Source organism: Mesoplodon mirus (genome assembly GCF_964341445.2).
Source record: "Mesoplodon mirus genome assembly, chromosome: 7".
NCBI classification, from domain to species: Eukaryota; Metazoa; Chordata; class Mammalia; order Artiodactyla; family Ziphiidae; genus Mesoplodon; species Mesoplodon mirus.
Window position 1 is genome coordinate 15650579 of NC_138983.1, and position 143469 is coordinate 15794047.

Sequence of the window (143469 nt, forward strand, 5' to 3'; positions counted from 1 at the left end):
TCTTCAATAGCGACCAAAAAACATGTCTCCAGACATAGACAAATGTGCCCTGGAAGGCAAAATTGCCCCCAACTGGGAACCACTGAATTGGAGAGACACACATACACACACACACCCCTGACAATACATCTAACACAAGGCTCACCACAGAGAGGGTCTTAGACAAATGCTGGGTCCCAGGATTTGCCATCATGACCGTTACTAATCAGAGCTAACCCTATTTTGTTGCCAGGCACTGTGCATAGATTACCTGATTTTTTCCTTACAACGTGACAACCTCAGTATTAACCATCCTCACCCCATATGGCAGATGAGGAGACTGAGGCTTAAAAGAAGTTAAGCAACTCACCACAGCTAGTAAGTAGAGTAGCTGAGATTTGAAACGAGGCAGTCTGACTCCGGACCTGGCCCTGTTAATCATGAACACTCTGTAAACAGCAGTGTGTTTGCCTAAACTGCACCCTCAGGATGTCCAGAAGTTGTGACGAGATTGTGACAGGAAAGCACAGGGCAAACTAGTGAGAGAGACGTGAGCAATTTAAAGGTGAGCATTTCCACTTCCGGTGCTGGGCTGGCAATGACAGAAGCCATAGAAGAAACCTGGGGCCAATTTTTGTTTCTCCTCCTGGTCTAATTTAAAACACGTTACTTCAGGGCCAGTAAAAATCTATGGTGGATGAAAGTGCAAAATCACATTACTTCTTTAGGATAAAACTATAGAGACTTCCAAGAAAGTGTGCGTTTACTGCAGTCCTTAGAGAAACTCTGATTAATAATAACGACAACAATAATAGTAACAACTAGCATGCGTGAGCCCCTTCACATGCAACGATTGCTGTTCCAAGCCCTTTGCTTGTGTTAACTCGTTTAATCCTTACAAAAGCCCATTAAATATGTGCAGTTTTAAAATATCAGTTATACCCTAAAATCTATTTTGAAAAAAAGAAATAAAATGAGGATTAAGAAATTGGGCAGTGTGCACAGATGCACATTTGTCATTACTGAGTAATCCTAGTTATTTAACTATAAAATAAATATTATTTTTCTTTTTTAAAAAGCCCTATGAGGGGCTTCCCTGGTGGCACAGTGGTTGAGAGTCTGCCTGCCGATGCAGGGGACGTGGGTTCGTGCCCCGGTCCGGGAAGATCCCACATGCCGTGGAGCGGCTGGGCCCGTGAGCCATGGCCGCTGAGCCTGCGTGTCCGGAGCCTGTGCTCCGCAACGCGAGAGGCCACAGCAGTGAGAGGCCCGCGTACCGCAAAAAAAAAAAAAAAAAAAAAAAAAAAAAGCCCTATGAGGTTAATTAAGGCAATCAGGGGCTGGGAGAGGGAAATGACTTTGCTATCATTTCCTGCAGTGAGACCCACAGAGAGGGTGCAAGCTCAGGTCCATGGTGGGTATCTCTTAGACTCTGAGGTCAGCGGATGGAGCTCCCAAGGAGCAGGTGGCTGTGGATGGAGGGCACAGTGAGATGCCCAGAGCTGAGGCAAGGGCAATAGCAGCAGCAGGCAGTGGAGGGAGGGTGAAGCTTTCTGGACGGAGTGTGAGGTGGGGGCCCCAGGAGAGCAGAGAGGATCTGGTCCTTGATTCTATCCTGAATCCAGATGACTTTCCTTCGGGGCAGCTAGAAAAAGCCTGGAGACAGACACAGGCAGGGATACGGGTAGTGTGCAAAGGTGGAGCTAGAAAGTTGGTGGAGTGGAGGGAGACAATGACAAGAAAGAACCCAGGGCTCTGCTCTACCCCCTTCCCCAGGCACAGACAACGTACTGATGTTTCTCCAATTATGGTCCATGGACCACCCACACCAGCACCACCTGAGCAGTTCGCTGGAAAACATATATTTCCCATGTGCATTTAAATGACAAAAGACTTATTTATTAAAATAAGAAATCTTACAGAGTCATGGGCTTGTATATTTGTCCCATTATATAAGTGGGAGAAGAAAGTCCAGCAGTCCTGTCTTGATCTGACAGAGCATCTTACAAGCATTTATGCTCTTTACGAATACAGAGATGTCCATTACAGCATTATCATCAGGGAAATGGTTGGTCCAAATGGCAGGTTTCTCTTTGAAGATTATTTTCACAGGACATGGCAAAAAAATCTCCGAAGTCTCAGGAGTTTTACAAAATCCTTTTGTTCAAGTTATATTTCTGCTCAAATTATATTTCTGCAGAAAGATTTATATCAACAGGAAACAGAATACATGGGCAATAGGTTCACAAATATTGACATGCTCTGGTTATCTCTTGTGATGTAACAAACAGCCCCAGATCTCAGTGGCTTAAAACAATACTTTGCAATTATCTCTCATGCCTCTATGTTGATTGGACTCAGGTCTCCCTTGGACTCTCTCAGACAGTTGCACTCAGATAGCGGCTGGGGCTGCTGTCATCTGAAGGCTCGACTGAGCTGGACATCCCACGTGGCTCACTCACAAAGCAGCCTATATGGGCTGTCGGCTGGGAGCTCGGCTGGGCTGTTGACTGGAGCTTCTATACAAGGCTTCTCCATGTACGTGGCTTTCCCAGAATTTGGAAGCTGGGCTCCTAGAGGGAGTATCCCCAGTGAGCATTCCAAGAGGCCCAGGCAGAAGCTGGGAGGTTTCCTATGATTTAGTCTTGGAAGTCTCAAAACATCACTACCAGGCATTCTGTTGTCCAGCAAATCACCAGGGCCAGCCCGCATCAAAGGTGAGGGAAATAGACTCCACCTCTCGATGTGGGGCAGCTAGCAATGGTGGGGAGGGAAGGAATTGATGGTCATCTTTGGAGATTAACAGGCACATCCACCAGTCTCCACAATGCATGGAACCAAGATTGGTATCTTCATAAATGATCTCAGTTTTACATCGTATCAAATGAGATTATTTGCAGAAGAAAGACCTCACTCTTGCTATAATTATAGAAAAGAGGGGACGTCACCTTCATTCCCTTCTGAGATACTTTTGTTAATTATGAACACTTCAAATTTTGAAGGTAACACCTAGAATGTAATTAGTGTGACAACCAATCAATAAATAACTCTCAATTCTCTGACAGAACCAGAGCAAAAGATGGTAAGGAATTTTCCTTATGAGCAGCAAAGTAAGGGAGAGATCTCATTCATCTTTAACACTGGTGCACCAGTGACCCCAAAGCAGCCTCCTTAGTAGAGATGGGGCCCAGAAATTGGCATTTTGTCATTTTTATTCATGGTTTTTATTCATAGCATTAATTCTCCTAATTAGAATCCCTTCCAGGCCTGTTGATTAATATAAAGTGTCAAGATGATATTGATGACAATAAACGTTTTGTTATTTATTTATCACTTAGCTACCTTCAAAGTACTTTTCACTGATTATTCAATTTTGTTTCACAATAATTCCCCAAACCTCCTTCGGTGTCTTTGCTCTGTGACATCAGATTGACTCTGGCTTTGTCTAAAGAGGTCCTCAAATTCACCAACTTGACTTTGCCTCTGAGATTTCTTCTCCAACATGGCATTAAGTCTCCTCCAAAACACCTCCTCACTTCCTCCTGCTCTACCTCCACCTGGAAGCTCAAGGTGATTTGAATGAGGGGAAAGGATATTCTTCTTCATGAGGACCCCTTAGGCCCTTCACTAAACAGCCAAAAAATAAATTTGTGAAAGGTCTGGGGGGCAGCAGAGAGCCTGGGGGGAACCCTGGATGTGAAGTCACAAGGTCTGGAAGCTCGGCCCAGCTCAGCTACCATGTCCTGTGACCCAGACAAGGCCCTTCTCCTCTCTGGACTTTGGTGTCCCCAACTGTGAAATGAGGGTATCAACCACCATCAGTGGCTTCATGGGTGCTTAGGAGCAGCTTTGAAGCTCCTCGGAGGTGCTGCTGTGTAATGTAGGCCCCGCCGTGATTCTTCTCCCCGCTCCTCCTTCTACCAGAGCAGCTTGGCTTTGGTTCACAAGTTGAATTTCCACATAAAACTGTGTGTGGGGAAATGTTTTTCAATAACAACAAAAAACAATGCTTCTCCTGGACCATATGACCTCTAGTTTTCCTTTCAGCCCTAGCATTTCAATAGAAAGGTAATACTTTCTAACAGTCCAGTGCTAACCATGGGGCCAAGCACTTCCCATCCGTTATATTACTTAATTCTCTCCATTTACAGATGTCAAAAACTGAGCCTCATTAAGATAAAGTGCTTTGCCAGGGGCCACCCAGCTGGTTCTCTAATGGGACCTGGATTCCCTCTGAGGTAGCTGGTGCCACCCTCTGGCTTGACCACTCATGGTACTACTTACCAGCCTGACCACTGGCCCAGACTGCTGCAGACCAGGTATCCAGGGGTTCCAGGCCCTCCCAAGGGTGGGAATAGGGCCGGGGGTGGAGGGAGTGGAGTGGTGAAGGGAATTTGCATAGGGCTGTGCATGAAGGCACAGCAAAGCCTCAGGGCTTGGGTCAAGGCCCACAGGCAGGGCTGTGGGGCAGATCAGGGTCCTCTTTGCCCACTCGCCATATTTACTGAGGTGCTATTATGTGCCAAGTACTGTTACAGGGCTGGGATACATCAGCGGATAACACAGACCCATATCCCTACCTTCCTAAGGCCTATATTCCAAAGTGGAGACTCAGACCATCAAGACAGATAAGAAAGGTAAGGAAAATTATGTGGACTATTAAATAATGTTAAAAGTAAGGCAGGAAAGGGGAGTAGGGTGTGATGGGGCAAAGGGCAGAGGGCTGGTCATTTTAGAACTGAGAGGCCTCAGGGAGAAAGAGGGTGATGCAGGGAGTGAAGCCCTGGAAGGGAGAGTCCATTCCCCCTGTGTCCTCCAGGTGGCAGCATGCTCCCATCCGTGGACAGCACTGGCGGGTCCTCTTCACAGCCCCCCTTACTATCCCGGGGAAGCTTGTTTAAGTCTGACACTTTGGGAACCAGGGCTGCTGGGCCCATCTAAAAACGCTGGTTAAAATGGGGAATCCTAGAAAACAATGCACAAAGAACTCCTGGGGTGTGAGTTTTCTTCTGTGTTTTGATCTGGGTGCTGGATAGAACGGGTGTGTTCATTTTGTAAAATGAACTAAGTTATACTTATGATCCGTGCTCTTATTGCCCATGGGTCATACTTCAATAAAAAGTTAAAAATGGCACACACAACTTAAGGATTCTATTTTAATGTAAATCATAGTTTTTATTATTTATCCCATCTCTTGTTAATTAGAGTTCCGTGCCATCTTTCTTAAAGTTTCTGAAACGTATTAGTACAGATAAAATGCTCAGAGCCCTGCATGACATGTAGGAAGCACTTCATAAACGTTAACACCGTTTCCTTTTTTTTTTTTTTTTTTTTTTTTGCGGTACGCGGGCCTCTCACTGTGGTGGCCTCTCCCGCCGCGGAGCACAGGCTCCGGATGCGCAGGCTCAGCGGCCATGGCTCACGGGCCCAGCCGCTCCGCGGCATGTGGGATCCTCCCAGACCCGGGCACGAACCCGCATCCCCTGCATCGGCAGGTAGACTCCCAACCACCGCGCCACCAGGGAAGCCCAACACAGTTTCCTTTTGTACACACCATGATGGGTCACCTGTGATGGCCAGTCTCACTTTCTTTACAGTGGAGGAAGAGTTTAGATACACTTGCCTAACAGTTTGACGGCAGAATCCTAGAATTTTACAATTCCCCCCAACCCTTTGCTGATAACTTGCTGATACTTATCATAATAGAAGTTCTGAAGGCAACTTACCTTTATAGGTCTTTCCAAAGTATTTCTCTTCACGCTTCTATCTCATTAGTTGACATATAAAGTAATTAAAGTATATAATTCAATAATGAGATCAACTGGCATAAAAAGATTTGGAGATGAACACAACGGGACTGGAGGGCTTGAACTAATCTGGAAAGTTGGTTCCGTGGAGGTTGCATTAGAGAGCTATTACTTACCATTTTAAGTATTTGGGTCCCCAGGATTGATTCTTACACGATTATTAATGGGCTAGTGCACCCATCAGGCATTGCTGAAAGTGCTTGGCAAGGTTGCCTTTGGGAGCCAGGAATAATGATCAAAGTCATTCATCACACCACTTCTGTGCACCAGGCCCTGTGCTAGGTGTCTTCCACATCTTCCCATTAATTCTGTGAGTGCTAAAATATCATCTACCACTTGAAGTTCTTGATGTGGAACAAACACTCCAAAAGTCAGTGGCTTAAAATGACTCATAATCTTCATTTAGCTCCTAATTCTGTGGATTGGCACGTTGGCTGGGCTCAGCTGAGTGGTTCTTCTAGTGTTGGCTGGGCTCAGTCCTGTGTCTGTGGCAAGTTGCCAGGCAGCTGCACAGCTCTGCTTCTGTGTGGGCTGGGGTCATGCAGACAACTGGGCCACTTGATCGCTCATCCTCCAAAAGGCCAGCCTGGGCTTCTTCACATGCTGGCTGGACAGGATTCCATGACAGAGAGTGGAAGCATCCAAGGTCTCCTTAGGCCTAGGCTTAGAATTGGCACAATGTCATTTCCACCAGTCTATCAGCCAAATTAAGTCACAAGGCCAGCCCAGATGAAGGTGTGAAGCAAGAGACCCTCACTTTTTTGGAAAGTCATACTATTGCAAAGAACTATGGGCATAAGAAGGGGAATAATTGCAGCCACCTCTGCAAATATACCACATTAATTTTATAAACGAAAAAACTAAAGCTCAAGCAGGTTAAGCTGACTAATCTATCCAGGGTCTCTCAGTTCATAAGCAACCAAGATAGAATAAAACTTACCTGTGGGACTTCAATAACTACTCTTTCCACTAAGCTAAGCTGTTTTATTGAGAAATTAAAGGGTCTGGAGAAAATGGAATCATTTTAATACTCATTGAGTATCCTCTATTATTTACACAGGTTTAGATTATCCTCACAACGTCTTCATGAAGGGAAGATGATTGTCCCCATTTTACAGATAAGGAAATCAAGGCTCAGAAAACTTAAGCTTATCTGCCAGTGTATCATATAGTCTAGTGAACACAAAGACAAGGGAATTGAATCTATTTCTTCTGATTTCAAGTCCACTATTCTTTCAGTCATGCCAAAGATTTCTCTGGGGTTCTGGGGTCCGTGAACTTCTAGAAGGTGTCACATGGTCCTTGAACAGTTTAGAGTGACATACAAAATTTCATATATATTGCTTTTCTGAAGAAGGAAATAGCTTTTGTTCAATTCTTCCTCCCAGCCAGGCAGGAAAAACCCTCCAGACAAAGCCCTGTCATCTTCATATATTCCAGAAATCTAGAGAGAAAGGGAGCCATTAGGTCAGCTCCATGAGATATTGGATGTAGTTGAGGAACTCTACCCCGAGAATAGGAATATGTTGCTTCATCGTGTGCTGATATGGAATCGGGGTCTTGAAAGAACACTGGGTTGTTAAAGGTGACCTGCCAGGGCATGTGGCATCAGCAGTGGTCAATAAGCGAGGCTGTGATTTGCTCAACTCCAGAATATTTTTCTACCTTTCGCCGACTTGGATTTCTGTATCAGGGGCCCACAGATCCAACCCTTTCCTCCTTTCTGCCTTATGATGTGGCCCCAGAATTGCTCGAAGCTGGTGGCAGTTGTCCTGGGAGTGGGCCTCACTCCTGGACCTCGATGGAGCCCCTCACCTCCTTGCCCCTCTGCCAGTGTCTAGCCCTCCGGGGGCTGCATCACTCAGCTGGGGGCCAGGATACCCACCCCCTTATCCCAGGCAGCTTCCTACTGCACATCTTGCCTTTAGCGGGGCCCAGGGCTTGGGGAACATCCAGTTAGCAGTGGTCCAGCTTGGAGAACCACAAGGTCACCAAATGAGCAAGCTAACAATGCAGAGCTGAAAAGTGGGCTCCGGCAGAGAGGGAAAGTGACTGGCCCCCCATACCTCCCTCTGCTCATGCCACAGACTGCCGGCCCATCATACGGCTCTACGTGTCATGGAGGAAGCTTGGCAGCCCTCTCCTGGATGCCCTCTGTGGCATCCTCTCCAGTGCACCAGCATCCACATGGTCCCTCTTCCATCTGTGCTCAATACTGCAGCCAGAAGAGTCTTTTCAAAACACGAATCTGGGGCTTCTCAGGTGGCACAGTAGTTGAGAGTCCGCCTGTCGTTGCAGGGGACACGGGTTCGTGCCCCGGTCTGGGAAGATCCCATGTGCCGCGGAGTGGCTGGGCCCGTGAGCCATGGCCGCTGAGCCTGCGCGTCCGGAGCCTGTGCTCCACAACGGGAGAGGCCATAACGGTGAGAGGCCCGCTAAACCCCCAAAAGCCAAAAAAAACCCACGAATCTGATCGCATCATGCTCCCCTGCCTGAAAACACTGAGTGCCCCTCCCTCATGGCCCACAGGCCCTGTAGCCCGGCCCACACCTCTCCCTCCAGGCTCATCTCACGCGGAGCTTCTGCCAGTTGTGTGCCGCTCCTATTGGTGAATACTCAGGAATCTTTTGACAGCTGGAAATTGACCATGGTGGAAGTATTTACACCAGAGAAATCAACAAATGCTAAAAATCAATCCCTGCCCCTCAGCTGGTTGGCCAGCACACTGCTGCCCCCTGCCCGCTGTGCAGTTCCATCACAGGGTCCCTGCATGTACTGTTTCTCTGCCTAGAACACTCCTCCTTCTTAGCTGCATTAACTTAACTCTTTTAGACTGAAATCCAAGTGCTACTCCCTCTGGGAAGCCTTCTTTGGTGTCTCAAAGTCAAATCTCAACCTTGAAACTCTCCTTCTTAGCTTGTATCACAGTTGTCATTTCACATGTATTTGTGTGATGAATGATTATTGTCTGTCTTTCCCGTGGGAATGTAAACTCCATGGCAAGAGAGACCATGCTTGGTTTTGTCCCCTAGCTTTGTTCTATCACTGAGCACGGTGCCTGGTACATGGTAGAAACTCAAAAATGTTGTTGAGTGAGTGAATGAAGTTAGAGAAATATGCACTGGACAGGAAGTCCTAAGCTCTGGCTTCTGTGGCAAAGACAACTTTTGCTTGTTTCTCCTCTGTATTTCCCAGTCTCCTCTGTCATGTTATGGGATGTCATGTTATCAAATTCTGACTGATCAATGGGGAGAAAGCCATGTACTGTTTCCAGCCATGGCCTCTGAAATGTCACGAGTGGTCTTCAATTCCCTCTATTTTCTCTGTCTGCATGGCTGGAAGCAAAGGAGTCACAAGACAGAAAAAGCCCAAATTCCCGAGTCACTGATTAGAGAAGAACTGCTCACACAGGTCCCCTGACCCTCCTTAAACTGTGATAGGAGCAAGATATACTTTTATTGAATTAATCCCTGAGGTTTGAAGTTATTTTTTATTGTGGCACAACCTAATCTACCCTAACGTAAAACACCTTCCCAGCTCTGCCATTAACTCCTTCTACCCTGCGGCCAGCCACAATCTCTCTGGGCCCCAGGTTTCCTCTTGGTAAAATGAAAGGATTCCACACAGTGATCTCTGAAATCCTTCTGATGTTAAAATTCAGTTGTTCTGTTTGTATATTTCCTCCCTCCTGCCTAACGCTATAGGCAGACACCATAAATGTTTGCTAAATAAGAGTACCTCTTATATTTGAAATCCTTCCCCACAGATAAAAGCATTTTAATATCTTAGAAATTCAAAGCAGTTGCTCAGAATATTTAAACAACAACATCCAGCAAGTAAAATATCCATCAAAATCACAACGGTGGTATCCTAATCAAGAGGCTGGGGAACTGTCAGAGATCTACTCCTCAGCCTTCCAGAAGCCCCCACAAGCATCCTGCTCTGTCTTCCCTTGGCAGTCTGGTGGCCCCAGCATTCCAATTATTTGCAAGCCTCATCCTCAGACTCTGTGTTTAGCCAACTCTCTCAACGGCCTTTCTCAATAGAGGCGATCTCATTTTTCAAAGGATCCCACTAATGCATTTTCTTAGAGAGTTGTCATTAAGGACTGCTGCCTGGATATCAGTAACCAAGAAGCAAAAGTCACATCTTTGATGAGATGTAGCCAGGGTGACCCAGAGTCCTAATGACTTAACTGTGTTTCAAATCTCCTGAGGTCTAGCCTAGCTTTGCCATGGGTTCACTGTGTGTGAAAGAGGCGAAAGCCCAGCTGCTCTACTTGGGCTGGGGTCCCTCTTCCTGTTAAAAATGAAGGTCATTGCAGCTGCTAACATCTCAGTAACCATAGTAACAGAGGACCACATGACAGATGTCTGATCTCCATCAGAAAATGTCTGGTATTAAGTGTTCTTCATCCTTGCCCTCACCCCCACCCCAGATCTTGTTAGGTGGCATTGAAGTTCTCCCAGGGGACCAGCTCAGGCATGGGAAATCCGGACTGAGAGCATTAATTAAACATCTTATTTCCCCAGAACATTTTGCATTGCCAGGCCCGGGAGCCAAGAAAACCTCCCAGGGAAGCTCTTATGAGAGAGAATGCTAACTCTACCACCAGGGAAAGAGGCACTTCAGCTCCACAGCTGGCAGCAAATGAAGCTCAGTAGGAAAATATGCCTGGCATACAGCAGGCACAAAATGAATACTTGCAAAAGAGTCCGTTTAATCAAATGAAGTTCATTTAGCAAATGGGATTTCTGTTGAGCCACTGGAAGTCCTGCATGAGATCATGTGAACCATTCACCCTTTTCAACAGTTCCTGAGCGCCTGCTGCATGCACCCATGGGTGATAGTATGGAGGCTCTAACGGTATTCATTTGCTGAATGAATCCCATGTCCCTGGGACTGTCTTGGGCTCGAGGGCAGGTTGGGAAGTATGTAGAGGGCAGGTATCACATCACAAAGGGCTCTGGATTCAACTGGAGTCTCTCGGGTTTATTGCTGCAGAAACTTTGAAAACTTTTATGCATGTGAGTGACAGGATCTGCTCTGCATTTCAGAATCCTTTTTGATGCCCTGTAGGGAAAGGATTAGAGGGAGACTGTTGTTTTGACCAAAGAAACAATGTTCTAGGACTGCTGAACCCAGACCTTAAGAGAACTGGCAGCTTCTGCTTCCTTCTTCTTAGAACCTGGCTGCCATGTTGTGAGAAGCTCCAGCCACGTGGAGGAGAACCCAAGTGCTCAATACACAGCCCAGTTGTGCTCTGGGCAGCAGCCAGCACCTACTGCTTGCCATGAGGTATGCCATCTTGGATGCCCCAGAAGATATCAAGTTGAGTAGGAAAACCGCCCAGCTGAGCCCAGTCAACATGAGAAGTCACAAAAGAATCGTTCTTGGGTTTATTTACCACGTCATGGGTTTATTCTGCAGAAGTAGATGACAAACACTGGGAGGTACCAGATGGTGGTCATGTCTTGGGCTCAGCAGAAAAGGTTTGGTTGGAATGATCATAGATTTGGGAGTCATCAGCTTCACGGGAAGTTGAGAACGCTGTTTCAAATGAAATCACCTCTACTTCTTCTCACACATGTCCAGCATGCTTAGAGCACAGCCGACTCACAGCAAATGCTTGCTGAATTAAATGAAACCCTGCATAATGAAAAACACTGGAAATCCCTGTTTTGTGATTTAAGACAGTCCTCCTCATGCCTGGAATTCTAATTTCCCCTCACTCTAAGCACACTTATTTTCCCCCTCTCTGAATCAAAGTGTGTACTCCTAGCTGCTGCATGTGATACTCTTTTATCATTCTAAGAGAAGTCCTTTCCTTGAGGGTGGCATGTGGACTTGGAATCTGCATACCTGAGTTTGGGTTCAGGATGACTGGATTTTTCTAGCTGCCCCACATCCCCTCTGAGCCTCCGGCTTCCTCATCTGTAAATGGAGATGAGAATACCTGCAAATCTGATTAGGTAATAATGGTAGATTGGGCTTCCCTGGTGGCTCAGTGGTTGAGAGTCCGCCTGCCGATGCAGGGGACACGGGTTCGTGCCCCCGTCCAGGAAGATCCCACATGCCGTGGAGCGGCTGCGCCCGTGAGCCATGGCCGCTGAGCCTGTACGTCCGGAGCCTGTGCTCCGCAACAGTGAGAGGCCCTCGTACCGCAAAAAAAAAAAAAAAAAAAAAAAAAAAAAAAAAAAAAAAAAGGTAGATTACCGGGTCACGGCTAAAGGAAGTGCAGATGTGAAAAGAATCATTGCAATCATCTCCACCAGGACGCGGTACAGCCCCTCTCCCTGGTGGTAAACACACAGCAAGTTTGGGAGATAGGAAATCTCCAGCTTTGTGTGTTAGAAAAAGCTCCTGTTGATTTTCCAGCCTCCTCGGCCAGAGAGGTTGAACAAAGGGTTAGCAGTCTGGTAAAATGACCCCCTACCCCGACGGAGTCTCTGGCCTGGGCTTGAGCCCCGGTTTCCCTGCTAACCTAACGCACAGTGTGACCTTGGCCAGCTCCTGCCCTTCTGGGACCCAAGTGTCCTTCTACGTAAAGCGTGAAGGATGGCCCGAGACGACCCTCACGTTCCTTCCACCAGAACGGCTCCGGCTCCGGTTAGGGTCGGGGGGTCCGGTCACATGCTGGAGGGGAGGGACGCTGGTTGACGCGGAGCTGAGTGCGGGCGCACCAGCTCGCTCCGGGTGCAGCCTCCTGCTCTGACGTCCTCGAGCCGCCCTCCCTCCCCGCCCCTCCAGCGGCTGGAGAGCGGCTGGCGCGCCCGGATCCCAGGCCCGGGAGGTGCGCGGCGGCGGGACAGAGCCCCGCGCGGGGAGCGGGCACCATGGTGCTGTCGGTGCCCGTGATCGCGCTGGGCGCCACGCTGGGCACGGCCACCAGCATCCTCGCGCTGTGCGGGGTCACCTGCCTGTGCCGGCACATGCATCCCAAGAAGGGGGTGCTGCAGCGGGACCTGGACCCCGATCCGGAGAAGGCGAAGCCCGGCGTGCTCCGGTCCCAGCAGGTGAGCGGGGGCGGCGCCTTGGTCTCCCCGGGCCGGGTGGGGTCTCCCGGGCAGCGGCGCGGGAGTGGGTGGCAGGGAATGGTCGGCGTTCTTCTTTGCGCGATAGAGCATGGCGGGGTGTGGGGACGGCGGACGTGCTCGGGGACCCTGGTGGGGGGGATGCTGAAGGCCTGGGGGTGGAGGAGGGGTCGGGGAGGATAATGAAGGGTATGGGGGGGGACAGGAGAGGAACCGGGACAGCGAACGCTAAAGGGGCGGGCATGGGAGGGAATGGGAAAGCGGGCTTGGATGGGAATGGGGCTGGGAGGGGAGCTGGGGGCTGGGAGGCGAGCGTGGGGATCTGGGAGGAGTGATAAGACCAGGACGCTGTGAGGGGGCCGGGGGAGCGGGCTGTGAGGGTTAGGGGAGACTGAGAAGGGAATGTGCAGAATGAGAAGCTCGAATTGGGGGGAAGAAGAAGGGGGTCTTGTGAGAGGGAGGACAGGGGGGCAGGTGCGGGCTGGCACAGGGAGAGCATTGACAGAGTCGAGAAGGGGGAAATCCACCACAATCCAGAGAGGAGGTGGCCGCTGTCGCTGCAGTGGGAGCTGGGGAGGGGCAGTTGGGTTGGGTGTGCCTGGGGTCTGGAGAGGCAGATGAATATGGAGGGGCCTGGAGGACCCTCACCCTGTCCTAGCAGCTCTCAGCTCCAGCCAGACTGAGCGAGTAGCTGAGACCTCCCCGAAGGTGTGTCTGGAGATGCCCCTGGAGACAGGAGAGCTTTTGTCCCATGCCTCAGCTTGTCCCCAGAGACTCTCTGGGCAGGAAATGGGTGGTGTCCCCATTGTACAGAGCAGCAGAAGGGGTCTGGGAAAGGTTTGGAAGGACTGCGCTACATGGGCTGTGATCTCCAGGACACATTCCCAAGGGGGCGAGTGCAAAATGTCCTCTGGAGACCCGGGAGGAAGTCTGGCTGAAAAGACTGGAGGAAGGCAGGCCCTGGGGCACGGGGTGACTTAATGACTTCCCAAGGCCCTCTAGATTCCTTCCAGAGCTTAGAGTTCCAGGGGAGGCACTATAAAGCTGTGATTCCACCTTCCTTTTGCCAATTAATTATTCAAAAGCTCAGACCCAGTGGCTCGGGGCCTGTGTCAGTCACTGAGAATGGAAGGAAATGGCTGCTGTCCTTGACCCACTTACAATCCGAGAAAAGTGACATTGACACCGGCAAGAACAGGAGCCAACTGGGCAGTGGGATGTGGGACCCAGAACCATCTGAAATGGGAGTAGTGGGCTACCCACTCCAGGCGGGCACAGGGCGGAGGAGGGGGTGTTGGATGAGCTCTTCTCTAGACGTTGGGTCCTCAACCTCCTTCCCATCCGGCACGCTTCAGGGACAGCCATTCGTCTGCCTTTCACAGTGGTGGCTCTTCAGGCACCGTCTCCTCCCCTTCCCAGAGAGAACCGCTGGGGACAGTGTTGGTGTAAGTGACCTCCAGGGCCCCTTCCAACTCTTTGTCTTACTGAGGACCAGTAGTCCACGCAATGGCGCAATGGCCAATGATCTGTTAAAGACAAACAAGATCATGTGTCTCCCTGGCTTAAAATCCTCCACAACTTCTCACTGAGCTTGGAACGAACACAGCAAACTGGAGCCTGGCACGTACTCTGTGCCAGGCTCCATTCTAAGTGCTTTACACTTAATGCATTTAGCAACTCAATGAAGGACATATACGATGAGCCCAACTTAAAGCTGAAAAAGCTAAGGAGAGGGTGAGTGACTTGCCCAAGGCCACACAGCTCGAGAAGTTTTAGAGCCGGATTCTAGCCAAGTTGGTCTGGCTCTGGAGTCCGTGCTGTTAGCCACTCCACTCTACTTCCTCACCTGCTTGATGTGGCAGTTGTTTACCTCTCCAGCCAAGCTCATGCCAGTTGCCCGCATCATGGGCCGCCTCAGCTTCCCTGGATTTTTTGATCCTTCTTGAAGACATCAACCCTTCCCATTTTCCTCTGGCTTTTCACACAGATGGCTCCTTCTCATCCTTTAGGTCTCTTTCTGTTAGAATTTTACCTCCTCAGGGAGGATTTTGTCTACGGCCCCATGTAACAAAGCCCTCCCGCCCATATGTTCTCCATACCTTCCCAATTCTTTTGTAGCACTTGGGACAGTTGGATGTGATTTTTCGTATCTGTTCACTTGTACAATATTTATTCCCAGCACCTACTCAGTGTCTGGAACCTAGTAGGTGCCCAATAAGCAATTGTTGACAAATAAAGGCATCCCAGTGCCCAGCCGTTGAGTTATTTCTTAAAATGTGGATGCATTTTGCAACCACTGTGCAACCCAGGGCTAGCTCGTAGGGACACAATAAACATTTGTTGATATGTGAGACCCATCCATTCACATCCCTCACTTGGTTCCCTCAGTGACAAGGATTTGGGCCCCTGGGGCTGAATCTGTAGGTGTGAATGTGATGAAACTGAGATCTCACAATGCCGTTTTGGCTCCCATTGTTCTCAGACTGATTCAGCTGCTGACCCAGATAGAGTACACAGAGAAAAGACACTATGTTGACATTTCAAAAAAAGTAAAGGAGGTGGGTATTAGGGGTGGCAGATGGCAGCAGGGTGATGGGCGTGGCACATGTTGACAAAGAGAAGGAGAGTCAGGTAAGGAAGGCTCTCTGAAGATGTTCCTTAAACAGAGAGGGCATGGGGGCTGGGGAAGAGGGTTCTAGATTCCTGTAGCCACTGAGAACTGGGATTTCTCTGGGATATAGAGTGACCGCCCATGTCTCTATAAGTCGCTGATTGTGGTTGCTGGAAAAATTCCTTGGATTTGTTGGCCATGCCTGGGAATCCAGTTTCTGGTCATGAATTGTAGCGATTTTGAAAAGAACTTTGAAGCTTTCCCTGAGGGTTCTTAACCTGAGGTTCACAGACCCCAACAAGGAGTCTGTAGCTAAACTGTAAGGGGTTCTTGGTCTTGGAGAGAAAAAAATTGTATCTTTCTTTTCATTAACTTCTACATGAAACTTAGCATTTTCTGTAAGTAGGAGTATAAACAACACACCACAGGAGCATTAGCAATATCTGTGACTTGGTCCTCAAGGGAAATCACAGATAGTTTCAGAGCACATCACAGCTGTTGCAGATGCTTTACCATAACATTTATGCTCCTCTCTAATTCTAAATTATGTACTTATTAAATCCCCTGCTAGATCCTATTATTTAATGAAAGAATAAGAGGCACACATACAACCATTTCCTCGATTGATTTTATTAGATGTACTGTTGTAGTCCTATGTCTTTTATTTGCTGCTTTTCAGACATTCTTCTCCAGACAGCTGAAGGAATCCATCCAGCAGCTCCACCATGTGGGAGGGGCAGAGGGTGCTAACCCTCAGTCACCGCCGTTCGTGCCTCCAGCTAGCTTCAATTCATAATTTTTCTTGACTTTTCTGAAACATACACTGTGAACCCTTTATCCTGCCTTCTTACACAATCCCTCACCCTCACCTGCGTGCAGCCTTTCCAGGGAGGAGGGGGATTCAGTTTCACTACACTGTCCTTGTGATTTGGCAGCATCACCTGGGACCTCCCTCCCTGCGGTCAGCCCAGCTTTCAAAGCTCAGTTATTATGCAGTGGTTACTGGATGCTTGAGCCAGGAGACAGAGCAGAGAGACAGACACGGGTTGTGTGTGTGTGTGTGTGTGTGTGTGTGTGTCTGTAATCATCGTCACTTCACCGCTGCTGCCGCATCTCTTAGCAAGAGGCAGCCAGACCCACTGGTTCCTTCCCCCAGAATTTCCTTTTCATGCTTGTCTGCACAGGCTGTCACTCACAGCATTTCTGGGTCCTTGCAGAGGAAGGCCTCCTTTTGGCAAACCTAAATAACTACAGGGCAAGTAAGGGGAACTGCCCTTTCCCACGGCTCAGTGCCCTGACACTTTAGCACGAGTTTCAGTCCTGTTTTCAGAAAGCTTTCGTTTCAGGTCTGATCTTTCTTCCCCTCTGGTGCTTACCTTGCTTACATGAATCTTCTCAAATGAGTCTCTGAGTTCCCAGAGTAACCCTGCTGCTGTCCCCTTGAAGTTATGTGGTCAAAAGCTCCTAGCTCCCAATGCTACTTACTACCAAACTATAAAATCCTACCCTCCTTCCAGCAGAGTTGAGAAGGGAAGTGGCTTTTTTTTTTTTGTGGTACGCGGGCCCCCCACTGTTGTGGCCTCTCCCATTGCGGAGCACAGGCTCCGGACACACAGGCCCAGCGGCCATGGCTCACGGGCCCAGCCGCTCCACGGCATGTGGGATCCTCCCGGACCGGGGCACGAACCCATGTCCCCTGCATCGGCAGGCGGACTCTCAACCACTGCGCCGCCAGGGAAGCCCTACTTATGTTTTACACATGGGAAAAGTAAAACACAGAGTACCTGAGTAACTTAGTGGCAGAGCTGGGAATCAAATTTAGGAATTCTGGTTCCAGAGCCCACACGTCTGACCACTAGGCTGAAGATTAGCAGAAAAAACTAGTCAAAATTTTACTTGAGCCACTGAGTTTCCCCAGATATGGCGTAAAAGTGTCTACAATATATGAATCTTTGCAGGTCAAAGATTTGCAGAAACCTTTCCCAAAGTTTTGGATGTCTTTGCTCCCTCTTGCTTCTACCATGCTTCAATCACTGGGTGCAGCCCTGGGCCCTCCAGAGAAATTTACACAGTAAACATGTTTGGGCTGGTCACTTAGCAACAGGGAAGACAGTATGAATTTTGCATCAAGAAATTAGCATAGATTATTTCAAGGAGATGAGCGCACACCCATTGGAAACGCTTGGCCCTTTGAAACATACATAATGTGGACTTTTGGTCTGTGTCCATCAATCCCTTCCTGGTGGCAGGTCCCAGACCCGTCACATCTTTTTCCCTCTCTAGTTTCTCCTCTGGTTCAGCATGTAGATAATTCATGTTCATGGCTCTTCTCTTCATGTGATTGACAGTTCACCAGCACCTTTTGTTAATTCCAGCGGAAAGTACTGCTGCATCTTTTGACATTTTTAGATTTTCAGATACTAGCCCGGATTATCTGGGGTACAAGAAGAGGAATAGAGAGCCCATCAGAGCACAATGGAAGAAACACCTGGACGAGAAATCAGAGGGACTTAAGTTGAAGGCAGAAGGAAGGGGAGAGACTGGCAGGTTGGGGAAGCAGCAGACCCAGAAGACAAAGAAAAGGAGACAAGTTAAAGAGTGACTGACCGTCCCAGAGTCAGAGACCAGAGAGAGAAATCAGAATATGTGTGGATGATCCCTGCACTGTCCATGCTATTGATCTACAATTTCCCCAAAACCAGTAACAGCTCATCTCTGACTTGTTCCTTGATGTTACTGCCTTCACTACATCCGGAGCTTATTTCTGCTAACATTGGGAAACCCTGCTTTGAGGATGGAGGAGAAGAACTTCACAGAAACAGGTTTTAAGAACTAAGGGATTCTTGGACTTCCCTGGTGGCACAGTAGTTAAGAATCCACCTGCCAATGCAGGGGACATGGGTTCAAGCCCTGGTCTGGGAAGATCCCATATGCCGCGGAGCAACTAAGTCCGTGCGCCACAACTACAGAGGCTGCTCTCTAGAGGCCGCGAGCCACAACTACTGAGCCAGCAAACCACAACTACTAAGGCCTGCGTGCCTAGAGCCCGTGCTCCGCAACAAGAGAAGCCACAGCTACGAGAAGTCTGAGCACCGCAACGAAGAGTAGCCCCCTCTCGCTGCAACTAGAGAAAGGCCGTGCACAGCAATGAAGACCCAACACAGCCAAAAATAAATAAAATAAAATAAATTAATTTTTTTAAAAAAGCTTTAATAAAAAAAGAGAACTAGGGATTCTGAATGTACGTGTCTGAATCAACACACATGTGCATACAAAGGGCCCCCTATAGCCAATTTGTTAAGAAATCATGAGTTAGTTAGGAGATTTCTAAAGGAAAACAGATGAAAAAGCTATATCTATTCCTTCCTCCTATCTCTCTCAATTATGTTTATTGAGTGCAGACCTGTGCCAGGTACTGTGCTGGGGCTGGGGATACAGGAACCGCCCCCTCCTCAATGACACAGTGACCTTTCTCAGCCTTTATGAAACTTACATTGTAATGGGGGAAACCAGAGTTAGCAGAAGAAGAGCACAGATCAATGAAAATGTGTGATGGTGGCAAGTGACCTAAAGAGAAAGTTCTGGTGCTATGAGAGGGTAAGGTGGAACTGATCCAGGTGAACAGGTCAGGGAAGGCTTTCCTGGAGGGAGTGATGGCCAAGCTGAGAGCTGGCATAGGAGGGGAAGTTAACCAGGGCAATGGGGAGGGGTGTGAGGGGTTTCAGATAGGAATGAGGCCGTGCAAAGGTCCTGGGACAGGAGACAGCCTAGCACTTAGGAGGGCCCAGGGAAAAGTCAGTGTGCCTGGAGAGCAGAGAGAAAGGATGCTCAGTGTATGATGAGGCTGGGAGGTGGACAGGAGCCTGGGCAAGCAGGGTATTGCAGACCATGGGCAGGTTCCTCCATTCCTTTATTCATTTATGTATCAAACATTTATTAAGGCCTACGTGAGGGACACTGACCTATGTACTGACAGTGTGAAGGCTACAGTTATTTTCAAAGCTTTTTAAAGTTAAGGTGAAATTCACATAAAGTTAACCATTTTTAAGTATCTGAATCAGTAGCATCTAGTACATTCACAATGTTGGACACTCACTACCTCCATCTAGTTCTAAGACATTTTTACTCCCCCTGAAGAAAACTCCATCCCCATTAAGCAGACACTATTCCTCTCTCTCTCTCTGCCTTCAGCCTCTGGAAACCACCAATCTGTTTTCTGTCTTTATGGATTTGCCTCTTCTGGACGTTTCATATATTTGGAATTTTAAAATCGGTGACATTTTGTGCCTGGCTTCTTTCACTTAGCATAGTGTTTTCAAGATTCACTCATGTTGTAACGTGTATGAGGAGTTTATTTCTCTTTATGGCTGAATAATAACCCATTATATGTACATGCCTCACTTTGTTTATCCGTTCATTTGTTGATGAACATTTGGGTTGACTCTACCTTTTTGGTTATTGGAATAGGGCTGCTATGTACATTCCTGTACAAGTATTTGTTTGCGTACCTGTTTTCAGTGCTTTCAAGTATATACTTAGGAGTGGAATTGCTGGGTCCTATGATAATTCTATGTTTAACTTTTTGAGGAACCTCCAATTGCTTTCCGCAGCAACTGCACCTTTTACATTCCCACCAGCAAGGCATGAGAGTTCCAGTTTCTTCACATCTTTGCCAACACTTATTATTTTCCCATTTTTTGTTGTTATTTTTTGTTCTTTATTATAGTCATCCTAGTGGGTGTGAAGTACTTTCTAGGCTTTTAATTTTTTTAAAAAATCCAAACTCTTATTTTTAAAATCTTCATCAGTATCTTGCACGTTTTCGATGAGCATTTCTACTCTGTATTGAATGCCAATTACAGCGAATCCACATGGGCACACCCGTAAAATCATGTCATGGTTCCTGAGTCTCACAAGAGGAGTGGAGTGTGCAGCGGTGCTGGCTCCCCTGCTCTCCCAGCAAATTTGCACCTGCTACTCCATCCTTTAAATATGATGCATGTTATCACTGTCACCTTCCTCATTCTTTGCCCCAAGCTTTAGTCCCTCATGGGTCCCAATCTGCTTCACCTAGTTTCCTGGGGGCCCTACAAACCCAGGTCCAATTGAGGTGCTATTTACTACTTTTCAACATTATTTCCTCACGTTGGCATCATCAGGGCAGTGTGATGCCAGGAGGAGGAGCCTTGATCCCCTACCGTATCCATTCACTGCACACACACAAACTTTCCCACCAAGGAGTTCCCTAAGTGCTAATTAAACAAAGGGTGTTTTAATTGATTCATATTATAGCACATTCCTGGGAGAGTTTTACATGGTGTTTAAGAGCATTACAGCAATACACAGTGATATTTTGGGAAGCTGATTGAGGTTTTTGGGTGGACTTGGAATGCATTATAATTTTCCCCATTTAAAATAGTGGAATACAAGTTACTGCTCTCTGAAATTCACTAGCCAGCACGTTTCCATGAGCAGATTAGAGTCAAATAATGAGGGGTGGTTGCATGTATTAATATGTGCATATGCATGTGTAAATGTGAATATGCACATATGCATATATGAATGAGAGAAAGGGGAGGAACAGCCAATGGAAAATCTGTGAAACTGAGTCTTAGTCCATCTGGCAGAGACCCTAGGGTACCTTGACATATTTCATTGACTCCCTCCACCCTCCACTCATTAAATCCAAGACATACTTTTCCTTCGTAGAAAAACTGAGCAGGCTTTGCAGAGAGCAAGAGAGGTGAGGAGAAATGTTGAATGACTGCATGAGTCATTGGACGGATGGATAGATGAATGGGGAGGAGATTCATGGGGCCACCGCCTCTGCTTGCAGCCAGAATAAAAATCACAAGCACAGAAATGCCGGGGAAGGTGCTGAGCTTGTGGAAGAATCTCTGTGCTCAGCTTCAGTGACACCTTATGGGATCAAGACAAGCCTGGAGGGCGTGGTGGCTTCACTTTGTATTGGTTTCCCTCCCTTCTAGCCTCTGTTCACGCAGCTGACATTGGAGACAGTTTAAAAAATCTCCCGTTGCAAAGATGAATGAGATAATGCCCTGGGGGGACCACGTTTTACTTGGAAAATCATTATAAACCACGTAGTTTGGGATTTGCTGTTAAGAGTGGCCTGATGAGAGGGATGTAAGTTACTGAGGCCGGAGAGTGAAGACTTTGCTTTTCAAACAGAATTAAGAATGATGTTTTGGTGAGTTCCCTGGTGGTCTAGTGGTTAGGATTCAGCAATTTCACCGCCATGCGCGGGTTCAATCCCTGGTCGGGGAACTGAGATCCCATGCAGTGCGGCCAAAAAAAGAAAAAAGAATGATGTTTTGGAGAGGAGTGCATTTGAAGATGAAGAGAAAGTTGGGGAAGAGCAGTTTGGTTGGGCAACTAGAAGACTTGCTGGAAACAGCTGCAGAATGAAGCTTAGAATAATTTCGGAGAGCTCTAAGCTCATTCCGTGTTTCACATCCCGCCTCCCCTCCACCCTTTCTCACAGTGCACTCCCCAAGCATCTTAGAATGCGTTTTTATTTCCAGCACAGTCTGTTCACAAAGAAAGGGCAAGAATACCAGAGAGATGTACATACGGTGAAGGCAGTGATGGTACCTCAAGAGACGAAACTCCATAGGAAAATGTCAACGTGGTCTCAGGGCATTTTGGCACATTCCCTGCAAATGCATCATCTAATAAGCCCATCTCTTACTTTGCAATGGATCCTTTAAGTAGCAACAGGACTGTCGCCCTTTGTGTGACAGCCTCATTACAAAACTTGCAGAGACAAAGGACCAAAGGACGGAAAGGAATGAACGGGAGCAAGGAATGAACAGGAGCATAGGTATCCCGTTGGTAACCACTACATGGTAGACCTGGGCTTGTTTTTGGATACCCACCAGTATTAGTTTTAGGTAAGAACAATATAGTTTTTTGAGACGACTCAAAAGAGGAAATTACCTCTTAGAATGAAAATGTTCATTTCAGGATCAAGCCACTGAGATATAACAGGAAGCAAATTAGACTTAGACCCCAAACCTGAATGTGAATTCAACCTCCAGCATTCTCCAGCTAAATGACCTTGGCCATTCAAATCTCACTTTCCTCATCGACAAAACAGAGGTGACAACAATAAGGTTCTAAAGACTAATTGAGATAACGCTTTTGAAAGCACCCAACACTGTCAGCACCAGTCACTACTCAGAGTATATTTTAAGTATCTCTGAATCCTTTTCTTATTTATCCTTTACCAAGGCAATGACTTGTCTGTGTGTTCATTACATAGGAAAGAGAGATTTCATAAAAAGTATTCCAGATGTGAAAAATGAAAGCCCTCTGTTGGGATGGGAAGGGTGGGCATGAACATTACACTTCTAGGATATTCATTCATTCAAAAAATATTTCTTGATGCCCTATCATGTGCAAGACACTGAGTTAGCAATAGAGACACCGCAGTGACTGGCCAGACAACATCCCTGACCTCCTGCAGCTCATGTTCTACAGGTAGAGATCTTCATTACACCATCGTACAAATGAATATAAATCTAACTGTATTAGGTGTGGTAAGGAAAGCAAGAGTTCTCTCAAGAAGTGATAACTCACTAGTGCTCCAATCTTAGCATATTTGGAGACTCCCTTCAGTAAAAACATTTTGAGCTTGTACCCCTTATACATGTATATTTAATTCTTTGTGAAGCATATGTAGGCTTCATATTATGTATACATATTGCTCTACTAATATACTGTGTCCATAATAAAACATGCACAAACATAGACCTTTTAAAACAATAATGCAAAAATAAATTATAAAATGAGATTCTGTAATTTTCTTCCATACACCAGATGGACTGTCTTACACACCCCTGTAACATTTAGTTAGTGCCATTTACTAGGTAAAGGTATTGGGGATGAGCGTTTGAAGTCTTCTAGGCATAGGGCATGTGCAAAGGCCCCGTGGAAAGAAGAAATATCACTTAGGAGGGACTGAAAGAAGGCCAAAGTGGGTAGAGCACAGAGGGCACAGGAGGGAGTGACTGCAAGCAAGCGAGGTGGGTCAGGCCAGAGAGCACCACACCGGGCCTTCTGGGCCACCATTAGTATTTGGCTCTTTATCCCAAGAGCAAATGAAGCTACTGAAAGGTCTTAAGCAAGATGTGACGTGGTCAGATTTAGGCCGTGAAAACATCCTTTTGGGTGGGGAAAGCGTAGAACTGGGGATACCAAGGAAACCCTGAAAAGAGACCATGATGGCTTGAGCCACTATGATGGCGGCAGTAGTTTGGAGAGGTGTTTAGAAAATAAATTGACTGGCTTTGCCTGTGGGTTGGGTGTGGGCTTCAGGAAGAGAGAGGAGTTAGGGACGATGCTAAGTGTTTCACTTAGGATGGTGGTTGCAATCAATGAAACAAGGATGAGGCCATGGATTTCAAGTCATGAGTTCACCTTTGTGCAGGACAAGTGTGAGGAGCCTTTGACCTTATCTCCATGAAGATGTCAATTGTGCTGGTGGTTCCACAGGTCTGGAGCTCACGGTCTGGCTGTGATATATATTGGGGAATAGCAACCACAGCCATGAGCATGGCTGAGACCACCTGGGAAGAGCGCAGAATGAGAGGGAAGAGGGCCTAAGAACAAGTACCGAGGACGCCAACATTTCATGAGACAAGGAGGGGTGGCCAGAGAGGAAGGAGAAAAACTGGAGAATGTGATATCAAAATAATAACAATAACAAGAGAAAAACTTTTGAAGAAGAAGGGAGTCACTGAGAAGTCAAGTAAGGTAAGACTGAAAAAACCCATAGGAATGAGACAGTGAAGGTTACCAGTGACCTTGGAGACCAACAGTGACCTTCAGTGGGCTGACGGGGCCTCTGGGAAAGTGTTGTAGAGTGGCTGGAAAGTGAGGAATGAGAACAGCATTGAGTATAGGCAGTTCTTTTGAGATGCATGACTGCAAAGGGGTGGAGAGGGCTAGGGCTGGGGCTGAGCAGGGGATAAGATGTCAAAGGAATATTGAGCACAGTTGAAAGCTGAATGGGAAGGAGCCAGCTGAAAGAGAAGGATGAAAGTTCAAGAGAGAGGGAGAGAGAGATTAAAAAAAAAAAAACAGTGTAAGGCTCCCACACGGGCAGATGGGGCACAAGGCTCGGATGGAAGGACTGGTCCTGGAGGGAGGGAGAGTGGGAGACACCTCCTGCAGCATCACAGAACAGGGACAAGCACAGCACCTGTCTGGAGAAGAAGGGCAGCTCGCTGTGTCTGTTAACAGGACACTAAGGGGCTTCTGTTCTCTTGGTTTCCTTTTTCTCTATGAAGGAAGTCAGAGGAGAGAGAGAAATTCTAAAATGTGGGCTTGAGGGAGGAGTTAGGGAAACAGTAGGATTTCTGGAGAGGACTGAGTTTAAGGTTGGAGATCCTGAATTTATCATGGAACCATCCACCCTGTCTAGGTGACTCTCTTGCGGCACAGGGTTATTTGATGCAGCATCATGGTTTAGCGGGGCTCATCCACCACTGGAGTTTCACCACGTGGCATCAGGGAAAGGATGGGGAGGCAAGGGAGGGTATTGTTGACATCATGGCCCATTTTCTCATTTGATCCAGCATCTAGTATGGTGCTTTGCACCTCTCGAAGTTTTTAATACGTGCTTGCCAAACAGACACACCTGTGGGTTGGAAGCTTCAGGGCTTGAAGCTTGAAATGAGCTGAGGAAAAATATTTGATCTTTATAGTAAATTGGACCTTTATCAAATATTCTGATATTATTGACCTTCCATGATCTAATCATATTTTGTGACAACATTGTGTAGACTTCTCAAATGTTGGCCCTTGTCATGCAGAAGGGAAATCCAATAGATTTGGATCCCATTTAAGAGAAGGAACAGCTACATCTAGGGATGATACTCACCAGCTTTGAGTCAGCCAAAGTGACAGCTGGGAAGAGAATATTAGAAAGAGCCCCCTAGTGGCTGTCCCTTCCTTGAAATCTCCTTGCTGCCGTCCCTTGAAATCTCCATGGAAGTCCCATGGTAAAGAATTAAAAAAAAAAAAAAGTATATATATAACTGAATCATGTTGCTTTACAGCAGAAATTAACACAACTTTGTAAATCAACTCTATTTCAATTAAAAAAAAAAAGAAAGTCACATGGAAGAACCAATCTTGTTTCCCAAACATTGCTGTGACTGTAGACATCCAATGACACTCCGGGATTGTTTTTTTGGAAAAAGAAAGAGACCCGAGAGGTAATAATGGAGGTACTTCTCCTTGATGTAGCTCTCTTGGATTCTTCCTTCTCCCTACACATCGCTCCACCCCTAAGCATTGTCAACTCTACTACCTGGGAGAAGTCTTCAGCATTGGAGGCCCTTCACAGCCTGGCCTCACCATTCCTTTGCAAATCCATCCCTCAGCCCCAACCTTTCTCTTCAGCTGGTTTGCCAGACTCACCACACCCTGAGCATGCTCCCCTTTGTACTCAGGCTGCTGCCTTTCTCTCCATTTGAGATACCTCTGCCTCTCCTCTCCATAGTTATCCTTGAATGTTGGGCTGAAGCTGCTTCTCCAGGAAGCCTTCTCTGATCTCACTGACTTTGAGGAACTCCTCTTTTGGTCTTCCGTAGCACAGAGTCCAGACCTTTGGCCTTTTAATTCTACCTTCTTTACTTATTTCCCTTTTGTAAAGTATGCGTCAGGAGGAGCAAATAGCTTTCATCTTGCATATCAATTCTTATTAATTGGTAGTGGCTTCCTGGATCCCTGAGCTGAACAGGCTGTGTCTGATCACAGCAGGAAAGAACACTTTGATCGATTTGTCATGTCTGCCATGGACAGAGGGTAGAAGAGTTGTAGCATCAGAGCCTCATATTTCCATTTATGGAATATCTCACCTCCACCATTGGATGGTAAACTTCCCAAGGGCAGAGAATTATTCCGTGGTACGTAGGGTAGTTGACTACATAGTTAGCAGGCAACAAGTGTGTGCTGATTTCTATTTAGGCAGAAATCTGAAGGTTGGTTAATTGGAGGGTTTTGGCTTAAAACCAAAATATAAGGAGAATCTAGTTAAACAATCACTGTCCTGTTTTGAAGCCTCGTTTTACAACTTGGCAGTTTTTTATACCACTGGGTTAGAAATTGATGTGCTTTCCAAATGTCTACACATGAGTGGAAGGAAGTCTTCAATTAGTGGTTTTCTGCACGTTTTTTTCTGAGCTGCATCACCTTTGATGGGTGCTATTCACATACTTGACGGGTTCTGCAGAATTCATCTCCTTTCTCTCCCACTCAGAAAAGCATATTAGGGGCTTCTCTGGTGGCGCAGTGGTTGAGAGTCCGCCTGCTGATGCAGGGGACACGGGTTCGTGCCTCGGTCCAGGAAGATCCCACATGCTGCGGAGCAGCTGGGCCGGTGAGCCATGGCCGCTGAGCCTGCGCTTCCGGAGCCTGTGCTCTGCAGCAGAAGAGGCCACAACAGTGAGAGGCCCGTGTACCACCAAAAAAAAAAAAAAAAAAAAGAAAGGAAAGTATATTAGAACACAAATGTGTGAAAGAGGTATTGTTATAAGAAAAACCCTGAATGTGCTCTAATCAATTTTTTAAATGAGTCAAAAACTATCAAATTTCAGTACTTCAGCCATCATATGTAGTATAGTGGCATAATAACAAGGTTGGAAATTGTTGCTTTTGTCAATGGTTTCATCAATTATCCAAGCATCATAGAATCAAGAAATCCTGTAACTATTCTGAAACAAGATCCTGAATTCAATGTCAAGAGGGTATATAACCATATTTTCCAACCTTTAATACCAAACTGCCTGTCTTACATTAAAAACATGGCTCCCATAAATCAGAAACTGAGAAAAAAAAATCTAAAGTATCCAAATGGACACTGTTGCTTAAGACCACGAGACCAATACCAAGTAAGCATGTGTGTTCCCATCTTATCCAAATTGATGATGATACAGGGCTGAGATCCCCCTCCTACACATGGACTCAGTTTAAAGAAAGACTTTTAAGTCTCTAGTGAACCAATACAGTGGAGGGGGCAGTGGAATTTTAAAAGTTAAAGGCTGGTTGAGGGACTTGGCTCGGAGATGAAACCCATTGTCAACAGCCGTGCTATGATAGCTGGAGATGGGAGGATAAGGATGGATAGATGGGGAGGGAAGGCTGGGTTTGTGCCCCAGTTTACTGACCAGGGGAGTTTTCTATGTCCCTTTAAAATAACCTAGTTTTGAAACAACGCTTCTGATGAGTGTTGATTAGGTTATAACATAGTTTTGACCTTGTTGTAGCTCAGGTCACAAGTGAAACACATTTTCTGCAAAAGGAATGTCAAACCCAGATTCAGAACTGAAAGCAGGAACAAAGCTGTTGCCCAAACACCCAGGCAGGTCATTACACAACAACCAGGTGGGGAGGGGCATGGGGTCATCAATCTAATGATGTGAGATGTGACAGTACATTAAATGCAATGATCTGGACGTTTCCATTTTTACCAGTTTATGGTTGGTATCCAGAGACATAGTCCACAGGGCACCCTGCTGCGAAATGTCATTTAGCAGCACTGGCTTCATGGTGGACTCGTGATCCAAGTCTAGAGCTCTCATACATTAGCTGTGGGATACTGGACAAGTTTCAATGTCTCTGAGTCTCAACTTCCTCCTCTGTAGAGAAAGGAATTAAGTTATTTTTATTTATTAACACTGGGGTATAGAAAAGAGAAAACAGTAGGCACTTATCTCTAGGGTTGTGTGAGGGTCAAATGCAGTAAAGTCTGTTGCTCTTTGCAGAGCCTCTGCTGCAGAGGAAGTGGTAGAGAGATGGTGGCCATATTGTCCTTTCAGGCTTTGTGATATAACTGATGGAGTCAATGCAGCACCACCTACAAGATCCTCTGGGTGGGACTTGCCATTGTGTGGTTTCCAGCCCTGTGGAATTCTTGTTTTTAAAATCTGCATTTGAATTCTGTGTCTTCCAGAAGAATGGGGATAATGGCAACACTCATTGCCCCTCCTTTTCTTGTAGAGCTTTAAGCTTTGGTGGTACCCGCTGTTCTCTGAACACACAGCAGACTTTCACGTGGCTGCCTTGACCCAGAAAGCCCTTCCCCCACTTCTGCACCTGTCAAACTGCTGCTCGGGCTTTGGGGCGAGGCTGGGGGGGGGGCAGCAACCAAAAGTCAGAGTCTCTGAATCGTTATGAAGTTCTCCTCCCATTATACACCCCACCCCACCCTGTCCTTTCCCTGGGCAAAGTTTGATGTGCTTCTACGCACTCTGTCTCGTGTTTCCACTGCTCTCTGTCATAGTGATTATTATTATACTAATCCCCCCACCGCCCACCCTCCTTCACCAGCCATCCACGTATTGATTCTATCAGTCATCATTGAGCTGTTTGTGGGGAGCTGAGAGGACGTGACAGAAGGAGGTCGTGCCTGTGAGCAGCTCACCACACAAGAGGACGTTTCTCCATCTACCCTGCCTGGCGTTCTAGGACCTCCCCCAAACCAGGGCGTTCCCACGTGAGCCTCAGGGACCACCTGTGTCACAGTCACCCCGGGGAGCTTCTTAGACACACAGATTCTTTAGGATCCACCTAAGACCTCTGAGTCAAGGCAGGGGAGGCACTTGGGAATCTGATTTTTACATTCTCCCAGGTGAAATTTCTACACATCAAAGTGTGGAACCAGCGCTTCAACTCTGTTCCTCTGACTAAAGGGCATGCAGGGGCAGAGTAAGGGGTAGTGGGGCCAGGCAGTGGCCCAAGAAACAGTTTAAGGGGCACAGAGCATGGGTGAACAGTGAAGGATGACTACAGATATGAGGAGGTGGGAAAGGGCTGGAAGCACCACAGAGCAGGTAAACAGAGGACTCTGGAGAGAGCCAGCCTGGGTTTGAACCTTGCCTCTACTACTCACTAGCTTGCTGTGCATCCTGACCTGTAAAATGGGATTGATCATAGCAGCACTTCCTGATAGGGTTATTATGAGGATTCAGGGAGCTCATATTGGAACAGTACAGGGCACAGGTGGGCAGAACCACAAGATGGAAGAGGCTGGGAGGACTCTGAGTTTGGAGAACAGCCAGCAGACCCTTTAAGACTGAGAGAAATCAGCTTTTATTGTGTTCAGCCACTGAGGTTGGGGGTTGTTTGTTACATAGCAGGTGGTCTTCCCTGACTAATACAAGGTCATGAACAAGTGTCCTGCTAGCCAAGAAGGTTCAATCAGTTGTAGGTGCCTGCAAGGATGCTCCACAGAGGGAATGGGCAGAGAGGATCAAGGCTTTGGGTTGTTAAGAGCTTCTATAGCCGCACCTCAAATTCTCTTTAGAGGAGTTATCTATACAGTTGGAATGAAAATTTGGACAGATGGTTGTTCACACAGACTCTAGAAGTTCATCCTTCCCTGGAAGCAAAATGACTGTTTTTCTCAGTTAACTTCTAGCTTGATTTATTGCATGTTGTCCAACATAGGAAGAAAGAGCCCTGCTTCTCCACTAGGGCACGCATGTGTGTGTGTGTGTGTATGTATGTGTGTGTGTGTGTGTGTGTGTGTGTGTGTTGGGGAGCAGAGGGAATGTGGTACTAGCCAGTGTCCTGCGAAATAGCCCAAGTCACAAAATAAATAAGCGAAACTTTTCTGTCCTGATGGTAATTTAAAACATTTTAATACTAAAACAATCATATGGAGTCAAATACAAAAAGTCACATGAACTTTAAGATAGAACTGGAGATTTCATGAAAGAATCCCAACTACTCCAGAAGACTTCCCATTCTCTGGAGTACGTGTTACCTTCGTCTCCCTCTGGTGCTGCTTTGGAAGGAAAGTTTGAGAAACACTGACCCAGAGACCAGTGGATCCTAACTACAGGTCCACAGACAGGTTCTGGGCTGGCCATGTGTAGGAATCACTTGGGACACTCACTCAACATTCAGATTCTTATGCCCACCCCAGAAAACCTAATTCAGCAGGTGGGCAAGAGGCATGTGTTTGTGTGTGTGTGTGTATGTATCTCTATCTAAATTTTATTGAGGTACTGTTGTCATGTAGTGAAATGCACACATCCCAAGTCACTAGTTTGATCAATTTTGACAAAGCTATCCTCTAGGATCTAACCCACACTTCTACCATGCCTCTTACCACTCAGTTCTCCCCAGTAGCAATCAGAACCACTGTTCTGATTTCTATCATCATTCATTAGTTTCCCCTGTCCTAAAACTTCATCTACATCAGTGTTTCTCAATCATGGCACTATTTACGTTGGGGTGAGATAATTCTTTGTTGTGGGGAGCGGTCCTGTGCATTGTAGGATGATGGCTAGCAGCATTCTGGCCTCTACCCGATAGCAGCCTCCACCTCCAGCTGTGACAACCAAGAATGTCTCCAGACATTGCAAATGTCCCCTGAGTTGAGAACCACTGATATAAATGGAATCACACAGTATAGATGCTTATGTATTATGCCTTCTTTTGTTTACCATGTTTTTGCAATTTTTCCCTGTTGTTGAGTATATTCACAATTCCTTTCTTTACTGTTAAGGAGTTTACCATTGTAAGAATATGCCACAATGTACCTACCCATTCTCCTGTTGATGGACACTTGGGCTGCTTTCTGTTTTTGGCTAGTATGACTGAAGTTACTAACAGTATTCATGTATAAGTCTTTTTGTCAACATGTATTTTAATCTTCTTTGGAAAAGTACCTAGTAGTGGAATTGTTGGGTCATAGGGTAGATATATGTTTAACATTTAAGAAACTACCGGTTGTTATTTACAGTGGCTAAGACATGGAAGCAACCTAAATGTCCCTCAACAGATGAATGGATAAAGAAGGTGTGGTGCATATATACAATGGAATACTACTCAGCCATAAAAAAGAATGAAATCATGCCATTTGCAGCAACATGGATGGACCTAGAGATTATCATACTAAGTGAAGTCAGAAAGAGAAAGACAAATACCATATGATATCACTTATATGTGGAATCTAAAATATGATACAAATGAACTTTTTTACAAAACAGAAACAGACTCACAGACATTGAAAACAAATTTATGGTTACCAAAGGGGAAAGGGGGTTGGGGGAGAGATAAATTAGGAGTTGGGAATTAGCAGATACAAACTACTATATATAAAATAGATAAACAACACGGTTCTACTGTATAGCAGAGGGAACTATATTCAATATCCTATAATAAATCATAATGGTAAAAATATGAAAAAGAATATATATATTCTTTTGTGCTAAAAAATATGAAAAAGAATATAGATACTGGCCCCAATGCATAAATCAAAAACTTTACATAGACTCCAGGGTCAAATAAATATTTCCAACATTCGCCAAGGGCTTGCCATGCCAGCCTGTGTGCTAAGAGCTTACACCCAGTTGTCTTTTCTACTCCTCAATCCAACCTCAGGAGATAGGTACTATTATTAACACTCCCTTTTATAGATGAAGAAACCAGGGGCACAGAGAGGTTAATTAATCAGACCCAAGATCACACAGCAAGTAGCTGGCAGAGCCTGGACTCCAACCAAGCTGTCTTGTTTTAGAGCATGAACTCTGACCACAAGGCTGTATTTCAAACTCTTGTACGCATGTTAGTATGCATAATTACCAGTATCAGAGCCCAGAGTGACAGAGGCTGTCCTCTGTCACTGGCTGACAGGTCCCTGTCCTCTGACCCAGCTCCCCTCTGAGGGAGACTTTGCTGTGTTGAGCCTCAGACCTCAGCCACAATGGCCTGTGTTTGGCCTCATCTGAAAGCTCTATGTTCAACTCTCTCTTACTCTGCCATCTCTTTTTTTAAAGTTCAAGTATAAAGGGCAAAGCCATCCGTTTCCATTTCCAGTTGGGACTGTTTCCCCCACCCGTAACTTCTGGATGCTGTGATGCTTTAATATGGATGCCCCAGAGTGAAAACCCGAATTAATAAACAGTCTTTAGGTGAAAAAATTAATCATGTCACAAAAGGGGTCACCTAACATCTCTAGTAAGGTTAAACATTTGTTTACAGATCATTAACTACATAATTAATTTCCTTTTTATCAACATAAGCCCCATAAAAAAGGACAGCATCTGTTACATTCACTTCGGTGTTCCTAACACTTAGCGTAGGACCTGGCCTGTCGTAGGGCATCAATAAATACTTGTTTATTAAATGAAGGTTTGTCCATCCCCACCCATACCATCTGTCTTAGCCTGGATGACAGGAAAGCTGAGCCTGCCAGAGGCCTCCGGGCTTTTCTTCATCAGCAAGTGCCATCCAGGGATGCAGGAGGGAGGAGAGGAGGGAGGGGGCACGCACAGGGAGCGTTACTGAGCCGGCCACCAGCTGGTGTCAAGGGCGACTGCTGGATCTCGAGGTGTCATCTTCTGAAATGTCACTGAACTGTTTGGGAGGATTAGCGAGGAAGAAGGGAGGAGCCCACAGTGGTCGAATTCCCCCCACGGAGTTTTAACTCTTGATATATCCGGGTTGCCCTTGGGTGGACCCAGAGTGTCCCTAGGTGTCTCACACCTCAGCAGCCACAGAGAAGCCCAGGGCAGGTGCAAGAGGAGTGTGGCACGGGTGTAACATAAGACACTTTGGGGCTGTGCCTATGTGAAGGTGGTCGGTGTCCACACAGAGCTGGCCACGTGGGGAGAAGCAAGTGGCTCATGGCCCCGGAGACAGGTGAGGAGGGAGAAACCAAGGATGCAAATCAGAAGGGGCTGATGCTCCAATGAGGGTGTCTCTCCCATCTCTGTACCTGCAATGCCAAGCACAGCTGGGCATTCCCTAATCGTTGAACACTTGCTTCCACTGGAAACCTTCCCTGATTCATCCTGCACCTCTATTTCCAGACCTTCTTTTCTGGGTTCAAGGGGCATTTAGAAAGAGAATCCCACTTTGAAATCTTACCCCTCCTACATTGGCGGTGTAAGGCTTGAACTCAGGTCCTCCCACGGGCTTTGCCCTGCTGAGCACCTCCTTCCTCCCAGGCATTCATCCGCTCCACCCATAATCCCTTCCCAGGCTCCCTCCCTCAAGTCCCAAACTTCTTTTCTGCTTCTTGGGCATTGAAGTTTAAGCTATTTAAGTGGAAACATAGATGCATTTGAAAGATGTGGTGGAACCAGGGTTTTGAAACTCAACAAATAAGATTGTACAAGGGAACGAGATAGGTAATCAGCGGCTGCTTTCACTACTTGGAGAGGCTCATGTAGTGGTCAGCAGACTCTGCTTCTCACCTGGTCAAGGGCTACAAATCATTCTCCACTAAAGGCAGCCATTGCCGTACAGGATCTTACCAAGGCAGGACAAGGATGAACAGTAAAAGAGGATGCCTTTGGCTGGATGCAGAGGGGCTCAGGGAGATGTTTGAGCCTAGGTAGAGTCTCTCTACACCAAGGTCATGATCTCCTGTGATGCTCGATAAAAAATGCATTGCATCAGTTCAGGATGCTTTTGGCTGCAACTCACAAAGACCCCAATCCAAACGGGCTTCAACAATAAGAACAACATTATTCATGTAACCAGAAGTACAAAGGTAGGACAGCTTTCAGGCTCAGTTGAGTCGGTGGTTTAATGACACTGTCATCAAAGACATAGCTTCCTTCTGCCTCTCTACTCTGTGGTCCACCTTGTTGGTTCTGTTCTAAGACTGGCTCACCTTGCTGTCGCGAGGCAGGGCCACATACCTCCTATTCAGCAGGGGAGAGAATCTCTTCTGGTGCCGTGCAAAGCAAGTCCTTTCATTCTGTCTGGGGTGGCTTCCCCAGGGCAGAAACAGTTCCCAAGATGATGCCAAGAACGAATAGAATCAGACCAAAGAGAATCCCCCTCCCCACCCTTGCCCCGGAGCTGGGGTGGGACCCAGAAAGCCCGGTGACCTGGAGGAAAGGTAGAGGGAGCAGGGAATGGATATTGACGGACACCCGAGAAAAGCCTAGCCCGTTGCAGGCTCCTGAGGTTCTCAGGGGGCACACAAAGTGAGACCCATTGTGTAGGGAGGAATTCGAACTCAGGCTCTGCAGAGGCTTGAGGTGACACAGACTGGACCTCACTCAAAACTGAGCCCAGTGATTATTTCCCTATTAAAAATGCAAAGTCAGGGGCTTCCCTGGTGGCGCAGTGGTTGAGAGTCCGCCTGCCGATGCAGGGGACACGGGTTCGTGCCCCGGTCCGGGAAGATCCCACATGCCGCGGAGCAGCTGGGCCCGTGAGCCATGGCCGCTGAGCCTGCGCGTCCGGAGCCTGTGCTCCGCAACGGGAGAGGCCGCAGCAGTGAGAGGCCCGCGTACCGCAAAAAAAAAAAAAAAAAAAAAAAGCAAAGTCAGCCAAATTTGATCTAACTGGGAATTAATCAACATAGCCCTTTTCTAAAATGATTGAACTGAGATGAAACCAAGTGTAAATGTAAAAGTGTTCCCTAGACCAGCCCAAGAGCCTCAGTTCTGGCCGCACCAAGTGACGGAACAGGGTGACTCTGAGAAGAGGATGTGGTCCAGTGGCCTGCGGGAAGCTGCGGGAAGCTGCCGCGCGGGAGGGAGTCTTAGCAGCCCGAAGCCTGTGATGCCGCAGTTGCCACTTAGAATCCAGCATCCAAAACAAACAAGGACTTGTTTTTTTGAAAAACAGCTGCAAGGCAGTGGAAATGACACAAATTGGAAGTGAAAAATATCTGGAGGCTTGATGATATGCTGCTCATCCACTGTATGACCTTGAACTTCCTCCATTCTCCGTTTCTTTATTGTGAAATAGTATAATTAGCATAACTCAGACGAAATATTAGAGGCAGGCACCAGTTTGTGGAGGACAAAAGGACATGGGGACATCGGCCACTGCTCTGCGTGTCTCCTCCCGGGGTCCAGCCTTCCTCCCCAGCCCTCCCTCCGCCTTCCAGACCCCCTCTCCTTCAAGGTCTAGCTCATGCCCTGGCTCCTCCCTGACCTCCAGGACTCCTCTGCCTGCCCCCTGCAGGTGTCCTCTGCTCTCTCCCACCTGTTATTTACACAGGCTGTCTGCCGCCTGCTTCTGTACGGCAGTTCCAAACTGTCAAATATACTCTTTTTTTTTGTTTTTTTGCGGTACGCGGGCCTCTCACTGCTGTGGCCTCTCCCATTGCGGAGCACAGGCTCCGGATGCACAGGCTCAGCGGCCATGGCTCACGGGCCCAGCCGCTCCGCGGCATATGGGATCCTCCTGGACCGGGGCACGAACCCGCATCCCCTGCATCGGCAGGCGGACTCTCAACCGCTGCGCCACCAGGGAAGCCCCAAATATACTCTTATTTACTCTCCTGTTTGTGATTGTCTCCCCAACTCACCTGTACCGGCAAATAAAGAGCAGCGTCTCCCACCTCTTTGTAGCTCGGCTTGTGGGAGTGAAGCAAGCCTTGAAATCACGTTGTCTCTTGAGTGATAACTCAGAGGTGAAATGACCTGCCAAAAGTTACTCAAGCTCAGACGGTTGGGTCAGTACTAGAAGCCAGGCCCCTGGTTGCCCAGTGACACCCTCAATGTGGTGGAGGTGCAAAGGGGGCCTGACTTTACAAATCATACAGCACCTCCCAGAGTGCCTAGTCGAAATGTGTAATAATGACAAGCATCTCTGAAGGGTGGGTGCTGCCTGGCAAAGGCTTGAAGGCAGAAGAAAGGTTGGGGGCCACTGGGGCAGTGGGCTTTGGGGCCAGGCTGGTCTAGGCTTGATCTTGTCACTGCCTGCACTGTCTGGTCCAGGGCAACCTTGGTCCATTGAAGTTGGAAGTGCTTTTTGAGCTCATGCGTGCCAGAGGCACTCAGCAGAGATCAAGATAGAGGTGTCCTAGCTTGGGCTGCATTATAGCCTACTGGGCAGTGTTTCCAAGCGGAGAATGAAAGGTTTTATCCTCTCTAAGCCCCTTAGGGAGTTCTGAAGGATACGTGAGGCAATGCAGGGGCTGCAGCTCTCAGGGTGCCCGCAGGAAGTGGGTGTTCAGGAGAGGCTGGCTCGTGCTTCTCACCCCTTTCGCACCTTCTCATGGACTCTCCGTCCATTGTCCAGTCAATGAGGATAGTTAGGAATGCTCCCGTCATCAAGTTCCAGCCTCCTTCAGGAACGGTTGGGGACAGAGTCTCAACCAGGGAAGCATGTCCAGGAGTTGTCCTGGGGCAGTGAAATGTACAGAGTGCAAACACACTAAACCTGAACTTTGAAACAGTGTAACCACCGCGCCCCTCCAGGACTGCACACTCTTCCCAGCCTCTCAGTCACTCCTGCCACTGGGTAGAGCAGCCTTGACGCCTGGCCAGCCCCTCCAACGGCCGCAGAGCGGGGAGGGGCAGGAGGACAGCATGGAGGGCAGGCAGCTCCTTGGGGGCTCTGCTGTGGGTTGTTACCTGCCTCAAACTGAGGGACGTTTTGTGGGCTGCCCACCCAGTGTGCCAGCAACTCAAGCTCTAGATCTGGTCGTCCACCCTCAATTTCCTGGGGGCAGGGCCGGTCCTCAGTATTGCTGCCTGTTAAATAACTTTGAATCCCTCAAGTAGGAGAAATCTCAGTCCCCAGTGGAGGCAAAGATAGGAGATTCCACTCCTGTATGAGGCAGCCTTGCTCACTTAAGACTTGACAAGCAGGGGGGTCTTTGTGTAAAGAAAAGGTGCGCTTTCCTCCAGGTGGACTCAGCCCTACCCCAGGGCACATAGCTGGGCAAGGGGTGCACAAATTGCATTTCAGCCCCCACTTGCTCCTCATCCAGACATCTTTGTGCAGTGTACAGAACACACAACTGAACATGGCAGCCCTAGGCACAAGTATGTATTGTGTGCTCCCTGTGAGCAGACACTGCAGGAGCAAGGCAAGACATAATCCCTGTGCTTATGGACCTCACATACTAGTGGGAGAGACTGACCACAAACAGGTCAGGCTATGGTGAAAACAATACAGGGGGAGAGAGATGCTGTAAAGCAAAGCGCTAGATGTGGTGATAAGGAGGGACAGGCTTGGAGGAGGGACTTAGTTTAGAGCTGGTGGAGGTAGGGGTGAGTGGTTTGCGGGGAGGAGTTGGGGGCCAGAAGCCAGACCCAGAAAGAGTTCTGCCTGTTTGAGAAGCAGGTTGCTCAGTGGCTGGAAAGGGGTTTGGGGGCAATGTCAGAAAGATGAGCAGGGCCAGGCTGGGCAAGCACTTATAGGTCGCTGCAAGGAGTTTGGATGTCTTGTAAATGTCTGTGGGACCACAGACATTTCTGAGCCATGGGGTGGAGAAGGGGAGGGGGAGGAGGAATAAGAGAGAAAGACTAGGAGGAGAGAAAACAAAGAGGCAGGTGGCACAGATGAGAGCAGTGGAGAGAAGGCCACCGTGACAGGCCTGGGGCACAGCTGTAGGCTGCACAGGGGATGGATGCATGGGGGATGGACGAACAGTGTTGACATCTCAGCAGGCCCTGGCATGATTCATGATGCTGGGGGTTCTGCTGCGCTTGGAGATGACATTTTGCCTTCCCAAGTCATGGTCCTCAGAGCGGAAAGGAACCACAGCCCTCCCCCTGCCTCCCCTGAAAGCTCAGGTCATCTACTGTCATTTCTGGGGGTGGGAACAGGCAAGAGATCCTCTCGTGGACTAATCAGAGTGATTTGTGTGTGCAGTTCAACGTCAAAAAGTCCATCGAGCCCGTTCAACCCCGAGCCCTCCTCAAGTTCCCAGATATCTACGGCCCCAGGCCGGCTGTGACGGCCCCCGAGGTCATCAACTACGCTGACTACACGCTGAGGACCACAGCGGAGCCCGCCGCACCTGCCAGCCCCCAGGCCCCGAATGACAGCCGCCTCAAGAGGCAGGTCACAGAGGAGCTGTTCGTCCTTCCTCAGAATGGTAGGGCTCTTGGCCCCTCACTCTTCCGTGGGCAGTACTCAGCGAGGGGTGAAAACATCTCTGTAGATGGCGGGCATGGCCAGCCCCAGTGTCCGCGGCATTGGACGCTGGGCAAGCAGTGGGCACAGCACCTTGGAATTACAGCCCTTTAGCCCTTTATTCCCTGCATGTTCCCACATTGCGTCTCCCCAAGGCCTCCAACTTTCCACTGGGAAATAGAGAGTCCCTTTCAAGACGTGGGCACCACTATAGAGAGGGGATAAAGAGCTGTGGTCAAACGACGGGCTTCAGAGTCATGGGTTTAATCTCTCCCCTTTTATATACCCATTGTGGGACCCTGGTCACGTTGCTAATCTTTTGGGGGCCTCAATTTCCTCGTATATAAAATGGGATCATACTATCACCTGCCCAGTAGGGTTGTTGTAAAGTGTAAAGATAATAATGCATAGAAAGTGTTTAACTCAGAGCCTGGCCCAAGGATGTAATCAAAACATCATCATTATTATTGTTTCTATTCTCCTCCTCATCAGCATCAACATCAAGAATATAACACCTTTCTGTGTACAGTGCTAGGCTGGACGCTGGGGCAGATATGGAGGCAGAGACAGTGCCTACACCAAGGGAGCATGCAGACTTTTATAAGGAGACAATAAATCCAGCCAGGAGAATGGATTGTTACATGGTTTGGGGTTTTGTTTTGTGTGGTTGGAGAGGGAGATGGTGCAAACAGAAGCAGCGTAACTGGCTCCTAAGGCATCTTCCAGCCTGGGTCCAGCACCACGCTGGCCAGTGAACAGGTGCCCCCCACCAACCCAGCCCAGAACCACAGTGATTATGCTGGCATTTCGTCAAGAACAAATACAGGTAGTGCTGGTGGGAGGAACGAATCCTGGTTGGCTTTTAGCCTTCAGGTTTGTCAGCTCACATTTTAAATTACAATAAACCCATTGAGGCCTTGGGAGCTTAAGCTTGGAGGGTGGGGAACAATTTGCATGAGGCCCCTTGGGAGTGGTAATCAGAATCAGAAGCAGAATCACAGGAGGGCTCCTCTTTCTTGGGAGCCCCAGACTTCTCAAGGCTGGGATGAAGCCAGGCTTGGACACTCTCCACCAAGGACAGCATCAGAGTACTTCAGAGTCTGAAACTTTGAAGAATTCAGAACACATCCATTTGTTTTCTCTTTCTGGTTCCTCATTCCTTTCCCCACCACAGAAGGCAACAACCAAGTTCTGATTCCGCTGAAATCTAAGAGCTGATTGGTTCAGCAAATACTGACCAGAGGCCAGGGTGTGCAGAGGGAGAGGATGCCAGATTAGACACTGTCCCCATGATGTGCTCAGCTCAGTCTACTCCCATCATCAATGATCCTCATCAGCCCCTTTTAGAGCTCAGGGTCCCGATTCTTTTTTTTTTTTTTTTTTTTAATTTTTATGGAAGTATAGTTGATTTACAATGTTGTGTTACTTCCTGCTGTACAGCACAGTAAATCAGTTATACATATACGGGGTCCTGATTTTTGAAGCTGAATCTGCTTCTGCATTTCCCAGGGGTGCTGGGTTTGGTTTGGTCTCGGTTTGGTTTTGATTTTGAAGGCTGAAGCAGTCTGAGACCCGAGAGCTCTGGGTGCCAGGCAAGCCCGCTCTGACACTGTCCATGTGCTGCCCTTGCAAGCCACCCGGGTCCTGGGTGGGTGTTTGTTTGGGTTTACACATTGCTGCTCACATCCTGGTCAACCCATTCCTTGCTTAGACGCACCAGGGAGATTCTTCACTACTTGCAGGAACCCAATAATGAACCATTTTGGAAATTAAATACTCCTTTATATTTCTGCCCTTTGGATTAGTCCTGAAAATCAAAAAAAAATTTAAATTCCAATTTGCTACAAGTGGAGTCTCCTCAGCTGCTAGATCCTTTCATTCTCATTATGCTTGACTAATGAGAATCTTCCAGATGTTTGGCTCCTGTCCAAGCGAGGGGCAGAGTGAGCAATATTTGTAGTTTTCAGAACTTCTGAATTAAATTCATTCATTCAGCAAGTATTTACTGAACATGCTCTAAAGTCAAATCCACTATCTCCAAGCTTGCCCTCCAGTATCTACTCCCGCCTGACTAATTCTCTGACATTTATTTCCAGCCAGGAACTCCTGGGGAGCAGGGATTGGACTCTGTGAGAGAGATGGAGCTGGAGATGGGCTGGGGAATGATTTGCTTAAAACAGGATGATCAGGACCACACAGTCTGTGACAGTTTCCTACTGAAAGCTCACCAGGGGCCAGGCCCTGGGTTAAATACTTTTCTCACGTTATTTCATTTAATGCTCACAGGAACTCCAGGAAGAAGGAACTGCTATCATTCCCATTGTAAAGATGAGGAAACTGAGGTTCAAAGAAGTCAAGTAACTTGTCCAGGGTCACATAACTATTATGTAACAGCTCATGTCTGACGCCAAAGCCCATGTCTTGCCCACTGGGCTGTGATGGTCCCTTGAAAGGTAATGCCCGGGACCACAGGTGGTTCCCTGGCGCAGCCACCATGATTTTGCACCTGGTTAGGCAGCTTTGGGTTTGGATTTGTGGCAGAGGTGGAAAAGGCATGATCTGGAAAACAGGACCCCAGCGTGGGTGGGAGTAATGGCTTTACCTTCTTAACAGGTGTGGTGGAGGATGTCTGTGTCATGGAGACTTGGAACCCAGAGAAGGCTGCCAGATGGAACCAAGCTCCCAAACTTCACTACTGTCTGGACTACGACAAGCAAAAGGCTGAACTATTTGTGACTCACCTGGAAGGTATGTTCTTAGCTGACTTTCACGGCCTTCTGTGTGCTTGTCTCCCCAGAGCATCTGTGGCTGGAGGTAGCACTGGGTACTAGATTAGCACTCTGTAACAAACAAGACCCTGACGTGTGTGATGCTCAGACACACAGGGGTTTTTCCTCTCTCTCATATACCAGTCCAAAGTGGAGATGCCTGGTTGGTGGACATCTTTCCTCCAAATAGTGATTCAGGGACCAGGCTTCTTCCACTGAGGCCTCCTTGTCATGTGTATCTAGCAGGTGGAAGGATGGGGAGAACAGGGAGAGGGCACAACTGTTCCTTAAAAGCTGTATCCTACGTAAGGGATGCATCACGCCTGCTCACTTCCCATTGGCTGGAACTTGGTCACATGACCACTGACTGCAAAGGACGCTGGGAAATGTGGCTTAGCAGGTGCCCAGTTAAAAGAAGGAATGGGTTTTGGTGAACAGCTAGTCGTCTCTGCCATAGATGCCTTTGACATTGGACAGGGCCTGTGCTAGACACACAGGATATTCTGAATGGTCAGCAAAGATTTTGTAGTCCTAGAACCAGGTAGTCTTTCCTACAGGGTCAGGATGTCCCTGGTCTCCCTACCCTGACAATCCACTTTACCATCAGCAAACAAAGCTAAGACTTTGCAAAGGAATTGGGGCTAAAAATGCACTACTCTGTGGTTCCTGGAAACTAGAAGCTGGGGACAGGATAAATTGGACTTTTGTACTTAATTTTATTTTTTTGAGGGAGTGTTTTTCATCTTTACTTCTTTTAAGATTTTTTTTAGTGTTTCATACACTTTCTTATATTTGGGCTTCACAGTAGTCCCATTTTACAGTTCAGAAACTGAAGTCTAGGAACATCAGGTGACTTGTCTAAGATCACTCCAACTAACTGGTGCCAGAGCCGGGACGAAGCCCAGTTCCCTTGAAGCTCAGTGCAGGGCTCTTTCTATTAGGACACATGGCCTCAGTTCTTCATCTTCTCTGCCTGGGTAACGCCAGCTACCACTTCTCAAATTATCATTGAGGAACCAGTCATAAAAGCTCCACAGGTGCAAATTTCCACACGGGGAAGCCTTAAAAACACCAAAGTTCAGAATGCAAAACAGCAGTCATGAGGTAGCGGCCAAGCGATTTATATCACAGGTAGTTGTGTGGTAAACATTTAATGTAGAGAGCAAACGAATTATGGAATCAGCAGCAAGACTAATGAAAATCCCTGGCGCCTTGGGGAAATCTCAGAGTCATGAGGAGGATCTCCGATTTCTAAATGTCTTACTGAAAGGCGATTCCAGGAAGCCAGTGTCGTCAGCCCTGGGGGGGGTCTTTCAGACACCCAAGGTCATGACGACTAAGCCGGATTCTGCAGCTCACAGCAGGGCCCTACTTCTCCCTTCCCCTGGTCCTCAACAAGCCCTACATCTGGCTGCTTTCTCCCCGGCTACAGCTGTGACCAGTGACCATGATGGAGGCTGTGACTGCTATATCCAGGGCAGCGTGGCCAACACGATGGGCTCCGTGGAGGCCCAGACGGCCCTGAAGAAGCGGCAGCTGCACACCACGTGGGAGGAAGGCCTTGTGCTCCCCCTGGCGGAGGGGGAGCTCCCCACGGCGACCCTGACACTGACCCTGAGGACCTGCGACCGCTTCTCTCGCCACAGTGTGGCTGGGGAGCTGCGCCTGGGCCTGGACGGGGTGTCGGTGCCTCTAGGGGCCGCCCAGTGGGGCGAGCTGAAGACTTCAGTTAAGGTAGGGTTGCCTCTCCCCGGGAAAGGTAAAACCTGTTAGTGGCGCATGGGATGCAGGACTGGGCCAGTGCTCATGGAACAAACTTCGGAGAACTTCCCAGGCTAGGGGAGGGGGTCTGGAGAGGGAGGTGGGATATCAAAGTAAGGTGGAGTCTTGAATAGGGTGGAGGGCTGGAGCAGACTGATAGCTCAGGACTGGGGATTCCTGGTGTCTAGTTTTGCTTCTAGCTTGCCATGCACACACCCACCCCTGGCCTCGCCATCATGGAAAACATAGCATTGTGAGTGAATTGGCTCTGGTGCTAGCAATATTATCCCCATTTAAAACCATTCATACTCCCCATGCACCTAGTGTGGGCCAGGCAGTGCAGGGGAGAGGAGCGCCGGGCAGAGCCCCTCTACTCGTAGAAAGTACAGGCCAGAGGGAGAAGTTGGAACAGATGATGACGACAGTGATGATGGCTATGATGATGATGATATCTGACATAAGACATCTAAGAGGGGCCTAACTGAAGCGCTCTGATGGGGAGTTCTAGAAGGCCTGGTGTGCGGTGGTGCTTGTGCTGGGCTTTGAAGGAGTGACCAGGGCTAGGGGGTGTTGGTTATAGCCTGGGATGGTTCTCCCCACCCCTCTGCTGCTGCAGAAGCCATGAGTGGGAAACAAGAGTCTGCTGAGATGCCTCGCTGTTCAGAGAGAGGCTCCTTGGAGGGCAAACCATCATTCCCCACAGGCCAGGACAGTGAGGGGGGTCAGGGAAGGTCAGGGCTGCAGGACAGTGTGTGGCTATTTAGGCCCCCACGTCCAGGCCTCATCCAAGGGTCTGCCATGATGGTGCCTAGAGGGAGACTTCTGGATGACCAGTCTCTCAACCAGCTGGTCAGTGCCTTATCTGGAGACTGTATAGCCTACAAAGCCTAAAAGAGTTACTATCTAGTCAGAAAAAGTTTGCTGACTCCCATGCTGGAGTAATAAAAATACTAACAAAGACACTAATTTTTGAGCTTTTACTTTACCATCTATCAGTTGCTATGCTTCGAACTTCACCAAAATTCTGTCCCTAATCAACCAGGTGGAAGTGACACCAGGACTATGGCGTTTACAGGCAAGAGAACTGAGGCTTAAAGTAGCTCAGTGACCCGCGTGGGGTCGCCCACCTGGGACCTGGCAAGCTCGGCCTTGAGGCCAGGTCAGTCTCTGGTTGTAAATCCTGGGTCGTCCCCCTGCCGCTGTGGGATGTAAGCGCCCGACAATGCACGAGACGCAGTCAGCAGGTGCCTTTCCTGATGAACTCTGAGGGAGGGGGGAGTACACTTTCACTCCCCACCTGCTCCACTTTTTGCTATGATATCTTCTTCGCCTTATCTTCCTCTCTTTCCCAGCCTCAGAAAATTGATAAACACTGACAGCCACTCTCAGCTGGACCCAGGCTGTTCCCAAGCACACTCTCTAATTAGTGTGTGATTTGGAACTTGTGTGGAATCACAGCCTGGGCCCCCCCAGGGAAGAGGAACCCGACACTTTGGTTTATTCAGCTGGTAAACCAGCTTCCTCAGGAGATGGAGGGGCTCCACCCCAGGGCTTTGGAGAGTTTCGTGCTGCTCCAAAATGGTAGAAATGCAGCCTATCTGGGCAGAAACCCCAGGCACCTAACCTGTTTCCAACCTTTCCCCTAGAAGAACAAAAGTTATTCATTCATTCCACAAATACCTTGCCCGGTTCCCACCATGCGCCAGGCGCAGTGCCAGGAGCTGGGGACACAGCAGTGATGATGACAAAAGACCTGCCCTCACGGGTCATCCATCTTAATAATCGTCACACTCATTGTAGCTGTCACTGTTCCGCAAATATACTCGCACATCCACTTGGACCGCTGGCCGGCTTGCCACGAATGTGGACAATCTCAGAGGGCAGCGTGGAGTCAGAAGTCTGAGATGGGGCTCCCAGTGTATGAGAGAGCCCCGAAGGCCAGGCTAGGGAGCCCCTTGCCCCCACTAGCTGGAGGGTGCGAGCTGATGTGAACAAAGTGGGTGGAGCCATCAGTTGCTGTAGCCCACATGTTTTTCTTCTCTTGGTCAGAATGGGTTAAGGGAGGTGCCAGCAGTGCCCCAGTTCTCACCGGAAGACACTCAGCCAACAGTGTCATGTGCATCGCCAGGGACCACAGAGTGACCCACTCCAAGGGCAGCTGGAATGATTCATTGAGAGCCCAAGAGAAAGATGCAGGGGTGGTGGGTGCGGGAAAAAACAGAGAAAAGATGGAGAAGGAAAGAGGGTTATTTTTGTCAGCAGGACTTTTGTCAGCACAGCCGAGGGGGCAGAGGCTGTTAAAATTCTCCAGCTGTGGCACAGCCAGCTGGGCTCATCTGGGGCTCTTGGCTCCCTAGGCAGAGGTGATGAGCCCTTCACGGGCTGATGGGTCCAGGCTTCTCTCACTTGGTCACCCTGTGGCCACAGCCCAGGCCAACAACTGTGGACCTCCAATGAGTGATCTTGAATCAGGAGGCTGGTGCCCATCCCAGCTCAGCTGCCACTCCTCAGTACACATGCCTGAACTCAGTTCCTTTCACGTGAAATGAGAGGTCTGTCCACCGAGGATGCTGGAGGACCACGGGTTTAGGACTGGGGCTTTGCGATCAGACCAGACCCCCATTCAAGGCTCAGTTTGGCTACTTACTGGCTACGTGACCTCAGGTGGTGAAGTGCCCTCTCTGAGCATCAGGGTCTTATGCTTAAAATGGGAACCAGGTCAGCATCCCGCTTACCCTTGTTGTCAAGATTAAACGGGATGTCTCACCCTTCCTTCTCACAAATATGTATTGTGTGTCAGCTGTGTGCTAGGTTCTGGGGATGGCTTTGTGGAGATGAAGGCTCGGGGGATAGATACTGTAATTGCACCCAGCATAGAGTGTGTAATGTTAGCTGCTACCCTTAATGCCACTTCCAAATTCCTGGCTTCTCCCAGAATCATTCCATCACATGACTAGCCACTTAGGGCTAGTTGAATTGTTCCGGTCCTATTGAAGACATGTCTCCTGGATGAAAGGTGTGACCCTGCCAGAGGGCTGGCCAGCTACTCCATCCAGCTTCACTCCCTAAACACAGACTGGCTCCCATTCACCCAGAAACAATGTTCCCACTTAATCATCTTAAGAAGTAGTAACTGTCCTTCCTTGGTAACTAATGCTAATCATCAAAGCAAGGGGACAGATGCTGTCGTGTGTGCCAGGCACTGTTCTAAGCCGTTAAATAGTTACTCATTTAATTTTCACAACCCCATTGGGTGGAGATATTATTGTTCCCATTCTACAGATGAGGAAATGGAGGTTTTGGAAAGAGAAATAACTTGCCTAAGGTCACACAGCTAGTAAATGGTAGGATTGGAACTGAAACCAGACAATCACTTCTAGAGTCTATACTCTTAGCACTACCCTTGGGCTGTGACCTGCCTCCTGTGGTGTCTCTTTCACTCGTTTTGTCCCTCAGTGGATTTGTTGAAATTCCAAGCAAACTCTTGTAGGAATTTCAGTGGAGACACTCTGTAAAGCTGCAGATGGGGGATGGACATGCTGGATGCTTCCCGGAGGCATCAGTACCTCCTGCAAATCACCGTTACTGCCAGAGTCTCTGGTGTGGTACCTCCCCTCCTATGCCCGGTCTCTTGTTGACATGGTTGGCCATTCTGTTGACCAAGCCAGGCCCTGCTCAGCATTTGTACATCGCATTATTGACTCTCTCAGCCCTGCAGGGCCTGGAAAGGATTATTTTTTTCAAGCAGAGTAATGTCTTACAGCAGCCCGCTGCCCCAGGGACCTGATCAGTCAATGCAGTAGTTCTCAAACTCTGTTCCCTAGAACCCTAGGGCTCTATACAGACGCCCCAGGAGCCGGGGGCGGGGGTGATGGAGGTGAGAGGGCATCCAGGCCCTCTGGCCCTGCCACATCCTGAATGGCATCTCTTTGATCTGTTTTATATGTTGGATTTGAATATAAACTATTTGGAAAATCACGTTTTGTGGCAAATGAAAAAAACTTGTATTGAAACACATGCTACACAGAATTCCTCTGTGCCTTCCTCCCTTCTGCAAGGGTGGAGAAAGCAGTACTGATGGGTAAATGGTTTCTAGGATGCCCGTTGGATACAAGGCTAGTGTGATCCCAGCCTCAGCGATGGTGAGGGGGTCGGAAGGCATCCCTAAATGAGACTCACCTCCTGCATCCCCTCTTCTGTTTCAGGCGCCGTCTGCAGGAACGGGAGAGGTCCTTCTCTCCATCAGCTACCTCCCGGCTGCCAACCGCCTCCTACTGGTGCTGATTAAGGCCAAGAACCTCCACGCTAATCAGTCCAAGGAGCTCCTGGGGAAGGGTGAGTGAGGTGTGAGAGGGGAGCTAGGGCCCCTCCCACTGGGAGGAATATGTGCAGAGGTGGGTGGCACCTGGGAGGCAGTGGGCACAGGTGAGCAGGGATGTGGAACGTGAGTACGTTTGTGGAGTCAGCCTCAGCTGTGTCCTCCACCCCAAACATACAAACCAGTTTGGAAGGACGCACTCACTTCTCTAAATCCACATGCATTCACTCCTGGGCCAATCCCACCCACTGGGGCCCAGGAATGAGCTACCTGGGGCTCCCTACATTGTAGATCCATCACGAGAAGAATCAGCCTTACCCATGGGTCATAGGAAGCCAGGGATCAGACTGTAGCCAGGGAGTGGAGTGTCTGGGCTGTAGGGAAAACTTAGCCCAGCCCTCGTCAACCAGACCTGGCTGGCAGGCAGGTGTCAGGAAGCCAGGGTGCTCCTTCCCCAGTTTCAGCTAGCCATCACTCTACTCCCCACACCCACCCTAGGCTCCCCTCTCTTCCCAGCCTTTGCCAGCCTGCCATCCCCACACCAGCTGAGCGTGGGTGAGAGCAGACGACGGCGTGTGGGTGCACAGGCTAAGGAGGCGTCTGTGCATATACCCAAATAAACATCTCCTCAGTACTCTGGAAGCCTTGGCTTTTCCTTCTGGATACCCCAGCACAGGCCCCAAGTCTTAAGGACCAAACAGCCTCTCTTGTCAGAGCAGAAAAGCAACATTGGTCAGCCCTATGATACCTGGACCCGGAGCCAAGTGCTCAGAGCAGGATATAAAGAAATAGATATTTATAGCAGCAAACACATACAGAATTGCCTCTGCATTCAGAACCTTTGAGCAAGAGATTTTTGGCGAATGAAATCAGAAGAGTTGGTCTGGCTGACAGATTCCTGAGCCAAAGGTCAGAATTCATTGCAATTTCCTCATCCCCTCCAGACAATACTTTGTCTCCTACTCCTTTTTTTTTTTTTTTTTAATTTTTATAGCTCCTGTCAGGACAATTACAGCTCAACACTTTATCTCTCAAATATCTCTGCTGAAATAACAAACTAACCACCTGGGAGTGATAATTATAGCAATAAATACAGAGTAACAATGATTCTCACATTTGCTTCGGAAACCCTGACTAATGAAAACACAGTCTGAGTCCTGAGCCTCATGATGTTAGGAGAAAGCTTGTCTAGTGACCTGTTGGCCAGTCTCCTGGGGTGAAGAGCTCTACTGGGGGTCAAGGCAGGCTGCCCTCACCCTCCCCATGAGGTTGGGACCCTCAAGTAAAACCTGCAAAAGAACTGATGAGAAGAACTCAACCAACCAGCAGGAGACCTACTATCTTAGGAATAGACAAAAACGCTTGGACGGAGAACCAAGGGGATGAAGACATAGGGATGGCTTAGTGTTTCTGGTCTGGGTTTAAAATCAAGCTGCAGGACGTCTGAGCCATCATCCTGGGCTTGGTTTGATGTGGGACATGAAGGCACTCGGAAGAGTTCATGACAAACCTTCCTGGCTGTACCTTAGCGTGACCCAGTCATAGGCCACCTGATGACCAGCCATATATATCGTGCTATGGTCTGTTCTCCACACTTGAGCCAGGAGCTTTTGCCGTATCCCCATGTCTAGATCAGTGTCTGCCGTACGGTGGGCATTTAATAGCTGTTGAATGAATACATGGCCCATGAAGTGGGGGAGAGGTGGTAGAGAGGGTGCCTCAGTGCAGATCTTGAGCCAGAGACCCTGTCTCTCCATCCCCAAGAGGGAATATCGTCCCAGGCCCCACCACACCCCAGAAGCTCACTCTCGGCCCTTCTCTCTGTCTCTGTCCCCCTGTTTCTCCCCAGATGTCTCTGTCAAGGTGACCTTGAAGCACCAGGCTCGGAAGCTGAAGAAGAAGCAGACGAAACGCGCCAAGCACAAGATCAACCCCGTGTGGAACGAGATGATCATGTTTGAGCTGCCGGATGACCTGCTGCGGGCCTCCAGTGTGGAGCTGGACGTGCTGGGCCAGGGCGCCGAGGGGCAGAGCTGCCCGCTCGGGCGCTGCAGCCTGGGCCTGCACGCCTCGGGCTCCGAGCGCAGCCACTGGGAAGAGATGTTGAAGAACCCGCGCCGGCAGATTGCCATGTGGCACCGGCTGCACCCGTAGCCAGCCGCCCAGGCCGCCACCCTCCTCGGGCACAGCCCGCTCCCAGCCCCACTGTCCTCTACGACCTCCTCTTGTGCCCCATTCGCATTCTGACTCCAGAAGACAGATGTGTGTGTGAAGACCAGGACCCTCTTCCTCTCCCATCACACTCCTGTTTCTCTTAAAAACAAGCAAGGCAGGGCAGGGCGGAGACGGGACATTTGGGTCAGGAGGAATGCGTTTTGCTTACCTGTGTTATGGAAGAGATGTTTATCGTATACGGTCTGTGTGCAGCTTTTGCAGGGGGGGTCAGGCCAGATGCAGAGAAAGCTTCATCTGGGGAACAATGGATGCAAGGAATGTGGCTTTTTAAAAAAAAGTGTGTCAAAAAGGATGACAGAAATGATGTATCCTGGATCATCTCATAAGCGTTAGAGATTGTCAGGGCGGATGGAATCTTAGCCAGCATGAAATCGTGCTACTGACCCAAGGCACTAACTAACCCAGCAGTTCTCAAACCTTAGTGTGTGAAGAATCACCAGCAGATTCCCAGGCCCTCTTTTAGACATTCCGAATCCTTAATCCTGGCTGAACCCCAGGAGGCTGCCTTTTGAACAAACACAGAGTAGTTTGCATGCGAAGGTTGGAGCACCGCACTTGGAGAGATTCCTTTTACAACATCCCAGACAGGGTTTCACAGTCCTCGTCAGGCCCCCAACACCCTGGGGCTGACAGTGCCAAGGTTGGACATCTCAGCTGTTGGTGTAAAACTTAGGAGCCTCCGTTTTTAATGTCATCCTTTGAATTCTTAATGTTTTCACCTGTGCTTTTCAGATCCTGCTCTTGGACTGAATTTTGTGCTTTCTATTGAATAATTGTATGGTTTCATCTCAAAATCAGTTTATATTATATTTGGGGAGATCTTCCCTGACCAGGAATAGGTGGGATCTCCCGTGAGTTATTGGATGCTGGTTGTCATGTCCACCAGCATCACCAAAGTGACCCTCTGAGTCAAACGCATCCCTTCTCAGTATACCAGCCACTTGAGGAGGAATTCAGTTTGGGGCACATATTAGTTTCGTCTGGCTCTGTGGAGGTAGAGAAGGGAAAGAGGTCTTTTGCAAATGTGCCCCCATCCCTCTGTTTTTAGGACCTATCACTTTCATTAGTAAATTATGAGCAGCTAGCTTTCAAATCACTACCTGATTATTCCAAATAGCTGTTCACATCATTAATAATATTATGAGACTCGCTGGGTGGTTATAATCTTTGCCTGGGAACCAGGATTCCTGGGTTCTGTTGCTGACCATCCATAAAATAGGACTAGTGACGTGGCAGCTCTGTCTCTGTGAATGACGTGATAGATGAAATTGTGCTTGAGAGCTATAGGCATCCCTGGCTAGAGACAAACTCCGAGGCCACCAGCAGATCATCTTTAAGCTTCATGCTGGCAACTGACCATGCCTGGAAAGTGCCAGAATCATCCCAGGCATTTCCAGAACCATGGATTCTACATTTGGACTCTTTAATACTGACATCTAAACTCTGGTCCTTCAGATGTCACCCAGGCCCCTGACCTAAAAATGAATTCCTTTCCTTCAGTCCTTTTAACAAGTCAAATCATTCTCGGTCTCTCCCTGAGAACCTGAGTAGAGACATATCACCTTTTGGTCGTTATTTTCCCTTTCTGGACAGAAGTGGAAAAGCATTTAGAAATAATTTCCACCTAGCCCCTGAAGAAACAGAAAAATATCTAATCCCTCTCAAATGGGAGATTCTTTCACGTAACTGGAAATCTCTCCCATTAAGGCTTGCCACCGTCTGCCAAGTTTTTTTAGGCAAGACATTTGTTCGTGGTTTCCTACGCCGTGTTTTGGAGATCCCCCTCACCGTTCTGGTCTCCCTTTTTTGGTTGGCGTGCTGAAACAGAACAAAACATTCCCTATGTAAGCTGACCAGTACTCTCTTCTTGGTAACATCTTCTACTGCAATCTAAAAAAGTCTGGATTCTAGACTTAAAATCAGGAGACATGGGTTCTACTTCCTTATAAGTCCATTCGCCTGCCTTACAGTCACACCAAAGGATGTTTGAGGTGAGTTAATGGGGCCCCTAATCCAAGAATATCAACTCCACCCACAGTCATTCTATCATGAGGCATTCATTTCTTTGGATCTCAAAGGTTTAGTTTTCCAGAATCCAAACTGAAAGTTGCCTCTGACGGGAGTCAGATGTCACTGCTTAACATGTTAGATGTCAGCTGTCACCTCACTTAACAAGGTTGTATAGAAATGAGACAGATTTTGCAGGGGATTTTGCCTGTTGTGTTCACTGGTATATTCCAAATGCCTAGAATAGAACTGGCTCATGCACCCTCAATAAATATTTGTTGAATGAATTAATGAATGAAGACTGGATAGGGGAGTAGGCAGGAAAAGACACATTTTTATGTAAATTACATAAAAATTAGAGTCCTAGCTGAGTTCTCAACGGTAAAGTCATCAGACACCTCAGCAGCTGGCCTAGAAATTCATGACATTGAGTATTACCGTTCACCCAATGACAATTTATAGCTCACCATGTAAATGTAATTAACGATAGACAAGATTTAAAAGCTGTGCTTTTCCACCAAAACTCCATCTCAGTGAATTTTAAATTATCCAGAGATATCAGATTGCCAGATGAAAAAACTTCACTAATCTTTGCATCAGCTTACCTTGTACCAGATACACTTGCAATTTACTACCAAATTAGAGTAATGGAGTCTGTGTGAACGCATCTGATGTTTTTTTTTTTTTTTTGAAAGAACACCTTGTCCTTTGCCAGGAAGCGTTTTCTAAGAAGTGCATGAATCAGAGGTGAAAATAAAGTGAGAAACCATCTCCGACTGGGCTGTCGCCCACAAGGTGATCTGGCTGTGTCATAGATACGCGGCGATGGGGTAGAGAATTGGGAGTCTAATCTCATTAATCTGCAACTCACTCCTTGCCTCAAATCAGTATATATTTGTTGAAGGCCTATTGATCAAGGCTTTGCACGCACCTGTCCATTTCGATCTAAGATGTGACTCTTGGTGTGGATTCAGTGGCAAATCACCCCAAACAAAGCTATATAGAGAGAACAATTTGGGAGAGCAGTTCTTCAGGGGCAATTCCTTTAGGATGTAAAGGAGTCCTGGGCAGCTTAAGCCAAAGGGAGGTGAGGACCACCAAAAGAGAGACCTAGTCCTTGTGATTTGTTTTTGCTGCCTGTGTTCCTGTTGTCAATTCTAAGTGTGTGTCTGTTTTGCAATCATGAACTGAAGCACAAAAAGACGCATGAGCTATTGTAGTCACATGTCTGGTGTCACACTTTGGAGCAAAAATCTTGCAGTGGTAAATAAATAATTTCCAACAGGGTCAGCTGCCTTGTGTCTTTTATTCCCTTTTACTTAATATTTTAGACATATAAAGTGTAGAAAAAATAATTTTATAAACACTCATGAATCCCTGCCAAGTTTTATAAAACTTGACAAAGACAGTTGAAATCCCCTCAGCCTTTCACTCAGGAGACCACCATCCTGAATTTAGGGTTTCTCACCTCAAGCCTTTCTTTATCTTTTTACTACCTGTACATGTAAACCCTGAGCACTACAGAATATTTCGTGTTTTTAATTTTAACTTGCATCACATTATTTTTGCTCTACATTAAAAATTTGAGCTTTATCCATGCAGATTTATTTAGCTCTAGTTCCTTTATTTTTTTTGCTGCTGTATTATTTTCCATTGCATGAATATACCACAGTCCCATTCTCCTGTTGACGTATGTTTAGATATTTCTTTTTTTTTTTTTTTTTTTCCATTAGAGGAAATGCTGCTGTGAACATTCTTGGGCGAGGCCTCTTGGGGATTTTAACTTTATTCCTGAGAAGAAAAATCAGGTGGAAACTAGAGACCTTCTCTAACATCCCCCAAAGTAGTACTCCCATCACTGGAAGAGTCAAGGGCAGTGGCGTGGGGTTCACCTGTGCTCCAGGTGGTGGGCAGGGACAAGGGAACTTCCAGAATTCTGTCATCTTAGGCCCTCCTGGTGGCTGCTGCAGTCCTGGCTTCCGGAAGGGGCTCAGGCATTAAGCCAGGGAAAGGGCCTGAATTTTCAAGTCAGTAGGCAATCAGCCAAGTCACATGGAATTAAAACCAAAGGCTCTTAAAAAGGATAAATGAGCCATAAAGAAAGGCTTTGCTTTTCAAGTCTGTGCAAGTAATTCCTTATTTTATATCGTATACATATTTGTTATCTTTTAATTACAGCCAGGATTTAAATTTCCATAATTAAATAGAAGTGGGTTTTATCCCACGTAGCCGAATACTGTGTGGACTATGTTTCACAGGGAACTATGACTATGGCTCCTGGAGCCCAAACCTAATATTTGAGAGTCTGGATTTATATAAAAGAGAAATGGAAGGGGCAAGAAGAGTTCAGGAATCGTTTTATATGGGGCTTTCCCCTGAACCGCCTTAAATAACAAACTCTGCTCCTGCCTATGCAATAACTCAAATCTAGAGCACTGCTTTTAGGAGCTGAGAACCTGCAACCCAGCTGGGCTTTGTCACTGCCACCTTCATGGCCCTGGGCACGTCACTTGCCTCTGGGCTTGTGCCCGCATCTGTAAAATAAATTTGGACCAAATGATCACTCTTCAAGTTTGAACATTTTGTGATTTGGTAATTGAGACTTTTCACATGTATCTCTGGCCTCCAATCTCATGCATAAAATGGACTAAACCCACGTACACGTGTACCTGCCTTCCCTGCCCCCGGCCTGGTGTCCTGACAGCCACCTGCTCCTCCAGACAGTTTGCGATGTTACCTGAGGCTCTGAGTCAGCCTCTTCTCATTTGCTTAATTGCTAATGGAGCCAGTGGTAATTTCCCACCCAAGAGTTTCTATTTTTTCAGAGCCAGTTAGAAGCCCAACATTTCAAGAGCCTGGAACCCTGGCATCTGTTCTGTCTCCCTCCCTGGGCAGATGCCTGGCAAGGATAGAGCCATGGGATGTGGCTGTGGATGGATTTAGGGGGTTGGGTGTTTTCTTGGTACCAGCCTTGGAGAAGGCCCCCTGTGCCCCTCCCTCATCTCCTGCAGGTGAGCCAGCACAGATGGTCCCTGGCGGGGACCTTGGCAGCTTCCCGAAGCCAGAGATGGGGGCAGGTGCCTACCTGGGAGGAGGTGGGAGGAAGCCTGTCTTAAGACTGGAAGCCAGATGTTACCACAGAAACCAGTCTACTGGTGGCTTGTCCTCAGCCAGGTGAGGTCTCTTCTCAAGGCAGACTCTGCTGGAGCCTGGTTTCCCATCCCAATTTCCCAGCACTCATTCTTGGTGGCTCAGGGCAAGTGGGTGATGGTAGAAATCCTGTTTCAGAAACTCAGGATTCAAACCAGGGACAGACGAAGAGAAATCTGTTCTTCCAGCCCAAAACAAACCAACCAACCGTCTTTGCAGTCCCTTTTCCCTCGAGGGCCAGGTGAGTTGAGCTGTTGACCAGAAGAAAGTGCCCTGAGGCTCTCTCTCCAGGCTGAGAAGGAAAAGGTGAGTCAGGCAGAGGTCTCCAAGCCAGCTGTGGCATAGGTATTGGTAGCTCTGTATTAAAAGTCACAGGCGGGCTTCCCTGGTGGCGCAGTGGTTGAGAGTCCGCCTGCCGATGCAGGGGACACGAGTTTGTGCCCCGGTCTGGGAAGATCCCACATGCCGCGGAGCGGCTGGGCCCGTGAGCCATGGCCGCTGAGCCTGCGCGTCCGGAGCCTGTGCTCCGCAACGGGAGAGGCCACAAAAGTGAGAGGCCTGCATACCGCAAAAAAAAAAAAAAAAAAAAAAAAAAAAAATCAGTCACAGGCAACCCCTCATCCAGGGTAGACCCTGGGATTCAGGGTGAAAGAAGGGAACCCTAAACTTCCTAGCATCTACTTCAACCTGATGTTAGAGGTAACAGTAACGATGATAATGACCCTGGTCACCATGTTGTTAAGGCTCTGCTCTGTACTGAGCCCTGAAGACGCAGACTCAGATAAATGACTTGTCCAAGGTCTCACAGCTTGTAAGAGGCAGAGGGGCGACTTGAATCTGGTACCACTCTAACCCTAAAGTTCAGGCTCTGACTTAGAGCCAGTGGCCAAGGGTTTTTATTGGAAATGTAACAGGTGCGTAGGCAGTAGTTTCACAATGCTACCTGGAACCATGGACTCAGAATTGCCACTCTGGAAGGAGCTGGAAAAGTTCTCTTCCCTGGGGGAACTTGGAATACCTGCCTGGGTGGGGTGGAACATTATCCAAAGGACAAGAGCAGGTTGGAGTGGAGAAGAACTCAAGTAAGCAGCTGAGGGGCCGCCTCCACTTTGTAGAGAAGGGGCTGGGTCAAGGCCAGGTGTAGCCGGGTGTCAAGTGCTGGGGCATCCTAGTCAAATGAGGAAACTGAGACAGAGACAGGCAAAGTGGAAGAATCTGGGATTTCTACTGTGACCAATACAGCATTGCTGGGATTGCACTTTTATCAGGCAAATAAAATTTACATTCATTCATTCATCCCTTCGATAAACACTGATTAGGTGCCTACTATGTGACAGGAACTGCACACAGTGGTATTAAAAAGTCTCTACTGGGCTTCCCTGGTGGCGCAGTGGTTGAGAGTCCGCCTGCCAATGCAGGGGACACGGGTTTGTGCCCCGGTCCGGGAGGATCCCACATGCCGCTGAGCAGCTGGGCCCGTGAGCCATTGCCGCTGGGCCTGCGCGTCCGGAGCCTGTGCTCCGCAACGGGAGAGGCCACAGCAGTGAGAGGCCCGCGTACTGCAAAAAAAAAAAAAAAATAAGAAGAAGAAAAAAAAAAAGTCTCTACTTTTCCCTTATGGGCATTACAATACAGAGGAGGAAGACCAGACATAGAACACACACACACACACACACACACACACACACACACACGATAATTACACAGTTCCAAAGTGAGGTAAGGGTTATGAATGAAAATCCCAGGAGAAACAATGAATAGTGCCTTGAGGGTGGCTATTTAGAGGGCGTGGTCAGGAAAGACCCCCTCAGAAGGAAGTGTTTTAGCTGACACTTAAAAGAGGAGAAGAGCTACCATCCTGGGGAAAACCATTCCAGGCAGGGGGCACAGGGTACTGGGAGGTCCTGTGGTGGGAAAGAGCCCAGTGAGCTTGAGGAACAGAGAGGAGGCCAGGGAGCACGGGCAGAGGAGGGCACAGGAGCCCAGGAGGTAGGCAGGGGCTGGACAATGCAGGGTTGATGGGTCACAATCAGGACTTTGGATTGAACTCTAAGAGCAATGGGAAACCCTTAGAGCTTTCTAAGCAGAGAGGATACCACGACTAGATCTGTGTTCTCAAAAGATCACTGTAGAAATGGTCACACAGCAGACGTTTGGGTCTTCAGGCCAGTCTCCTGAGTCTTCTCTCTGGGGTGAACTTGTCTTTTGAGGCTTGGAGAGGGAAGCTGGGGCAGCTGGGGAGAAGAGGGAGGGGAGGGAGTGGACTAGACCTCCCCACTTGCCACATCCTCCAAGCCCCACTTTGGGAAGACCCAGCTAACAGCCAAGTGCAGATGGAATATCTTTCTTTTCCTTGCTTCCCAGCTGCAAATGTGGGTCAAATCCGATGGCCAGCAGTGGGGCGGGGCTGACCCTGCTTCACCGGAGCTGGTTAGACATGGACAGCCGTGCCCCTTTGCTCCTTCCTTCCCACTCCCCCTCCCCTGGGAAAAGAAGAGAACCCCAACATTCTATGGAGACTGTGGAAAGGCTTTCAAAACAGGAAGCCTCTGGGTGACCTAGGGGCTGGAAGGGACACAGGCTGGGAGGAAGATGGTGGGAACTGAGAAGGCGGAGGTTCAGAAAAAGGGAGAGGGAAGGCCCATGACAGGAAGCTGGGCTGGGGTGAGAAGGAGCTGAGAGGAGGAGGGTTCAGCATCCGGGAGGAAACAATACAACCACTTTTCCATATTTTTCTTGAATGTATGCCCATCTTCTTTCTAAAACAATTTGGGGAAAACATCACTTATCAGGACTTCCCTGGTGGCACAGCGGTTAAAAATCCGCCTGCCAATGCAGGGGACACGGGTTCGAGCCCTGGTCCGGGAAGATCCCACATGCCGCGGAGCAACCAAGCCCGTGCGCCACAACTACTGAGCCTGCGCTCTAGAGCCCGCGAGGCACAACTACTGAAACCTGCGCGCCTAGAGCCCGTGCTCCGCAACAAGAGAAGCCACTGCAATGAGAAGCCCGCGCGCACCAACAAAGACCCAGTGCCGCCAAAAATAAATAAATAAAATTTAAAAATTTTTTAAATTAAAACAAAACAAAACAAAACAAAAAAACCCCACCACTTATCACCCACCCCCAGACCACTGCCATTAGCAAACTACTGGGGAAGGACCCCTCCTTGGGGATTGAGTCTGCCCAGTGGAGAATCATGCGAGGTAGTTGGAGGGAGAATTAGAACACTGTTTACCTGCAATAAAATCTGAGCTTTTTGTGGGCTAAATGTGTGTGAGGGCAGAGAGATTTATTTTAAATGGTTTTGGTGACACCTCTTTTTGGCCTGACTGGTGGGTGAGGCATGTAAGTTACCTGGTGGAAGTGGACTCGAATGGGGGAAAAGTGAGAACAGCAGGAAGGCACTTGAAAGGCCTCTTCCAGTTCCTTCCGACGTGGCAGGCAGTAGGCATCTCACCTGACACCCAAGCATGGGACTCATTCTGAATTGCCCTGAGCACAGGCTGGGAGAGAGGCAAGAAGGCAGAGATTCGACCTCCGTGGGTAAATTTAAATGCTTTTATTAACAATCTCCTTACATTACAAGGATAATATGACAAAAGGAAAGTTTCTGCGTACATATTATGATAAACCAACATAGCTCTATTTGTATCCAGTGTTCTAGGTCCCGTCACACAGGTACTATAAAGCGTAGTCTGCAAAATAATAACATCAAGAGTTTTTTTTTAAGAAAGAAAGTATTAACATATTAATATGTATGTGATAATAGACTCCTAGGTATTCCCCCCACCCCCACTGTGTTTTTCCTTTGTGATTGAAATGAAACGGTTCAGCAGCGTGGGGGGTGGAGACAAGGAGAGAGACGGGGCTGAAAAAGACGGAATCAGACTGCTGGCTCTTCCAGAGAGACAAAAGTGAAGACTGAGGGTGCCCCGAGGGCAGCCTGGCCCTTGTCTTTTTGTGAGCAGTATTGTAACCGGCTGTCCTCCTCTGGAGGGAGGGCCCGGCGCCCTTGATGCCCCATGGTATGCTCTCTCTCTGAGGTACAGTGCATTGTGGGATTGCTACCCGGGGATGCCCATCCCCTGGCCACGGGTCTGGTCCACCGCAGAGGGAGGAAGGCTCGGGCCGGGCCTGGTCTCTCTTGAGCCAGGCACTGGAGGGTGTTTGGAGGCCCGGTTGGCAGCTAGCTGTGGCTCAAGGAGACCCAGGTGGACGTGGAGGGGAGAAGAGGTGGGCACTGTCAGAACAGACCCGCCCCGGACCGTAGGTATGGGGATGTCTGCTGGGGACTGAGGTACGTTGGTAAGATGGTAGGGAAGAGTAGGACAGAGGTCAGGGGAGGCTCGGAGATGGGAGATAAGCGCCTTTGAAAGCCAAAAGGCAGGGGCCGGTCTAGCGAGCAGAGGATGCCATTGCCCTCCGTCTCCCATCATCTGTAGCCCCATCAGCCCCTCCTCCCCTACCTCCCAGGGAAAGAAACGATCGAGAGAAACCTGGAAGTGAAACGGGTTTCTGATTCTGTCAGGGCTGCACAAGCCCTTCGTCATGCTGCCAGTGGCACCCACCAGTGCCCCCTCAGGCCCCCAGACATCCCTGCCATCTAGGGGTGGGAGCAGGGACAAACTGAGGAAGGCGCCCTCCCCAGAGGAAGTGAACGAGCTTGGGGCATCCGGCTTAGCCTCTGCCTCGAGTCACAGAATCAGAACAGTGTATGTGAACTAAACCTGCCTGTTACGGTGCCGGTGGGGTGAGGGGTCGCTGGGCCTCCGTGCCAGAGAGGGAAGAGCGTTGTCCTGAGTACAGCCAGCAGCAGCTGTGCAAAGTGGGCTGGGCCAAAGCCCTGCTTCTGAACTTGAGTTGCTACTGAATTTATGAGTGTGCGGATATGTCTCTCTCACCCTTCCCCGTTAGCTGATGCCCCCTGCCCTGGCCAGAAAGCCTCTGGATGGTGGGCAGCGCTGGCTGGCCATGCTGCCCTGGCAGACAGCGATGGAGTGGGTGAGGGAGGCCAGGACGGCTGTAGTTCAGAGGTTTGGCCTCTAGGGGGCAGCAAAAAGCATCTAAAGGGGGAGCGGGTGGCATCTTTCCTGGACCTCTCTTGGTCCAATGTGCACCTTTCCTATGGCCACAAATTCTGCTCATTCCTGTGAGGGGGAGGGTATTTGGGGAAACTGTGCAGTGGTCCCTCCACCAGGGGTCAGAGACCACATCCTACTGCCAAGCAGCAGTGACCACCCAAGCGTGGGCTTGTGGGGGGTGGGGACTAAAGGGGCACTTCACGGGGGAGCTCAGGGGCTGAGTATCTCCTTCCAACCTCAGACCAAGCCTGTGGGAAAGAAGAGAAAGTGCACGGAGAGGGCCAGGGCCCGGCTCCCCTCCTCTCCAACACTGCGGGTCGGGTCTCGGAGGCCCGTTCCCAGCAAACCCTGCCTGCTCGGCTTCCCCGGCCCCCCTGCAAAGGCTCTGCCTCCTCCCTCTTCTCAAGCGACAGGCTTTCCCGCTGCTCTCCCAGCTCTCTATAGACTCTATTTTTATATCTATTTAAACATAGAAATGTATAAATATATAGGATATTATTCATAGATATATAGACGGGATTTAATCTCTTACTCTGTGTGTATACGTACTGCATATGTCCATATATACAATATATATGCTGTAGCATTTGTATCATACACTGCACATACCCCTGCTTCCATGCACTCTCCTAGGGAGACTGGATTGCATAGGTATTTCCAGGGCGATACCACTTGAAGGGATGGGGGGATGGGGAGAGCCAGACGGAAGAGGAGGGCCGTACCATTTTCCTCCCAAAAGGGCACTTTTCCTCCCTCTGGCTAACACACAAAGATCACCTCAAAGTCTTCTTAAAATATCACAGCTCCATCCACTCAACTAAAGCACCATGTCCACAGATAGCAGAGAGAGGCCTTCCTCCAAGCAGGAGAAGGGCCCTGTGTATCTCTGGACATAATCTTCCCTCCTCGAGGTTGGAGGAGGGAGCCAGCCTAGAACCCATGACCCAGCACCACGTCCCCCAGAGGCCGGCATCTGCAATGGGACTGTCCCAAGCTCACCTCCCCTCTGAACATGCCTTTCTTGTCTAAGGAAAAGGCACTCCCCACTTTGGCTGTCCCAGGCTGGCCTGGCTGGGCCTGCTGCTTGAAGGGGCAAGGGGATCCAGAGCCTTCTACCCAAACTGGGTGTAGGGACCAAGAAAGAACACGAATTCTACTTGGAAATCCACCCAGACCGGAAACCACAACCAGCTCTAGATACAGAATTCCTGTTCCTACGGGGGCGTGGGAGAAAAAAACAAGGCGGGGAGGAATCTAGAAGTTCTCTTTCAACCCCCAAGCCACTTCCTGGACCCCATGAGGCTCCATGTGGACAGCTAAAATGATGCCCGCCCCACAGCCCAAGCTGGGCCACGTCTGGTCCATTTCAGTCTCTCCACGATCATTTTCAGCACTCTACATGCTTTTGCCTGGCATGATAACACTTCTCCTTCTTGATAACACTTCTAAACAATTGGAAAATATTTAAACATCATCTTAAATAATTACAAGGTCCTTTCTCCAAATCAAAGCGTCAACATAAGCAAGTCAAGGAGAGGGGCCTCAGCAAGACAACTCAGCATGGAAACAGACAGCAGGGGCAGGGTGGAGACCTCCAGTTGCCCTAGATTCAGGGCCCAGCACCGAACGCGACCATCCAGGGATCCAGGACGTCGAGCCTGGTCTCATCCTCCAGTGAGGATGAGGAAATGAGGGTCTGCTCAGCACCATAGGATGTTGCCCGCAGCCATCGAAGAAAGAAAAAAAAAAAAAGAAGCTGGTGTTGTGGATGCCTGGATTCTCACATTCAACCAGGCAGGCAAAACGTGGAAATTGGGACATGGCAGGAGTTACAGACAGGGCTGGGCTGCCCTTGGGTCTCACAGATAGGTACAAAATGGCAATGGGTCTTTTTTTTCTTCCATTGAGGAAAAGCAGACCATTTTAATCACAAGGGCTTCTGGCTCCCGAGCTTTGCGATGTCTCTACTTGGCACAATTGGCCACGAACCTGATCTCACTTCCCGCCCCCTCCATGAACCAAAGGAAGTCACTAATCAGCCAACCCAATGAGGACAAGTTTCAGTTCTAGAGACACAGACCTTTCATTCTAAGCCAATGGTTGTCACTCCTAAGCCAGGGGCTGAGTTTAAGGGCTCTGTCTCGTCCGAAGGGAAGAGGATGCAAGGACCGCCTGGCCACAGCTTTTTGTACGTATCAAAGGGAGGTTAGACTGCCCAAGCATGCGGTTCCCTGGGCCAAACCCTGAGGGTCCCCACAGCCCAAGAGTCCTTCTCAAGGACGCAGAAGAGTGGAAACGCCAGGGATGGAAATCATGGGTAATTGCATGCAGCATTCACAGGATAGAAGCACTGGAGCCTCCAAGGGGTAAAGACTCTGTCAGTTGCAGTGGTGTGTCACCCAAATTGCTCCCTGTCCCAAGGCAAAGTGGCCTTCAGAGTGTCATGGGCATCTGGAGTTTTAGAGATGCCTTCCCAAACTTCAGGACCTGCCAGAGAGCTCATCCTCTCTGAGGTCTGGAGTCTAGCTGGGCAGGTGATGGCTAGCAGCCTCATGCTGCTAGCAGCTGCTCATGCTTCTGGCCCAGAGGCAGGTGGCCAGCTCCTGCCCCTCTAAAAAGACAAGGTAGACACTGGCATTGGCCCAAAGGATTTTTTCCCCTCTGGATAAAAATTTGAGCTAATTTTGGCCACAGCCTCCTGAGAGGAAACAGTAGCAGCCTTGATGTGGTACTCAGGCAGCCATCAGCGATTCTCTCCTCCTGGTTTCCAAATGAGTGGTCTAGGGGAGGACTCCCTATCTCCTGACATAGTGGGTGGGGAGGTGCAGAGGGGGGGCAGGACGAGGCGTAAGGCAACTGTTGGCTAGAAGAAAGGATCCCGACTACTGTTTCTGACCCCTACGGAGGCCCACCTTGCCAGCCATCTCTGCCCTCAACGCATCTTAGTCTGTGCGATGTTCAAAGGAAGCTCCCAGAGACACGGTGGTTTGGGTGTGTGGTGGAGAGGAAGTCGGGGAGGGAAAGGTGGACCCTTGTGCTTTGCACTTGACCACAGTTACTGACCCTGATGGGAGAAGGCAGATGGGGAGAGCAGACATCGGCCTAAAGTGGAAAAGTGGATGAAGCTGGGAACTTCAAAGCACGAGGAAGGGCTCTGGGTCTTTCCTTGCAAGTTCCTGCTAACTCTCTCCTTGTTCAGAGGAGGGTGGGAAAGTACATGCGACTGGGGAGGGGGGTGAGGGGTGAATGTCACCAGGCAGGGGTGCATTGATTTGTTGAAGAAGGCAGCATATGAGGCCTGGCAGTGGGACAGTCGGAGAAAACCAGTTGGTTTTTTGTTTTTTTAACATGCTACATCACTGTTGAAAACAAACAAAAAAGTTTCAAAAATAATATATAATATATATATATATTTATATAATGAAAAGCTATCGACTAGCAGCAATGACTCTAAAGTTATCTTAGCACCAAGACCATGGGGAGGGGGGAAGGGATCTGGAGGGGGTGAAGGTCTGGCAGGACAAGGAAGGAGGGGGTGACATGTTCAGTGTTGATGACAGTTCCACTCCGGTTCTCAACGGTGGCATGAGCCCTCGGAGACAAGATAAACCAAGAAGGAAGGAAGCCACCACAGTTTTCTAATGTCTGAGCCGAGCAGGTGGGGCACGCTGGAGCCATGCCTGTGGCCAGATCACACCATCCTTTGCCCACCCTCTGCCAACTGAGAGGGATGGCTCCCGACAGACCACAGACAATGCAGCTCTTCCTCTCTCCCCCCAGTATAACCTGCACCCACGATGTAGGATCTCTGCATATCAGATATGCATACATCAGTTGTGGAAACATGGACAGAAGTTTTTAACAGCTCACGCACATTTTTAAAAAAAACTCCCTTGCGAGGTATACTGGTAATTAAATGAACAAAAGAGCATTGATCAAGACTCCTCTAGATTAAACCACTACTTGCCTCAGGGAGTAGGCGAGTGGCTATTTCTAAAGCTTATATCTCGGTGTGTGTGTGTGCGCGCGTGTGCATGTGCGTGTGTGTGTGTGTGTGTGTGTGTGTGTGTGTGTAGGCTGATGCCTTGAGAGTCCTGTCTTACCTCTTGTGTACTCCTTTCTTTTAGGACATGTCTACCCTGTTCAAAAAAAGAAGCATTCGCTGGCATAGATGCATTACCCACTTTCCCACTACCTTCCTGCCAGGCTGCAGGGCTTGTCATCAGCCTCACTGCAAAAGGACTCAATCTCTAGAGACTCTCATCGGAGTTATGCATAACCCAGGGCACAACTTGCATTGACATCTCCTGCCACTAAACTCTAGCAGGCATTTCTTGATTATTAAAGGGAAAAAAAAATACCCCCAAACACATTATATGATTATAAAGACAGAGTATAAATAATTCATGTAAATTGAATACATACTTTTCATTTTACTTGTTTTTAGCCAAAAATCGCTGCCCTGCTGGGGTCTAGACTTCTTGGCTCTTCATTTCCCCCATATTCCCTGGATCTGAATGGAATTATATTATGTTATCCCACACCAGGTAAAACAGGAATGCAAAGAGCTCACGCTCCATTCCCCCCTTCCCCGGGATTTCAAGCTCGGTGTAAGGCGATTTTGCCTTCAGTATAACAGGTAAAATGTTTAGGATCCAGGGGTCTGGAAGGAGGGATTCAACAGACAATGGACAGGACAGGCGACACGGGTAGGGAGTGGTGGGTGTCACAGTCTGACCGACACTTTTGTTTCTGAGACAGTGAAGGAACGCTGGTCAGGAAATGAATAAAAATCTCTCAAGCTGAAGTCGGGTGGGAGAGGGAAAAGTCAAATACCCCGATCCAGATACACAGCCCACCCTATCCCAAATGAGAGATCTGATTCAGCTGGACCAGCTGGTCAATGAAGAGGCCAAGAAACCCCCCTCATAAAACCAAACAAGAAAAAAAAAAAAAGGCAAGAACATACACCCAAACCCAAACCCCTCAACCCCCAAACGAAAACAGAAACAAAACGAGCTACCTAAAGGTGATGACAGACCCGTCATTTTAGCTTATGCGGTTGGTTGACTGAGGTGGGAGCACGTGTGGCCCCAGCACATGCTTCTGTGAGTGAAAATGAGTTTCCACGTGTGTTGCAGCTGCCAAATTTTGTAGACGAGAGTCAGTTTCTGACATTATTCCTTTCCCAGTAGCTTCTGGTGGACGTGTCATCTTGGTTTTTAACATTTTTTTCAGTGTGGGTTTATATATATATATATATATATATATATATATATATATATATGTATGTATATATATATAATATAATATATATTTATATAATATATCAAAGCTTATGAGTATAGATTAAAAAAATATTCAACAGCTTAGTGAACTCTGCGATCCGGCTCCCTAAATATCCGGATAAAACTCTGACCCGTGGTCCACGGTCTGAAGCACTGGCTTCTGTTCCAGCGCAGACATCCTGCTGAGGACCTCGGCCGACAGTGTGTAACTGTTTCCAGACTTCTCCTCGAACCAGCTGTCCAGGGCTCGCTTGGCATCAAAGTTGGCGATCGGAGGGCCGTTGACAGCGATGGTCAACAGGTCGCTGAGCTGCTCCAGAGTCAGGCGGGAGCGGTGGTTTTTGCGAACTCGCTGCAGGGCGTTTCGGCCTTTCTCGCAGCAAGCGGTGGAGGTGGGGAGGACTTTGAGGACCTGGATGATCTTGTTCAAGAGTGGAAACCTCTGCTTGTATTTGCAAATGTGGCCGATCAGGTCTTTGAAGCCGTTTTTGGTGTAGTAATCAGCCTTGAGTTCCCGCCACTCCATCAGCAGACTCCCCCGGGGGTCCAGCCCTTCCCTGCAGACATCCCGGGAAAAGGTGGGGATGGCCTCCAGGTGATCAAAGATCTGCACCATGTCCTCCTTGCCGTAGCTCATGAGCTCCTCGCTGTTCCTGGGCCAGGCAGCCAGATCAAACACCTGGCAGGCCTTCACGAAGATCCGGCTACGGGAATCGAACCTCTGAGCTAGGATCACTTGGGTCTTCTGGCAGATCTTCTCCCGGATGGACTGGAACTTGGCTTCGGCCACCCTGAGGTTCTTCATGGAGATCCCGTTGAAGCTCTCCCGGAAGTTCTCCTCGAACTCCTGCAGGTACTCCCCCGGAGAGTCGGCCAGCCGGCTGATCTCCTGGATGGCCTCCTCGAGCTTGTCATCCACCTGGGACACCAGGAGGTACTCGCCCTGGAAGACGTAGGCCAGGCGTGACAGCACGGCGATCACGTCCAGGAGGAAGTAGATGAGCTTGATGGACTGGTAGTCCATGAGGAACTGCAGCAGGGCCAGCGCAATGGCCGAGGCATCCGCCCTCTGGGTCTGGCTGCTGACATCCTTGAGGTGGGCCACCACCTCCAGGTAGTCCTTGATGAGGGCATTGAGGACGTTCTGCTCTCCGATGATCCACCTCACAGCCCGGATGTCCCCTAGGAACTCTGTCTCCTCGCAGAGGGTGGACGCCGTGGACCGCAGCTCGCACATGAGGCGTGGCGAGTAACGGTAGAAACTCAGCAGCTGCTTCAGATTGTTCTCCAGCTCCTCCAGGCAGGGGAGCTCCTTCCCACTGATGGCATCCAGGATCTCCAGGTGGGGCCGGTGCACCATGAAGGGCAGGCACAGCAGCCAGGGCAGTGTCTTGCGGATCGTCATGAACATGCTGGCCCGCAGGCTGGCTGTGACGTTGGCCCCGTCTATGCCCAAGCCAACGGTGGGCTTCTCATCCTGCAGCCGAATGCCCAAGGCGGAAAAGGCCCGGTCAAGCGCCTGGAGATAGCTCTCTGTGCTGGAGAACCCCAGTTCCTGCAGGGACAGGAACTCCGTGGCCGGGGGCCCATCGCTGCTGGTGTACTGGACATAGACCGCCACTGTGTCAGCCAGCAGGTCGTCACTCTGTCCATCCAGGATGATGCTGAGGCACGGTGACTGGCGGATGCGCTCCACCAGGTCTTCGCGCAGCGCCCGGGCGATGTGATGGATGAGGATCTGGCAGTCTCCCTCGTTCATGTACTGGTCCACCACCTTGAGCTCGCACTTCCGCAGCAGCTCGGCCAGGGGCCGGAAGTGCAGGTAGGGCCTGCCCTCCAGGGCCAGGTGGTAGGCGGTGTTGAAGAGCAGGGTCATGTTGCGACACATCTCTTCCGTCTTCTCGGGGTGCATGCGCAGCTTGTACAGCTGTAGGCACTTCTTATGCAGGTTGCTCTGGCTGTGCAGCTTGATGGTGTGGATCTTGAACTGCTTGGAGCCGATGATGAAGGCCGAGGTGCGGGAGGACTGCACCGTGTACTGGCGGCAGACGTGGCACCACATCTCGTTGAGGGTCGGGGAGTACCGCAGGAACCAGAATTTCTTCAGCCACTCCTGCTTGAAGCGCCGGATTCGGCGCCCAGTGGCCGACGACATCTTGGAGGGCTCATCGGTGGCCGTCATCATATCATTAGAGACGGATTCGTCTGCCGAATCGACCTCCTGGTCATCGTCCTCCACGATGGCAGGGCCGGAGACCATGCTCTCTGAGGCTGGAAGACAAATGGGAAAGAAACAGTTACACCTGCTGGAAAAAAAACACATAAGACATTTCCAAAATGAAGGAGATAGGGCCCAAAAGGTAGGTGTTGCATTCTGTGAAGCAGGAGCCGATCCCTATGACAGACTGAATCCCAACCTGGAATTCATTTATGAGCACTCTTGTCGTCCATGCCTGTCTCACCGTCTTTGTGCATTAGCCCTGGGGGCCACCACGCTCCAGGCTGCCTGCCCTCACCTTCCACGCGTAGGCGCTCAAGGAACTTAAATGTGCTGTATCAACCGAGCAGCACACGTAGTCCACCGTGGTACAGCAAGGACCTGGGACGCGCCCCACCACCAAGGTGGTCAGGCGAAGGCGTGCTGCCCTCAAATGAAGGGAGCTCGGGCCCCAAGTGGTTTGGGGATCAGAATGCAGTGTGGTTAAGATGCACGCTTTCAATATCTGAAACACCTCATTCTGAGCTAAGGGGTGTGGTTAAAACAGGAAGTGCTATGTAACTCTCTAACTCCGCTGCAGATGTGTACTGAGAAACCTTCCTTGTGGCTGAGCATCCCTAAAAGATGCAGGCAGCCAATAGGAAATAGCAAAGGCAACTAAATGCCCTGTATCCCCGTCGGTAAGGCTGGGGGCTCTCTCCCACGCGACAGCCTGCCTGAGACTGGGAGAGAGAAAGACTGGGTTTAGAAGCTGGGCTTTGGGGTAAGACACTGGAGAAAGGCAACAGGTCAAGAACACAGCACACACCCCTCCTGCAGCAGAACTTCCTTTATTGACAAGGAGGATACAAGGGCAAGACCCAAAGTCCCCACCGGAGCTGTAAGGCGGCCTGTCGGAGGCACCCGAGGGTGTGCGCTGCGGCCGGTACCCATCTCCGAGCTCCACGTCCCAGGTCTCCCCAGAGGTGGCTCCCCTGGGGAGCGCCAGGCCCCCCTCCACACTGCCCACCACGTGCTCTTCCCTCTGACAACAGTCTCATCCACACCAACTTACCTGCGGGGTCTGAGAATTCGGGGAGCTCCAGTACCTGTGCTGGCAAGGTGGGGGGCTCAGGAAGCGTGCCAGACTTAAGCATGTCTAGTTCGGCCTGGAGTTCCCGGACCTTCTTCTTTAGGCGAATACAATTAGGGCAAAAGGAGGTGGTGGGCAGCTCGTGAGGGTCGGATGCAAGGGAGGCCTCGGCGGGACTGTCGGCCTTGAATGGCGAAGGCTCCTCCTCTTCGTCCTCTGGTGGGCCTGCCTCCTTGGAAGCCCCTTGGGGGATCTTCCAGTCTCCTTCTCTCTGCGTCCGGCTGACATTCTGCACGCCATGTGACACAGTCATTGCACACTGACTGTAGGCGTCGTTCTGGTACTTGGGGACCTTCCTGATGACCAGCGAGGTGCTCAGTGCCAGCTGGTGGGCTTCTACCTTTGCAGATTCCAGTGAGGCCTCCAACACATCCTTGAAAATGAGGTCGATTTTCTTCTTCTTGGCCTGGGGGTGCACGTCCCCCTCGTCAAAGCCACGCTTGTAGGGACTTTTGCCCTGTCTCAACATGGGGAGCTGCAGGGGACCCCTCAGGTCTTCTGGGTTATCCAGAGCCTGCTCAGACTTCTCCCTCTGCAACTTCTTCTCTCCTAGGAAGGAAAACCAGGGTGTGAGGAAGTGGGGAAAAGCCCCGAAGAGGAGAAACCAACAGAAAACGAAGCGCTCCTCTCAGGAAGTCACTTGACACATCCCTCTGGGTCTGGCCTAATGGAGCAGGTGTGGCAAAAAAGGGAGGTGGATCACTCAATGGATCACGGGGTCTAGAGTCAAAGGACCCGAAAAAGTGGGAAGAACTCTTTTTAAAGAGACTGTTTCAATGGAGCTTTATGTGTAGAAGCTCTATGTTTATAAGTTGAGCAAACGCTATAGGGGCAGGGAGTTGGAAGTTAAGGAACTTGCCATCCTGTCATCCTAGAAGATGACATCCCACATGATTAGCCGGGTGGGTGGTACCATAGCTCAGCTAAGTGCATGTGGAGTCCCCATCCCTCCAGGCTGCTCCTCCAGCCCCAGCAATTGGAAGATGGCTGCTTCGACTTGGTAAAAGGTACACACGAAACACTGAAGCCCACTCCCTCCTCCTCCCTGACTCTTGGGAGACAGCCCTGTTAGGGCAAAGTCTGCCTTATAGCAACTGTCCTTTCTAATTCTCCCAGGAACCGGAAGCCTTGGATTACGTGAGGAAGCACGGCCTGAACCTCTGTGGCTCTCACGGATGACCGAGGCAGGAAGAAGAGGGAAGTCGGGCATACCAACAGCGGCTGTGAGCTCCAAGATGGCAGCCCCCAGCACGATAAAGCACAACATGCCCACGCGGACCCAACACACGCTCAAACCACAGTAGCTGTGTGTCCTTACCTGACAATTCTAAGGACATTTCCTTTTCTATTTCTTTCTATCATGTAAATGACGTCAAAGACCTCGGTGAACACCCCAGCAATATATTATGTTAGCCTGATTCTTCAAAATGGCCAACACAGTTGCATAAATTGCTATAGATGTATGGATGCTGCCTGGGGGACAGATGCTAAGGGGGACCCTCAGAAGGTCCTGACAGCCGTCTATGGAGCTAGAACTCTCAAAGTCTTCCTAGATCAGGGGCGGGGCCCTGGGAGATGTGACTCTGACCAACATCTTGACCTGAATATGTGTTGTAATTAGGCTTCTGAGAGCTGCGTTTGCTCAAGGCCTCCGAGTGAAGGCCAAGGGCTCTCTCTCCGTCTGCAATCCAGATGTTCCATGCTGTGACCAAGCCTTGGCATCCCACAGCTGGCATGGGGTGATGCACCCTGGCCCGTGTATGACTCCAGGTTTCCCACAGGTCACAGCACAGAAGGGAGCAGCCTATTCAGGATGATCCTTTTCTGTCCTCACATGAACACTTAAGGAATGACCTTATCTCCTGAAGGCTCCAAGCCTCCTGAAACTCAGGCGGCTCCCCGCAGCCTTGTTTCTATAATATCTGAGGGGCAGCAAGGGTGGAGATGAAGAGAACTTTTAAAAAATGCAACATGTTCGCCTTACAGATCAGACACTTGCCCATCAGAATCTCTGAAAGTCAAAGGCCACCCTTTCACTTTCTCATGGACCAATCAGGCAACAAATAGCTGAGGATGTCAGGTGGTCCAGGATACGCATCACCGGGGATTCCTCATGCATCTCTACTCAAGGACAAGGTTATTCAAATTTCCTAGGATGAGCAGGCAATTTCTTTGGGCTCAAGGCTCCCGGAAAAATCTATGGGTCAAAAAAAATCTTTAAGCATTATGAAATTGATTCTAAAGTCTCCATAAAACATGAGGGAAACATCACAAAGAAAATCAATGACCCAAAGTAGACAAAAAACATAAATTCTTTGAATACATGTATTAGATGCATCCTATTCTTAAAAGATAACCACAGAGGAATAATTTATACTCTTCAGGAAGCAGTTCTGGGCTCCAACTAATGTCTCTACTTAATAAAAGCTAATAAGTCACGCTCTGGACTTCACCAAGGCTCCAGCCTCCAATTACAAAGAAGCCTCCTCCCATGTAAGACCTTGAGTGGTTGAGGGTGGGGAATGCCCCCTACAGAGCAGAACTGGCACACAGATCTAAGACACCACTAACCGTATCAGAGTCTGCCAAAGCTACAGGCTACAGGGACACACGTCTAAAGGCCACTGAGCTCCACGGCTGCTTCCCAAGGGCTTTACGGCCAAGTCCACCCTCTGCTCTGGCCCTGCCCCATGGGTGGCTTCCAGTTTCCTTCGTGTTTCCTACTTCTCAGCCTGGCCAGGAATAGACACTCCTTCCTCCTGTATCTTCACACATCTTGGTTTATCTCATTTCACGTCTGTCTGCCACGCTCCTTTGAACCACTCCTGAAAGCTCATGCCCTTCTCTGAGTGCTCCCCTTGGGTCTCAGGGTTCTCTGAGGATGATGCAGCTTGAGGTGCTCTGGAGTAGACACAGGGAAAAAAGGACATTACAAATCCAGAAGAATTCAAGAAGAGCATGGCCAAGGGATGGAACCCATGTCCTCAGATATGACTTCTCTTGATTTTCTCTTCTTCTGGTGATATGATTCTTTTGGAGATTTCTTGGTGGTCTTCATTCATTTCTTCTTTTATCCATTCATCCAAGATTTACTGAGCATGTACTAGGCATCAGACACTTTTTTATATGGCATCTCCAGAGGTCAAGTGGAAACCATGGCAATCATGTCACAGAAACATGCCTTCCCAAGTATAATCAGCATGTATGTGCCTAACACCCAGCTCCAAAGAAAACAAGAGATGAGGGTATCTATTGGGTCTCCTTTCACTGCTCAGCCAATCACCAGATACCTTTTACCAAGTCAGGCAGCAGTTGTGCGCTCAATATCCACAATTTGCTTTGCTCTGTTTTGGTTTTGAAGATAGCTTACTTCCAGTGGGTCACTCGTACCCCCTTTTCATCTCTTCCCCTCATGCTCTAAATGAAGCTTTACTTCCAATAAGTAGATTGGTCAGAAACATGATATGGTGGGGCTTGGGTATAGGCTTGGTTCCCGGGACCAGATGGACTCTGGGTCTTTGGATATGTGGTTTTAGTGTAAGGAAGGTCCTGCTGGAAAAAGGACCTTGGGCTCACCCGTTTGCCCTGGCATGGCTGAGGATGGAGTAAAGAGGCAAAGGCCTAGGAGCTGGGGAGTATTTTAAACCACTTTCAAATGACTCATTTAAATGGAGCCTGGATGGATACCCACCCACCAGGCCACCACCCACCTCCCTCCAATCTTCTTCTCCTAACAGAGATTGTTCTTTCACGGCATATCATTAGGACTGCCAGGAATGAGAACAGGAGGAAGCAGGGAAGAAACTAGTTTTGTCTGGGAGGCCTTATAACACTGTAGGTTAGAGCTTAGACCCTGGACTCAGACCGATGGGGGTTAGGAACCTAGCTCTGCCCCTGCTTGCCATGGGATTCTGGGTGAGTCACTGTATTTATCTGATGCTCAGTTTCTACATTTGTAAGGTGGGGATAATAATCCACATGCTATCATTAGTATTAAAAGTTTACAACTGGGCTTCCCTGGTGGCGCGGTGGTTGGGAGTCCGCCTGCCGATGCAGGGGACGCGGGTTCGTGCCCCGGTCCGGGAGGATCCCACGTGCCGCGGAGCGGCTGGGCCCGTGAGCCATGGCCACTGAGCCTGCGCGTCCGGAGCCTGTGCTCCGCAGTGGGAGAGGCCACAGCGGTGAGACGCCCGCGTACCACAAAAAAAAAAAAAAAAAGTTTACAACTGAGGGCTTACGATGGTCAAGACAGACATTGTTTTAAATGTGTTACGTATATTACCCATCTAATTCTCACTGGGCACTTATAGGGCAGGTGCTGCTGGGATGATTACATGAGATACCATAGAAAACCTGCTTAGCACACATTAAGTACTTAGTAAATGTCACCTATTATTGCTGCTATTATTGAGCCAGTGGCAGTTCACAACATCCTTCCATCAATTTGAGTTGGGGAAACAGAATCAATTTTGATTAAACTTATATGCTTAGCATTGGAGACTTGTCTCTCTCCCTGATCCTCTGAAACGTCTATAATAGGGCTTCTGACCATGTCTGAGGGAGGAGGACACACCGGGTGGCCATGGCCGGTGCCAGAGCGGCAGCTCCTAGCTAGCCCATCAGCTCCCCTGAGTCCCTCTGGGTCTCCCCATTGCTGGTGTACTGTATTTCCCATGGGTTTTCCTAGGAAGCTCCTAGAGAAGCATTTCTGGCCTCCCCTGGGGCTTGGCAGTGGGCGTGGCCCTCCCTTGGGTGTGGGCACTCACCTCTGGCCAGGTTGCGGTGGATGGTCTCTTGGGACATGCTGTGCAGGCGCTTCATGTAGTCCTCGCTGTACCAGACCCGCAGCCGCTCCCCGGGCCGGATGTCCCGGCACGCCCGGAAGTAGATGCATTCGCTGTGCTGGAACGCCAGCAGGTTCTGCTCCCTCTCCTCCCGGGAGATGACCACGTACCTGGGGGCGAGGGGGACAGGTGAGAACGCGCGGGCCACTCTTTGGCGAGTGCCTGCTGGTACCAGGCACGGTGCCGGGCAGGTGCCAGTGGGTAGCCGCCTATGAGCGTGTGGGCATCTGCAAAAGTCTACAGAGCAGCTGCCCTGCTGAGGAAAGGCACACCAGCTGGAGCCAGTCCCTTGTCTCACCGTTTCGTGGACTTCAAGCAAGACTCTGAACCTCTAAGAATCTCTGTTTTCTGGGACTGGAAATGACACTTGCCCTTCCTACCTCCTAGGTTCTGGTAAATACAAGGTTCAATACCAGATATACAGGTGACTGGAAAACTATTCTTCATTAACTGTTAACCGCAGGCATTTCCCAGATACCCGCAGGTCTCTGACGGTGGTAAGGGTGAGATCCTTGAACTGTTCTCAGAATGTCACAAAGCCTAGCAGAAATACCCCATGTGAAAAGGGTGCCCACGAGATCAATTAATAAATGCTGAAGATCAAAATCTTTAAAAATAGAGGGTCCCGTGGGGACAGGGGAGGTAGGTAAAGGCAAGGAAATGTGAGCAACCACAGGTTAATCCAAGTCATTTGAAGGTAAGGAAACTGAGGCTCAGAGAGGCTAAGTGACTTGCCTAAGGTCACACAGCTAATAAATGGGAGATTGAGCATTGAGGTCCATGCTTTTTCCACTAGAACTCACGGCTCCTATGTGGGCGTGTAAAGCACCAACTCAGCAATGCCCAGATAACCTTTAAAGTTCCGTCAAACCCTCAGCATCTATGGACCTCACCCATTCTCCCTGAAATGACATTTCCAGTATCGAACCTGCCGCCTCACTCGCCTCCAAAAGGTGAGATGATGCAACATCTGTAGAGAGGTGGAGATGTACAGATCAAACAGGCAAGAGGAAATTATTTGGAGTTTTAGGGTTCTGTGTTATCCAAGTGCTTAGGAAATTTGTAGTCAAAAACAAACTTCTTTTCCTTATGCTATGATTTGTCTCAAAAGCCAGGGAAGAAATCAAAGTCTGTCCGACTGGCACAGCCCAAAGAACTGTACTTGGAGCAGTCCAAGGGAAACAATAATTCACAGAAGTAAATCCAAATGGATAATGAACACATGATTCAGCATCACTAAGAAAAGAGGCGCAAAGCAACACATTGTCTTGTTGGCACAGATAACTTTTTTACATTGTAAGCTCTGTATCGGTAAAGGTGGCAAGACTAGGGTCTCCCATACTAATGGTGGAGAATAAGCTGGCACAACACTTTGGGAAACGACTTGGCAACATGGACTCGAACAAGTATTTGTTCATTCACGTTCACAGCAGCATTATTCACAATAGTCAAAGGTGGAAGCTACCCAAGTGTCAACTGATGGACGAATGGATAAATAAGATGTGGTATATACACCTAATGGGATATTAGTCAGCCATAAAAAGGAAGGAAATTCTGACCCACGCTACAACATGAATGATCCTTGACGACACATACTAAGTGAAATAAGCCGGTCATAAAACAACAAATACTACAGGATTCCACTTATATGAGTAGTCAAATTCACAGAGACAGAAAGTAGGATGGTGGTTGCCAGGGGATGGGGGATGGGGAAATAGGGAGCTAGTGTTGAATGGGTACAGAGCTTCAGTTGGGGAAGATGAAAAGGGTTATGGAGAGGGATAGTGGTGATGGTTGGCCAACAATGTGAATGTACTTAATACCACTGAACTTTACACTTAAAATTGGTTAAAATGGTAAATTTTATGTAGCTTGGATTTTTCCACAATATTTGTAAAATTTAAAAAAGAACACCAAAACGTTAAGATGTGGAGCAAGAATGCAAACTCTGCATACCACCATGCTGACTGTTCCACTGTTTGTAATGGAACAAAAGCTAGAACATCTAAACTTCTGATACTAGAGAAACAACTGAATAAACCATGGTATATTTGTACAATGGAATGTTACTCATCTACAGAAAAATGTTTTCAAAGAATCTTTCATGACATGGAAAAATGGTCCTGATATAAGGCAGAGTGGGAACAATAGGGCTGAAAGCTATTTATATTATGGTTCTAATCATGCTTTAAAAACCAGCCTGGGTAAACTGCTTGAAGGAAACACACCACTGTTTTAACAGTGATTATCCATTACACATGGTTCTACTTCTTTGTAATTTTCTGTACTTTCCAAGTCATCCTCAATAAGCAATCATTACTGTTACTCCCTCTCTCCCACCCCCTAAAAAAGGAAAAGACATACACCAACGCCAATTCCAATACAGGGTGGCAGTGGTGACGGTCACGGTGGCCAGCAGCACTGGGAATCTACATTTGTGGTACCCCAGGCATAGCGCCCCTCACATACAATCTCAACTCTCCAACTGCAGAAGTCTGCCTTTTCTTCATACGTGAGATTTCTTCTGAATGTGCAAACTATTTTCTAGTCCCCAATTTAGCAAGTCTGGGATTTGACCTAGTGGTGAGCACAGCATGGAACTGAGGTAGATCCAAACTTTCCTATTCCCAGACACAGAAGGCAAACCATCCATTCATGTTTTTTCTAACAAGAATCACTAAAATCATAGAGCACAAGGAAAGAAGAATACAGTCTTTTCTTTTTCCAGTTTCTAAACAGCTGTCAGGCTCTAAAAGCTAGAATTATTTTCTCTGGCACTCATCTTACAGAGAAAAAGGTAGATGAGAAACACGTAACTATCAGGGATTTATTCCAAAGAGCAACTTGGTGAGGACGTCAGAAGGTTTAGAAAGATTCAAGTCAATTTCCCCTTCCAACTTCTGGTGTTTTCCTACCCAACAAGAATCAATACTTAGGGATAGAGGTCCTCCTTTATAGCACAAGGAACTATATTCAGTACCCTGTGATAAACAATAATGGAAAAGAATATGAAAAAGAATGTATATATGTATAACTAAATCACTTTTGCTGTACAGCAGAAATTAACACAACACTATAAATGAACTATACTTCAATAAAATTTTTAAAAATATTTAGGAAGCGAGCTCAAATCTTTGTATGGGTCACGAAGTATCTTCAAAGATCAAAATTGGTTCAGCATCCCGTTGTATTTGGTTGTTCTGAAAGCTGGCATTTGAAATAAGATATACATGGCAACTCTCAGTGAATCATACAATCCATTCCCCGAGAAGATGTTTACGCTATATCATTTTTAAGGTAAAGCTAAATGTAGCCAGCTAAGTCCCAACACCAATTCCTTCTAGTCAGGTCTCCCCATTTTAAGTATTTTGCAGTAACACCCAATGGCTTGATCCACTCCCAGAATCCTGTCCCCACACAACAATCCCTGTATGAAGAGGCATGCCTGTCCCATTACACGGCTGCAGGTGAACAAGAGCCCTTCCTGGAACAGAAGGCTTCCAGGGAGTGAAAAATCTTTCTATTTGAAGTAGTTTCCAGGTCGCTACTTCATTGGAGGGGAGGCACAGAGTATGTCAGAAGGGGGATGGAAAATGCATAGCACAGGCTGATCTGTAAACACTAGTGCTTATTTGATAGCTTTTCAAATCAGACCCTTTGAAGCAATCAAGGGGGTGGGCGGGTAGTGGTGGTGGAGGGGTGGTTCTGGACTGAAACTTGCATGATGATAATGGATTGTTTTTATTCCAAACTCTTTGCTGACTTTGGGTATTGGCTAGATAAGCACCAAGACAACACTTTTCAGACCTCACCCACTGTGTCTTATCCAGGGCACCATATTTTCTAGCTGGGTCAGGAAAGGACTATCAGTTCCAACTCAAGAGAGAAAAATAACCCAAGGGGCATCCATTTTGTTGGAGGGGATAGACAAAGGCCAGGCTCAGACACTCTCACTCAGTGGCTATGCCTCCGATGGAAAGGAAGCTGCCCTGGTCACTGAGGCCGAGATGAGAAAAGACTGACCAAGAAGAGGCTGGGCTCTGTATTCTCACATGCATTGAGGTCTCTGGGCTGGGAAGGTCTTTGGGTCATGCATCCACCCACTAGATGGTCACCCGGACTCTGACAGAACACCACGCAGCCAGCCCTTGGCATGGCTGGAGGCCTCAGACTCTTAGGGGGGATGTCCCCATCTTAAGCTGAAATTGGCTGTCCATTCATTTCCATCCTCTGGCCCCAGTTTCACCTTCCTGTTTGACGTGCTAGCCCCACAATCCCCACTGAAGCCAAGAAAAAGAAATTGAAATCTTTTCCATCTGAAGTTGACAAGTCTCTTCATCTCTCTGTCCCCTTTGCTTTCAACTTGGCCCCTTTCCCTCCCCAGGACCAGAGGGAGAGGCCAGCCAGTCACTGCTTAGTACCCTGACCTTGGTGGGAAAGACCCTAGGTCCCGTTTCACAGGATCTCTGTATCTCCTGGAGATCGGATAATCTTGACTTCCATGACCATGCTTTTTGGTCAAGAATGGCAGAGGATGACCTGGATTCCCAGGGCTGGTTAAAGCAGGCTGGAATCTTCCAGAAAGTGGATGGATCCCTGGTCAGGACATGGGTATTTCCTGCCTGGGAGAACCTCTCCCTGTGACTGGAAGTAAGCCAGGGCAATGCACGGATCAGGGGGTCCCTTTCCTGCTGAGGAGACTCCCAAGGGGAGCCAGAGGAAGCCATTTCAATTACTTTGAGAAGCCTCAACTCTAGGTGGGCAGGGCCTTACATGTGACAGTCAGATACCCAGATCAGTGGGGAGGTGACCAAAAAAAAGTGAGTGCCTCAGGGTGGTCTCTGAAGTACCCTGGCAAATGGACAGCCCCTGACCCTTCTGGAGTCTCCTGCCAGAAATGGTCGGGTTTTTCCCCAGGACCCCTGACATACCTTTAGGGAAAAAAAAGGTAGAATTCATTGAGCAACATCTCACTTTCGATTTGCAGAGAATTAAATATAGTGAAACGATTTCTTTCATATGTGGATGCTTTGCCCACCTCGGCCCATCAATTCCTTTCCTTTCCTCTAAGGGTGCTGAACACAGGGCATCTGAGAGCTGATGAGATCTGGGAAATGCCAGGGGCACTTGGGTCTCCCTCACCAACACACTTTTCCTCGGTCATCTAACCCCTGCTTTGGGGGCCTCGAGGTTTTCACAGGAAGCGAAGAAAGAGAATATACACCAAAGAAAGATCCTGGAGACCGGGTGTGTTCCAAGTGTGAGATCAATTTCTTTTTATTGCCATCTTAACAAAAGTACTTGGGAAGGCAATCTTTGATTCCAGCATCGGAGGGCAGGGCAATGCCAGGCAATAGTCAAGCCATCGGGCTGTCGGATAGGGGAGTATTCAGTCTGGGAGAGCAGGAACCCCCAGAGAACCACAGATGGGGAGAAGGAGCTCAGGATACAGGGACGTTGCAGTTGCCCTCCATTCTCCCGCCACGGGGCTAAGCTTGGGCTGGGGTTAGAAGCAGGACTCCAGGAATGGCGGCAGCAGGCCCTGGGCATAGCAGTCCTCCCAGCCCCCACCCCAACTATGGCTCTAGGGGGCAGGAGTGGCAGGATGGAGGGTTGGGATATGAGTCAGCCTCAGGCCAGGGAGCAAAGAGGACACACAGCTGAGCTGCACCCACGTCAGAGCTGAGCTTGCATCCGCCACTCCCCGCCTCCCTCCCTAACTCTAAGTACCCGGCTCTCTCCCCACACTCCAAAACCAAACACGAAGAAGCTTCGAGATGTGTGTAGCTAATGCATATGCAGCCCAAGCAAGCAGAGGCAAGGCATGCTGGGACCTGGAACGGGACAGGAACCCTGCTGGGCTCTGGAGGGGCCAGAGGAGGGGTCACCTTCTGGATCCTGAGACCTAGGCCCTACTTCTCCCCAGCCACTGGCTGCCAGCCTGTGTGCCGGGGTGGGGCGGGGTGGACTCGCACCCTGAACGCTGCTGTTGCCTCCCCCTGAAACCCCAAAGAGCTCGGCAGGGGCAGGAGCAACCCCCCTCCCAAGTCTCACATCTGGTCTCTGACAGGGGAGCTGGAAAAATCCACAGACCTGGCTTCCAGTCCTGGCCCCACGACCAACTACTGTTTCATTTGTATGAAATGCAGATGATGATGGTAATAATGATGATCGTAACACCCGACTTGGCTGCCTCGCCCACTGTCCTGAGGACCCACAGAGATCACACGTCTGCGAGCGCAGGGAGAAACATAAAGTGCCTCAAGAATGCCAGGTAGTCTTCCCCTTCCTCCGACGTCACCCCCCTCTTCTCCCCGCTCCACAAAAGGCAAGCATGGCAGCTGAGCACACGAGCGAGGGCAAGCGGAAGGCCAAGGCAGGGGCGCCACCCACCGGGGCTCAGAGCCCTGGGGGAGGGGAGGACAGACCCCTCCTGGAAGGGCTGAGATCTGCTTGCCCGTTCTCGGGCCTCACCCTCCTCGAAAGCAGCAGCATCAGGGCCGGGGAGGCTGATGCGGCAGCCCTGAGGATGGAGAGCAGGATTCCATTCAGATGCCGCCCACTCTCGCTCTCCCTTTCCCTGCAAGGCCTGCTGCTATGGGGTGCAGACCAAGAGGAGGCTGACCCTCCAGGCCAAGCAAGCATCAAGCAGGTAGCTTTTCCTGCATCTTGAGCACCTGCCAAAGATGAGGGAGTAGGGTTGAGCCCAGGGCAGCCAACCTGTACGCAGTGAGGAGGTAACAGTCCCCCCAACACCCTACAAGGGTCTTCGATCTTGGACACGAGAGACTGGCCCCTGTCTCAAGGCCAGACACCCCTCCTCCATCTCTCTTCCTCCCAGTGCAGACTGGCCGGCTTAGAAACTGTGCTTTCTCTTCCGAGACCTGGTAGTCCGTGCGTGGGCCGGCGCTGGGAGTGCCTCTGGGGGCTCCACTGGGGGAGCCTCGGCCCGGGGGGTGGAGCCTGTTGGCGCTGCCCTGTCGGGCCCCCGCTGAGATGCCTGGATCCCATCCCGGATCTCTGTCAGCGTCTGGCACATCTGGCTGACACGGCTGGTCAGCTCGGCCATGGCCTGGCCAATGGCCTGCATGCCGTTTGCCATGTCCCGGTGCACGGTCACCAGCTCCTGGCAGAACTGCCGAAACACCTCAGTCTGCTGGGCGTGGGTGTGGAGGAGCTGCCAGTCTAGGCCTGTGCTGGGTGGGCCGGAGTGCGGCCGAGGGGCCCTGCAGGCGGCCTGGGCCTGAGGCGAGGGCTGGGGCAGGGCCTCGGGCTTGGGGCCCACTGTCTCGGACTGGTCGGAGGAGGAGGAAGAGAGGAGCAGGGCGGGCCTGGCCAGGCAGGCCTCTTCCTCTGGCGACGGCTGCAGGGGCCCCCGGAGTGGCTGCCTCGAGGGCCCGGGCGTCTCCTCATCTTCATCATCTTGGGGGACAAAAAATAAAGAAGGGCAATTGATTATAGCTGCGAGAAAGAAGGCAGCCCTGGGCTCGGATGCACCCCCCAAAGTCACCTAGCCTCCCCCCACCCTGCTACCCCTTGTTCGGCACCTGCCCCTCCACCCACCCACCCGTGGAGAAGCACCTGCTCCCTATATCCCTGAGGTGCTCGGGCCAGGCACCCCTGGGGAGACAGGTGAGCATGAACAGTGCCCAGGTCCCCAGGTCCCCTTCCTTGTACAGGAACAGCCACTTTCTAGTGGGACCCCAGCCCCAGGGATGGCACGTCAACCCAAGGGCTCACTTCCTCTCTCTGCGGCTCAGTTTCTGCAAAGCAAAGGTAACAACTGCTCTACCTACCTCCCCGACCACCTGCCCACCTAGCAGGGCTGTTAAGACTACACAGGAGGACAGACAGAAAGGCACTCTGCAAAGCTCCAAGAGCGACACCTGCCAAAAGGTACTATGATGCTCTCGGCAGCCCTGAGTTCCCGCCTCCATGCGGCCATTTCTGAGCTGCTTGGGGCCACCTTGTGGCCCTGCTGGAATCTGCAGCTTTAGGTCATAGAGGGGGAAGCTGACAGGCTGGAGAAGGGAGGCAAGGGATGGCTCTGGGACAGACAAGCCCAGACGATGCAGAGCAGATCTACCTGGGCGACCAGCCCTGCCGTCCTCTCAGCGCCCCAAGGCAGGCTACCCGAGCAGACACACCCCTTCTACCTGGAGCACCTGACGGCACACAGGGACCATCAGACAGACTGCTACTTGTGACCAGTCGCAGGGAGGGGCCCAGCCCTGCACACGCGGGTCTTGGTGGCTCTCTCATGAGCTGGTTCCCACAGCAAGAGCGAAAAATATACAGGCTGACCCTCCTGACAGGCACACCTCCCTGCCTGTACCTGGGGGGCTGAATTCAGAACCACCCCAGGGGAGGTGACAGATTCCCGTTGCCCTGGGCCGCATGCCTCTGAAGGGTCTCGGCATCTCACTTGGGCCAGCACAGTAAGAGAGCCTAGAGCCTCATGACCCCCACTTGGCGGACACCCATTCTGGAAGGGCAGGGTTGAAAGAAGTGGGATGGGCTGCGGTGATGCTGCTCCCTCCCTTTCAGGGCCCCATTCCACCCAGCCCCTAGCCAAGTGCCGTAGCAGCTGGGAAAAGGAGGCCTGGACCAGCCTGTGGTGGAGGGGTCCCGGGCCCCCTGCCCAGCTCAGGTCACATTTGGTAACCTCATTACTTTTGGTCTCGGGGAGACGGAAGGGTGAGCAAGATAGAATTTAAGGAACAGACTTCACTAGGTGCTAGCCTTCTCCTTTTTCTCATAATTAGGTAGCATCATCCTGAAACTGGGGGATACACTGATTCAGCGGGAGCTAGCAGACCCAGGTTCAAGTCCTCATTCTGAATCTGGCTCTGAGACCACCTCTGTGTCTGGAGCTTAACTACCTCATCTGGACAACATGGAAGTCGGACCGGATGATCTCCTCCTTCTTTCCTAGTTCTCAATATCTGAGTCCGAATGGCCACCTGTCAGGAGCCCCAGCCAGACAGGAAATTAGCAAGCTCCCTGCGGCAAGGGGCCTGGGAAGGGAAGGCTGGGTCTTTGTGAACCATCTTCCCGAGGGTTGGTGTCCCTGGAGCCCTGCTGCCCGGCTGGTCTCTCACAAGCCAGACAGCCTCCAGCCAGGACCGAGGGCTGTGAGGGGGGGGGGGGCAGGTGTGTGCAGAAGCACAGCGGAAGGGGGTGCAGCCCCAGCAGGGAAGGGCCTCGAGTGCTCCCCCTTCTGGTGAGCCCCGATAAGCACTACAGCCCCAAAGGACGCCCCATGTAGGCCAGGAGATTCCACACCCCCCAACCCCTGGCATCCAAGTTCATCCTGAGACACAGGAAGCAGAGGGGAAAGAGGGAGACGAATGCTGAGGGAGCAGAGAGGTGGAGGGGGCCATGAGGAAGGGACCCAGAGCTCAGAGAGAGGAGTCCTAGGGAGAGCCTTGGGGCGGGGGTTTGTGGTGGTGGTGGGGCAGTGGGCAGCAAGAGGCAGAGTGCAGAGAGAAGAGAAGGCAGCATGGCACCGTGGAGGGGAGTGTGGAAGTAACACAGAAATAGACACTCGGACTAGACAGACAGAAAGGACCGAGCTTTCAGCGCCTGGGACTTGGCTGGCTTCCTCTCGCGCCCCTCCCCCTCGCCTGCTACACGGGGCTTCCCTGGCTCCTCTCTGTTCCTGGAACGTGCCAAGCGCCTTCCTGATGCAGGGCCTCGGGGCCTCGTACATGCTGTTCTGCCTGCGAGGCCCTCCCCTCCCCTGCGCTGCGCCCCACGGCCCACGCGTACCGGCAGGCTTAACTCTTCCTCACCCTTGGTCTCAGTTAAACTGTCATTCCCGGGAGCCTTCCCCAGCCTCGGTGGACGGGCCAGTCCACCACTCCTGCTCTCAGGCAGGCCGCCACATAATTTGCAGGGTCAAATGCAACACGAAAATGCGGGCGCCTCGTTCAAAAACTAGTCTGAGTTTCAGGAAGGCAACCGAGGAGCAGTTAGCCCAGCTCCGGCCTTGAGAGCGACAGGTCGCACACCCAAGTAGTCAGCCCTGCTCTCAGGACCTCCTGTGTTTGTGCTTCGTGCCTTCTTTCAAATTTCCTTGTGAAATTATTTAATTAAAGTGTTTTCATTCTCACGAGTTTAAGCAACGTCCCAAGAGCAGGGGCAGCGTAGGTTTTATACCCATCTCTGTCTTCCCAGCTCCCAGTGCAACTCCTGGCACGGTGTTCAGGAAATATTCTCGAATGAATGAAGGGAAAGAGGTAGACAGGACAGAAGTGGGGGAGGAGGGAAGGATGGAAAGACTGGGCGAGGCAGAGGGGGACAGGAGAAAGAAGGCAGGTGCGGGGGACTTCGCCACGAGTGGGTGCGGAACAGGCAGGGGGAGCCTGGGGAGGGGAAGCGGGCGGTACTCACAGCTGGTCGAAGGGCTGTCGGTGCCATCCAGTTCCACCCTGGGGAAGCCGTGCCCGGACCGGGCTGTGAGCAGCGCTGACTCGATGGCCCTCTCGTGGGCAGTGAGCACGATGGCGGGGGCCCGGCCCCCAGCCCCTGGGCCCGACAGGGACTTCTGCATGAAGGCCAGCTTGTCCTTGGTCCTCCGTTTCATGTCATCCCATCTGTGCTTAATGTCCTTGACGGAGCGGGGGACCTGGCTGACGGAGGTGATTTTCCGAGCTATGCCTTCCCAAATCTTGTCCCTGTCGGCATGGGACAGCCGCATGGTCTCCCTCCCAAAGAGAACCGCTTCGTGGTGGGTCACCTCCGTGACCAGAATGTCCAGCTCCTCCTTGGAGAACTTGGGCTTCCTCTTACGCTCAGCCAGGGGCACCACGTTCCTTGGGTTGAATATCCCACAAAGCACAATTGGGTAAATGACCGTCAACGCGGCAGGCCTCCTCCTTCCTAATTGCCGGCCCCCAGCCGGGGAGCCAGGAGGCACCTGGGCGCCCTCGCCCGCTCACCACCACCACACCCTCTTCCTAGCGACAGGCCCCTTCCACTGCTCCTTGGAGGGCAGGAGGAGACGCGGCGTACTCGATGGGAGCGCTGGACGGAGCCGGACGCCTTCAGTTTCAGGCCCTGCCTCGCCTCTGACTAGCTGTGAGAGCCACGGCCGCTCAGCAGCCTCTCCTGGTCCCACTCTCTCCATCCGGAACCCGAGTAACACCTGCACCAACCTAGGGGCTTGTTACTAAGGAGGCAAAAGCACAGCGATGTAAAAGAGCTTTAAAGCCCTAAACGGGAATAAAGGATCCTTACTGGGGTTCGGGTGAGGCCATTGCCTCCACAAAGCAATCTTTACCTAGGGCCATAGACCCGGGCGGCTTGGAGGAAGACTTTTAAACAGTGAGACTACTTACAGTGGGCTTCCATGGGGTGTGGCCTCGCTGGTGATGCCCATGATTAGGGCGTGGCCACAGAAAGCTCGTTCTGTCCTGCGGCTCTTCCCCTTCCCAGTCTCCCCAGTCCCCACCTCTGGCTGTGTACAGGCTCCCCTCCCACAGGGGTGCTGGCTGGCAGCAGCTCCTTTGGGGGTGGGCTGCTGTGCTTTTGGGCAGCTCATGGGTAGAATGTGAGGACCCCATGAGCACCCATCGGGAGACAGGTTCCACTCTGATGGAGACCAGGAATGCCCTTGGCTTCCATCTGCACAGAGCAGCCAGGGGCCCTGGGCGTGGGCACAGTGCAGCCCTGACCCCTCTGGCCTGGCACCTACTCTGGCTCTGCAGCTCCGTATCTCCACAGTGCGGTTCTGTCCACTCTTTAACTCATGCCCAAGGTCCCAAAGATCCATCCAAGAGAAGAACCTAGGATATGGAGGGAGCCTGATTCACTCCCCTGGCAGGTGCCGAAGCCACAGCAAGAGACAAGTGCACAAAGATCCTTCAGCCTTCACCTCCCCGCCAGAATATCACAGCCCAGGAGGCAGGAGAAGAAGTCCGAGACTTTGTCACCTGGCCAAGACAGTGGTAGGGGCCCGGGCTGGGGCCTGGGCCTTGCACTCAGACAGACTTTGGATGAGAGGCTGAGTCTCCTGTGCAAACCCCATTTCCCCCAGTATCACCTCCAAGACCTGCCAGGAAGAGTTCATTCAGGGCTTCCTAATCTCACCATGTGGGATCAGGAACTTCTTTGTTGGTGGGGGAGGGGGCATCCTGAACAATGCAGGATCTTTATCAGCAAAGCATCTACCCACAGAGGACAAAAGAGCCTGTGGTTGTTGGCCACTGATTTCATTAAGGCGGAGCACCCGGCATAGAGCTGCCATCAAGTCAACGCGCATCATGCGGGTGCCCATTCTCTTCCTGGCCTACCACTTCGGGTTTGAGGAAATTAACCAACCCCATTCGATCATCTGCAAGAGCCTAAGCTGTGACAGTGCTAGTGGAAGTGTCTGAAAATTAGGAGGAGCTGTACAAATGGAAGCCATACATGAAGGGGAAAGGAGGGCTCCCAGGATGAACTGGCTTTCCCCTCACTCCAACTACCACCAGAAGGCCATCTCCCTGGCAACAAACCATACACCCAAACCCAACCTACTCCTTGAATCTCTAATGAGATGAGGGCCCACCATCTGTGACAACCCTGGTGTCACCTTGGATCAGAACAGGTCTTGGAGCAGGAACAGGATAGATCCCAGGCCAGCAAGATAGCAGTAGCTGAACCCGCCCTACACAAGGCCCAGGAAGCCATGCTGTGCCTGGTCCCTTGTGTACAAGCAGAAAGAACACTGGCCTAGACGTTCAGAGATGTTCTGCCACTGACTGCATGATCTTGAGTAGGACCCTGCCCTGCTCTGGGCCTCAGTTTAGCACTGTAGCATGCAGATCAGAACAGAGCAGTGGTTCTCAACACTAGCGGCACATCAGAATCACTCTGGAGAGCTTTAAAAATTACCAGTGTCCTGGGCTCAGCCCCAGCCTGATTAAGTCAGAATCGCTGGGGTGCTAGATGTCCACTCAGTTAGTACAGATGATGAATCCCCTTCTTTGCGGTTACAGTAAAGCCTTGTCCCGGCCAAAGCTTCAGTGCAGAAAGGCCTGACCCAGACTGCACTCAAGCACACTCTCCTTTGCTTGCCTAGAGCCAGACCAGAGCTACAGGCCAGGGGTCTGGGCCATGCAGCCCATCTGACGACCTGCCGGACACCTGGTCCCCACTTCCCACTTCCCACTTCTGAGTCTTTGCTCACAATGTCCTCAAATGAAACCCCAGCCCCTTTGAAGGCCCAGCCCAAAGGCCCTCCCCACCCCTGCTTTCATCTGAGCCCTCCCAGCGCATTGTCCATGCCTCCATCAAACAGCCTTATTAGAAAAAGCAATTTCCACGGCGGAAGGTGTGTGTCCTGGGAGGGTCAGTGGGGCAGGGCTGGGCGCATCCGTCTAGGGCACCCAGTACAGGCTCTGACTCGCCGCAGGTGCTCAGGAATGGGTGGTGAGTTACACGTGCTAAGCTGACTTGCACCCAGTGGTCGGGGAGAAGAAGAGGGCAGAGGTGCCCATCCACCTTCTTGGAGCCACTTTCAGGGCACGGCTGACCTGATGATGTGAAAGGGGGCTGGGGAGTGGGTGTCTGTCCCCATAGTGCAAGGCTGGGGCCCGCCTGTCCCTCGGTGCCTCTGCTTCTGCACCTGTTAAATGACGATGAGGACAGTGGCCCCAACAAATAAGAGGGTGAATCCCTAAGTGCCCCGGACATTACAAGCTGCCGCCCACACATCAGCGGGCCTCAGGTGGGAGCCCATGTGGGCAGTGGGGTGCCGGGGAAGGGGACTGGAGAGCTCACCATGGCCTCCCCACCTCAAACCAATTTCTCCTCATTTGCTTGGCACGTCTCAGGGTTTAAATCCAGCAATCTCCCTCTTAGGGAGGCCCTAACTGCCCTCCCTCCAAGCACAATCTCTCCTCAACCTCCCAGCCCCCAGCCCCCAGCCCCACGGCCCACAGAACTGCACAAACACCGACAGTGGGCCTGATCCACGGCGCGGGTCTGCCCCTGGGTCCAGCCCTCCGAGGCCTCCCTTCCCTCCCAACCCAGCTCCTAACCCCCGTCACAGCTCCTGAATCCCAGAGAGAGGCCACCAAGGAGACAATGAGGCAAGCCCAACCTCCCACACTGCTGGCTGACCCCACCAGGCAGGGCCCCCCAGCACACCACTCAGGCCAGCAGCACAGAACCCAAAGGAGCGCCCTCGGTCCCGAGCTCAGCTCGGCCGCCTCTGGGTGACCCTGGACCAGTCCCCTGCTCTCTCTGGCTGGCCGTGAAGGATCCTTCTGGTGCAAACTTCTGTCCCAATCAATGGACAAAACCAGTCTAGCAACTGAAAACTGAGCTAGAGACTGTGCCCTTTTCTCTGGGGGCCTTTTAAACAATGGCTGGGGGCTGCACTGGGATGATTCCTGCATCCCTCCAGTCGGAGTCTGCCTGTGAGAGGTGTCACAGTCCTGTGGCAGGGACATGCCCCCCCCTCCCCCCATTATAGGAATGCTGCCAGGAGCCTGGGGCCTAGGGCCTCCAGAAACACTGACAAGTGTGTCCCAGTAAATGACTGGTCTGGCCACAGGCCTCCTCCAGAGCCCCCTGAGGGAAGCCTGTGGGAGCTGGAGGGTTGGTCCCCCAGAGCTAGACACGTCCCTGCAAAGAGCAGTCCCGGGGCCTTCAGGGACCTCTACCACTGGAGACCCTAAAGGCCCAACATGCTCCCTTGGCCTCCTTTCCAGAGTTCGGGCAAGGCTCCCGGGAAATCAGCAGAGAGCAGGACTCACCTCATCCAGTTGGCTTTAGTCTCATCTGACCCATCAATGGACTTGTAGCGGTTGTTCTTGTCCACAATCTGGAAGACAGAGAGAGAGTCTAGAATGGGCATCCTTGAGGGGGCTCTCGTGTCTCTGGACTCCTCTCCAGACCAGGGCCCAAGGGCACCACACAGAACCTTCCCGTGTTCTCCCACTACAATGCCCCCACTGCTGCAGGACTGACCCCTGAGCTGGGGTAGGAATCCCATCTCCCTCCTCTATCTTGATGGAATACCCAGCAACATGGCCAATAAGTGGCGTTTCCAATAGCATCATGTTGCACCAACGGTTAAATTCAGTCCTTCCTCTCTCTCTATGGCTTCTGTGGGAGACGGAGGCTGGCACTGGGTGACTAGGCATATGTGATTTCAGAGGGCTTCTCCTCTCCCCAGTCTCCAAATGTTCAAGAGCCTCAGGGTTTGCAATGGGCCCCTTCATCTTCTATAAAATTGTCTTTATTTCATCATCACTTTCGAATCAGAGTTCAGCTGGATATGGAATTCTAGACAGATGAAGTTTATTTTCTTCCAACAAATAAAGACTGCCAAAAAGGCTGCCATAGGCGCTTAAGCAACCTACTGTTGGTCTAGTGTTGTTCTTTCATGGATAATCTGTCTATAGTAAATTTTAAGACTTCCCCTGTATTCTTGATTTTCTGCAGTTTCACTATGTGGTTTTGAAATGGAGATTTACTTTTTAAAATTCTCCTCATTACTGGTCAAGCACATTACGTGATAAGGACTTATTTCAATTCTGGGAAATTCTGAGCTATTGTGCTTTTGAGTACAGCTTCTTAGTCATTTTCTCCAGTCTCTTCCTGCAGAATTTCTATTAAACATATATGGTAGGAGCCCAATCTATTCTCCATGTCTTACAACTACCCTTTCATAATTTTCCCTCTTTATCTTTCTGGGTGATGCTCTCAGAAAATTTCTCAGAACTCTCTTCCAATTCACTCATTCTCTCTTTGACTTTGTCTGGTCCAGAGTTTATTTGTCTACTGAGGTTTTTCCTTTCTTTCTGGCCTTCTTTTTTCTTTTACTTTTTCCTTCCATTTTAAATGACTACCTTTAATGCAATGAATATTTTTCATTCCCAGGATTTTCCATTGGTTCTTTTTCATACCCATATTTTCTTATTCTGCCTCTTTTTTGTTTCATAATGTTGTGTTCCTTCTTCTTCTAACAGCTTTATTGAACTATAATTAACATATAATATACCATTTGATGCATTTTGACAAATGTATATATCACAATCAAGATAACAAACATATCCATCACCCCTAAGAACTTCTTCATGGCCCCTGTAATCCCTCCCTTCTGCTTCTCTCCACATCTCCCTTTCCCAGTCCACAGACAACTAGTAAGCTACTTTCTGTCACCATAAATTACTTTGCAGTTTTCAAGACTTTATACAAGTAGGATCAAATGCAAGGCATGTCTGCCTTCTTTCACTCAGCATAATTATTTTGAGCTTTGTTCCTACTGATGTGTGTATCAGAGTTTATTTCTCTGTATTGGTAAGTAGTATTCCACTGTTTGGATGTGCCACTATTTTTTTTTTTAATCTCCTTATGATGGACATTTGGGTTGTGTCTAGTTTTTGGCCATTACAAATAAAGCTGCTGAGAGACATCACTAATAAATCTTTGTATAGACACATATGCTTTAATTTCTCTTGGGCAAATACTTAGTAGTGGAATTGCTGGGACACATGGTAAGAATATGTCTAACTTTTAAGAAACTGCTAAACTGTTTTCCAAAGTGGTTGCACCATTTTACATGCCCACCAGTTGTGTGTGGGATTTCCAGTTGACTCACATCCTTGCCAATACTTGGTATGAACAGGCTTTTTCATTTTAGCCATTTTGATAGGTATGAAGCAGTATCTCATTGTGGTTTTAATTTGCATTTCTCTGATGACTAATGATATTGAATATCTTTCTGTGCACTCATTTGTCCGCTGCATTGTCTTTTCTGGTGAAGTGTCTATTCAAATCTTTTGCGCATTTTTTAAATAGTGGGGATTTTTCTTATTGCTGAGTTTTGAAAAAATATATTATGGATACAAGTCCTTTATCAGGCATATGTCTTACAAATATTTTCTCCTAGTCTATGGCTTGTTTATTCACTCTTTTGGTGGCGTCTTCCTAAGAGCAGAGGTTTTAAATTCAAACAAACAAAAACTCACTGTCCTTTTCTTCTTAATGGATGTTATCCTTACTTTATTTCTTTGAAGATCCTAAGGCTGTGAGCATTAATTATCTATTATCTCTTTCATCCACAGTAACAGAACCCCTGGATTATAACCGAATACCTGGCTACCTGTAATAACAGAATACATTTCTTGGCTTCTCCTCTGGCTAAGTTCTGGCCAACAGAATGTAGGTGGAAGTGTCATGTGTCATCTTCCTGAAAACTTCTTTAACTATCCTGCTGCCTGGAATGCAGATGTAATGGCTGGAGCTCTAGCTATCAACTTGGACTATGAGGCTATAATCCAAGCATTGAGATAGTGATTAGCTGGATCAAGCTTGGTTCCTGAGGACTTAATACAGGCTCAGAAGGTATTCATAGAAGAAAACTTCATTCCTGTTTTGCTCGAGTCACTGTTATTTTGAATCTCAGTGACTCACAGTCAAACCTACTCCTGATTCAGATCCCAGTTATTTTAAATTCATTTTCAGAATATGCTACTATTTTTATTTTAATTAGAGTGAATTCATTTGTCATTGTTTTTGAAGGCTGTTTTTGTAACATTAATTTTCTTCATTAGTTCTGGAGGTTTGGTCCAGAGGCTTATCTTGAGTAGGAGTCTGTCTGCCTACCTCTTGCTTTTTCTCATTTGAAGCAGTCAACCTGGCTCCCCTCTTCACCTCACCTGGGGCACTTCTATTTCATAGTACCCTATAGGAGCTAAAACTGATGGTCAACTCTGCTTGCACTAGACTAGAGCCCTACAGGCCTTTGTTTTCAGTTCTGTGATCACTTCATGTTTCTCTCCTTCTCTCTCTCTCTCTCTCTTTTTCTTCTTCTCCTCTTTTTTTTGGCTGGGGCTGGAAGTGTGAACTCTCTCTCAGTCCATCTGAATTGCAAGCCCTCGGGCCCCTCCACACACATCTTCTTTACCTATACTCTTTCTCTGGACATTCACATCCATTTCCACACTCTCAATCTGTTCATTACTCACAGATTTTCATCGCAAGCCCTAGGTGTGAATATCTGATTTCCCCTGTGACACGCCCCGTTGGATATCTCACTGGCTGCTCAAACTCACCTCAGGCCCCACCCTCAAGACTGTTCCTCTCATTTTCCCCATCACGGTATTTGAAACCATCATCCACTCAGGTTTCAGAAAGAAAGTCATCCCTACCAAACCCCAGTGAATTGTACACTTTAAATGAATGAACTGTACAGTATGTGAATTATATCTCCATAAAGCTGCTAAAAAAAAAAAGGAAAGTCATCCTTCATGCCTCCCTCTTTTTTAAATTTTATTGAAGTATAGTTGATTTACAATGTTGTGTTAGTTTCTGCTGTACAGCAAAGTGATTCAGTTATACATACATATATTCTTTTTCATATTCTTTTCCATTATGGTTTATCACAGGAGACTGAATATAGTTCCCTGTAATATACAGTAGGACCTTGTTGTTTATCCATCCTATATATAATAGTTTTCATCTGCTAATCCCAAACTCCCAGTCCTTCCCTCCCGCACCTCCCCTCCCCCTTGGCAACCACAAGTGTCTCTCTCTCTCTCTCCCTATATATATATATATATATATATATATATATATATATATATATAAACAGACTCACATATATCTGTGAGTCTGTTTTTGTTTTGTAGATATGTTCGTTTGTGTCGTTTTTTAGATTCCACATATAAGTGATATCATATGGTATTTGTCTTTCTCTTTCTGACTTACTTTGCTTAGTATCATAATCTCCATCCATTTTGCTGCAAATAGCATTATTTCATTCTTTTTTATGGCTGAGTAATATTCCATTGTGTACAGGTACCACATCTTCTCTATCCATTCATCTGTCAATGAACATTTAGGTTGCTTCCATGTCTCGGCAATTGCAAATAGTGCTGCTATGAACGTAGGGGTCATGCCCCGCCTCTTGATCCCCACATATCTAATCCCTCAGCAAGTCCTCCAAACCAAATTTCAAAACTGCTCCTGTCTCCACTGCTTCCTGCCATCATCAGCGCACCTCCAGACAACTATAAGAGGTCCCTACTAACCTCCCTGATGCCCATTCTTAACTCTCCACTGATTCTCCTCAAAGCAGCCAGAGGAATCTATTAATGTAAATGAGATCATGTCACCCACCAGCTCAAGAAGGCATACACTGTACTTATAATAAAATTCATACTTAGGTTCACTGGCTTGAAGGTGTGTACGACGTGGTCCCTGCCTACCTCCCAACTTCTCTCAGGCCTCTCTCTCCCCCTTCACCTGTCTGCAGCCACAATGCTGTAAGAGTGAGACTTCATGCTGCCTGCCACCTCTTTTCCCCACTCTTAAAAAAATCATATTCATGAAATATTTCAAGCATTCAGAAATTATAAAGAGTAAAGTAACTGACCACCTTGTACCCATTGGTGAGAGCCAACAAAAATGGCCACCAGCCATTTCTGTCCCAGACCTCTGTCTCCTCTTGCTTCAGGAAAATACATAGATGTTGTTGAAGACCATCTCTGCTTCCAATTCATTCTCTTTCCCACCCTCCCTCCATCCTGAAGCTGGAAGGGAACCTTCTCAATTTTACTATACAAGGATTTCTTCTAAAAACAACGTATAGAACCATTTTGCATGTTTGTACAGTTTACAGAAATGGCACCCAAGTGAATGTATTATCACTTTGGCAACTTTTTCTAAGTTTTGCACGGCTGGTCCCTTCTTATCTTTTGGGTCTCGGTTTCTGTCACTTCCTCAGAAGAAGTTTTTCTTGACCTGAGCCTCAGGTAGGGTCTCCCCTTCCACACCGTGACCTCCACATGCCTCTCTCAGTATTATCTCTATAACACTGTCCTGTTGCTTCCTTTTAGAGACCCAATTGCAGGGTTTGGCTACTTGCCAATGTAGTAATTGGCTGCCTTCTCTTTAGACCATAAGCTGGTGCCGGCCAAGTGCATGGCTATCTGCTCATGACAGGGGCCTGGTCCCGGTTCCTAACACGGGGCATGGCACATGGTAAAATACTGGTTGAATGAATGAAGGGTTGAATGAAGAGCCAAATTATATACTGTTAATACTTGAGTAAAAAGGAAATGAGTGGCGTGCTGGAGCTGGCTTGTACTGGCTAACGAGAGCTGACTGCGAAATTTTCCAGAATCTCGTGAAACACAGCCATCATTAAAAATTAAATTATATAAACTTACAATTCAATACATTCTATTTTTACAAAGGTAATATATACCCAAAGTTTCCTAATTACTTTACTATATTTTACTAGATCAATGTTCTCGAGGGTATTGGCATCTACCGTATCCACATGGTAGGAATACTATAGAATAACTGTCATGATATATCTCTTCCCAGCTACTCATTTAATGCCTTCATGTTGGCAGCTTGAAACCAGCCATGCTGGGAGCCTTGACATCAAGAAAATTGGCACATGTATCCTGCAGCACAACCATCAGCAAGCAGCAGGTTGCTAAATATTTGCCAGCACATCACTCCATATGTTTGTATGTGCATAGACAGTCTGGGAGATGCATTTCAAACTCTCACCTCTGGTTACCTCTAGAGGGGAGGGCAGAGGGGAGGAGGATGAAGCTTTTGCTCTGTTTGTCTAGCTACAAGACTATACTGTCTCCGTGGCTTAAAACTCTCAGACAAAAAAGAGAAAACATGCAGCTCAGGCTTCCCCTCCCCTGGCAATCTCCCCAGATGACATCCCAGTCTACAGGGACCTTCCCCTGGAATCTCATGGAACCCTGTACTTTATCATAATACTAATCGCCCTTCATTATCATTTTCTGACTGCTCCTTTCTCTCTGCGGGGAAAAGAGAAGCATCTGTAGGTCCCGCAGCCAGTAGCAAGAGCATCTAGTGGGTAGTGAGAGTCATGGAGCCCGGGGAATCGGCTAGAGTCTCAGCGTCACCACTAACAAGCTGAGTGGTCTTGGGCAAGTGACTTCCCTGGTCAGGCTTCAGTTTCCTCCCTGGTAAAAAGGGGTAAAAACCAACCTTGCAGCACTGCCATCATGACTGATTTGGAGGCACTCCATAAGAGGTCGCTATTAGCACTGTGATCATAATGGTGATTATTAAAGGGACCAAATGTTCGTTATGATTAATTCTGGGTGGGAGGGGTCAACAGTGGTTGTAATCAGACTTTCTGCAGCTTCAGCTGGGCTGAGAGGCCTGAGTGGGAGCCGTGAGGGACACAGGAGCTGCCTAAGGTCTCTGTTGCTGGCTTCAGATCCCCCTAAGATCTCCAGGTTTGCTGAGGGGTGTTTCTTGGCTTATCTTCCCTGTCAGTCAGGATTTTCTCCAATCAAGCATTCATTCATTCAGCAAATATCACCAAGGGAGCAGCTACAGTGACAGGCTCTGGGGATAAAATGGTGATCTGGGAAGACAATGCCTTTGCTCTCACAAAACTCACAGTCCAGGGGATATAGAAGAGAGGCCACTGTGCTGTCCCGTGGTCAGCAGTGTGGTGGGGAATTCTGTGGAACACAGGAGCGCAGAGCTGGAGCCCTGTACCAGGTGGTCAGTGGAGGACTTTCTTGGAGGGCGTGGAATCTAAGCTGCAGTCTTTTTTTTTTTTTTTCGGTATGTGGGCCTCTCACTGTTGAGGCCTCTCCCGTTGCGGAGCACAGGCTCTGGACGCGCAGGCTCAGCGGCCATGGCTCACGGGCCCAGCCGCTCCGCGGCACGTGGGATCCTCCCAGACCGGGGCACGAACCCGTATCCCCTGCATTGGCAGGCGGACTCTCAACCACTGCACCACCAGGGAAGCCCTAAGCTGCAGTCTTGGAGAAGAAGAGGGCGAGGGGGCTCTAGGTGGAGGAAGCAGGGGCATGCAGGATCACAGAGGGTACTTAGAGCACATCACATGCTACTGATGAGCCATCCGAGTAGACAGCGGGCTGTGGGCCTCAAGTTCTGCGACTGAGATGGTCCACAAAGGCCCGGTCAGGGCCAGATGCTCAGGACCAAGCCCAAGAACACTGGTTTCCCAGCATCCTCCTTTGCCTCATCCTTCAAGGTCGATTCCTTGGCCCTTCTGAACCCAGCACTTCCTGGACCAGCCCAGACTCTGAACATTGTGATGTGAGAAGGACTTTGATAACCTGGGCCTGACCAGAGAAGGACGACCTGCATGGTAAGAGGGTCCCTTAGACTGGAGAAGAAGAGGCTAGAGAAAGCAGATCCATCATCAAATGTGGGAAGGACCACAATGTGGGGGAGGGAAGGCAAAACCAGGACCACTTAGAGGGACACAGGCCTGAACTCGGCGCGAGGAATATGTATGCAGAACGGTCCTAAGATACATGTTCTAACATGCAGAACCGTCCTGCAATGGAACAAGCAGCCTGGTGAGGAGGTGAGTTTCTTGTTACTGGGAGTATTTAAGCAGTAGCAGGATGACTCGCTATCAGGGACGTGGAAGAAAGAATTTCCCCACTGAGTGGAAGTCTGTCCTAAATGACGTATAAAATTCTAAGAATTTTATGATGCTATGTGGACAGATCCTCAAAAAATAATATAAAAAAACATAAGGTTTGGCTCCCTGGGTCAAGCATGGGTCCATGTGGACTAGAACACTATTTCTGACCATGGTAATAATTAACAAAGACATCAATAATAAAACATCACCCACTGCCGTTGATGGAGCAATTTTACTGTGCCAAGTACTCTGATCTCATGAATTCTCACAACTCTATGAAGGTAGCTACAACTATTATCCCCATTTTACAGACTAGGAAACTGAGGTTCAGACCCAGTAGGCAACTTGCCTGAGGCCACAAAGGAAATGTGTGGGGCAGCTGGAGTTTATACTCTGCAGGTGCAGCCCTTGCTCTTAAGCGCTCTGCAGAGTGATGGATGTCACCCCAGGCTCCCCTGAATGACCTCATCAGAATCAACCAGGATCGTGTCCTGGGGCCCTCTCCGGCGGACTTCCAGCTTTGCTGCTGGTTTGAGCAAATCATTATCTTTCGAATACCGATGCGAAGATCGGCATTTTAACAGGGAGGAACATTCTGCTGTGCGGCAGAACGTCTGCCACAATCGAGGATTCACTGTTGGACTCCTCTAAATGGTGCCATAACCAGGTGCTGGCAAGACTGGATTTTTAAAAACCTGATTTGCCTGCAACTTTCCAGGAACGCAATGAATCCATAAAACATTCTGATTTTCAGCTCTGCAACTCCTCTTAGAGCAAAGCGGTTACAGAAACGATTTGTGAAGCCACTGACAGTTGACAAAGCTCTTTCACATGTCTCAGATGCTCCTCCCAGAAGCCCAGGAGGCAGGCGGCATCACCTCAGTCCCCCGCCACTTCCCAGGCTGGCAAACTGAAACACAGAGAGATAAAGAGGCTGGCCTGAACTCGAACTTGAACTCTGGCCCCTGCTATGCCCAGAAACACGGAATGAAGAGCACTTAAATTGGAAGGGGGCCTCTGAGATTATTCAGGGCCTGGGTTCCTAACTTGGTGTCTATGGATGGACTTCGGCCAGGAGAATGGGGGGGCAGTCCCTTAAAATGTGCACAGCATTTTATGAATATATATGACTATAACCCCCTAGGTATATGAGTATATGAGTATAACCCCCTAGGTATATGAGTATATGAGCATATGAGTATAACCCCCAGGTGACTCAAGAAGGCTCAAGAACCATGATCTAACCCATCCCCACACCTCCCACACCACCATTTAACTGATAATGGAATTAGTACAGTCAGCGCTATGTATCTGCGGGTTCCACACCCACGGATTCAACCAACCAAGGATCAAAACTATTTTTAAAACTTTTTTCCAGAAGCTCCAAAAAGCAAAATTTAAATTTGCCACACACCAGAAGCTATTTACATAGCATTTACAACAATTTACATAGCATATACATTGTATTAGGTATTATAAGTATTCTAGAGATGATTTAAAATACACAGGAGGATATGTGTAGGTCATATGCAAACACTGCACCATTTTATAGAAGGGACTTGAGCATCCATGGATTTGGGTATCCATGGAGGTCCCTGGAACCAATCCCCGCCGATTCTGAGGAACAACTGTACGTACTTCCTTTCATTATTCTATTTATCAAATTTCAAAAAGGCCCTGGAGACCTGGTAAATGAGGCATGTTTACATACAATCCCAAATTCCACATCCAGCTCTTACAACTGTAATTTCACTCATCACCCCCAGCTGGTCCTGAAACCCGCGTGAAGCTAACTGGAGATAATAAAGCTGCAACGTGCTCACCACCTACTACACACCAGGCATGCAACAAGCGTGAATAATAGCAACTCATGGGGTTATGTTCCATTAGACTGTGCATCCCCATTTGATGGATAAGAAAACTAGAGCTCAGAGAGAACGGTGACTAGCCCCAAAACACGCTTCTTTCAAGTGGGAGGAATGTGAGTCCAGAGCCCTGTCACCAGTACAGACAGCTCTTCCTTTCCCAAGTCCCTCTGCTCTGCCTGGAAAAGGCACCCAGCTTTGGAAGCAGCCACAGAAACGACCACCCTCTACCCTGAACACACTCAGCCTCACTCTCCTTGGTAATAGATCTGGCTGTTGGTGAAACTGATGAAATGAGCCCTTGGACCAGGACTTGAGGAGCAGGGTCAGGAAACTGGTCTGAATCCTGTCTCTTTATTATGCCTGACATGAGGGTCTTGGGGCAAGGGTGGGGGAGACAGCCAGGAGAATGTGCCCATGTGGGAGGCAGCAAAAATGCAAATAAGAATGGGCATGCGGTCAGAGAGAAATTAGCTGGCAACAAACTTTATACATCATGCTACAGACCTGAAAGGTCTTCCTGGTTAACAAGGCAGAGGGAGGTGGTGACAGGGCGGGTGTGAAACTCACCCCGTGGGGTTATTCAGAACACAACCTGCACACCCACCATGGGCAACTCTCCCTAATAACCAGTGAAATGGACAAGACACAGAAAAAAGCAGAGAAAAAACCCAAAGGCCCACAAGGAGATATCGCTTCACACCTACTAGGATGGTTAGAATCAAAAAGGCAGGTAACAGTAAATGCTGGAAACCAGAAGAGAGAAATCAGAGCCCTCATATACTGTTGGTGGGAATGTAAAATGGTCCAGCCACTCCGGAAACAGTCTGGCAGCTCCTCAAACGATTAAACATAGAGTTACCATATGACCCAACAGTTCCATTCTGAAGCACAGACACAAGAGATGGGAAAACATACGTCTACACAGAAACTTGTACACAAGTGTTTACAGTAGCATTATTCATAAGAGCCAAAAGGTGGAAACAACCTAACTGTCCACGCAAGAATGCACAGATAAAATGTGGTATATCCACACAGTAGAATATTATTCGGCCATAAAAAGGAATGATACCTGTCACAACGCAGACGCACCTTGAAAACGTTAAGCCATGTGAAAGAAGCTGGTCACAGAAGACCACATAGAATATGACTGATTTCGTTCACGTGAAAAGTCCAGAATAGGGAAATCGATAGAGACAAAGAGTAGAGTAGTGGATGCCTAGGGCTGGAAGGGAAAGACGGGAAGAGGCAGGTAACAGCTAAAGGACGGAGTTACTTCTTGAGGTGATGAAAATGTACTAAAACTGACTGTGGTGATGGCTGCACATATCTGGGAATATACTAAAGACCATTGAATTACACACTTTAAATGGGTGAATTGTATGGTACATGACTTCCATCTCAATAAAGCAGTTAAAAATATCTGCCAAATCTTCATCGGCAGCAATCAGACAAGGAAAAGGAAACAACCTTATGTCACTGGCTTGAAAAGCCTTCCCCAGAGAAAAGGGTGTGTTGGTGGCAGTGGGAAAACCAACAGATGTCACGTGGGCATCTAGACAGTCACATTCGGGGTTGGAGATTAGGAGCTCAAGCTTTGGTTCGAAGACCTGGTTCCACACTGCATGGTCTCAGACAAGTAACCTGGCCCTTTAAGCCCCAGTTTCCCAATCTGTAAAAGGGGGATAATAATACCTATCCCATAGAACCGTTGTGAGGATACAAGAATTAAGACACACAAATCCTTTAGTGCCCAACAAAAGACAGCAATTGTTTTTGCTATTATTATGATGCTTGCCCACCAACCCTAACTACCATTTGCTGAGGACCCACTGGGGTTTAAGCGGTGCTGAATTTGGCTCTGGGGGTATAAATCAGACAAGACTTCTCCTGGAGGAATTTTCAAACACCAGGAAACCCCCAAACCCCTATTATTAAAGCCAGAAAGTTCACTAGAGATTAGTGTTTCTCAAAGTTGGGTCTTTGGATATGTTCTCAAGATCCGAAAATTCTCTCTAAGAATGTTTAATTCAATGTTTTCATTAAAAAAAATCAATACATGGGAATCCCCATGAGGTTTCTGCCCCACAAGAGTATTGTGCTTGTGGAAACTCCCTGGTGGTCCAGCGGTTAAAACTCCACGCTTCCACTGCAGGGGGCCTGGGTTAGATCCCTGATCTGGGAACGAAGATCCCGCAAGCCCTACAGCGCAGCCAAAAAAAAAATTTAAAAAGAGTATTGTGCTTGTGACTGAGTTGGCACCCATCGTAGACTGAATCCTTGGCGCAGCTCTCACCCCTCCGTATCACCCTGGCTGTGTGACTCCACACTAGACTCTGTCTTACAGGTGGCCCATACTTCTTCACTCCTTGACCTTGGGTTCAGCCACGTGACTTATTTGGCCAATGGGGTGTTAACACGCATGATGCAGACACGGGCTTGAAACGTGCTTGTGAGGGTGGGCTTGCCTCCGGGATGAGAAGGGCTTCCGCAGGGAGCCTCTGCCTCTTCAGTCTGGGCCCAGAACACACACTTGGAGCAGACTTGGCCCTCAGTGAGCAGCCAAGCTCACCCTGTGGCTGGAGGCTGAGCAGCCCAGCCAAGCCCAACTAAATCAGCCCAACCGCAGGGAACCAGTGGACACACCAGAATCAATGAGGATCTGCAATCAACCAGCAGATACCCAAGCAAGGCTCAATGATTGTTGTTCTATATACCAGGGGTCAGCAAACCAGGGCCTGCGGGCTTAATCCAGCACCCTCCAATTGTTTTGTACAGCCCACCAGCTAAGAATGGTTTGTACATTTCTAAATGGTTGAAAATAAATCAAAAGAAGACTATTGGGCTTCCCTGGTAGCGCAGTGGTTAAGAGTCCGCCTGCCGATGCAGGGGACACGGGTTTGTGCCCCAGGTCCGGGAAGATCCAACATGCTGCGGAGCGGCTGGGCCCGTGAGCCATGGCCGCTGAGCCAGCACGTCTGGAGCCTGTGCTCCGAAACGGGAGAGGCCACAACAGTGAGAGGCCCACATACCGCAACAAAAAAAAAAAAAAAAAAAAGAAGACTCTTTCATCGTGAAAATTACGCGGAATTCAAATTTCAGTCTCCATAAACAAAGTCTTACTAGAACACACACACCTCCGGCTGCTCTCACACTGCAATGGCAGAATTGAGTAGTGTGACAGACACTGTAGGGGCCACAAAGCCTAAAATACCTACTATCTGGCCCCTTAACACAAAAAGTTTACAGAGCTCCATTCTATTCCACTGCTTGTTACATCGTAACAGCTGACTGTACAACACCAATTATTACTACTTGCCATAAGCCAATGAAAAAAGAACAGATACAAAGTTTAATATGTAAATGATGCATTCTGGCAAAGACTAAGAAACATCATGGCAGTTGCATTAATGAAAGATTTCCCAGTGTTTTAAATAGAGACAAACAAAAGTGTCACATGGCACACAAAAGCACAGGCATGCCAAATGCGGAAGAAGCTGTGTCTAAGTAGTATTCACCCTATAAACAGCACGTTAGTTTCAGTAAAACATTATCCAACATAGGACATTGATTTTGTTCATTTGAATTATGTTGGTTTGTATAGTTCTATTCATTTTATATTTTTAAGTCTGTCTCGGTTTTATAGTTGTTTAAAAGCTATAAGAAATGTATTTATCTAGTTTTTTATGTTTAAACCTTTTAAAGTAACTTTAGAATAAAATTAATGTAACACTGGGACCCCATAAAGAATAAAAGTCAGGGCTTCCCTGGTGGCGCAGTAGTTGAGAGTCCGCCTGCCGATGCAGGGGACACGGGTTTGTGCCCCGGTCTGGGAAGATCCCACATGCCGCAGAGTGGCTGGGCCCGTGAGCCATGGCCACTGAGCCTGCGCATCCGGAGGCTGTGCTCCGCAACGGGAGAGGCCACAACAGTGAGAGGCCCGCGTACCGCAAAAAAAAAAAAAAAAAAAAAAAAAAAAAAGAATAAAAGTCAGACACCTGACCAAAGTGTACATGAAAAGATGCTCAACATCACCAGTCATCAGGGAAATGCAATTAAAACCACAATGAGATATCACTTCACACCTGTCAGAATGGCTTTCACCAAAAAGACAAGAAATAACAAGTGTTGACGAGGATGTGGAGAAAAGGGAACCCTTGAGCACTGTTTTGGGAATGTAAATTGGTGCAGCCACTATGGAAACCAGTATGGAGGCTCCTTAATTAAAAAATTAAAAATAGAACTGCCAGATGATCCACTAATTCCACTTCTGGGTATTTAACCGATGGAAACAACACAAAAAGATATCTACACCCCCATGTTCACTGCAGCATTATTTATAACAGCCAAAAAATGGAAACAACCTAAGTGCCCATCAATGAATATGTGGATAGATATACAAGGGAATATTTTTCATCCATAAAAAGGAAGGAAATCCTGCCATGTGCAATGGCATGGATGGGCCTTGAAGGCATTGTGCTAAGACAAATAAGTGAGATCAAGACTAATGCCATATGATCGCACTTATATGTGGAATCTAAAACAACAAACAAACAAACAAACCCTGAACTCATAGATACAGAAAACGGATGATTGCCAGAGGCAGGAGGTGGGGTGTTGTCAAAGTGCAGGAAGGTGGTCAAAATAAATTAGTCCTGGGTATGTAATGTACAGCATGGTAACTCTAGTAAAATATATACATATATTTTAAAAAGTGGCCTCAATATAACAAAAGTGAGAAACACAACTGCAGTGGAAGTGCTGAGGAGACAAGGAATGTTGAAGGTCAAGTTAGAAGCTGGCTTATAGTGAAAATTCAGAAGAGTTCAGAATAGTTTTTCATGCTTTTTTTTTTTTTGCGGTACGCGGGTCTCTCAACTGTTGTGGCCTCTCCCATTGCGGAGCACAGGCTCTGGACGTGCAGGCTCAGCGGCCATGGCTCATGGGCCCAGCCGCTCCGCAACATGTGGGATCTTCCCAGACCTGGGCGCGAACCCGTGTCCCCTGCATCGGCAGGTGGACTCTCAACCACTGTGTGACCAGGGAAGCCCTCATGCTTTATTTTTGTTCCATATAATAGAGTTTGAGAATTACAGAGAGAATTACAGACTCAGTTCCAGGCAAAACTAATTCACTAGCGTATTATATTTGGGGTTGGGGGGGAAATCTTTGGTTTGGTTCATGATTCAGTAACCAAACTACCAGCATTTATAAAAGTTATACAAGCCAAGCCATTTAATGCTTCTGATATTAAGAGGAATCTTAGGGTTGAGGTACATGTTTTTATTCCTGGAAAAGCTGATATTGAATCAATAGTGTTTTAAGATCCATAACATCTTAGAACATGAGAAAAGCAACTTTTTTCTAGCATCATCTTCCACTTTTCCTTCTAAGCACACCCTGTACCTCTGCTGTACCTCATTACCATTCCACACCTCAACTTACACATGTATCCCTGGGCCTTTGTATATGCTCTGCCCACTGCTTGTGATTCCGTGTTCCCTCACTTCCTGACTCTGTTGGCCACTCACTTCAACACATCCCTCAAAACCTAGTTCAGGCTTAGAAGCAAGGACACCCCAAGAGCAATGCACACACCTAGTGCCCAGGGATTTGAATTCTAAATACCATTTCTCACTAAAACAAATTAGAGCTCCTAAGAGAGATGGCTAGAACATCTTCTCTGGGACTTCCCTGGCGGTCCAGTGGTTAAGACTCTGAGCTTCCACTGCAGGAGGCATGCGTTCGATCTCTGGTCAGGGAACTAAAGATCCTGCATGCCACGTGGCATGGCAAAAAAAAAAAAAAAAAAAAGAACTTCTTTGCACAGAAAGTAAGGAAGTACTAAAAGAAGGAAAAGAAGCCAGTCTGAACGGGCTCCTGTTAGCCAAATCTAGGGCAATTTAAAGCTCAAAATGAATAATGACGGGAATGGACTAGAACACACTGAAGAAAAAAAAAGAATCCTTGAGTCCATACTGATACTAAAAATAACTTTAAGGAATGGGGTGGGGGAGAAAGTTGAGCACTTTTTTTTCTAACAGAAGAATGTCAAGTCATAAGTGTAGAAGGAATGGTTAAAAATCATTTTGAGGGCTTCCCTGGTGGCGCAGTGGTTGAGAGTCCGCCTGCCGATGCAGGGGACACGGGTTCGTGCCCCGATCCCGGAGGATCCCACGTGCCGCGGAGCGGCTGGGCCCGCGAGCCATGGCCGCGGAGCCTGTGTGTCCGGAGCCTGTGCTCCGCAACGGGAGAGGCCACAGCAGTGAGAGGCCCGCGTACAGCAAAAAAAAAAAAAAAAAAAAAAAAAAAAAAATCATTTTGAACCATGAAAAATAATTGACAGGCAAGAATCATCAATAGTTGCTAAAAGCACTGGGTTAAAGAGAAGACAAACGGACATCATGTGTTCCTGCTATCTGCAGTGCGAAAGACAAAACATCAGCTGTGCCAAAAAAATCTATAATCTGAATCCATCATGAGGAAACAATCAGACAAATCTAAACTGTGGAACGTTCTGCAAACAACTGTCCTGAACTCTTCCAAAGCAGCGATATCGTGAAAGAGAAAACACAATGCAGGGAAACTGTTCTAGAATAAAGGAGACTAATGAGACATGACAAGTAAATGCAATGTGTGATGCTTGAGTGGGTCCTGAATGGAGGGGAAACTACCAAGGCCGTTACGCAAGGCAATTGGGAAAATCTGAATATGGATTGTAGTTGAGACAGTACTGTATCCATGGTTAAACTTCCTGAATATAATAATTATATTGTGATTATATAGGACAGGGGTCAGCAAACTACTGCCGGCAGGTCAAATCCAGCTCCTCATCTATTTTTATACAGCCTGTGAGCTAAGTGTGGTTTTGCTTGTTGTTTTTTTAATAATTGAAAAAAGTTTTTTCGTATAATTTCATTTGTTTGATTTTCAAAACTTGTGAAACTCAAATTTCATGTGAACTTATATGAAATTCACATGTCAGTGCTTACAAATAAAGTTTTATTGGAACCCAGCAAGGCTCATTCATTCATGTGCTGTCTACGGCTGCTTTCATGGTACAAAGGCAGAGCTGGGTAGTGGTGACAGACACTGCATGGCCCATGACGCCTGATGTCTGGAACTACGTCTCCAACAGTTCAGAAAAACTGAACGAAAAAGAATGTGTGTGTGCGTGTGCGTGCGCGCGCGTGTGCGCACATGCCTGTAGGTAGATATATGGAGAGAGACTGAAGCACTTGTTATAAAATGTTAGCAGCGGGCGAATCTAGATGCAGGGTGTGTGGCTATTGATCATACTATTCTTATACTTCTGTAGAGTTTGAAATTTTCAGAATAAAGAGTTAATAGAAATTAACAAATAAGCATGAAACGCACTTGCTCAGACTCTCTCACACACACACAGAAGCCCAACCTGTTTCAAATGGGCCTTTTCTTTCCTTCCTGGACCAGTCCGTTGTTCTTCCCTTCTCTGAGCCCCACCCCACCTCTTGCTCCCGCTGACATCTTGCACTGTTGCAGCTGTCTGCTCACACTTCATCTATCCCAGCTACTCGGGATTTCTCAGACTCTGTTCTGGAGGGCGTCATGAGCTTTTGCACATCCAATTTCAAGTTTTAAAATAAATCTCCATTTTTACGATGGAAGCTGAAATGGAAAACACTGAAACCCCATTTCATGTCTGCTTCTCCCCAGAACAGTAGGAGTTTGGCAGGCAGAGAGGCTGGTTGACTGCAGGGGAGCAATCCCACCACAGTGTCCTCTTTATAAGGAGGCCTGGGAAATCTCCCATCCAGCCTCTACCCAGAAAAGGAGACCTCCTCGGGAGCTACCTGGGACTTCTCGAGTTATGGCCAGAAAGCACTGGTAGCTAAGCAGGCCTGCCTTTCCCCAGTGGCTGCCGGATTTGGACCTTCTATAGCTAAAAGTGCACACACAGGTCATTATGGTATGCATTTTTAGCCTCATTCCTGGCTCCACTTAGGGTCTCCACCCTTGTTTTTCTTTCTTCTCTCTCTCTCAGCTTTAATATGCTATCATGTTATATTTGATATATGCTGCTAGGCTGCCCTAAATCCCTTCTGGAACCAGACTGGGTCTCAGTGTAAAACTGAAACAGAAACCCTGTGCTGGCCTCCTCTTTCTCTGCCTCTTTACCAAACCATATGGCTGCCTGGCGCTCCCCAAGCATCTCATGCCTGCAGCATCGTCTCTGGCCTGCAGTGCCTGAGGGCAGCCTGGCAACCTTGGCAATGACTTATGGAGTCTATGATTTCCAGTGAGATGAGTAAGCAGAGGAAGGGGAATTTCTTTTCCAAACAGTCAGAAGTGAGAGCAAAACTCCTTCCAAGGAGGCCAGGCCGTGAAGGAGAGATGCAAAGTGGAAATGGCCATTTGGTTCTTCTAAACCCGGGCCCTGTCCCTGCAGCACACTGCACGCAGTGGGACCAGCTTTCCTCCAGGTTGAGGGGAGATGGAGAGGGACCTTGTACTGGGCAGGAAGGATGAGTGGAACAGAGTCAACCAAGGCCAGGAGGTAGGCATAGGCCTGACAAGTAAGGGAGGTGGAGAGGACCAGGAGGGCGAATGAGAAGGTGGGTTCTGGAGGCACACTGCCCAGGTTTGAACCCCAGCTCAGATACTCACGAGCCGTTTAGCTTTGTGCAGAATGACTCATCCTCTCCAGGCCTCAGTTTCCTCCGCTGTGCAACGGATAGAACAATACCTGCTTCACAGGGGCATCGCTAGGATCAAATGAGATCATCCTGTGAAGTGCTGAGTACAGACCCAGACACGTAGTAGGCACTCAGTAAGCATTAACGGCTATGCTTATCCTTATAGCGCCGCCATTGTTTCTGCTGGAGAAGACGCTACATACTGAGTTACGGAAGGAAACGTGTTGTGTTGGAAAGAGGCCAGAGCTTTGGAAGGCAGGCAGAAGGTCAAGAACAGACAAGTATAGCTTTGGGACAGGATTTGACAGATGAATGCAGTTTATTTAGGATGTGGAGTTTCCGGATCCTGGTCCAAAGTCAGGGCCGTGGTTCAGCCCACCTTTCCTCCCCTCGCACCATTCAGCCAACCCATCGTCTGAGCAGGCAGAGCTGTTCCTCATTCCTGCTTTGCCCCAGCTGAGGCCCCAACTGAGGACAGACACACAGACACACACACACACAGGCTTCAACGCCTCTCACTTCTCTGCATCACAAAGGTCAAAGCCTCCACGTGGTCCTGCGATCTCCAGCCATACTGTCCCTGCACCCATGCCCATGCCGCAGCTCAGAGGCCCATGGAAGGAACCTCCAAGGAAGCAACATTGTTGCCTCTGGCCCTGCCCTTGAACGACAGGCCACGACCAGATGGAGCTGGTCTATGACCACGCTGCAAACTCCAGAGCTTCCTATTATCCCTTTTCTCCGGACCCAGACCCATGCCAGGCCACGAACCTGGGGAAGCTATCTGCTTTAGAGACTCCAACCTTTCCCGGCTGGGCTGTCCCACAGGGTAGACTCTGATGGGAAAGAAGGGGACCCTACTAGCCCTTCCCTGGGCATGACACTAGATTTTCTCCCCTGAGATTTTCCCACAGGCTGAGAAGGCATCAGCCTCCTCTGCTAAACTCCTACCCATCCTTCAAAACCCATCCCCAATTTGCCCAGCCAAAACCAACTCCCGTTCTGCCTACCCCTACAGCCTACTGTAGCACCACAATCACCAGACAAACTCTGGGTCGGGAATAGGCCTCCTGCCTTCCCATCTACCTCAGTCCCCGCTCCCTGTGGCTGAACCAAAGGCTCTATAAAAACAGAGAGCAAACTTCATGTATTTGTGTTACCTCCAGAACTTCCTGCGCAGTGCCCAGGGCATGGGAGTTGCTCTGTGTCTGTGAGGATAGATTGAATTTGGACACATAACCACATTCACTGCTGCCCCTCCTTAGGCATGTCTCCCCACGATGGAACTCCTTAAAGCCCCAGGCATCACGGAGGGATGCTGTCTTTGAAGGAACCCAAGGTCTGCCAGGTACTAGCTACGGGAGTTGGGGCTGCTTGCTGGACCTCTTCAGTCCCGGGTTCCCTTATCTGAATGAGATGGGCAGCCACCTCCACCTGTGGGACTGTTTTGAGGGAGAATGTGGTATACACCTGGCATATAATAATTGCTCAATGAGTAGCCAGACTTTGAAAACAAGCCAATCACCCTTTCTGGCTCCCCCTCCTCACCTCCCACTCACATCTCAATCCACAGCAATGTGGCTTCCACCCGTGAAACTGCCCCTGCCAAGGACACCAAGACCTGTGTGCCAATGGGTTCTCGATCCTCAAGCTTCTCGCCCTCTGCAGCACTGACCCCACTGCTCAACCCTTCCCAGGGCTTCAGCTGCATATATTTATATGCCTTGGTTTTCCCTCCATACCCAGGCATCTGCCCTCGGCTGCAGACCCACACACACCGACGTGCCTCGGGACAGCGCCACCTGGGCATCTCGAGGGCACCTCCATCTCTACCCATCCCAAGCTGAACTCGCCTTCTCCTCAGTCTCAGGCTACCTCTCTCCACCTCTCTGCACATTTTAGCAGATGTCCCCCCAAACACATAAGCCCACTGGATTAGTGTCCTACTACTGCTATAACAAATGGCCACAAACACGGTGGCTTAAAACAACACAAATTTATTGTCTTCCTTTTCTGGAAGTAAGGAATCCTAAAATCAAGGTGTTGGCAGGGCTGAGTTTTTTTCAGGTGGCTTGAGGGAAGAATCTGTTTCCTGGCCTTTTGTAGACTCTGCATGCCTTGCCTCCTGGCTCCTTCTCCATCTTCAAGGCCCGCAGCATAGGGTCTTCCAATCTTTTCTTTCTGACTCTAACTCTCCTGCCTCCCTCTTAAAAAGAAGCTTGTAACGGCAGTGGGCCCACCCCGATAAGCCAAGATAATTTCTCCATCTCAAGGTCCTTAACTTAATCACATGTGCAAAGTTCCTTTTACCATATAACACATTCATTCACAAGTTCCAGGGATCTGGACATGGCCATCTTTGGAGAGCCATTGTTTGGCCTACTATAGTTACCTCCCTTCACCTGCTCCAAATCTCTAGGATATCCCTCCAGGGACAGAAAAAATGTTGGCCCACCTCCTTTCTACAGCCAGTGTCTCCATGTGAACCTTCTTAAGTAATATAAAAGCTTACCCATCACACCTTATCTCTACTGTGTATTAAATCATTTCTTCAGCAGGACTCCCTCCATTGGGTTTTTTAAGGAAGTTAATGTCTTATTAACAAACTCCCTTGACCCCAGTCTTCCCTCAGCCATCACCCTTCCTGTCTCTCTCCTCCACTTATTTCTTTTCTTTTTTTTTTTTTTTTTTGCGGTATGCGGGCCTCTCACCGTTGTGGCCTCTCCCGTTGCGGAGCACAGGCTCCGGACGCGCAGGCCCAGCGGCCATGGCTCACGGGCCCAGCCGCTCCGTGGCATGTGGGATCTTCCCGGACCGGGGTACGAACCCGTATCCCCCGCATCGGCAGGCGGACTCTCAACCACTGCGCCACCAGGGAAGCCCTCCTCCACTTATTTCTAATCAAACTTCTGAGAAGTGACTATACCAGTCACCTCCATTCTAATGAGCTTCCCATCTCATTACTCTTCTGCAGGATTTCTCAGCCCTGGTACTGTTGACGACTGAGGCCAGATCATTCTTTGTTGTAGGAGGCTGCCCTATGTATTATAAAAGGTTTAGCAGCATCCCTGGCCTCTTACTTCTAGATGCCAGTAGCATATCTCCATCTTAAGTTGTGATGGCAAAAAAAAAAAAAAAAAAAAAAAAAAAATCCAGACATTTCCAACTACCCCAGAAAGGGGGCGGGGGGTATAAATTGCCCCAGGTTGACAACCACTGGCTTATAGTAACAGCTCTTGCTAAAGTCACCAATGACTTCCCTGGCACTAAATCCAGAAAATGCTTTCGAACCCTTCTCTTGCTTGGCTTCTCAGCAGAGTTGGACATTGTTGGACATTCTGGCCTTCCCACCTCAGGCCACTCTTGCTCTCTCTCCCCTGCAGGATTGAGCTCCCCTTCTGGACCGCTCACCGTTGAAGTTCCTCAAAGCTTAGTCCTTAGGCTGCTCCACCTCTCGCTCAGCCCGTTCTCCCTGGGGGCTGCCCTCCAGCCCTCTGGCCCCACTGATCACCTATGCACAGGTGACTCATGAAGTAACATCTCCAGTCGTCCTTTCCAAGCTCTGAACCCATATATATAAAGCTGCCTAGTTGATATCACTGCTTGGATATCTTGGCATCACTCAACAAGATATCCAAGGCATCACTCCAAACTCAACAAGCCCAAAACCAAAATCAGGATCTTCCCCTCAACCCAGTCCCCTTCTGGCGTTCCCCATTTCTCACAGAAACTCACCATTCCTCACCTGTAGGGAGAGGAACGCTGCAGGAGTTGTTCATGACCCTTCCCTCTCCCTTACTTGGGCCAATAGGTCTCTTCCCAAGTCAAATCTCTTTCATCTCTGAAATAGTTCACAAACCAGTTCACTTGTCTCCATGTCTCTGCCCCACCCTAGCTCAACCCTCCACCGTCACCGACTTCAAGAACGAACACAGTCCTCTGACTGGGGTGCAGACGTCCATTCTTGACCAATGGCTCTACCCCAGCAGTTCTCCAGCCTGCAGCCAAGGTCACCCTTTCAAAACATAAATGAAAGCCTTTCACTGTTCTTAAAATGGAGAACGGAAGTCCCAGTTTGGCCCACTGGACCCTACATGACCGAGCCGCTGTCTCTTCCAGGCCCATGTTTGCTGCACTCCAGGCACACTGACCTCCCAGTTGCTCAAACGTACCGTGCTCTCTTCTGCCACAGGACCTTTGCTCATGGTGTTCCATCCGTCTTCATGCCCCTCACCAATCATCACCTGGTGGGAATTCTCTTCCTTCAATCACAGCTCAACTATTAGGAAGCCTTCCCCGACTTCTGGCCCCATCAAATCCCTTGGTTGATCACGTTTCTCCTAGCCCCACTGTCTCTCCATTACCTTTCAGAGCCATAATGTTACATTTATTATTTTTTTTATTATTATTATTATTTTTGCGTTACGCGGGCCTCTCACTGTTGTGGCCTCTCCCATTGCGGAGCACAGGCTCCGGACATGCAGGCTCAGCGGCCATGGCTCACGGGCCCAGCCGCTCCACGGCATGTGGGATCTTCCCAGACCGGGGCATAAACCCGCGTCCCCCGCATCGGCAGGTGGACTCTCAACCACTGCGCCGCCAGGGAAGCCCCAATGTTACATTTATTGATGCTTATCTTATTCTTTAATTTCTTCCATCTTCCCCACAGTAAATTCTACGAGGGCAGGACTGATGTCTGATCTGGTCCACCATTGCGTCCCCAGAGCCAGCCCAGTGCTTGGCACAAAGCAGACCTTCAAGAGTTGTTTATTTAACGATAAATGACTCATCTTCCTACCCCCAGCCTGCCTCTCTCTACTGTTCCATGTCCCCCATCTGTGTTCAAGTTTGGTGCCTGAAAGTCATCACTGATAATCCTTCCTTTTCGAATCTGAAAATCCCTCTTCCTCACCTTCACATCCCGTCTATCAACGAAGCTTGGGGATTCTCCCCCCTAAATCTCTCTCAAACGTGCTCACCTCTAGCCCTTGAGTTTAAGCCACCATCTTTCCAGATGTGAACTCCCACCCCAGCCTTTTACCTAGAATCCCAATTCTCCATTCTGCAACCTACCATGTCACACCTCTGCTTGAAACGTTCCGATGGCTTCCCCTGACCCACAGGATGAAGGATGCACTTGTCATGGCCTATGAAACACAGCATGATCTGGCTCCCACCTCCCTCTCCTGCCAAGTCTCGCCGCTCTGCCTCTCAGGCTCACTGCTGCTGCCCCACCAGACTTCTTAGGTTCCTCTCTCTCAGCTGTTCTGCCTACATGGAGCGTTTTTCCATCCCCCTTCTACTAACTGCTACTCATTCTTCAAGTCTCAGACCAGAGGAGATCTTGCCCAAACCCAAGTAGGCCCAGAACAACAATAATAGCTGACAGCCACTGTGTGCTTACTAAAGGCAAGCAGGATTCTAAGAACTTTTCAGCATTAACTCATTTCATCTTCACCATCAGCTATGATTACTGGCACAGAGAGGTTCAATGACTCATCCAAGGTCACATTAGATAGTAATTAGCAAACCTGGCTGACATGATGAACTCAGGCTCCAGGCCCCAAATCCCAGAGCTCTGTGAACGCTGCCATCTCCCTGTGTACCCAGAGCGTCCTGTATTCCCCCTTCAGTAGCAATTGTCACATGTGCATGTATTTGTTCACTGCCTGTGCTCCCCACCAGACTGTCCACTCTCAGAGGGCAGGGACCGTGCCCGTCTTGTTGGAAGCTTTACCTCTAGCATTGGATATTACTGCTTTTTTAGCTGAACGTCATGCTATGCATCCCCACAGTCCCAGCTCCAGGTCACCCACTCCAGAGGAGGGCTTGGGTAAACCCTTCATAAATGTCATAGAACGGCCCGCCAGACACACGCATGAGGATTCATGGAGAAACTGCCCCACCACTGATTCTGTTGACTACTGCCAGATGGGGCTCCTCCCCATGGCCCTCGGCCACCAAGGGTCACAGGGGCAAGGAGACAGCAAGATCCATCATCCACGTGTCCAGGAGTGATGGCAGAAAAGCTCTGGGCCAGCGTATGGCTCCCCCTGCTGGTTTCCTTCCATGTTCGTGGCACCCTTTTCCGAGGCACAGCCCGGGAGACACTCACCAGCCACGAGAAGAAGCCAGCTGATTTGTCCTGGGTGGAGATCTGCCCCTCATAGGGGCCGAAGATGTGGCCCTTGGGGATGACCTCATTTATGCAACGCACGTCATTCTCCCCACTGGCTTCCTTGACCACCTCCATGCCCTGGGGGATGGTGAGGGCCGCCCGGTCTGGGATGCCCACAGGCACCGGCGTGTCGGACACAAACACCGGGGGACCGTGGTTCGGGCACTCATCCACAAAGTACTCCTGGCAGGACTCGCAGACTGGAGGGATGGAAAGAGGAAAGAGAGCCTCAGTTGGGAGGTAGGACCCCCATGGAGGTGGCTGAGGGGCTGATGGGAGGCCCACCCTGAGGACAGTGTAAGCCAGTGGAAAGTACACAGCATGGGACTCGGGAGTCCCAGCCCTGGCTCCACCCCAGCCAGTCAGAGGCCCCTGAGTCTTCAGTAGTGATAACTCACTCCCCTCCCTGGGGACTCAAAGGACACACCCACCAACGCCAAGGAAGCCAGTTTGAAAAAATAGAAGAAAGATCATGACTGGAGTCAAATAGGTCTGGGTTTGAATTGCAGCTGTGCATCTGTGAGCTGTGGGACCTGACGCAGGTGGTATTTAACCCTCACCAAGTCTCAGTGTCCTCCCCTGGAAAATGGGACCAAATAATGGACACCTCAGTGGCTAATGGTGAGGATTAACTGAGGCCTGGACCTGTGTCTGGTACATAATAGGTGAGTGTCTATCTTCAGTATTCTCACTGCACATTCCCTAAGCAGAGATGGGATGGGGGGTGGGGGTGGGGGTGAAGGGCACGCGGAGTGGCCAAGAGTAGCCCCAAGCTCCACTTACACCAGAAGTCCACTTGCTGGAAGCTTTTGGGCATGATGAGGTCACGCTTCCCCTTCAGTTTCCTGGGCTCCACTTCCATGGCGGAGGGGTCTGGTCTCCTAGAGCTGGTCAGGACAGGGGCCAGTAGAGAAAGCACAAAGCGATCAGAGTGAGAGGCTGGTGGGCAGGGAAACCGAGGACGTGGCCGGATGTGAGTCAGGTGGAGGAACCCCAGCCCACCTGCTTGTTCAGTGCAGTGGGTAGTGGAAAGGTAGGAGTCCTGAGACCTGGGTTCAGGCTTTCTTGGGCCACTGCTTGGGTTTTTCTAGAGCCTGTGCTCACCCCTGGTCCTAGGAGTTGCCCAGAGCAGAATATGGAAGATGAGTAAAGCATGGGATGTCTTCCCAGGGTCTCCCATCAACCCAGCCCAGCAATGCCCCCCCCTTCTCCCTCGCCTGTCCCCACATTGGGGCCTCACCAGGGTTGGCCATACTCCTGGTCGCGGAGCGGTGAGCAGACCTCTGTCTTCACCACCGTCACCATCTCCCCCACGGCTGCCTTGGTCTGCGCCAAGCACTCCTTCATGTTCTCAGTCATTCTGTCCTGGGGACGCGAAGGCGGGACCACCACAGGAAGAGGATCAAAGAGACAGGGGAAGAGGGGTGAGTGGCAGAGAGGGCAAGCGGGGGTCTCCTGGAGTCTGGTTACCCTCCCTGCCATCCCCAGAGGAAGCGCTTAAGAACGCAGACAACAAAAACAGCTGTAGCCCGGCCAAGAGGAAATGCCATTTCTATCCCGGGCTGGTCCTGGGGACGACTGGAGCCACCAGCCCCATGGGGTCAGGGGCCGGGAGTAGCTCAGGCCAGGAGGCAGGGCTGGGAAGCACAGCCTATACCCCAAGACCAAAGGGCAAAGGGTGTGAGGGACCCACAGGAGCCTCTGCACAAAACTCTGCAATGGGGAGCAGGGGAGGGATTGACTCAAGTCCAGCTGGGGCCAAAGGGGGCAGGCAGATGAAATGGGCCTTGAGCGCCTGGCTGCACAGCCCCTCACCCAGGGGCTGCCAGGGAATGCAGCCAGGCTCGCTTTGCCAGCTCAGAGCAGGTACAGGCGGGGCCTGGGGGTCCCCGTGTGGGCCGGCCCTGACTCCAAGCCCCACCCAGCTCTCTCTAGGGGAGTCTCCCTAGCCCGCAGCTTACCGCCCTCCTCCACCACCGCGCTGGGCTTCAGCCCCTCCCTTGGCACCCCAGGGTCCTCATGCCAAGCCCGGGGACACTCTTCGGGCCAGAACAGCGCTCAGCTCGGGCTGGGAGCTCGCTCGGCCCCCGGACTGGGCGAGCAGCGTGTGTGACTCACTACCCGGGGCCCCGCTGGCCACACCCCTGCTCCTCGGCTAATCAGCCCCCTGCTCCCCACCGGGGCCCCAAAGCCGCCGGCAGCGGGGAGGGGTGTGGGGAAACGTGACGGCCTGCCCCCTTCTCCGAGCCGGCGGGGACTGGGGGCGCGCGGAGGGGGGCGGGGGAGGCCCGGGCCGGGCCTAGAAGCCCCGCCCCAGCCCCCCCGCACCCCCCGAGACCCCCCCGCCCCGCTCCTGAAGCCCGCGGGTTATCCCGGCTGTGTGTCCGGCTGGGAAAGTGTGAGATCCCGAGATCCGGCCGGCACTGCGCACCGGCTGGGAGCAGGGGCGGCGCGGGGGGCCGGGGAGGGCGCGGGCTCGCTCTCTCCCTCTCACCAACCTTCCCGGCGGGGCACTCCCTGCCCAGCCCGGCCCTGCCCAGCGCCCGCCCCCCAACCGCCAGGCCCGGCATTCCTTGCGGGGGCATGTGGCTTCTTGCCGGCCCCCGGGGGCACGCAGTTGGCTGGCGGCCGGGAGGGGGGCGCGCGGGGAGCGGGAGGAAGCGGGCGCCCGGGAGGGGCGGCGGGAGGGGGCCCCGCCTGGGAGGAATTCCAGCCCCTCCCGCGGGTCTCGGCCCCCACGCGGGCCGGGGGGCGCCTCGCGGGCGTCTGGTGAGAATGATAGCGCCGGGGAGGCTGGGCCCCGCGGCCCACCGCGCGCCCTCCCAGCCTCCGCAGCCCACTCGGCACGGCGGCGGCACGGCGGCAGCGCGGCCTGCGGCGCGGCCAGAGCGCCAGCGACACCCAAGTCGCCGGCCACGCACCGCAAGCCCGCCCCTTCCCCACCTGCGCGACCTAGGGTGGGGACCGGCGTCTGCGAGGGGCCCCAAGGTTGGTGCTTGGCTGACCTTGTAGCCCACGAAATGGCCCCCCAGCCACCCATGAGGTGGGCAGGGGTTGGGGGTCAGCGAGGCAGGAACCTAGAGCTGGAAGACGTCCAGTGACTCGCCCAAGGTCACGCAGCCCATTCCTGGCGAAGTCTGCACTGGAGCCTAGGGCCTCCTCTGAGTAAATGGGAAACAGCAGAACCCCGAAATGTAAGCGTTTTGTTTCAGGACTGGTTCACTTTCATGCCACACCCTCAGCCCAGTCTTCTTCTAGAAGTATCACCCGAATCACCCTGGGGTGGGTTCAGGACTCAGCCCATAGGTGCAGCTGCCAGGTGGGGGCAGGACCCAGTGGATTTATAAACGGTCACAATACCCCTGTCCTAAGGAGCACTTTTCAACCGCATGGACAACATTTACACGCAACACATCCTGAGGCAGCTGGTCTAGAGTTTAGGAGCCTGGGCTCCCAGAGCCCACTGCTTGTGTTCAAACGCCAGCTATTGGCTATGTGACCCTGGGCAGGTGTTAAGGATTGAATGTTTGTATGTGCCCCCTCAGGAAAAAATAAAAAAAATCCATAATCCCTATGTTGGATGCCCTAACCCGCAGTGTGCCTGTATTTGGAGACAGGGCCTGTGAGGGGGTGATAAAGGTTAAATGAGGTCATAAGGATGGGGCCCTAATCTAATAGGGCTGGTGCCCTTAAAGAAGGGGAAGAGACACCAGAGTGCCCTCTCTCTCTCCACCAGGTGAGGACAGTAGGAAGGCAACAGTCTGCAAGCCAGGAAGAGAGCCTTCACCAGGAACCAAATTAGCCAGCACCTTGATCTTGGACTTCCCAGCCTCCTGAACTGTGAGAAATAAGTGTCTGGTGTGTAAGCCACCCAGTTTATGGCATTTTGTTATGACAGCCTGAGCTGACCTGGGCAGCAGGCTATCTAACTTCTCTGTGCTTCCATTTCTTCATGGGGAAAATGTGTCAAGTATTAGATTCTATCACAGACGTTGCTGTATTAAACAGACAGAGACGTGTTTGGAGGGAGCTAGGGAGCTAGGCACCGTCTCTATACATCCACTGAAGAAAGCTCATCAGGAAGACAGGTATGCACGACATCATTAAGGAGTGGCTTTGAATTCTCTCCTTTGGATTGGATTTATTTTAAGTCAGCCATTTGCAGACTCTGGCACTATAATAGGAACTGACCACTTGGGACCATTTTGCATTGAGCTCTCCTGTTCTAGCCTCTCTGCCCTCCCCCGGCTTCACCTGTATGCCATGCTCCACCCTGCCAGGGGGGCCTGTGAACTTGCTGTGTATTCCACCTGGAACACACCTGGAAAACTCCTACCCATTCTTCAGCCCTCACTGTCCCCCCCCCCATAATACCCTCTCTAGCCCCATGTCCCTTTCCTCATGGCACTTGTCACTCATAGAGCAGTCTTCTGTTAGTATGATTATTTGATGAATATCTGTTTCCCATAATAGATTAGAAGCTCCCCAAGGGCAGAGGGCAGGCCTTTTTGCTCACCACTGAATGGCCAGCACTTGTAACAGTGAGTACCTGACGTCAGGGCAGAACAAGTGAAAGACAAGCCATATGCTAGGGCATAAACTTTAAGGAGGCACCCATTCTCAGGGTCATGCACTTGCAGGATTGGCACCTGAGACTGAGTGCCTCCTTCAATTTTGCACCCCTAGGTGCCTTGCTTGCCTTACCCGGGTCTCAGCCTTGCCTATCACATAGCATATTCTCAATAAATATTTGCCAAGTGAATTCATGACCAAATGACCCGTCATAACTCACTGTCTCCCACCAATACGTCCTCCTGGCTCCTTTGAGTATCTCAACTCTGTAAGAGACCTCAGAGGGGGAGATAGCGTGGGTGGGTTATTGTTTTGAACCCTCTTCATGGGGTACTTTCTCGTGACCTCTGCCAGGTAAGGTGGGGGAGGCTGGCATCGAGAGGCAGTGAGAGACAGTGAGAGTGTGACGGGATTAGACTCCTGAGGCCTGGAGCCTGAATTTGATAATAAGTGTAAAGCATAAGCTGTGCAACCATGGGCATATGACTGCAACTCTCTAGGCCTTAGTGTCTTCCTTGGTAAAATGGAAATAATCAAAATTGCCCCAGAGAAATCACTGAGACAAAGGCTGGGTCAAGGTCTTGGAAAGAGCCAAGTGCTAAGGGTTTGTAAGGGATATTAATAGTAAACTGGCTGCCAGAGGCAAGGGGGTGAGCAGGAAGAGAAAGGAGACGGGGGATGGAGGGAAGAGAGACTGGCGGGGAAGGAAAGGAGGGAGAAGTAGGCAATAGTAAGAGAATAAACGCTGGAGGGGAAGAGGGAGAGGAGAGGAAATCAGAGAAAAAGGAAGGGGGGAAGGGAGAGGGAGACTCAGAGGGACAGAGGGAAGAGGCACACAGACATTTTTCTAAGTCTTAAATGGTCCTGGGGAAAACATCCCCTTATAAAAAAAAAAAGCATTCATTTGAATCTCAAAGTAGAGATGTCTGTGGGCCACTTACTTTCATGTCTTATTTTTCATTTACATCCCACCTTCATCCCATTAAAAAAATTGTGACGATTTATAACATAAACTCATACTCAACAGGACAGTTGAACAACCACAGACCTCATGGAGAGGAGTAATGCCAATTATACACAGAATCTGTGGTAAGATGTTTAGTAATCTAGCTTTCCATTCAGTTCTGAGCCTCCTGGCAGCTGTGGCAAAAAGGGAAACACGATGGGTTACAAAGTACTCATTATTTGATACCTATTTATTGACTGGCTGCACAATTAAGTTCTTTTCATTCTTGGAGGGGTCCAGCTGCCTGGAGAACCAGAATCAACTCTCACTTACATAACTGGTGTGTATTACAACTCCTTTCTGTGTCTGTAATGAAGGTCATGGGGGCAGGGAGGGAGAAGATGGGATGTGGCAGGACTGAATGAACTTCCATTTGGGAAGTGAGGGAGAACACGGGCTTGTGTCCTTCATTAGGTCCAGCTCAGCGGGCATGGTAAGGCCCGAGCCAGGTGAAGCTCCAGCAACTGTTTCTGCAGACTGCTCTGGCCCTGCTTGCCCAGAGAGGGGCTTAGGGGAGGGCGGGGTGGGGGTGGGGGGTCAGCAGGCCTCATAGAGGACTCCAAGCTGCTGGCAATGCTCCCTCTCAGCTGGCTCCTCTGAGTCTGCACCCGCAGAGATTAGGCATGTTGCAAACCCAGCAATGAGATGCAGACCCAAGAGGAGGGGGCAGAATGCGGCTCAGGAGCCTGTGGCTCTGTTTTCACTCTTGGCAGGTTGCCAGGGTCCTGGAATGCCCGGCAGCCAGTGTGGCCAGAGGACCAGGGGCCTGTACCCACTTGGGTACCCTAGAGGCTAGCACCAGGAGAATCTGGCAGGTCTGCTTTTGTACCCCCGCAGCATTCTGTGTTGTCTCCCCGATGACAAAGGGACACGCAGTGAGGGGGCTGGCCCGAGTTACACAGTGACCTGGGCTGGGTATCCCAAGCCTTGCGTCTCAGTCCTGACTGTGCCATAAACTTCTATTTATTTATTTATTTATGGCTGCGTTGGGTCTTCGTTGCCGCGTGCAGGCTTTTCTCTAGTTGCAGCGAGCGGGGGCTACTCTTCCTTGCGGTGTGCGGGCTTCTCATGGTGGTGGCCTCTCCCCCGTTGCGGAGCACGGGCTCTAGGCGCAAGGGCTTCAGCAGCGGTGGCTCCCGGGCTCTAGAGCGCAGGCTCAGTAGTTGTGGCGCACGGGCTTGGTTGCTCGGCCGCATGTGGGATGTTCCCGGACCAGGGCTCGAACCCGTGTCCCCTGCATTGGCAGGCGGATTCTTAACCACTGCGCCACCTGTGCCATAAACTTTTTAGGTGATCCTGAGCAAGTTCCTGCCTGGCCCTGAGCCTCAGTTTCCCCTTCCTGAAAAATGAAAGTTCCAACATGGTAAACCATGGGGATAATTGGGGGAAAGCACGGAATTATTACAGGGAGTTGTTGGATTTATATGTCCAGCGAGCACTGCCTGTGGAAAGAATAGATTATATGCCTTGAACTTATGCATAAGACAGATTTTGCAAATGTATGTAGATACTTTTGTGATGAACTAAAGGTAAATTTATTTAACAGTGTTACTGATTCATAGAAGCCCTATGGCACCATGTGTTTTGTTAACCAACTGATACCAGCACAGCCACTCAACAAGCTGTGTAACGTTGAGAAAATTCACTACCTGCTCCACCTCGGTTTTCTCATCTGTCCAATGGGACAGATATCAGATCCTATCTCATAGGGCTGTTTGACAGAGCACAGTGCCTGGCATATAATAGGTACTCTATAGATATTAGTTCTTCTTATGGTCCATTTTATTTATTATTTTAAAAGTGTAGCACACATCAGGTGAGCATGTTGGTGAAATTTTTTTGACATTAAAAGAGGTCCTTGGGCTTCCCTCATGGCACAGTGGTTAAGAATCCACCTGCTAATGCAGGGGACACGGGTTCGAGACCTGGTCCGGGAAGATCCCACATGCCGCGGAGCAACTAAGCCTGTGCGCCACAACTACTGAGCCTGCGCTCTAGAGCCCTCCAGCCACAACCACTGAGCCCACATGCCACAACTACTGAAGCCCGCGCACCTAGAGCCTGTGGTCCACAACAAGAGAAGCCACCGCAGTGAGAAGCCCGCGCACCACAACGAAGAGTAACCCCCGCTCGCCACAACTAGCGAAAGCCCGCGCACAGCAACGAAGACCCAACACAGCCCAAAATAAATAAATAAATTTATTTTAAAAAAAAATAATAAAAGAGGGCCTTCACGAGTAGTCAATAGCCTTAATAGAGAAACACTTTTAATAAATCTATACTATAAAGATGCTTATCCCAATGGAAAAAAAATGGGAAAGAACGTGAAAAAGCAATCTGCAAAAGAAAAGAGACAAATGGCCAATATGCATTATGGAAAACCACAAAACTCTAATATTCAAATAAATATGTTAAAACAAATAAATATCATTTCTCCTCTATTAAACTGGCAAAGATTAAAAATCTTGATACTAGTCAGAGTTGGCAAGTGTGTGGGGGAAATACCCTACATACCCTACTAGTTAGAATAGAAATCGGTGTAATCTTTCTGCAGGGCAATTTGGCAATGCATATGAAAAGCCTTGAAATGAGCAAAACCTTTGTAGGAGCAGTCCCAAATCTAGGAATTTATCCTAAGGACATAATTAAGTTGTGTGCAAAGATTTACCCACAAGGCTGTCCTCTACAACACTATTTTTAGTAGCAAAAAACAGGAAACAACTTAAACCTCGAAAACAAGAGAGAAGTTAATACATAACACACAATGAAATATTACACAGCAATTAACAGTGCTTTAGAAGAATATTTATTGACACGGAAACACAGGCTCAACATACTGTTAAAGAAAAACTGAAAGTTATGAAGTGAAAGAAGCCAATCTGAAAAGGCTACATCCTGTGTGATTCCAACTCTATGACATTCTGGAAAAGGCAAAACTATGGAGAGAGTAAAAAGGTCAGTAGTTGCCAGGGGTAAGAGGGTGGGAAGGGTGAATTGGCAGAGCACAGAGGATTTTTAGGGCAGTGAAACTACTCTGTATGACACTATAATGGTGGATACATGTCATTATACATTTGTCCAAACCCTCAGAAGGTAAAACACCAGCGAGCCTTAATGTAAACTGTGGCCTTGGGATGATAATGATGTCAGTGTAGTTTCAGCATTTGTAACAAATGTACCTGCCTCTGGTTTTAACTGTATAACCAACAGCTGAATGCCTGCTGGGGTGGCCACTGGACTGGCCACATAGCTGAGGACTGATGGGTCCAAGCACACCTCCAGCTCTTGGAGTCCGGGCTAGTCCTCAGACTGATGCTGCTGTCCATAGTGGGGGAGGTTCTGGGGGTAGGGGCCAGGGAGCATAGGGAAACCCTCTAGTTTCTGCTCGATTTTCCTGTGAACCTAAAACTGCTCTAAAAAATAAAGTCTAGGGCCTCCCTGGTGGCGCAGTGGTTGAGAGTCCGCCTGCCGATGCAGGGGATACGGGTTCGTGCCCCGGTCTGGGAGGATCCCATATGCCGCGGAGCGGCTGGGCCCGTGTGCCATGGCCGCTGAGCCTGCGCATCCGGAACCTGTGCTCCGCAACGGGAGAGGCCACAACAGTGAGAGGCCCGCGTACCGCAAAAAAAAATAAATAAATAAATAAAAAATAAATAAATAAAGTCTAGGGACTTCCCTGCTGGTGCAGTGGTTAAGAATCCGCCTGCCAATGCAGGGGACACGGGTTCGAGCCCTGGTCTGGGAAGATCCCACATGCCGCAGAACAACTAAGCCTGTGCACCACAACTACTGAGCCTGAGCTCTAGAGCCTGCGAGTCACAACTACTGAGCCTGCGTGCCACAACTACTGAAGCCTTTGCACCTAGAGCCCGTGCTCTGCAAGAAGAGAAGCCTCCGCAATGAGAAGCCCGCACACTGCAATGAAGTGAGCCCCCGCTCGCTGCAAATAGAGAGAAAGCCTGCATGCAGCAACGAAGACCCAACACCGCCAAACAAACAAATAAATAAATAAAATTGTTTATTTAAAAAAATAATAATGAAGTCTATTTTTTAAATGAAAGTTGCAAAGATAGATACAAAATAATTCCATATAAAAATGTATATTTAGCTATACGGATTTGCACACACAGATCTGGGAGGATACATATTGGGATGTCACTAGTGGTTAGTTGGGGGGCTTATGTTAAAGAGACTTTCTGCTTTCTTTTTGCTAAAGAGAAAAAAAGTCACTTAAAAAATTTCTAAAGGAACTCTTCATACTCATTTAGTTGAGAAATTGCCAGAGAAGATAATAACTAAGGTTCTTCCATCTTTACCCACTTGTCATTAGATACTGAGATCTAACCAATTATTTGGGAGGAAGGAGGAATCCAAATTAAAGACTGAACACCAGGCATATGTGTCACTTGATGCCCATTGGATGAATGAAGGAGTCAATCAATCGACCAATTGAGTAATAAGGGCCCCAATATTTCAACCATGAAACACCTCTGTTTTAATTTTTTATGATTCCCATTTGAAAGATTTTGTCTACTAAACATACTGCATGTATTGTATGACAATTCATTCATTTTCCTAGTTTTTCTAATACACACAGGTTATGTGATAACTAGGGTGAACCCGTGGGTTCTTTGCCGTCATTCTAAGCAAAAGCAAAGAATCTGGCACATTCATTCACTTGTCCTGCTGATTACAGGGAGCCGTGCGATTTTCGTTACACTTCTCTATGTTCAGAAAATAGCTCGGTGGATAGAATACTATGCAGAAGTGAGACTGGACCACAACTGCATGCTGTAGTATAGATGAGTCATAATACTGAGAAAAGAAACGAGACCCCAAAGAGTACATGCCGTATGGTTTAATTTATGTAGTTAAAAATAGGCAAAACTATGGTGGTTACAGGTGTTACTGGTTATCCTTGCAAAGAATTATTATAGAAATGGGCAGAAAAGGGGGTTCTAGGGTGCTGGCCATGCTCTATTTCTGGATCTGGGTACTGGCCCCTTGGGTGTGTTAAGTTTGTGAAAATATATTGAGCCATGTTCTTATAATATGTGCATTTTTTATATGTATGTTGATAATAACAAAGAAAAAACTCTGCAGGGGCCCTCAGGGCAAGGAACTCCCGTGGCAGGACCTCCAGCCCCATCCAGCCCTTGGTTTTGCAGCTGGGGGAACTGCGGTCCGGCCAGGTGAGGCTCCTGCCTCAGTCATGGCGGATCTGGTTTCAGGCCTTTACCTGCACGGCAGTTTCCACTGAGCATCAGTGGTGCAGCTGGCCAAGGCCCGCAGAACACATTCTCCCAAGGTGGTTCGTCCTGCAGAACCTTTTAGAGGTGATATGTTGACTCCATGATGGTAAGACTTTGATAAGGAGTTGGAAGAAACAGTGTAAAAGTTCCTGAGTCAAATGGAGAAGCTGGTGAAGGATGGCACCTTTTTTTATGAGTTTGCTTCTTACAGCGGATACTGCTAGTGGCTTACCTGGATCTCATTCCCCTTTTCCTCCCACTAATGGAATTGGACTTTGTTCAGATGCCACACCTTCCTCACCGGACCTACTGCCCTACCCTCGGGGGGAAAGCACACAGCCTTTGTTGCAAATGGCTGCCATGTCCCGCGGAAGACCCCAGCAGGAATCACCCTTAGGATGACGCTAGCATGGCACAGCAGCGGAAAGGTGTGGTATAGTAATAAATATATCTGGTCTTTGTCCCCAGTTCCTGGAACAGAGCTCCTAAAACCCTTGGCATTTCCCAATAGGAGTGTCTTTTGTTATTCACAAGGAGCCCCTTGCTATCACACCTGAGTTGATGCTGATGAAGTCACTTAGGATGGGGCCCCTTGATAGACTTAAGATGGGGCTGATCACCAGAAAGACCAAGAGATTAGAGTTAGAACTTTCAGTCCCATCCACTCACTTGGGGGTGGGGGTAAAGACTGAACTCTATAAAAATTCTTAAGATTCAGAGAGCTTCGTGGTTGGTGAACACATCCAGGTGCTGGGAGAGTAGCGCGTCTGGAAAGGGCATGGAAGCTCCACGCCCCTCTCCCCATACCTTGCTCTATGCATCTCTTCCATCTGGCTGTTCCTGAGTTGTATTGTTTATAATAAACCAAAAATAGTAAGTAAAGCACTTTCCTGAGTTCTGTGAATTGTTCTAGGGAGTTATAGAACCTGGGGAGGGGGACGTGGAAACCCCTGATTTATGTTGGTCAGAAGTATGGGTGGCCCAGGACTTGCAAGTGGCGTTTGAAGTGGGAACAATCTTGAGGGAGTGGGCCCCCAACCTGTGGGATCTGTGCTCATTCTGGATAGTTAGTTTCAGTTGGTGTCGAAGTATCAGAGCATGGTTTGTTCGGTATTGGAAAACATACCGGAGACGGGGACTTTCAATGACATGGTTCAGGCATTAAATCAACGGGTCCTGAAATCTGCCCTACTTCTGCACTTCCTGTTACTTCTTTTTACTCAAGCCTGACTAGGACAGGGTCTCTGTTACATGCAGCCACAGCCATCCTCACTGGTACCCTACCCTGCCAAAGGTGCAGGCTCCACCTACCCGCAGGTCCAATGGGGCTGGGATCAGAACTCTGGCTGTGCCTCTGTAAAGCATCCTCCTCAATGGTGCCTTGGACTACAAAGGGGCAAAGGGAGGGGCTGCAGCATTACACCCCCAGCCACCCCTCTCCCCTAAGCCCAAGATCTGACCTGCAGCTATAACCTGAGCTCTCTCTCTCATGCACCGCTGGTGGGAGTGTAAAACTGGTACCTCTAGGGAGAGCAGTTTGGCACCGGGAACCTTTCAAAAATGCACATAATCTTTGATCCTGCAATTCCACTTCTAGGAGTTTCTCCAAGACACACGTGTAAGGGTATTCATTGCAGCGCTGTCTGGAAGCGCAAGGAACAACCGGCGTGTCCATCTGGAGGTTGGTTAAATAACTGATAGCATATCCATACAACAGGCAGCCGTTTCAAAGAAGGAACTGACGGAACAAACTCCATCCCCTGCTTCCACTCTGCCCCTACTGTCCATTCTCCACCCCACAGCCAGGGTGAACCCATTACAACCTAGGTCAGATCAGATGGCCCCCAGCTCAAAACCCTCCTCAGAGCCCCACCTCACACAGAGCCAACAGCAAAGCTCTTCAGTGCCGTGCCAGCCGGACCCAGTCTGCCCTCACGCCCTCTGGAACTCATCTCCTCCCACTCCCCTTTCACGCCCACCACAGCCCCAGAGGCTGCCTTGCACAGCCTGCAACAAGACACGCTTCGTCTTGAGCCTTTGCACTGGCTGTTCCCTCTGCCTGGAATGCTCTTCCCCCAGGGACCCACAGGGCTCACTCCTTCACGCCCCTCAGCCCTTTGCTGCATATCACATGCTCTGGCCACCTATATAAAACTGCAGCCCCCTTACGCTTTCTACCCCTCCTTCCTTGCTTCATTTTCCTCCAGAGCACTATTCACTGTCAAATATATTCAGTACTTATTTATATTCCTGGCTGGCTGTCTCCCCGACAAGAATGTAAAGTCCAGGAAGGCAGAGATATTTATCTGTTTTGTTCATTGCTGTATCCTCTGCCACTAGAAGAATGCCTGGTGCAGAGTGAAGCACACAATACACACATGTTGCATGGATTACATAATTCGTGGTGAAGACAAAATCTTGGTAAAGACTTTGTATAATTTGAGAGGCAGCAGAAAATGGTGGTTTGAGACGAGGCTGACTGAGTTCAACCCCCAACTGCGTCAATCAGGGGAGTTCCTTAACCTCTCTGTACCTGGAGATATTAACAGCACCTACCTGGTAAGGCTGTTATGAGGATTAAACGAGTTAGTATTTGTTATCTACCTAGAATGGTGTCTGACACAAACTGAGCAGGCTATATAAATGTGTGTTACATAAAATAAACAGACCCTGTTTTAATAAAATTAGAAGGACATGCACATTCATATGTGCTTATGTATGCACAGAATAGCTGTAGGCTATGACAGCTGCTGTTCCTGGGATTGCCAGCTGAGGGAGGAAAGCTCTCACTGAATTTTCCACCAGATCCATGCATTTCTAATTTAAAAAATAGATTAGTAATGCCTAGGAGTTGTCAATTGTTGAGGCTGGGTGATAGGTCCATGGAAGTTTATTATACTCTTCTATCTTTTTTGTAGAGTAAAAAAGTGTTAGAGTACATATCAGTATTAATAGTCTAAAAAAGAAGTCCCAGGCTACCCTGCCACCTCCTCTCCCAGCATGCCAGAGAGTGGAACAGAAGGGGAGACTGCATCTGCTGATGGAGGGAGGGTGGGCAGGGGTGGGGGTCGGGGCTCCTTCCAGCCACCTGCTGTCCCCACGGAGGGGGACCCTGAAGTCCACACAAATTCCCGGAGTCCCACCTGGCTCCAGGATTCCAAGCACCAAGTCAACCACACAAGGCTGGGGGAAAAGGGCTGTGCTGGGAGCGCTGGGTCAGGCTGCAAGAGTGTAGGGTCTCTGGGCTGAGCTACCAGGGGCTCAGGGAGGCCACGGTTGCAGACGCCAAAGCGGGAGGAAGGGAAGGTCTTGATGGAAAACGGCCTGGATGTGTACATTCGTTGAAGGACAATCAGAGACGGCCTGCATTGATTGCTTGCAGGCAGATGTTGGGAGAACAGACTTGTCCTCTGGTGTCCCCCACTCCTTACCCCTGTGATACTAATGCAGAGGGCACACAGTCTTTAAGCGATCGGCCCCCAAGTCACACCTGCAGGGGTGTGACTTTAAGCAATCTGCCTCTTAAGGGGCAGGGCTGGGGAAGGGGTGCTCTGGCATCTTACTGCCTCCTACAGGCTGTTAGAACTAAAGGACGCACCCAGGCCCCTCCTTTCTAGACGAGGAAACGGGAGGCCCAGAGGCAGTGACTTGCACAAGGCCTCCCAGAGGGAGACTCTGGGAGATACAAACCCACCGCCCTCCAGCCTGTGCTCGCAGCCCCTGCACCACCCTGCTCTCCCTGCCCCTCTCCACAGCGCTCTTAGCGTCCTCGCCTCTACACTCCTTCCGACCCACCCACCCACGGAGCTGGAGCCTCTATTTAGCCAGGTAGGACCCTGGTGAAACACCACGCGGTGTTTTGGCCACAAGGAAAGGGGTCCTACTGTCCGCATCACGACTCCCGGAGGAAAAGCCCGTGGAGGGAGGGGCTGCAGGGCCCTCGGGGGCCCCGTGGGCCTGGTGCCAGCCTTCACCTCTCCTGCAGTCTCCTTCAGCTCCCTCCTCCCTCCTTGTTCCGTCCGGCCCTGCCATTCTCACTGGCTGCTTGTTCACCTAGTCCTGCCCAGAATCTCAGAATGAAAAGAAAGCTCAAAAGTCACCTAAATCTTTGCTTCTCCTGGCGTGGTCCACAGACCAGCAATAGGGCCATCACACGGCACTTGTTAGAAATGCAGAGTCCCGAGCTCCACCCCAGACCCCCTGAATCAGAGTGTGCCTTAAAACAGGAGATTCCCCCAGTGATTGTATGCAGAGTTGAGTTTGAGAAGCACTAGTCTAAATTGCAAGAGGCTGGAAGCCACAGTGTATATCATCACTGAGCGCGCTTGAACACCTCCAACAGGGAACCAGGCGGCCAGGCCACCATCCCATCTTTGGACAAGTAAGGGGTGTGTGTGTGTGTGTGTGTGTGTGTGTGTGTGTGTGTGTGTGTGTGTGTGTGTGTGTGTGTGTGTGTGTGTGTGTGAGAGAGAGAGAGATGGAAGGGGTGGTCCGCCATGGGTCCTGAGCGTCCCCTGCTGAGTTTATCAGACTGTAAGCCCTCACCGTTCTCTGACCTCTGACTGTGAGCCATTTCCGTAGCTAGTCACACAGGTAACTAAGTAGGTCATGGTGACCACAGCATGAATACTACCATACCACTGCTCACTCCCCGGGGAAGGGGAACCAGCTTCTTTACCGCTTGCTACAAAAGGTGCCGAGCCCTCTGCCCTGACCTCTTCCAGTGCAGTGTAAGAGCTCTGGGTCCATCGTGTCACCATCTGGGTCCATCGTGTCACCCGATGGGACTTGGAGGCACAGTAACCGGTGCTACCGTGCTCATGATCCTACTGTCTCCTGTGCTGGGGGTAAGAAACTGTCTTGCTGATCCATGGAGTCTTGGCCACACGTAGTATCCACACCAAGAGATTGGGGTTCTTTCCTAACTATGTGTGTGTGTGTAGGTGTGTCTGTCTGTGTGTGTGTACCATTAGTGGCCACTTATGAAGAATTAATTATCTTCCCATGTACTCACGGAAAGGCTCACACATGTGGGTTTATACTAGGACCTCGATTTGAGGGGATTCAAAGGGAACCTGGCCCTTCTTGAGCACCTGCTTTGTGCCAGGGCTTGGCCAGGTGCTCCACTTTTTTATTATCTCACTTAATCCTCTTCGCAAACCTGCAGGGTGGAGTCTATCCCCATTTTATATTTGAGGAAACTGAAGCTCTACCTTGAAACAGTAACAAGCATAAATTATCTGGACACAGGCAATAAAGAAGTAAACAAAGAATAAGATGATTTCGGAGGATACCTGTGAATGCGAGGCGCTGTGATCACTAATTATTATAATGATTGTGTGTCAAGCTGGACCGAACAAACAGTGTCCTGGGGCTTCTCTGGGTGGGCTGACAAGCTCTGCACGGAGGAGACACTGCGGAACCATGACACTCCGTAGGGGGGTGTTGGGGCGGGGCCGGGGGGGCGAACCTGGCAAGGACCAAGGATAGAAGACCTTCATCCTGGTCCTGGAGGAAAAAGGGGCGTAGATGTGGCTGATGCCACATCTTGACTTTTGCATGCTATGGAGTGCCAGGCACTGTCCTAGGTGCTGGGAACCTAGGGTGAACTAGGTCCCTGACCTCGTGAGGCTTGCAGCCTGGGTAGAATGTCTGTAGGTTTCCCCACTAGCATCCATTACCCCTTCTGGCACCAAGCCCCCTGGTGTCCTTGGAGAGACACCTTTTCAAAATGCTTCACTCTGATTGGCTGGCCCAAAGGCCAACCCACCAGTGCTTATATCTGCCCATCACAGTGAATGGTGTAGGGAAGGGTAAAGGGCCCAGTTAATCATGAGCTGCAGTTTTGGGGTTTTGGAGGAATCTGCTGGGAAGAGGAACTCTGAAAAAACAGAACGTAAGCACGGATCTGCTGGCAGCCAGCCACGGTGCCACCACACATGGCAGCCTGCCTATGAATGGAGCCAGTACAGAATAAAGCAGAGTAGGATAGACAGGCCGAGTCCTGATGACATTTTGTGAGCCCTGGATCCAACTGTGCCTGAAGCCGTAGATGCTCCTAGACTTCTCACTTTGTGGAGCCCATAAATTCCACTTTTGCCTAATCCTGTTAGACTTGAAATTCTGTCTGATTGTATTTAGTCCTTTCAACAATCTCCTGAGTACAGTTTTACTTTACTTGTTTTTCAGACAGAAAATGGAGGCTCAGAGAGGTTAAGTGGCTTGGATAAGGCTGCACAGTAACTGTCTGGAGACTCTCCAAGTCAAAGCCCATGCCCTTTCCACTACTCCAAGGTGGCAGTGTAGAGGGTGATAAACTGCAGTCGAGCGTGAGGTAGGGTCTTCCATGTCAGGGAGTGAAGGGACCTCCTAGGAGAGGTGGCCCCTGAGGGATGAACAGAACAAGACTTGCTCTAATCAGAGACAGGTCTGTAGAGAGGCAGCTGAGGAAAGGATCCACAGCTTACAAACTGGTGGCTGGGTTTTTTTCCAGTTTTTATTTTTGCTTTAGTTGCCAACTTTAAAGAAACATAAGATTTTGTGTAAAAACATGGATGTTCAGCTTTTCTGGAAAACCAGAAGTACTAACAATGCTAGGTAGGGGGTCTCACGTGGCAACAATTTGCCAGAGCTGGGTGATGGTGGCCAAATGGGCAAGGCACTTACTTTCCAGATCTCCGGCCAGCCCGTGTCATTCACGGACGTCCCCTGCCTGGGCTGGACTGCTGAGTGTGTGGCCTGCATAGCAGAGATGAGAGTGCTGTGTAGACACTGTCCTCTGAGAACCCAGCCTCAAGTGAGAGGAGGGCGCTGGGGAGGGACCACGGTGGGCCCCCCGCCTCTGTCTGCTCTGGCTGCTCCCAAGTCCCCAGGGCCCAGAACGGTTCCTGGTAGGGGCTCAATGCACACTTGGTAGAGGAAAGAAGAAAATGCGAGTGTGAGCTGGGAGCTTTCAGGACCACCTCACAGCGACCTTATAAACCAACTCCAAGAGGCACCTTGGTGTAGAAGTCGGGAACAATGTGGGCTCTGGAGTGGGCACAAATTGTGGTTCCACCACATACAACTGTGTCATCTGCGGAAGTTATTTTCAACTTCTGGGCCTTCAGATACCCCTCCATAAAATGGGGGTAATAATAATCAGAGGGTTGTTGTGAGCAAAATGGTAAGCAGTCAGTAAGTAACCATGATTCACTGACCTGAGATAAATTCCTTCCCTTCTCTGAGCCTCAGTTTACCCGAGGTGGTTAGATTTGATTTTCGGCTTGAACTTACCAGCTCTGGTGTTCTGTGACTATGAAAATTCAGCATTCCTGCAAACTCCCAGAGCTGGGCCACAAAGAAGCACCCTGGCAGGTCACAGGGGTCTCTCTGCTAAACCACTCCTACACTGAGGTCAAAACAGACCTGAATGTCCATCATGGTATCATGGTATAACCATTTGATTCCAAATTCATTTAGATTTAGCCAAGTTCCAGCCCCAGGACCTGCTGTGGCTCACTTATTCCAAATTATAACCCAAAGGCATAGTGACAGAGCTGCAAGGAGCTCGGGGGCACTTTCAGGGATCCCAGGGTGTCCTGTGCTTGCTTCTGAGCATGCAAGCAGGGCTCTCAGCACAGGCGTTTCACTGCGGCTGGCGCCGGGTCATCCAGCTGGCAGAGCCGTTTCCATTTCTCTCACACGCCCCCGGATGGGAAATGATTCATGAAAACCAAGAAGGTAAAATTAGCCCAGAGGCTGCCGAGTAATTTATACAGCCAACAGCCCCAGGAGGGAGGGAAGGCCCCCACTGCCAGCTCAGTGTGGCCTCCTGGGGGCTGGCGGAGACCAGCCTGGCCATCAGGAGCCTCTGCCTCTGGGGTCTTCTATTTCTGGACTCAGCCTCCAGGGCTGTTGGCGAGGCTTCCAGAGCTTTCTCTGATCCCTTCCACCCCCTCAACAGATCTGCTCGTGACATTAGGGACCTGCTGAGTGTCAGCGGGTGGCTGCGGAGACACGCATGTGTTTCACCCTCACCTCAGCCTTGGGGGGAAAGTTTCACCTCCTGTCTCACAGGTGAGGGAAATGAGGCTCAGAGAGGTCAGGTGAGTGGCCAAAGGGGTGTGGCAAAGCTCAAATTCAAACACAGATCTCATGGCCCCCAGAATCAGTGCTTCCCCCTACGTGGGGTGCTGTCTGCCGAGCCCCAGTTTCTCAGGGTGGGGTGAGGGAATGGACCTGGTGGGGTTCCCTGGCAAGCCCCACCTCATCCTGCCACGTGCTTCTCAGTCTCAGGACTATTTAGACGAGGACCTGGTCCTTGACTCCAAGTCCAGTTGTCCCAACTGGCAAGGTGGAGGGTCCCCAGTATCCTAGTATCTTCAAAAGGGGTTGAGAAGGGCTTCCCTGGTGGCGCAGTGGTTGAGAGTCTGCCTGCCGGTGTGGGGGACACGGGTTCGAGCCCTGGTCTGGGAAGATCCCACATGCCGCGGAGCAACTAGGCCCGTGAGCCACAACTACTGAGCCTGCGAGTCTGGAGCCTGTGCACCACAACAAGAGAGGCCGTGATAGTGAGAGACCCGCGCACCGCGATGAAGAGTGGCCCCCGCTCACTGCAACTGGAGAAAGCCCTCGCACAGAAACGAAAACCCAACACACCCAAAAGTAAATAAATAAATTAATTAATTAAAAAAAGGGGGGGGTTGAGAAAATACCAGGCTGGGCCCTGAGCCATAAATCATACCCCTACCCCTAAAAGGGAAGGACAGAACAGCAGGTATCAGTGAGCCCCCATGGTCCCACTTCATGGGGCCAGATACCAAGGCCCAGAGAGGGGTAGCAACTTACTCAGGGCCACACAGCAGATCTATGGCAGAGCCTGGGATGGAACTGCATCTCCTATGTCCCACTGCAGAGAGCCTACTGTCAGAGCTGTTCACAAAGTGAGCAAATCTGAATGGGCGTTCCCAGCACGCAGGGGCAGCTGAGGCGGGAGTCACCCAAGACCTTCAGGGGCCCTTGATCTGGTTCTTCCCCAGGCATCTGCCCCCAGTTTTTGGAACCCACAGTGAGGAACTGGAGAGGGCCCCTCAGAAGGCGGTAGGTGAGACTCCACACCTGTGGGAACCTGGGTGAGTCACCTTGCCTCCCTGAGCCTGGATGAAAGACGGGCGCAGGGAACTGACAAGAAAAACGTGTGTATGAACCACCCAGCAGGCTGTGAGCGTCCCACAGGAATGCAGGGGTCCCGCACAAGCTCGGTCACAGTGCTCACCCTCAGCCCCTCTGGCCCCTGGCTTTGCCCAGAGGAAGCCCAAAGCCAGCCACGGGTGACACCCCACAGCCACCCATGCAGAGGGAACTTGCCTCTGTCCCCGGGGCTGGGCAGCTGCACGCCAGTGAGACAGCTCAGAGCCACACCCCACTCCCAGGGCAGTTCAGAGCAGCTCAGAGGCACCATCTCCCCAGAGGGACCGCAGCTGCCATGGGCCGGCCCTGAGCACAGCACTTTCAAACATCACCACACTGGACCCTTCCCATCAATGCTGGAGAAAAGGTGGCTGGGTCCTCACTTTACTGATACTCAGAGAGGCTGAGTCGCTTGTCCAAAGCCTCACCACATCCATTCACGCAATTATTCACTCGACAAGTGTATACCAAGGCCCACCATGTGCCATGCACAGTGCCAGGATGAGACAGGCATGTGTAGCCCTCCTGGCCATGAGAGGCCTTGTGGGGTTCATGGGCAACCTCGAGCCACTCTGCTGGGATTCCAGTCCCAGCTTCACCCCCATATGTCCTTGAGAAGTCACCTCTCTACACCTTTTTCCTCAGTAAATGGAGAATAATAATGGTGTCTACCTCATGAGGTTATTCTGAAGATTAAGTGAAATATTATGGGTCAAGACTTAGAATAGCACCTGGCACATAGTAAGCACTCAATAAACATGAACAGTTATTATTGAGCCAGGACCCAAGCCCACCTCCCTCTGATGCCAGCAGCCATGCTCTTAACTCAAGGCTAGGCCGGCTCAATGTCCGAGGTGGGACCCAGCAGCATGACTGGTGAGGGTCCACAGTAAGAATCAGAAGGTGGGTTCAAGTTTCCCCTCTGCCAGCCAGCCGCCAGCTCAGACCAGCCCCTGGGCCTTTCTGAGCCTTGCTTCCTCCAGTCTTAAAATGTACCCTGTGATGGCTGCTCTCCTGCCTCCCTGGGGAAGTACCCAGAGCCCCCAGGGTTGCTGCAGGCCGCTGCCCACACCACAGGACAGGCCCAGAGAGCGAGCCTTCTCCCCAGCAGGGCACATGGCCTCAGCTGAAGCAGCCACACTCTGTCCCCTGCCACCTCTGGCTACTGAGAGGGTTTGTGGCTGGTGCTGGGGAAGGGCTGGGCCCCGGGCCAGCAACGGTGCTTCTCGCCTCTCGGGAAATAATCCCAACCCTCTGTGCTCATTGACCACACATGCCACAGACCAGAGGGCAAGAGGTCAAGCAGGGCTGCCCCGCTGGGCACCTTCCGCCAAGATATCACGTTGGGTGGCCTCGTGAGAAAGAACCGAACAAGGAGCCAGACAGCCTGGGTACATTCCCAACCCTGCCAGCGGCTGTGTGGCTTTGGGAAAGTCATTTGACGTCTCTGGGCCTCTGATTCCACATGTGTGAAATGGCCTTGACCAGGCTGCCTACTTCAGAGGGTGGCTGTGCAGAGCTGGTTAGTTGGTGCCATAAAGGTGGTTTCGAACCTGAAAGGGGGTCGGGGGGGGATGGAGGTGTGAGAAAAAAGCAAAGGGGCCATCCTTTCCAGCACTAAAAATACAGTCACCTGCGGAGATTTGCCCCACGGGCTGAAAGGTAAACCCAGGCCTGGACCAGCCAGTGTGGCCCCGAGGGGCCCCAGGGCTCTCAGGGGAGAGCTTGGCCCCAAGCTGCTTTCTTCTCCTGCCCACCCTGCAGGCCAAGGGAGATCAAATCCCCGGCCACAACAGGCCCCATTGAGAGTCGGTAAATCTGCCCGAGGTGTGGGGTTATGTTACCAGGTTCCTGGCCACCACCACTAAGCAAAGGGTCAGGCTGACCTCCTTCCCTCCCAGTAGGCCCCGATCCAGAACCTACAGGACCAAGCCAGGCAGAAATCGGATCACCCACTGCATTCCCAGGCAGCAGCCTCCTCTGGGAAATCAGTGGACAGTGGGATGAAGCTGTCGCAAAGACCGGAGCCATCCCAGGCTGCCCACGGGAACACAGGCCCTCTGCCCACCGAGGTGGGCCTGGACCTAACGCAGACAAGAGACCCCAGGATAATAAGATTATTAGGATTTTGTGAGCATTGTGCACCTTACACATGTTAGTTTACTTGGTCCTCACAGAAGCACCATGGTACGCACGCTATCGTCATCTCTATTTTACAAAGGACGAAACTAGGCGCCGAGAGGTTAAGTCAATTTCCCAGAAACACCAGGATTTGAACCGAGGCATCTGGATTCCAAAGTTCACTTATCACAACAGCCACCGAGAGAGGAGACATTCAAAAACACACCTTTTGAGTAACGGTAGAAAAACCCAAGTGTGAAAGAGAAAAGACTCCAGGGGCCATGGCCATTGTTTCCAGCTCTCTGGGGACTGGCAGAGGGCACAGGAGCAGATTTTCTCTCTGGCTAAAGAAGGGATTCAGGAATAGCGGGAGACCCACAGGGAGACATCTGGTTCTGTGCAAAGCCGCAGGGGACAGATTTTAAATATTGCGCAATAATTTGTTAAAAATGCAACTGGCGGGCTTCCCTGGTGGCGCAGTGGTTGAGAGTCTGCCTGCCGATGCAGGGGACACGGGTTCGTGCCCCGGTCCGGGAAGATCCCACATGCCGCGGAGCGGCTGGGCCCGTGAGCCATGGCTGCTGAGCCTGCGCGTCCGGAGCCTGTGCTCCGCAACAGGAGAGGCCACAACGGTGAGAGGCCCGCGTACCGCAAAAAAAAAAAAAAAGAAAATGCAACTGGCTCCCATAACCCAGCAGTAGCTGCTACAGATATGACAAAAGAGGCACAAGAATAAAATCAGAATTAACCTAAATGTCCAGCAGTAAGAGAATGGTTAAATAAATGATGATCCTCTCCATTGATATACTACTGTATATTAGTTCAAAAAAAGAAGAAGAAAAACAATATGGTAAGCTCACTGTGTAAAACTATGACTAGATTTCCTAGATCCAATGTTAAGTGAGAAAAGCAATTTGAAGAATGAAACCATTTGTTTAAACACACGTATGCATGCACACACACATGCACATGCTATAACGGTACATATTCCTATAGGTTCTGTGTGCGGTGCATAGACAAAGATCTAGATGGATATATACCGAAGTAATAACAGTGAGGATTAACCTTGCAGAGGAGGCAGGAATGCTACAGTTATCAAGGAGACTATATTTCACTTTTTAAATGTTATTTGATTTTTTTACAGCAAAAATGTATCCGTATATCCCTTATATAATTAAAACGTAGTAAGACAACATAAAAAAATCAACGCGCTGTCTTGGAAACAGTGAGCTACTGGCCCCTGGAAGCATGTGCATCGCGGGGGAGGGATTTACCACAAGGATAGGTGGGTCCAGTCCTTCTGGGCCTCACAGCCTCATCAGGTGGGTAGAGCAAAGCCCTTACTGTCCCCGCATCGTGAGTGGCTTTCAGGAAGCACAGAGAATCAGATCTTGGAGGAGGGAGAGGCCAGGAGTTGTGGACGCTCACTGTGACGCAGTCAGAGGCACACAGGCCAGCTGCCAAGTCCACCTCCAGCTGTCCAGCTCCACCCCTCCCCTTCCCCCAATAACACCCAACCCAGGCCCCTCGGTCCCAGCAGCCCCCAGCCCCTGGCCAGCATGTCTGGCGTCAGCCTCAGACTCCCAGGGCGGGGGCCATGTCTTTGGGAAGACCTCACATTGGGGACAAGAGTTCAGGAAGGAAGGGGGAAGTGGATGTGAAATGCTTACAGGGCTGAGCGCCCCTGACTGTGACACTGCGCCCAGGCAACAGCCCAGGTCACATGAGGAGCCCTAATCCACAACAGGCTGATCCCTAGCCCCAGACAGACCCCTAGCCCTAGTCAGGCACTATAACAAGCCAGGACCACTGAAGCTCTTACCTTCAAGACACCTACAGCGTCAAGAAAAGAGTCAAGCGATATAGCTCTGAGTCCCAGCTCGGCCCCTGACTTCCTACAAGACCTTAACAAAGTCACTGAACCTGTGGAGCCTCAACTCCCTCATCCGCAAAATGGGCTCACAGTATCCACCTCCCAAGCCTGCTGTGTAGATGAAATATCATCTGTGTAGCCCCTTTGTGAACCATACGGACTCCCACAAAACACACGGCCTCACCCATGCCGCGGACAGAAAAGGAGGTGGCAACACCTTATCGCCAAAGGCAGCCACACTTGCTGCAAGACAGGAGTGAGTCCAAAAGGGCAGGGGAGCCTTTCTTGGCTACTGTCCTGGGCCGAGGGCCAGGGTGCTTGCGGGGAGGGCAGGGAGCCACCGACAGGTGCCAGGGAGGAGTCCGGTTTCTACCTGAAACTGGGGAAAGGGGCTCCTGGGAGCCAGGCCAGCGAGTCCTCGCCTCACCGCTAGCCCAGGGAGCCGGGGCAGGGGTGGGCGACAGACTCACAAGGGGAATCAAGGGGAGGAAGAGCAAAGCTCCGTCACTGCCAGAAGGGGCGAGCAAAGGGCCGGCCTTGGAGGACTCCACCTGGGAGGCAAAGCAGTACGGGCCACGCAGAACTGGCTCGGGGTCCTGTGAGGAGAGGGGCTGCCGAGAAGCAAGAAGGTCCCACCTGGCACTCCCAGTGAAAAGTGCCAGCTCTGGGAGAGGGTGAAGCAGCAGGACGAAGCCTGAGGTGGTCCGGCTGCCCCAGAGCTGCCCCCTCCTGCCTCAGGGAGACCCAGGGCTGTGGCAATACTGAGTCCAGCGTGGGGCCCGCCCACGGCACAGAGGGCCGGGGAGGTCTGAGGACAGAAGCCTCCAAGCACGACCAAGGCCACTGTCAAAACCAAAGCACCAAACGTAAAATAGAGAGCTAGTGGGAAGCAGCTGCATAGCACAGGGAGATCAGCTCGGTGCGGGGTGGTGGGGGGGTGGGGAGAGGGAGGGTGGGAGGGAGACGCAAGAGGGAGGAGATATGGGGACATATGTGTATGTACCACTGATTCACTTTGTTATAAAGCAGAAACTGACACAGCACTGTAAAGCAGTTATACGCTAATAAAGATGTTAAAATATATATATATATAGTTGGATTAATATGTACAAAAAAAACCCCCAAAGCACCCCAATGACTCCTGCGAACGCCTCCCCAGCCCCATAGGGCAGGATCCCAGGCAGCTGGACTCCCCACTGAATGGCAGTCAGCCCGGCGGGAGCTGCAGGGAGGGAGCCAGAGGCTGGGCCACCTTGAACAGGGCCCCAGGGAGGAGGGCATAGGTGGGGCTGGTGGGAGGGGCGCTCCGCACAGCTCCCTCCTAGGCAGGCCGTCACCTCTCTGTGGACCTGTGGCCACATGCAGGCCCAGGTGCAGGTTGGTGTGTTCCCAGGGGCCCCGGGACAGGGCAGGTGGCCTCCTCTCGCAACAGGAGGCTGGGCCGGAGCTCAGGACCGCAGCAGCACCTCCGCTGCCCCGACACTGCGCCGTCTGCTGCCGACAGCTGGCCCAGGTGGGGACATCAACTCTCCCTCGTTACCTCAACCAAGTGTTCACCCCTCAGGTCTCAAAGGCGGGCCTCAGCTCAGCTCTGGCCCATCAGAGGGTTCATGCAGGAAGCAACTTCAGGCTGCCGTCCACTGCTCACCTCCTAAACGGACCCAAGCCATCACAGACCAGGCTCCTGGCGCCTGGCCAACCCCCAAACTCAGCTACAGACCTCAGACCTCGCTCCTGCAGCCCACACTGACTCCTAGGGGGTGGCTGGCACAGCCCCTGTGAGCTCGCAGCGCTGGCAGCTTAGGGCAGTGGGGACAAGAGTGTTCAGCCATGGCCACCCAACCACCAGATGCCACCCCACTGGCCAGGACAGCCTGGGAAGGCCTGCTGCTCACGCCAGAGGACAGCCTGCCTGTCCAGCCACGACTGACTCCCAGGGCAGCCAGGCACCAGCAGAGCTATGGGGTCTGCTTACTAGCAACCTACCCCACTGGGTACCAAGAAGCAGCCTTCCTCAAGGGTGAAGACCAAAAGGAAACTCCACCTGATGGCCCCTTCAGTCCTTTAAAGCACCTACTCAGTGTGATCTTACCTCCCACCTCAGGATCTCTGCCTCCAGGACAGTCTTTAGGTCTCAGCTCCTTAGCCTGGCCTTCAGGGCCTTCCTGGGCTGGCCCTAACTTGCCTCTCCAGCGTCATTCAGCCACCTCTTGTCCAAACACCCTGCTCACCTGCCGTTCCCTGAATCCTGGGACCCTCACGTTGCCTGCCTTTGCACATACTGTTCCCAGTGCTGACAATGTCCTTCCCTCTTCCTCCACCTGGCAAACTCTTACTCCTCCTTCAAGGTCCAGCCTGACATCACTTCTGGGAAGCCTACCCATGCTCTCCCTCCCCCACTGCCAAGGCAGAATACTTGCTCCCTTCCCCACCCTGTCTCTGAGCAGCAGGGCACTTCCTACCTTCAATCACAGTTAGGATCTGGGCCAGAGCTGCTCAAACTATTTATGGTAAAGAAACATTTTTTTTTTAAGTTTTCCAATCTGCTGCCCACTGATGCTTTTGTAAATTACAATAAAAAATGGCGTGGCAGTGCCAAGTTGCAATATGAGTTTCTCAACACTTACTCTAATGTCTGTACCTGTCTCACTGCAGACCAGTAACACAGAGCTCATGGATGGGCGGTAGTCTGCAGACCACCCTCTCCATGCCACTGGCAGGGCTCTGTGTTCCCGGTGCAGGGCCCATCAAATTATGTCTATGTTTGGACCTCCAGAGCCCAAAGGGGTGCTCCATCTACTGACTCAAATATTGCATGGGAAGGTCCCAGCAACCCTGTAACAGGTGCATTATCTGTGCTAGGCATCCCTATTTCTCAGGTGAGCATGTAGAAACACACAGAGGGTGACTGGCCTGATGTCACAGCTGGCCCACATTGGATCTACCCAAAAAAGAATTCAGAGTAATGATAGTAAAGATGATCCAAGATCTCAGAAAAAAAAAATGGAGGCACAGATCTAGAAGATACAAGAAATGTCTAACAAAGACCTAGAAGAACTGAAGAACAAACAGAGATGAACAATACAATAACTGAAGTGAAAAATACACTAGAAGGAATCAATAGCAGAATAACTGAGGCCGAAGAACGAATAAGTGAGCTGGAAGACAGAATGGTGGTGATCACTGCCATGCAACAGAATAAAGCTGGCCCACACTGTACTCTCTCTGTACTGCCCACCATCACAAGGGCAGACTTTTGGAAACTGCAAGCCCTCCAGTCCACCATTCCCCCCAGCACAGGCTCCTGACAGCATTTCCCACTGCAGTAACAGTGAGGTAGCCCCATGCAGTGGTGAAGAGCTCAGCCTCTGGAATCAGACCAGACCTGGGTTCAAATCCCGGCTCAGCCTTTCATAGCTGTGTGGCCTTGGGTATGTCACCTCACTTCTCTGGGCCTCCATCTTTCCTCTGTAAACTGAGGCTAATAACATGAGTCAGGCAGCACCCTCTTCAGGCAGAGCCCATACACACCTATAAGCCCCATTCAGGTTTGGCTGTTACTGATGTGTATAAAAGACCTGGGATTACCCAGCTTGAAACACTTGACCTGGATCTTTCCTTTCTGCTCATCCTCCCCGAAAGATCCAACATCTTCTCTTGGGAGTAAATTCTTCCTGGCTGCTGAGTTTGCTGATCTCCTTTGATGATCTCACCGCCCTGCCCTCCCCACCCCAGGCTAAGGGGCTTCTCCCTTCTCACCCTGCCCCCCTCCCCAGGACACCTTAAGCCTCTGAGCCTCTTCACCTCCTCTCCAAATACCAGCCCCCTCTGGAACACAGCTGGTCTGAGGAGGGGCCCTGCACCACCCCGGGAAATGCCCCCTGTTTGGTTGGGTTAGAGCAGTGAAGAGCCAGGCTGTAAGGTGGGGTCGGGCCCCAGCCTGCAACTCCACCCTCACCCACCCAGAGCCCACCTGCCCTGTACCTTGGGCCACGACAACGCTGAGTCCACCCCAGCTGGGTCCCGGTCGGCTGTCCCTACAAGAGGTTCACTCCCTGCTGGGGCTGAGGGTCCGGTGGGCTTCTCTCCATGCCCCTCAGCCATCCTGGAGCCTCTCAAGCTGGCTATCTCCAACCCCTGGGCATCGGGCAGCAGGATCCCTTCCTGGTCCTCAGCAATTTTCCTTGGGGAAAGTACAGGATAGTGGGAGCAATTTTCCCACTCTGGGAAAGCTGACATCGTGGGCGTGGTTCCATATTTACTTGCTCAGTGACGTCCACTGCAGCCCAGCCCGAGACAAGTTGACATCCTGCCTGCTGATCTCTCTCGCCCCCAGCCCTGCCCAGGAGAAGGAGCCCACTGGTCACCAGCCCCTCCTAACCCGAGTTCCTTCATGCACATCACCCAGGGCTGTGCCTCTTCCCCTCAGGACGGGGTGAGCTCCTGCCGCTACAGATATTCAAGTAGTGGCCGGACAGCCTGTCCTTTTGGAGGGCAGGGCACCAAGACTAGGCCAAACGCTCTCAGAGGTCCCCATTCTGCTCTAATTCCAGGAAGTGGAGGCCTGGGGTGCGGAGGAAGAAATGCTAGATGTGGGGTTAGAATTTTAGCTCGGTCACTCCCTAAATTGTATGACCTCCAGCAAGTCACTTCCCATCTCTGACCTCAGTTTTTTCAGCTATAAAATGGGGGTCATGAGAGCTGTTCTGCCTGCCTCAGAGACTAATGATAAAGGATGTGGGAGAAGTTTGAAGTCAAGAAGAGAGTCCTGGGTTGCCCTTATGGATCAGGTGGGCTGGGGAAGAAAGAGGGGTGGAAGGGAAAGCCCTAGAAGGCACTGAGGGCTCCAGAAGCCCAGGTTTGCCTCACTTTGCAAACAGGGTCCTCACCCTCAGCACCCACCCCTGATGTGAGGCTGATGCTGGGGCGCAGGATGGCCAGCAGCCCTCTGTCCTTCTCCACCTCTGCTCACACAGCCCAGAGTCATTTCACAGGAGGCTCTTAGTTTGTCCGGATGTGCCAGCAAGATCTGATCCATGAGGTCCCTGGGTGGGGAGAGGGTCCTGAAGCCAGCTGTTTAAACCAAGAGCTTATCAATCAAATCCTGCTTTGAAAGCACCCAGGGGACCTGCTGGGAATTGTTACATAACACAAGTAGGCAACCCCTAAAGCCTCCTTTGTTGATGTGGGTTTCTCCAGGTGATTGGAGATTCGATTATGACTGTGGGATCTGAAGCTAGTCACGTATCCGCTCTGAACCCAAGTTTCCTCATCCAGAAAAGGATGTAGAAGAGACCTCATGGGGCCGATGTCAAGTGCCCAGATGCTCAGTACGTGTTCCTCTTAACACGTGGTCCTGAAAACAGGGAGGAAAAAGTTTTCTTCCACAGAAGGTAATGCAGGACTGACATTACCGTCTCCATGTACAGAAAGGGAGACTGAGGCCTAGAACACAAGCCCGTGGCGGGTGGGTAAGTGTCTGAAGGTGCGTTCCAGTCACCTTCAAGTAGAGACCCCCCATGACTCATCCACTCTCTCACATTCAGGCACTGCTGTCCCCAGAAAGGGGCACAAGATTATTTCCGTGCCCTAGGGCATGCCTCCCCTGTGGTCATGACCTCACACCCGAGGAGGTGGCCCCAGAGCCGTCCCCATGACACACTGGCGTTCGGTGCTGCTTCCTCAGGAGTCTCTTCGAGGCCAGCACCATTACACCCCTGCTGTGCAGATGAGGAGACAGGCAACCCCCAGACAGGCAGCCTCTGACCCACATCTCCCAGCTGCCAGGCGCAGGGGCAGGAATGAACCTGAGGTCACACCCGCCTCAAGGGCAGAGCGCTGTCCCCGCCCACACGCTCCCTCTCAGCGGCCCCCACCAAGAGGCCAGCCCAAGGCACTTTGCTGCGTCTTATCTGGGGGTGCCATGGCTACTCAGAAATGAAGCCAGACACTCTAGGAAGCCTGCAGCCCCCAGAACTGTGCCCCAAACCACCTGCACTGAGCCTCAGTGTGGAGGACCAAGTCCTCACCTCTTTCCTCCACCTTCCCTTTTGGAATGGCCATCACCATGCCCATCCTCATCCTCATCCTCTCTTACCTTGACTACTGTAACAGCCTCCTAATTGGCCTCCCTGCCTCCAGCCTCACACCCAAGCTGCTGCTGCTGATGATTTCTGGGACCTGAACCTGCTCTCCATGTCAGCTTTCTCTGCGGTTCCCAGAGGCCCCACAGACACAGTGTAAACTCCTCAGCATAGCAGGCATAACCTTTCACAGCCTGGCTGGGATAGAGCATCGGGGTTAGGTTGGAGGGCTCAGGAGCCAGAAGACCTGGGTTCAAATCCCAGCTGTGCTGCTTACGAACTGGGAAACTTTGGGCAAGTTACTCCACCTCTCTGAGCTTTGGTTTCCCAAAGGGAAATAATAGTGTCAGTAGAATGGGGAAATAATAGTACCAATATCAGGGTACTGCTGGGAAGATGAAATAGAACATGTGTTCTGAAGCACTTTGCACATAGTAAGTGCTCAATTCATTCATTCATTCCACAAATATGAGGCCTTACTATGTGCTCTGCACTGTTCATGCAGCACTGAACAAAGGTGACAAAACTCCCCGCTCTCCGGGAGCTTACAGCGTAATTAAAGGAGGCAGCCAAAGACAACATATTGATAAATAAGTGAAACACAGGGCATGTTATATGTGCTATGCACTAAGGAGAAAAAAAAGCAGGCAAGCAGAGGAGGATAAGGGGGCCAGGGGTTGCCATTTTAAATAAGAAAGTGCCCACAAGAAGGCGACATTTGAGCAAATCCTGATGGAGGTGAGGGAGCCTGCCATGGAGATAATGGGTAAGAGTGTTCTAGCAGCGGGAAAGGCCCTGAGGCAGGATCAGGACTGGTGTGTTAGTCATATTACTATTATCATCACTGTTATTCTCTTTCTAGCCTCATCTCCCTCCACCTCCTCCCTTACCCACACTCTCCAGCCAAATGAACCACCCAAGCCTCTCCAAGCCATTCCGTGCTCATGCCTTTGTATAAGCCTCGTCCCACGCTGGAATGCCTCTCCCCTTTCTTTCCAACTCCTACTCATCCTTCAAAACCCAGCTGAAAGGCCTCCTCCTCAGGGAAGCTTTTCTTGACTTACAGTCGATGGCTGTCTCCCTTGCATCCTTCTGCTATAAACTGTAACTGCGTGGTTAACTGCCCACCTCCTCCCACTGGTCTGTGAGTT

The 143469-nt window shown here is 49.9% G+C and overlaps 2 protein-coding genes across 4 annotated transcripts; one reads left to right on the top strand and one right to left on the bottom strand.

Annotated features, from left to right (window-relative positions):
• Nucleotides 1-12622: 12622 nt before the first annotated feature.
• On the top strand, nucleotides 12623-49307 carry SYT13 (synaptotagmin 13; the record flags this gene model as incomplete). Its single annotated transcript, XM_082628828.1, has 6 exons — nucleotides 12623-12802; nucleotides 38043-38268; nucleotides 40920-41054; nucleotides 42507-42808; nucleotides 47041-47170; nucleotides 49003-49307. 6 exons carry the CDS (start codon nucleotides 12623-12625, stop codon nucleotides 49305-49307), a joined length of 1278 nt encoding a protein of 425 aa, XP_082484954.1.
• Nucleotides 49308-65012: 15705 nt separating this feature from the next.
• PRDM11 (PR/SET domain 11) lies at nucleotides 65013-114801 on the bottom strand. Of its 3 annotated transcripts, XM_082628821.1 has the most exons (8): nucleotides 114202-114801; nucleotides 113481-113605; nucleotides 113024-113127; nucleotides 112178-112440; nucleotides 87859-87926; nucleotides 73034-73221; nucleotides 68190-68816; nucleotides 65013-67188 (listed from the first exon to the last, which is right to left on the bottom strand). In XM_082628821.1, exons 2-8 carry the CDS (start codon nucleotides 113597-113599, stop codon nucleotides 65024-65026), a joined length of 3534 nt encoding a protein of 1177 aa, XP_082484947.1. In that variant the 5' UTR covers nucleotides 113600-113605; nucleotides 114202-114801; the 3' UTR covers nucleotides 65013-65023. The 3 variants fall into 3 exon arrangements, with proteins under 3 accessions (XP_082484947.1, XP_082484948.1, XP_082484949.1); XM_082628822.1 differs by lacking the exon at nucleotides 68190-68816; XM_082628823.1 differs by lacking the exons at nucleotides 65013-67188; nucleotides 68190-68816; nucleotides 73034-73221 and adding exons at nucleotides 78271-80533; nucleotides 83507-83928.
• Between the last annotated feature and the right edge of the window lie 28668 nt (nucleotides 114802-143469).

Coding starts and splice junctions, on each gene's coding strand:
- PRDM11 (XM_082628821.1), bottom strand. CDS start 113,599: ATGACTGAGAACATGAAGGAGTGCTTGGCGCAGACCAAGGCAGCCGTG. Junction 112,441..113,023: donor CCAGCAAGTGGACTTCTGGT/GTAAGTGGAGCT, acceptor CCATCCCTCCAG/TCTGCGAGTCCTGCCAGGAG. Junction 87,927..112,177: donor CTGGCTTCTTCTCGTGGCTG/GTGAGTGTCTCC, acceptor TCTGTCTTCCAG/ATTGTGGACAAGAACAACCG.